The 144,179-nt window shown below is 37.6% G+C and overlaps 1 protein-coding gene across 27 annotated transcripts; it reads right to left on the bottom strand.

Annotated features, from left to right (window-relative positions):
• Positions 1 to 42,290: 42,290 nt before the first annotated feature.
• On the bottom strand, positions 42,291 to 107,520 carry NRCAM (neuronal cell adhesion molecule). Of its 27 annotated transcripts, none has more exons than XM_030469602.1 (28): positions 103,371 to 103,476; positions 100,349 to 100,545; positions 99,319 to 99,441; positions 98,772 to 98,942; positions 95,879 to 95,990; positions 93,465 to 93,649; positions 92,046 to 92,177; positions 83,150 to 83,293; positions 82,042 to 82,153; positions 81,556 to 81,722; positions 81,325 to 81,472; positions 80,682 to 80,806; positions 79,903 to 79,932; positions 78,452 to 78,553; positions 75,135 to 75,332; positions 74,951 to 75,021; positions 73,859 to 74,084; positions 73,597 to 73,712; positions 72,776 to 72,980; positions 72,455 to 72,577; positions 70,770 to 70,946; positions 69,581 to 69,616; positions 60,926 to 61,051; positions 59,715 to 59,867; positions 55,543 to 55,674; positions 52,914 to 52,992; positions 43,268 to 43,279; positions 42,291 to 42,678 (listed from the first exon to the last, which is right to left on the bottom strand). In XM_030469602.1, exons 2-28 carry the CDS (start codon positions 100,485 to 100,487, stop codon positions 42,441 to 42,443), a joined length of 3,582 nt encoding a protein of 1,193 aa, XP_030325462.1. In that variant the 5' UTR covers positions 100,488 to 100,545; positions 103,371 to 103,476; the 3' UTR covers positions 42,291 to 42,440. The 27 variants fall into 27 exon arrangements, with proteins under 27 accessions (XP_030325462.1, XP_008491029.1, XP_030325464.1 ...); XM_008492807.2 differs by lacking the exons at positions 43,268 to 43,279; positions 69,581 to 69,616 and adding exons at positions 105,158 to 105,175; positions 107,406 to 107,520 and having other exon boundaries at positions 42,352 to 42,678; XM_030469604.1 differs by lacking the exon at positions 43,268 to 43,279 and adding an exon at positions 98,258 to 98,314 and having other exon boundaries at positions 42,441 to 42,678; positions 70,761 to 70,946; positions 103,371 to 103,446.
• Positions 107,521 to 144,179: the final 36,659 nt, after the last annotated feature.

The raw sequence follows: 144,179 nt of genomic DNA, 5'->3' as shown, positions 1-144,179 counted from the left end.
TGTATTTCAAGCTGTTCTTTCTCATTTATCTTAATCTGTACTATTTTTTTTATTTGCTCAAAAATTTTCATAGTGAAAAAATGCAATACTCCAGCTAAAGTACTACTACCAACAGCAGCATATCTTCCAACTTTTAGAAACAGCAAGCCTAGTAACAGGTAAGCTATCCTTCTTTAAGGCACTTTAAAAAGTTCACCAATAATGGCTGATAAAGGAAAAAACAAGTTTGATCTTTAACACAGTGAGACATTTAGTTTCTTTTCAATTTTATTTTAGATCTTATCAGTGAGTACATGGCAAGAAAACTGACCAGCTTTATCAAAATATTAGGTTTATTTCAAGTTTCAAAGAAAGTATACTAATTGGAAATCCAGTTATCTAGAAGGAGATCTTCATTAGAAACCATTAGACTTTAGGTCTGCTTCTCTTTTCTCCTACCAGAAGCAAAATAAAATATTTTATTCCTCCTAATCTATGATTGGTCTAGAACATGAAAAGCCTGAAGAACAGACATCATGAATAACAAAACTATACTTGAAAAGTGAATTTATGATAATCATAAAATCAAGATAGATTTTTTTAAAATTATATATTCAGTGCTGCATCACATAATACTTGAATTATAAGCAGGGACATGAGGAAAAAAACAAAAAACCACTGGGTTTACACAGAAATTTCAAATTACACGGACTTCTTTCCTATTTGTGGTAAATCCATCTCACTGCAGCTGTCGTGTTAGAACCAGTCACTTTTCTGTTGTCCTGTCCCTCTGCTTCAGCAAGGCACCCAAGCACTCATTCAGCAAGCACTGTCATTCCCAGAAGGACAAGTACCTTAACTGGGTACAACATAGACAGCATTAACAGCCTGTTCCACTTACACCAGCATCCAGTTTAAGTATTTACATTTGGATTAAGTGTGAGATTTTTTTTTTTAATATAAGTTTCATAATATAAAACCCGTATTAATAAAAGGGATCCTTTCTTCTAATGAAGCTGAAGAGATATAATTACTAAGGTACAACAACTCATTAAAACACACCAATGTTAACTGACCAAGCTACTGAATGCTGTTATTAGCTCCCATAAAACAGCCCTATAATCAAACATCAGTCCTGCCTAACCCACACAGCAAATCTTGCAGTGCATTAAATACAACTACCAATGAAAACTGAAAGGGGAATTCAGTCTGTAGCATTAAATATTTCATTCATACATCACATATTTTGCTGTTTGGCACATCCATCCTTCCCCTTTCACAAAGCACTGTGCAGATTGTCCCTAATGTTTCTCCTTTATAGAGAAGGACAGGATAACATCATAGGATAAGTCATGTTGTAAGGGATTTCAGGAGGTTTTGAGCCCAACCTCCTGCTCAGACCAGGAGCAGGTAAGACATCAGTTCACATTGCTGGGGGCTTTCCCTATTGAAATCTTACAAGGAGGGAAACTGCACAACTTCTCTGAGTAATTTGTTCCAACATATGCTGAACATATCAACACCTTTCCTTGATTTTTACAAACAAATTAAATTTAGCAGTTGTTAAGCTCCAGTGCGTTTCTCAAATTTTATGGATAAAAAAGCAATTTCATGCACAAAAATACAGAACATGTCTAACAATTCTGAGTTCTGGCTTGACCAGGATTTGACAGCAATTTGCAGTTAAACTTGTGCTCAACTATTTGGCTAATCTGGAAAAAAATTATGGACTGGAGTTAAACAGGATGTTTCCAATCAGGCTATAAAAAAACCACCCATCATATGACTAAATCATGATCTCTTTGCTACAAGCTAAATCTTCTCCATGGGAACAACACTTAATCTGGCCACAATGTGTCAATTATGAAAGCATTACATAAATATAAGCAAAGAACTTGTCAGATATGTATATTTATTTATATATATATTTATATTTCTTCAACACTGCACTGTTGGTATGAGCTCTTAAGAAGATTCCACAGATGCATAAATGGTTTTACATATTGTACCACATTATTTATAATGTTCAGTCTGTGGTGTAAATAGTAACTCATTCCTGGCCCCCATTTCAGACACAAGGGCTACTGAGCTTTGCAAATAGTATTTTTATCACATCAAAAGGAGTTAAGAGCAGAAGTAAGCAAAAATACAGTATGTGTTCCAACCAGAACTGCTGATGTCCCTTCATCATTTGGGCTATTTAAAAAGACTCACATTTCAACACTTTTCCATCATTAACTGTGCCAACGCACTACACCTGATGTCATCCTGCTTCATCACTGATGTGTATAAAAGGGACTGCACTCATTTAATTCTATCACTTAAAATGCTTCCAGAGCGTTTGCAAAGGATTCAGCTTTTCCAGGCCTGTTGATAACCATTGTGGACCCAATACAGCAACAGAAGAAGAAATTTACTTTGAAAGTTTAAAATTTTCTGTGCTTTTTGTTTTGTTTCTGGTTGCTTGATTTTTTTTTATTTTTTATTATTATTATTATGCCCTTAAGTTAAATTTTCTAGGTCTTAAGGAAATATATAGGACATGTATGCACATTTTACCCCACAAACATAGAAGAACATTAAGTTTTCTAAATCAATTACTCAAATGTTATAAAATAACAAGTACTGTTGCCTGAGCAACATCACTCACTTCCTTTGAGTATGTAAATTTTTATACAATATTTAAATAAACATGTGCTCCTTCTTCCAAGTCACTTTGCCTCATGCAGTGCACCAGATAAACATGTACAGAAGATTATATGGAACCTAAAGCAGGGAGGACCCTTGTCTTACTGAAGAATAGGGATACCTGTAAAGAACAAGGCAAGGCTTGCAGAAAGAAAAAGGGACAGGGGTTATATGCTCTTTTGATTAAAGTCCTACCTTTTGTAGTTTTCCTCCTACTGACATGCACACCAGAAAGTTTCACATATTTACAAGAATTGTACAAATTTCAAGCTAATCTTAGATAGGAGCTTGATGAACTAAACAATATTTGTTGAGACATTCTGATCACATAATGATAAGCACTTTGGCAAAGCCCACAGAAATGTTTTATGTTCTGTTTTCAAAGCAGAGTAATGTGGAATAAATAAATCATGGGCTCACATAGTGATCAATGAAAAATACTGAATTGTGGTGAGTGAGCTCCATCCATCCCACATGTCAGAAAGATGTGCTCAAAAAGGCACTTAGAAGCTCTTTGTTCCACAACCTTAATAATGTGAATTTTTTCTACAGAAGATGTTTGAGATAGATAACTTAAGATTCTGTGAAATCAAGTTAGTTCTTGCATCATCATGCAAGGTTAAGGTGTTGATGTTGCATTACTTTTTTGTGTCAGCCAGAAGTAAAACTAGAATTCTCTTGCTGGTTTAGAAGACCATTGTAGACTATATAAACAAGGACAAGGACAAAATTGTTCTGCTTGGCTTATTTTTACTTGTTGCAAAATTTAGTCAAGGTGTATTCTGATGTAATGTCAACCATCACTAAAGAGAAACACAAAACCTAAGCAACTGATGCTGATAATACCCATTTAAATGTAAATAAACAAAAGAGCTACATACTAACACCAGGCTCCTGAAAAACTAAGGGAAGTTAAGAAATTGTGATCAGTTATTAGTATTAATACAACATGGTTCCAAAATCATCCTTTGATGGGGATTTGTACAACATTTGAGCTATGAGAAAGACATTTAGAAGTTACTAATGGTAGCAAAGAAAATTTGAGAGTTTTTATAACTTTCAGAAAGCTTTCCCTTCTCTTATGCAATTTCAAGTACTGCGTTTCTCATTTTTACTGTTTTACAGCTAATTTTATAAAAGAGATTGGTACTAAGCATATACCTTAACACTTCCTTTGGTACTTACAAATCTGCATAGGTGACTGCATTCTTAGGCAATTCTTTTTTTCCTAGAGTTGTACACACCAGTAATTACATAATGGTTTATTTTTAAAACCTTAAAGAGCCCTTTAAATATTTTTTATTGTGCTTTAATCTAACAACCACTTGAACACATTCTTAGCTCACTGGTCACAGTTTACTTGCATTACTAAATGGAGCATAGTTGATTAACTGCATACATAATCTCCCTTAGGTTTTATAAACAGAATTAAACAGCGCTTCATAGAACAGATGGAATTCCTAAAGAGCCCCTCACAATCTGCAGCTCAGGCAGAGCATCACAACAGCGCTCAGCCCCTTCAGGTGACTTTTAGCAGAGCTCAGCAATGGCAATGTCCGCAAGCGGTATTGCTGTTCTCACCAGCAGGTGTTACTACAGTCAGCCCGAATTTACAGCCATTTACAGAAAAGTGACACAAAAAATAAGAATAATTAACACCTTGCAAGGCGAAAACAAAGAGAAACGCTATTTGTACCGCAAAGAGATGCAGTGGGAAGAGAAAAACAAAACCAAACAGCAACAACAAAAAAAACCTAATAATCCTTTTTTTAGCTCATCACCCTTAAACACACCCAAAACGCAAACGAGGAAATAAGACGGAGCAAGGCTGCCTCCGGGCGTGCGGGCTGCTCCCAGAGACCGCACTGCTGGCATGATGCTGATGCTCTGCAAGAGCACGGCACGGATACATTTTTCCACACGCTTCCAAATTCCATACGTGCGCCAGTACGAACCAGAAACGAAGCCGAGGATGATCAGGCTTTCCCTGCGGGCCCCGGCCCCTCCAGCCAGCCGGACTGCGGGCGCACACGGCCGCGGGGCAGCTCCGCTCCGCTCCCCCCGCACAGCCCGTGATCGCCAGGGGCCGGCACTGGCCAGAGGATTACCCAGGGAGAGCGTCCCACTTTCGGCAGCCCGGGGCTCCGGGTAATCCCATCCCCAGGATCCAGGCGCCCCGGGAGGCGGCGGCTGCCCCACCCGCCCCTCGCTTTCGCACCCTGTAACGGCGAAGGAGCCGGCTCCGCCGCCCAGGCCCGGGCTCCGGTACCGCCCGGGGGCCAGCGCCGTGCCCGAGGGCCGTGAGGGATCTCGGGGCTTTCCCGCAGCTCAGCCGTGGGGCGAAGAGCCGCGGCTGCCCGCACCCCGCACCTGCCTCAGCCCTCCCCGCCGTACCGGGAAAGTTGCCTCCCCGCCGCGGCAGCGCCCGCTCCCCGGGAACACCCGCTGTCGGGGGCTGCCCTCACCCCTCACCGGAGGCGGTGGCTCTCGCTCGCCCCTCTAAAGCGGGACGGCGCTGCGCAAGGCGAGCGGGGAGTGAGGGGGGGGACGGACACCGCCGCACCCGCCACAGAGCGAGCCATGCCCTACCTGTGCAGTGCTGCCACACAGCCGGGATGTCACCCCGCGGCGTCCCGCCTCCTCTGCGCACACCTGGGACGGCACGGCACGGCACGGCACGGCACGGCACGGCTCGGCTCGGCTCGGCTCGGCTCGGCACAGCCCGCTGCCTGCGCGCCGCCACCTTCCCCCTCGCCGCCCCCACTCTCTCCCCCGCCAGCCGCACGCGGGGCCGCCGGGGCCGATGCGGGGCGCGGGGAGCGGCGGCGGCTGATTGGCCAGGGGTGATGTCACTCGTGCGCGCGCGAGAGCGAGGGCGGGTGCGAGGGGAGAGAGCGGGGGGCGGCGGGAGAGGAGCGGGAACCGGTGGGGAAATAGGTGAGGGAATGGGTGAGGGAACCGGTGAGGGAATAGGTGGGGGAACCGGTGAGGGAATGGGTGAGGGGTGAGCCGGGCGGGGAGAGCAGGGAAAGGAATGGGGATAGGTGAGGGCAGAGTCCTGAGGAGAAAGCGGGGAGAAACGCGGGGAGCGGGAGGTGAGAGGCGAAGGGGCGTTCCGGGGAGGCAACTGCGGTGGGAATCTCGGGGGAGCGAATGAGAGGCAGCGGGAGGGTCGCCCCCTCAAGCCGGAGAGGGATGTCAGCATCCCCTCATCCTGTCCCGCTGGCTGTCACACACGGCTGCAGGTGGAACAGCCTCTCCCGGTGAGGGTCTGCAGCACCGGCTGGGCACACGCACGGCTCTCCCGTACACGCACATTCATACATCCACTCACGCACAATCGCGGGCACAGGCGTGTGCTCGGCACCTGCCCAAAGGGAGGGTGGAGGGAGTCCCAGTGAATCTGCTGCCCACCCCTGGGCCGTGGCCCTCAGCTGCAGCAGAAAAAGAGGTGGAAGACAGGAGGGACCTCAAGTGTGCATCTGGGCAAGAGGTGTGGTGCTTGGCATCTTTGAGAGATGTGCCCAGAAATGCCAGGTTCAAACTTTCAATTAATACCCCCCTCCCAAGTGAGGCCAATAATATTTTAATGACAGAATTTTTCTTAAGCCTCAATTTTATTTTTTTTCGTTGCTTTTTCAATGCAGGGTCATATTTCTTATTTATTCTTCATTTAAATTTAAATACTTCCTTCAGCCCAAGCCCTGTGGTGTTTTCCACTTTGGAAATTGCTGCAGAAATCAAAACTCCCAGGGAGAATGACAAAAAAGACTGTCTGAATGCACAGAGGAAGGTGCCCTGTCCCAGAATAAGTGTGGAGCTTAGTGCATGCCTACTTGAAGGGCAAACAGGGCCAAAGTGGAGAAATGATCCACTGAGGAGTCACAAGCTGTCAAATTTGGGATTCTTGCTGCCTGAAGGACTCATGAGGGATGGAACATGGATCCTGCATGACTACAAGACATACATTCCCACTATATATGAGACAAAACTTTTAGGGGAGCTGGGGCTGCAACTGTGACACTTTTTATTTACAGGGAGTGACAAATGCAGTCACTGGCTGGTGGAGCACAAATAACGCTTGACTAGGTTATGCCACCTGCAGGTCAGTAAGGACTGGAGAGTGGAAAACTTAAGCCTAGTCCAAGCCTGAGTCCCCTTGTTACTCCATGATCAATCCTTTAGGTTGGGAGTAACACCAAAGCACATACGTTTTTCCTTACAATGTCTCTGCAGTAGAGAGCCATCTGGAGTACTTTTGTCAGTAACTTGAGGTAAGAAGGGGCAGGACTGCTTCGCTTACAGCTGTAATCTTGGGTGGTTCTTGCATGTCTGAAAGGATTTGAACTCACTCCTGTAAAACACAAGATACCAGCTTTACTGTCTGCAGATTGCAACAGACACCCTTATGTCAATTACAGTAAGATCATACCCTCACAGCCATATGGGTCAGAAGCTAGTTGTTCAAGGATAAAAAAGACAGTTCATAAAAAAAAAAAAAAAAAAAACCACCACAAAAACCAAACAGATTCTCATTTAATCATTCCAGAGTTGGAGATTTAGGCTTGAGTCTTTAATTCCTCTGTCTTAATCCAATACTGAGCACTGTAGGCATACACAAACATGCAGAAGAGCTGTCATTGTGGCTGTGCCCTCAAAGCAACAGAGGTGGAGTCTGCATGCCAGGGAGAAAACTGAGTGGTATCAAAGGTGCCAAAAAAAAAAAAAAAAGGGGATATAAAGACTGACGAGCAGGATATATTAGGGTAAATAAGTTAGATAATATTCTATATTGGTAAGCAGTAGACAGTAACAGAAAAGAAGACATTTAAAATACCATTGAGCTTTGCAACCCTGGCACAGACTTTATCTGAACTGCAGTTTTTAGACACCTTAGCTGCTTTATTACAATGAGGACTATAAAATAGTTTCAGCCCCTGGCAGGTTTTAGAGCAGTCTTAGGATTGCTTTGAATGGCATTTGGTTCCAAAACTGCTGCAGGCTGCATTTTGCAGCTCCAAGGACTAAAACATGACAGTAAACTTTAGGAAGATTTGCTGAAGGACGTGCTGGGCTGCTCAGCATGTCACTTCAGATGTAAAGCACAGGCAGCTATACACTGCCACCGTGTATTTAATGTTTAGAATACTCTCTGAAGGATGTTATTCTCTAAGGTTCAGTAATTTCAGTTTCTGATTGCATTGCCAGAAGTTAAGATGGCTGTCATACACATTTTGAGGCAGAGTAATTTTTTGCTTAAATATACCAGTGGGTGTCTCTGCACTGCACAGAACAGCCCTGTCTCTTCCTTTGCTTAATTCAGACATCCTCTGCTGGAGCCGGGGAGACAGCAAAGCAAACCAGGAACAGAAAAGGTGCAAAAAGCAGAAACATAGTGCACACAGCACCCTGAGCATTTGTAATCGTCAGCTGCCCATTATTCCTAAAACACTTCCTAAAATCAGTTTATATCTGTAGCTCACATGGGTATCTACATCTCTGGGTGCTTGATTCCTGTGAGGAATTTGCTCTTTGGAAAGAGGCACAATTCAGGATCCATTTAGGATCCAACCATAAGCACGGAAGAGACAGCGTGCAGCACTCGTGGAAAAGCAGCCACTGACCTCACTTCATATTTCCTACAACAAACACTCACAGAATCCATGAGAGGAAGGGGGGTGGGAATATGAAGCAGGCACAAGAGCTTTTTGTTGTTATAATAAAATGGAGACACAGGCCATCATGAGCTTTATGTCCCCCTACCCAGTCTCAGCAATCTTTTAGAGGATTAATAAGATTACAAGCCCTTATTGTTTTGCTAATGGCTGTTTATTTGGAAAATGGCTTTTCTTGTAAACATACAGAAATGACCATATGTTACTTCATACTCCAGTGCTGCTTTGGAATACTACTAAGAGCAAAGAATGAAAATTGTGTTCCAACTGCAAGTAATACAAAAATAAACAATTGATTTGCCCTTCTGCTCTGCTGCTGTGGAGTCTTACCTGACTGAGAGTCTTGCATTAAAATAAGAATACTCTTTCTTGCTGCAGCTTATACTGCTGTAAGAAGGCTCACAAGGCTAAAAACCCATTTAAAAATCCATGGTTATTTGAATTCCAGAAGTATATTTGCAGAGATAATTTGAACTCTGACTATATCCAAGCCTATCATACATAAAGTTAACGATGCAAGTTCCTTTTCATTGCTCCCAAATGATGCAAAATACTTCCCACAATATTAAAAAATTTCAAATTAAAATAAGAGTTTTAGACTCAGACACCACCAAGCTGAACACTACTCTTACTGAATTCCAGAATCTCCACTTAAAAAAAAAAAAGTCAGGCAATTTTAATTATAGAGCTTAAAATAGAACATGCAGCAATACCTCAAGTTAAAATTAACTTTTGTTTCTTACAAGCCCATTTTTCAGTAGCTTGTAGTTTAATCATTTGGGCTCTTATTTCCTATGCTTGATCTCTTCGTGACTCAATTATTGCTGAAAAATGTTTTAGGCACTTTTGAAGGTTCAAAAGGACAAAATTAGGCAATTTTAACATTAAACAACTTATCTGTGTCTTTTAATGGAATTACTGTTCCTGTATCCTTCCACAAGTGACAGCAGGATCCAGAGATCTGACAAAAAATCTTGGAGCTCAGACTGATTTTTGTGTACAAACAAAAATACTCATATCTGACAAAGAACAGGAGCAGGGAAGAAAATAAGATATCCCATGGGAGTATGTTTATACTAAGTGGTACTCTGAGTTCTAGATACCAGTCCAGAGCCTTTAAATTTGAATTTCAGAACCATAGAATGGGTTGGGTTGGAAGGCACCTTAAAGGCCATCTAGCTCCAATCCTCCTGCCATGGGCAGGGACACCTCCCACCAGACCAGGCTGCTCAAAGCCCCATCCAGCCTGGCCTTGAACACACCAAGGGAGGGGACATCCACAGCTCCTCTGGGCAACCTGTTCTGGTGTCTCATCACATTTGAACTAAAGAATTTCTTCCCTATATCTAAACTAAATCTACCCTCTTTCATCTTAAATTCTTTCATTAATCCTTTGCCCTGTCACTCCATATCCTTGTAAAAAGTCCCTCCCCAGCTTTCCTGTAGGCCCCCTCAGGTAGTGGAAGGCAGCTCTAAGGCCTGCTCTGAAGCCTCCTCTTCTCCAGTCTGAATAATCCCAATTCTCTCAGCCTGTCTTCGTAGAAGAGGTGCTTCAGCCCTCTGATTTATCATCTCTTTTTCCCTCCTCTGGACTTGCTCCAAGAGGTCCATCTCTTCCTTAGGTTTGAGTCTCCAGGACTGGACACAGGACTCCAGGTGGGGTCTCAGGAGAGCAGAGTAGAGGGGGTACTCTACTAGGTTTAGGTTACTCCAAGCTACACTGCAGTTTGGTGAGAAGCAGCCACATCAGACCAGGGGTTGTGTGAAAATAAAATTAGCTGTTCCTCTCAGTAAGCAGATCTCAACTTTCCTGTAAATCTAGTCCCACAAACTGTTTAATTTCCCCATGGAATTGTTTTCTCTATAAGCTGTTATGAGGATATAAGGTTTGTAGCAAAAAGCTAGTGTCTAGTGTCACTTCAGAGAAACAGAAGTTGCCCAGATTTTCTCCTAAGTTAAGAACAGAGTCTCTCAGCAGCCCAGTCCATATTCCACGGTTGCATATAGCTAGATGCATGATGATGTTTAAACTCACAAACGTGCAGCCTTCTATAGCAATATAAAGGCAAAAACCAAAATAATTAACAGAATTAGAAAGAAAATTGTGTGGTCCTGTACTGGCTCTTTCTCACACATGGTAATACCTGTTGATGCCCACAGTTACTCATTTGGTTCAAGTGAGAGACCATCATGTCATAGACACAAAATTATTTAGTTTAGCAACACTTATACATCTTGGGAAGCTGTCACTTAAGTATATATGAAAATCTGCAGAAAAATCATGCATAAGAAAAAAAGTACTTACTGCAGTTGCAAGTCTTTAAATTTAAGAGTTACTGTGTTACCTTAGTTTTGTTACCCTACTCTCATGCATTATGTGAACTTTTACAAGATTCCAGTGGTTTTTTTCTATTAATTCTTCTCTCATTCAGTATAGAAGGTGAATATATATGATATGGCATCTTTGCAATATTTCTTTATATTCTCACCAATCAATCAGTCTATGCAGGTGTAACATACAGCTAAATGGTGCTAAATAAAAATTCATGTTCATTCTTCAGTGTGCCAATAAGTGCAGTTCCCAAAGGTTCTGCAAGGCTTCTGACTCTGAAGCTTTTGTTCCAAAAATACAGGTAGGAAAATATTATAATCTCTTTGTTTCATTTTATGCAACTGGGAAACAACATGTGGAAATTCCTAAATTAGATGCAAGCATCTCAGCAACTAGATGTTCAACTCAAAATCTTAATAGCATGTCTTTACAGGAAACTGCAGATAGAACAGATAGAAAAGATTCTCAAAAATCAGGTGTTAGTCTTGCCCTTCAAGATGGTTGAATGGAAAATAAAGAACTTATGTCCACTGTCTTTGAAAAAAAACCCAACTTGAAGTGGCTTGCACAGTAACACAGTATGTGAAGCATATGGACCTTAGTTCTCCTTTATTGCTAAGTTGTTTTAAAACTTTCTGCCATTTGAAACCATAAAGTTTAAGGCTTCCACAAAAAAAAAAAGCCAACCCCAAAACAGAGAGATTTCAAAGAAAATCTCTTCATTCAAATTTCAGTAATAACATGTACATAATCTTTACTTTGACCTTTGGATTTTGCTGTTCTTTTAGCATCCTTTCTGGAGGGAATTATATAATGCATATTTGTATGCTACTTTTTATTTGCTTTTTCAAAGAAAATATTAATTGGATACAAGAAGAAAGTATTAATTTACTTCAAAGGAAAGGAGTTCCTGTGCGATGGGTTTCAGTCTATGTTTAGAGGGTATGATTTGCTCTAGGTTTCTGAAGACTATTGATCTAATCTTTGATGACATTTTCAAAAGCCCTTTTAGAAGGAGCTTTTCTGAAGGAAGCCTCTCAGTCACAGCAGGTATTCGGATATTAGGTACTTAGTATTATCTATTAGATGCTTTTCACTAAGGTGAGACAGACACCTTGGATTTTTAGCACATTCATTTTTGTGTTCACTAGCCAGCTAATCATCACATATTAGCAACTTGGGGTATAACCTCTCCTGTTCCTAAATCTTATCTGAAATCAGCCTGATGGGACAAGGTGCAGATGCCAATATAGCCACTGTCTGATTGTGGGAGAAAATGGGGAGAAGAGATTAGTGATAAAAATTGTCTGACTAGTTTCATCTGTGCTGTTAGTTGTCAGGGTGAAGAGTATCCTTGTTACTGCTGTTCATCTGGGGAATATGAACCCATCTGTATCGAGGCTGGAGTGCTGCAGTCACAGCAAAGCTGCTGTGAGAAAATCTCACCATTCAAACGTCTCTAACGAAGCAACCATAATACCAGCTTGCTGGTAAAGGCAGGGCCATGTGTGCTTGCCAATGGTCATCAGTACAGGAGATAAGGTTTATCAAAATGATGTATTGGTGGTAAGGAATTTGGGACAGTATCAAAATACTTCCCCAAAGGCTACCATTGTCATCACTTAGTTTTAAATAACCTGCTTAAGCATCACATTCTCTCTGTACCTTTGTTTTCTTAATATCCTGTCTTAGGTGGCCTAACCTCAGCTTTCATCAGCTTTCATCAGCTGTGCTGCATCTAGTCCAGTTTTTCTTTCCTTCTGTCCTGATAAGACTGTACATTGTGTGAATGCTGTGGCGAGCTTGAATGTGAGCAGTATATATTTTCCAAAGCATGCTCAAGTCCTACAGCTACAATATAAGTGACATGGGAATTTATCACATGCCTTATAGTGCTAATGACAATGCTAAAAGCATGAAACCTCAGTTCCTGAAATCTGTTTGTTCATCTTGCTTTGCATGTTCACAGAAACAGAGATAGGTAGATATAGTTACAGACATACACGTGTGCGTGCCCTTATGTACAAATTAATTTAGAGCAGTATTCATCAAGGAAGAAGATAATGAAAAGGACTACATGTTAATTTTCATCCAACACGTTTTTTTCCTTTAGAGTTCAAAAAGAGTTCAAAGAGCTCTAATCTTCCCAGCAATGTATGACTAAACTTAGTTTAAGGAATCCTCATGAGTCTGACACAAATTGGTTGCTCAGCAGTTAAGATCATCTAATAAAAGGCTAATCTTTGTAACTGAAAGACCAAGAACATCCACTTCAAAAGACTATGTTTTGCACTCATGCTTTTTCAAGCAAGGTGTTTTTCTTCTAAAAGGAAAAAACCAAACCAAACCAAACCAAAAAAACCCCCAAAAGTGAGGAAATAAAGAAAGGGAGGGGTAACAAAAGGCATACTTCAAAAGGTTTATACACTTTATGATAATATTTTTAGTACACTTTACAATTAATTTTGCTGAATTACTTTCAATGGGTGTTAGCTGTGGATTAGAAGAGATATTTGAAAAAAAACATTCTTAAACCTTTGATTATGTGAAAGTTTTACTGGCATTTTGAAAGTTATTTCCAAAACTACAGTCATAATTGTTGTGGGGTATTTTACTTAATGTGTTCCAATTTTAAAATTGGAACATTTAAAATTTTAAAACATTTTTTAAATGTTTTAATTTTAGGAACTGTGTTAAAATATTTCCCCATTTCCAACAGTAGAAGATGGAGCAGTCAGGATTTCTACCAGGAAACCTGACACAGCTGTCAGCAGCCAGCAGTGTACCCTTGCATCAAAGAGGACCAACAGCATCAGGGCCACACTAGGAGGAGATCCTCACTGACTGACAGGACATGTGCCTGAGCATCCTTCCCTGAAAGATGATGGTGGCTGGATCAGATGATTTCCATAAATGCTTTCCAGCCTCAGTGGTTCTGTGATTCTGTGATCAGGATATTGTCCTGTATGTGTTTTTATGCAGAAAATTCCAACTTTTAAAATCTAATGAATACAATTTTGCAATCTATACATATTCAAGACATGGGACTCTTCTGTATAATTTAAAGACCTGGCTCATAAAATACATTTAATATCGATACAGAGTTTTTTCTTACACAGTGACATTTTAAAATAAATGCATGCTTGTGTACACATGTGTGCATGTATAGTATAATGTAACATATATAATTCTTTATATAGATTAAATGCCTCCAGTATTATTTGCAGAATTGAGTATTTTAATTTATTTTTATGTATTAGAATGCATTCATTACAGATATTCTAATAGTTCTTCAGATTCCATTACTTAATCCTTCTCTGAAATGCATCATTTTTGTGATTGAAGTACGCCAAGCAACTCTAGACTATAAAAACTGCACAATTAATTTCAGAAGCAAGCAGAAAAACAGTATATTTATACAGACACCCACAATTTCAAGTGCCTAAGTAATAGTCATGTGCTGATTTTGCCCTTCTTTTTGCAGAGTACGTGATGCTTGAATATTTTTATCATTCACTGAATTTTTATATTACTGTTTTGTGGTTTACTGCAAACGGTGGCATGATTGAATGCTATATTTGACCACTTCAAGGTAGACATAAATTGTCTGTTCTCTGCCATTCAAAAGGAATGGAGTTGATCCATGTGATCTCTTACAGTCTCTTATTGCTCCTAGAAGTCTAATTTTTGGTAACATTGTATTTACTAAATGTAAAAACTACCTGAGTCTCATCTTCTGAATAGAAGATTACTTACATGTTTATCTCATAAAGTTAGACAACAAGGATTATAGGCACATCAAGTTTTCAGTGTGGCAGTTTCTTATCTCTTTAGGATTCAAAGTTAAAGTCAATATTTATCATTTTAGACTGTCAGAATTTTTTCCTTAAGGCAAATCTTTTCAGGGGCTGTAGGAATACAATGTGGGCCTTATGTATCTGCCTCTCAACTTTTTATTCCTCTCATAGTAGTAATGCTTTCATACTTACACTGTACATGTTTCCACCACACTGTCCTTGTGACATTTGAAGAGCTATGAGCCTTCAGGCCAGATTTGAAGTACACATTTAGTAAAGGCAGGGCAGAGTAGAAATTCTTTATAAATGACTCAGGAAAAAACAGCATTCTAATAAAGATCATAAAATCATCACGAGCAGCCCTATAGCTGTCCCAAATTCAACACAAACCCATTTAATTTATCCACAGAAAAAAAAAGAAATCTGCCTCCAGTGCTGTAGGATTAGTTCACTACTAATTCAAAACTCAGTTTTTCATAGAGTAAACACAGGGAAATGGTCTATGTTTAAATGGTCCAGTCTGCTTGGCACATAAACCATGCTAAATTACTGTCTGAGATTTCCTCCATCACTACCTGATTTTGTGTTGTGCATTGGTGCTTTTCCTCTTGATTAACAGTTAACTGTGACAGAACAAAGCAAATAAACACCACAGAAATAAAATTTCTAAGAAAAATACAGTATTATCCGCATAACATTTCATTTAATGTCAACAAGGCTATAAAAATAAGTGAAGTCAGAAATTACAGCTCCATTGAGGTTTGTATTTTTTTTCCTGGTGGTTTCGTGCTTTTTGTATTTAGCAGATGCTATACCTCAGGGGGAAAAATAAACAAAACTCAACAATTATGGTTTACAATTAATGCCTCCATAGTTCCTAACATTTTCATGACTAATAACAGGCTGCATCATTACACTGCAGTAGACACAACTTCCCTCTGAAAAGGGTAGTTTATGAAGAGAAATTTAAGTTCAGCCTTATAACTATGTGGTTTTTTTCTTCCTCCTGTGACATTCTAGTGGCAAACACAGAAAACATTCTGAACAGTAACCAGAACTTGAAGGTCTCTGCCCTGGACAAATGACATAATTTTTTCTCTCCCATTAAATCTTCATTTTTTTCCACATATATTCAGGATTCTTAATCCTGCAGGGGTTTAAGAACTAAATGTTACTGGGGTGCAGATTGCATCTGGGAAAACAAACATAAAAGAAACATAAAATCCAGGGAATTTTTATTACTAGAAGCCATGAGTTTTGAGGATATGGGTCTTAGATACCTGAAATGAGAGTTGGCACTTGAGTCCTGTTGTTAACCTGTCTGCTTCCCCACAGAGATGTCAAGACCAAATTGATTCAGACCAATTTAATCTCCTCATACAAGAGCCTAACCAATTTTGTGGACAGATAAAAGGCAGTACATGTCAAACACCAGGAATTTTTAAAGATTTCTTAAATGAGCCTGAGTAAATTGGGGAAGGTGGTTTAGATAAAGATGCTATTGCCTGGCTACAGAACCAGCTGGAAATGCATGGTCAGGTCAATTAACACTAATTCAGAGTTAAATGGTGAGGTGTGAGCAGAGATGTTTGTCAAAGTGTCTGTCCTGGTGTGGTATTTTTTAATATTTACATTGTTGAGAGGAGTGATAGAAGAGACTACATGGCTTTCTAAATTCAAAGATGGTCTCGATGGAAGGGAACGAGCTTGCTAGAGGACAGATTTCAGTTCCAAATGGACTCTTGACAAGGTGAGATTCAATCTGAAATAGTCCCCTTTAGGAAAGGCCAGGCAAACAGCATCCTATTACTTCAAGAAAATCAAACTGGGAATTATAAACAGCAACATGAAGCTGCAGAATAGATGAGCTGGCCTTCTACCTTGCTTGGGTCTGGCAAGGCTTTATTATAGCACAGTGTTACGGATGTGACAGCAAGTGGATGTGGAGCGATTGAACAGAGCTCAGACATCCTGAGAAGAGTCACTGTGCCATGTGGAAAAATCAGACAAAACAAGATTGGTTTTCTTAGAAAACAGGGACCAGATAGTGACATGACAGCTGTCGATTAAGTTAAAGGTGAAAGGGAAGAAGGTTCACCTGTTATTCAGGCCCATAGTAGAAAAGACAAGAAGTAATGACTATAAATTTCAGCAAGAAAGCATCAACTTAGATACTAGTAGTTTGAAGTTGCCAGCTTGAGAGCTTTGTAAAAGCAAGAATGATCTCAGTAAAGATGATTTTAGCTCAGGAGTTTGGCTGCACAAGGTGATCTCATTAAAGCTCCTTCAGACCTGCGATTGATTGTGCTCTTTATGTCTAAATCTCAACAAGAATTGATGTCTAAATCTCAGCTAGATGTTTTCCTTTAGCAAAAGCTACAACCAATAGCAAAACTGAGCCCTGAGTATCTTTAGCTCCCTTCTTAGGCTATCTAGACCACAGCCACATTGTGCTCTGAAGCTTATTTTTGCTTATTCTGAAGATTATTTTGCCCGTATTATGCTGCATTGACTGACTGACAATGGGGACACCTTCTGCTTTCTGGAAGAGCAATATGGTCAGTGACTACTTCATTTATTGCCCTGCCTGGGACCTGCTTAGCCATAGCATCATCTGTCAATTGGAAAAACATAGGGAACTGCTGAAAATGTTCAAGCAAGGGTGACATTCATCTTTCATCATCCTGTGCCTACAGTATACATGTCTAGAGTTGCTTCACTCATGCTAAGCTCCATTAATGGTGAACAGAGCAATCTAGGAAGTTTTAGGATGCAATTCATTTGACTTATTTTAGATGTCTGTATTAGGGTGAGATGAGCAGAAGTTCTTATTTTTCCCCCTTGGCTAGATGCACACTAGATGAACAGCTCAGGTGGGGAAATCTTCAAGGCAAACATCCTCATTTTCTAAGATAAAGCCTAGCTAGTGTGTTGAATTCAGAGTCCACATAACATTACTAGAATACACAACAGTGCTGTTTGAAAGGGAAGGTAATACAGAGAAGACCTTCTTCTAATTCAGTTAATTCCTACAACTGATAAATCTAGGAGGTAGAGATTATAAAAAAGCTGAAATTACTGACATCCTAAGAAAGGTGTATGATCACACAAATTATATTAAAACCAGAGAATTAATATGCAAAATCAGAGCCAATATCTTTCAGTTGAAGGTTCTAAAGGTTAAAACTGCTGAGTACATGGCTGCAGGGTACTGGTATTTATTTTGATCTTGAACTATCATTTATATAAAAAAAGCACAGTATTTCTTCCCTTGGGCTCTCCAGACAAAGCATTTAGCTCAGGTTCATGCTAAGTCTGGAGTTATAAATTCATTATGAGATTATGATATTTTCCAACATTAAAAAAATATTTAAAGGAGAGGAGAAATTCATCTCATTTCTAGCCCTGAGATTCTTGCTGGAAAATTGAAGGTTTTTTAATTTCAGTATATTTAGTAAAACACTATTTTATAATTGGCCAAATAACAGAATATACTCTTTAGCCTCAGTCTTTGGGTCTTCAGTCTTGCCTTTCTCTACAAAATCAAGTAGTTTTCCTGTGGACTCAATATCTTTGTGAAATAAAATAAAATTGGAAACTTTCCAGATATATGTTTTATTACCAGTACATCCCTTGAAGGGTCAAGTATCCTGAACTGGTTGCATAATCACTGTCTCTTCTACCTTGTCCTTTTTCCCTCTTCTTACCCGCTCCCTTTTCAGCATTTGCCCCAAATATATTTCTCTCTCCTTCTATTTATTCTGGTGTTCTGTTCTGAGGTTGCCTATGAAGTTAGACCCCATGCTGAAGGCCACAGTGTATGCACCCAATTAGCAGAAGCATTTAATTGCCAAGTTCCATTCTGAATATTGCTGTGCACTGCTGAAGTCACTCAGTCCCCTGCAGGAGAGAAATTGAAGGAAACTCTTCTTTCTGAGGCTCCTAGAAACAAAATTTTCTCATGTGCACACAGCACTGATTTTTGTTTGGTTGCTTGGGGATTCAGAATACAAAAATATATTCAGAACATATCAAGACAGGCAAAGAACACTCTCTAGACATGATCCCCAGGGACCCCTCAAAAAATATACGCTACATCAGACTGTTTTTCTTTAAGCCTTCTAAAATACATCCATCAAGTTTTGCAGAAAACAGCGTACCCATGAATCAAAGTAAGTGCCCTGATGAAGTAACAAGAGATTGCAAGAAGTTTTCTGGGAATCCAATGTATTTTAGCCAGACACATTATAGCCCTGAAAAAATTGGGCTGGAGAACCTTTCTCTGAACAACAGGAGGTTAAGCAGCAGTCCCCAGAGCTTCATTATAAATGTGTTTTTAGATAGGTCCTTGGGACTGGTGTTGAAATAGAAAAAAGCTGTATATGGAGAAAGAGTTATTAATTAATTCCACTCTGCTTGTAACAGCTACAAGACTTTCCTGTTCTAGAACATTAAATTTTCAATCCGCAACAAAAGTTTTCACGGATTTCCAAAAAAAATTCTATAATCTTGCTCAAGGGAGAAAAAATCAAACTTTTATGCCTTGTAACAATCTTAAACATTTTTTTGCATTGCGGAGTGTTTCTAAATATTCCATGAAACACCATTGCATTTTGACTTGAACTTTACAGGCCCTTATTCACTAAACCTCAACAATTTATTTTAAATAGTAATAGGCTGTATGGGGCTTTGCTGAAATGCACCACAAATAAAACTGTTCCATTTCCCTAAAGTAAACTGCTAAGCACTGGAAATCAGACATTCCTAGAGTAATTTCTGAATAACTTTCATGTCACTATCACACAAAGAGATTGAAAAAACCCTCACACACAAAGGCTGCCATCACTGAGGTCAATGAAACCACCTACGTAGTAAAGCTTGCTGGATTAAGTTCTCAATTTCCTGCTCAGACTTTTAAATACCATAGGAAAAATGGCTAATTAATATTTTATGTGCATACTTACTTATTTTCCAGTGATCTCCAAATAACTGGTATGTAACAGGCTGCAGTCACTGAAATTGCCTTATAAATAAACAATATAGACACAAAAAGGCAAATGCACATGTGGCTAAATAAGCAGATTCCAGAATGCCCCGTGGTTATTGTTCTCTGGATTTAACACTGAAAATGAAGCTGCATTCCTTTACTATGGTTTAAATTGTCTTCTATAAAGAAGCAGGTGCTCCAATCTAGGGAAACCAAATACCTCTGAGATATTCCATAACTCAGCAGAAACACAAAGTGACAAATAAGAGAGGATAGACGGAGTGCAAATCAGAAAGGAATGCTAAAGGCACCGCTTATCTGCCCAAAGTCTGGTTTGGGTTCAACCACCCTGCAAATGGCTCATGTTGTGGGGAGCAAGGACTCCCTCAGAAGCAGATGCTGAAGATCATTTCTAGCTGTGCCTGGGTGCTGGCAGCACTACGAGTGGTGCATGGATAACTCCACCACACCACACAACTGGCTCTGAAGCAGCCATAGATGAGGACCATTGTTGATAACTAAGAACAAATATTATTTTTTCCATCTAGTTTCTCTTCTTAAGCAGAATCTGAAAGCCCAACTGCATTAAGGGCTTTAAAATGCATGAGGATATATTTCAGACGTCAGTGGTGACACCATCATGCTAAGTGATGCTTTCTGATAGACCCAGTAATCTGCAAAATGCTGCAGCTGTGCACCAGAAAGGCTCCTTCCATGTACAAACCTGACATCAGTAAAGCACAAAGTATAAAATTACCAGTAAAGACTGCATTGCAAATGAGAGTTTTAATGCCATATATAAAACTACCAGAAAGCTAAGATCAAAAAGCCCTTAAGTAGGAATAATATTTCTAAAAAATTAAAAATTCTACAAGCTAGCAGTCTGGCAGTAGTCTTTTTTTGAGCTCAATATGGAGTTTCAGCTCACAGCTGCTAAGCACCAGCTGCACACACCCTGTGTTGCAGCCCACATGCTGTTCCTGCAGCTTTCCAAAGACCATGCTCAGTGAGCTGACCTGTAAGAGAGGCACTGAGGAAGGAATATGATGTTTCTTGCCTGACCAAAAGGAAAGTTAAACTGCTGCAAACCGTTTAAGGCAGTGTCCCAGATAGAAATGACTAGCTAGCAGCCTGCCAGAGAGAATAGATGGTCTAATTACACCAGAAGTTAAATACTGCTTGAGATGAGGAGCCCCTGCTGGTGGAACTTCGAAGAACCAATCTGATCTCTGCAGCATTACTGCACCTTATGCACAAAGGCTTTTTATGGGTGTCACTAATGGAGTGAATTTATCATCAGTGTTGCCTAACACTTTGCACTGCAAAATTTTTATTCAACTTGCATATTCTTTTTCCAAACTGTTTTGTTTTGTTTGTTTTTTTTTTTTTTAGGCATATGACTTGACATTTTCCATTTGCATATGCCCCGAGTATAGTCTTCAGTGAATTCCTAAGATTTTTCTCTTTAGGAAACCCTAGGACTGCATGTAATTTGACAGTTTGTGCAGTAATTCCTGTAATCATAGAATCATAGAATATTAGGGGTTAGAGGGAACCTCTGGAGATTATTGAGTCCAACCCCCCTGGCAAAGCAGGATCACACAGGGCAGGACACACAGGAACACATCCAGATGGGTTTTAAAAGTCTCCAGGGAAGAAGACTCCACAGCCCCTCTGGGCTCCCTCACCCTCACAGTAAAGAAGTTTTTCCTCATGTTGCTGTGGAGCTTCCTAGGTCCCAGTTTAAACCCATTATTCCTTATCCTGTTACCACACACCTTTGAGAAGGTGTTGGCCTTATCCTCTTGATATCAACCCCACAGATATACAGAGACATAAATAAGATCCTCTCTTAGCAGGCTAAGCAGCCACAGTTCTCACACTCTTTCTTCATAGGAGAGATGTTCAAGTCCCTTAATCATCCTCATAGCTCTCCACTGGACTCCGTCCAGTAGATCCCTGTCTCTCTTGAACTGGGTAGCCCAAATTGATACAGTATTACAGGTATGGTCTCACCATGGCAGAATAGAGAGACAGGAGAAGCTTCCTAAATCCCTAGATAGATAACGTTGGCTCAAACCCGGGCAAACTAACTGTCCAAGTGATTACAGACTGCTTCTGTGCTTCTTTAACCTTTACAGGTTAAAGGTAAAATGAGTCTGGATGTACTAAGCATGACTGAGACTCTCAGAACAAATTGAGGCAAAAAAGTGTAAATGTGCCTGATCCCTGGTACAGAGAGCAGCTGGCCTGGCATTGCCCATGGCATCATTATATTCTCTTTTCCCCTTACAGAAGGGGTGCCACTGCTTACCAGGAAAGACCCCTGGCTGTGCTGTTTCCCAAAGGGAGCCAGTGAATTTTTTATCCAAGTGCTTGTTGTCCTGGATCAAAATCATCACCTCAGAGTACAGACAAGTGTCAGTGCCCAGAGACTGTTTAATTTATTATTGCAATTTTGACCTTGGAGCACCCGTTCCTATGTGTCATCCTCACATGCAAACACACTTCATACTTCTTTGCTTCCTAAACAGGGTTGAGTTGCATGAGCAACATACAGAGCAAATAAGTTGGGCCAGAATTACCAGTGGGAACCCAAACTTGCCTTGAAATGGCTTCTTCTGACCAACTCTTCTCACCTTGAGTTCCTGCTGTTCCTGCTAGAGGCAGCCTGAGTCAATAGCCACCAGGTTTTGTGGGCTGAGAAAGGGGATTCTAGACCAGACAGGACATAGGAAGGCATAGGAGAGCTACAATTTGGAGCTGCTGAGGGATATGGGGAGTGCTTGGATAGGGGAAACAGCCCGAGGAGGACACAACTAGTTATGATCATTTGAGCAGCATTTCCTGCTAAACAGTTCCAACCCATCCCCAGAATACTCCATGGTGCTGCTTCTTGGCAGACAAAACAATCTGTGGTCATATTGTCATTGATTATTGAAATCCATATATAAAAAGTACAAAATACTTTTGAACAAAAAAGTTTGATTTTTACCATCTAGTAGCTTTTAATTTGTTGTCTTTCCAACATTAATTTTAAACATTACATTTTAACTTAACTTTTAAAACAGATTTCTTGTCTTATTTGTCATTTAAGATAAAATGCCTGACATACATTTATCCTTTCTCTGTACAGGGATGCCACGAGCATCCTGGGTGCTATGGCTAAACCAAAAAAACTCTATGACGTGATTTAGAAATCAAAAATTCAACTAGCAATATTTACATTTAAATAACTTAAGCATTTTTGCTTGTTTGTTTCAGATAAACTGCCGTAGAATGTCCCACAAGCAGAACTCTGGGAGGATGGCACATGTACTGTTGCTTTGCATGGTTTGTACCTGCACCTGTGGCCAACTTATAGCTGTAGTGATGAGCTGCTGAGCAGCATAATGCATTAATGTTGAATAAATGAGTTTAGAACAAACTCAGGCTATAGTCAATTACAAACATACCCAGTGCTCACTTCTGAGAGCTCACCACTAGGAATCACAGAAGATATCTGCATTTGGTACCAGACATAGTGAGGTAATTTGGCAGTCTTTCTGGAGGTAAAATCAAGGACTCGTTGGTCATATGGAGTTCTTAGAGTTGTAATGCATTGCCTTCAAATAGGCTGCTTGAACTTCTGTTGGCTGGCATGTCAGCATCTGTGCAAATTAAAACTTGAGAAAGTCAGTGCTGGAGTTATTTGTGAAGGAAGAGGATGCTCCAGCAGCCTTTCATGCTTTTTTGATAGGAAGTTGTGTCAAATTAGTTCAAAACTTCACAAAATGAAGATGTGGAAATATAAGTGATCACCTCTGAAGTACACAGAAAGTCAAATGAAATTTGAACATATTAATATAGGGTGTAATAAGGACACAACCTTTTAACACAGAGTTTACATTAAAGTTTAGTTACTCATTAGATCTTCAATTTCAGTTACAAGAATTGGTGGCATGACATGCAATCATTCTGTCATCATGGTATTAAAAAAAACCAGCCCCTTCTTGTTTGGCATCAGATGTAAGTGTATACTTAATAAAAAGACAGCACAAGATTAAAAACAGGGTCAAAACCAGGATTATTAATTTTTTCATCACATCTGGCATTTGGTCATTAATTCAGTGTCTTAAAATGCGAGTGACCAATTTCTCAAGAAATGGATTATCCATGCACATATCATGAGGCAAATCCTGATGCTTCTCTTGTAATAAAAACCATTCCCTTATCTCCCAAGAACACACTGTGGATTCACTACTACTACACATATTTATTGGCATATTTTAGAGCCAGATGCAGTGATGAAATCACAGTGCCACTGTGAGATGCAGGTTTACATCACTAACAGACATGACCACCCTCTTCTAACCTTTATTTTCCTTGAATCTTTTGGACATGTTGGTCAGCATGGAATTGAAACAGTCAGCAAACTGATGGGGTTTTGGCTGGCAGTCAATCAGCTTTGGGTGATTGGGTTCAGACAGTGCAAATACAGGGCTTGGGGAAGTGTGCTGGATTCAAGGATAAAAAAAATGATAACCATTAAGATTAAAATTCAAAATGAAATGTGGCCACATGCTAATTAAGGGAGCGACTAGAACTGTGTAGTTTTGCATGACTATTTGTGAGAAATCCTCCAAATAAAGAGCACAAATAATATTAGCATTAAAAATATTAGTAATACAACCAATAACTGTTCAGATAAATTATAGCTACATTTAAAAGATTTTTTTTCAAAAGTTCTGACATTAAAACCAGGTATTATTTTTTTTCCTCTGACGTGTCTGTGGTTTTTTTCAGGAGAAGATTGATTTTTCAACTCCACCTTATCTAGGTGTTGTTCACCACCTTCCTGTCCCACCCCTCTGTGTCCTCCTAGGTCTGGCCTAGGCCATATCTAGTTGTTTATGTGTATTGCTAAGCACTTCAGTGCCTGATAAAACCTGGCCCCTAAACTCTTAGGTGTCTATTCCTTTTTCCAAAATTAATGTGGATAGTTTCTGCAGGTGCAGAGCAATGGGAGGTCAGAGAGTTAATATGCTCTGTGTGGTCTGGGTTGTAGAAGGATGGGGAGAAAGTGTATCTCTGATTTCAGTTTGCCTACAAGGACAAGCTGAGTGTGCACAGGGGCATTTTGGAAACAGTCCAGACTCCAGGCTCTCTTGGATCCAGATAACTCAGCTAAAAATAGACAGGATGATGGGGTGAATTCACAACTTTTATAAAAAGGGAACAGATATTCTCAGCAACAGGCTATCTCTCACCATCTGCACCATTGTATAGTATTGAAAGATTTTTAGGTCCAAGGAAGAGAATAATTTTAGTCTCTAGCTTTCTTTGTTTCCACACAAAGAGACAACAATGAGGAAGATTCTGGAAATAGAGCTGGTTCTAGACATTCTTCTTAGTTGCTTCTGAAGTGGTGTAGGAAGGCAAGTGGCCATCAAAGAAGGTAAATTGCCATCAAATATTCATGAGCAGATCTGCAGGTCAGTAAAGGCCAGGCAAAACTGATTCAAAGACAGACAGGCCAAGAAAGGTGTCTGCACATAGAACTGAATCCCATGTAAGTCAGAGATCTAATGAGTGTTTTTCCAGCTTTTTTTTTTTTTTTTTTTTTTTTTTAATAATGAAAAAGCCTTCTATTAGAGTAATATTTAGTCCAGCACAACACATTCCCTTTATTGAGGGAGTCGAAGGAGGAGAGGACAGAAGCTCTTCAAGACTGTGGAAGTTGAATTTAATAGGATTCACAGAAGAGATTTAAGGAGCTAATCTTCCTTATAGCTGCTCAAGTCCAATTTTTATCCCCCAAAGCTACTAAATTTTTTAAGCATTGTATTTTTGGCAGTGCTCTTCAGCAAATATCTCCCCTTAGGGCACATTGAATTGTGTAGGCTGTATTGCATAAATGAGCTTTTTTGCCAGCTCTGTAACCCCTCAATGCAAGTGAGACATATTACTAGGTATTCCATTGTATCATTGGGCTGACCCAGTCTCAGCCTTCTACTTAAGAAAGCCAAAAGAGAATAAGCATGCAACATAGGGCTTGGGACATAGTGCTAAACAGCCCTACAGTCCTTAGATGCCAGGATCCGGAGTCTTTAGGTGCCTAATAAGCCCTCTCCAAATACAAGGAAGGCTTAGTTATCTCCACCAGGGTTCAAAGAAATTGGCACTCTCATCCTCTGCCAGATGAAGGAAATACTGTAGATAGCATTATGCTTGGTATTCCATGCATGTATCTATATACATATACATATATTTCCATACACAGCAAAAAGGATGAGGAAATGCAAACAAAGCCAAGGGTTCATTTGCACATGTTTATCCCTCCCTGAGTTGCCCCTGTTAATACATGAAGTATGAGGAATATTTTCCACAATTTAGGAGTATATATTTAAGTCCTACTTGAGCACCCTTTGTATCCCATAGTCCCCTCATTCCCACTGGCACAGTGTTTGTCAGGACGGCTGGCAAGTTCTCTTAGCAGTCAGTAAACAAGTAGGGAAGTGAAATAACTGGGTGCCCTGTTTTTTTAATCAGCTCACTACAGATGGGAGAAACACAGTTTTATTTGCAGCAACACTTTTTTTTCAAGCCTGAGATTCCTCTCTTCTTTAAAGAAACACCCATCTCATACAAGTCTACTACTATTCTATAGCACATCCTCCTTAAAATGAGGCCTTTATCTTCGCTTACTAAATGCAGGGACACCTGATTTGATTACTGCCCTTTCTGAGAAACTGTGGTTGCCTTACTTCACAGCAGTTCCCTTTAAAAGAAACACGTGTCCTGCTCCTATATGGCAGAAGCAACTCATTCACTGGTGGATGGGCTCCCAGCCCTGGGCTGGGTGATGGCCAAGGCTGCCTCTCACCACACAGCCTTGCTGCTCAGGGAAGGCAGTCTGGTTGGAATTTTCTCATTATTTGACATTTTCTGCAGCACACTGCAAAAAGAGCAGGGCTGAAGCCCAGCAGATCAAGGGCTGAGCTTCCAGCTCCCCAGGGCTGAGCTGCCATCACTCTTCTTACCAAGTCCAACAAAGCTGAGAGCAATCCATGTTCCTTCCACCCATGCTGTTCCATCCATCTCCAGGGCTCCCAGAGGACAGGTTCCCTGGTAGCTCCTAGGCACAGGAGGTGTGCACAACATGCTCTGAATATACTCAAAAATAAAAGTCCTTCTGCTAACCTCAAGCTCCAGTATCAGTTGCATAGAAAAACCCCTAAATATCAGAGGTCTGACACCTCATTTTGCAGAATTAGTGGACAATCTGTGTTACAAGTGTCCCAAAAGAAGTGTCACATTCCTCAAGCTGTCCAATGGGTCCTTATGGTTTTCCAGCCACCAAGTGGTGGCAACAATTTGTCAAACATTATCTGTTTTCCCTGGTTGAAGAAGTTTGGGTATTTTAGTGTAAGTGTTGTGTAAAAGCTGTCCAGGTTGATAGGGACTGAGCAGACACAGTGAAAAAGACCTGGGAAGAACTGAACTATAATACAAGATTTTGAGTGTCTATGGAAAAGCCAACATTCAAGAGATATCTGGAAGAAGAGGAGACTTACTGAAGATGAGGAATCACAGCTATGTGGGTCTTCCACAGATGCATTTCCCAGTGTACAGCAACTGTGGCTGTGCTAAGTCAGGCATGAAAATCTCTAGAAATCTCATCAGATGAATCTTTTCAGATGTACTTTAGTAATCTAATTAGTCCCAAGACTGAAAAGTGCACAACTGTACTTCAATTATTATCTCTTTCTTCCTAGCTGGAGTTCTCAGCCCTTAACCTCAAGAAAATCAGGTCATTGCCAGTGTGTATTGCTCACACTATCTGAAAATAAGTTACATATTGTTTCTGGGGAATCTCTCATCCTGAAGCTTTGACCTTACACTAGAAGAGAAAGACATGTAACTTGGGATTCCCAAGGTTATTTATGGTGAAAAACTTGTACTAATTCTTGCAGAATTCAGGAAGTGGAATATTTAATAGCAATTTTGAATGACATTATTTTAAATGTTTTAACTTAATTATCTTTACAGTGCCATATTGATCATATTAAAGATACTAAATAAAACCAGAAAAATAATTACACTGGTGGAGCACTAAAAGGTTATTTGAAGTAAATTGTTATAAAACCAGCATGCTAGACTAAAATATCTTATCAGGTTTATCAGATGAATACTAAAAAAACCCTAGTAATCACACACTCCCTGGGAACTGCTTCTGCATCCCCACAAAAGCTGCACTCATTTACTTTCAAACATGTGGCTATGAGCCAGTGTAAATGGGCAGCCCAAATTTATTAAACAAAGAACTGCTTCTTCTGTTGTGAGAATCTCTCTGGCTCTAGCCCTTTAGTAGCTCCTGGTGCTATTAAATAAAAAAGGCCTGATCCAATTCCTAGTTTTTGAGGAAGCTTGCTCAGACTCAATTTCTCTCTCGATGAGTGTTGGGCTTTCAAACCTGTGCAACCTTGTGAAGTGCTGATGGTGCAGAACTGTATCCCTTAAACATTGCTTTCAGTTCCAGTAAGAAAACAAATCAGCATGAGTGTCTTTCTGTAAGTGCAATAAAAAGCATTGCTTTCTTATGATGTTAAAACGAGTTTTTAATTGGATTTACCAAATGAATTAGTTTTATCTAATCACCTCAGATTCTGTCATTCAGCTTTTAAAAATCATTACCCCTGCTGACCCCTAGAAGTCTTTCCCCACTCTGACCAACCAGTCCTGAATACAGACATGCATGAAAAGCTGCCTCCTGCTCCAGGGGATGCTGGAAATATGGAGAGCTATCAAGAGGCAGCTCAGGCTGAGAGCACAGCTCTGCAGGGGCTCAGCAAGCTGATCATTGCTTGCTAATTATATGGGGCAAGTTCAAATGCATTTCCCTGGAATAGGTTATGTCTGTTTGACCATGATATCTACTTGGTTTATATAACTGTTTAATTACTTGCAAAACGCAGAAAGTCTTAAAAAGAGAGTAATTCAGATACATCAATTATCTCCTTCGTAAATGCTTTTTGCCAGTATTACCACACAAACTCATGAAGAATTTTCATTGTTTATGCAAGAGAAACACCAAGGTCTAAATACCACTTTGGCATCTAATTTCTGTGTTCCAAAGGAGCAGTTGTCAGCCTGCTCCACACATCTCCCCTTTACATCTTTACTGTTATATTTCTACCAAATGAGCCATCTATGGCTGCTGTGTAGATCTCTGCCTGGCTCTTTCCTTGCTTCCACTGGAATTAATTCAGCCTCCCTTTTGAATCTTCTCTGAACAGAGCTTTGACACCATTTTGGGGAGAAGAAAAATTGTGTCACCAAGTCAATATCTCATCTGCTTTCAGCACTGCAGGCAACATATTTTTTCTTGAAATCCCATCCTATGTGGGTTTTTGTCTGTCCTTTCTTTAAGAAGTCCTTCTCCTCTGGGACTCATCTGCCTTTAATTCTTTTATTCCTGTACCTGCTAAGTATCTAAGTTCATTTGGAGTCAACCTGAGCTTCCAAGCTGACATCTTCCATATGTAACTTGCTTGTTGCTTCTTTCTGTTCAGACTTGTTTCTCAGCCTGTTTCTCCCTTGCCTGGGACAGATTCTCAGCTACAGCCCTTTGAGAACCTCTTGTGTCTTTCCAAACTCTCCCCATTATCTCCTTTCCTTGGCACAATTCAAACCTTTATAGAACTCCCCCTATGTTTTCCACTACTTGGCTGTCATAGTAAATTTCATATCCCTTCATGTTTTTTTCTCTGTCCAAATATTAGTAGTTCTTCTGTCAAATCTGTCTGTGAGTGTCTCTGTTCCTTGGGAACGTTATCTTTGTTACAGTAACTGGAGTTCTTTTGAGGTATTTTACCCCTATATTTTCCACACTTGATAATGTTGAGCACACACTGAAAATTGAAATTGAAAAGGGACTGTTTTGGACCAGTAAGGCCACTTGGCCACTACAGAGTCCAGATTTGTTCAGTTTCCAAGGCAGAGGAAAAGAGCTCGTCAGAGAGCAAAGGGTGTCTGAACCAACATGTACTTTTTGTAGTTAAAGCCATGAGAAGCACCTTTGCCCATAAGACATGGTCTGGACCCAGCCAGTCTCCAGACAGTGATAAAGAGTTCAGCTGCAGCTCCATCTTCCTAGAAACCATTTTATATATTGCTGTAAAAACATTCCAGAGAGGCACTCAGCCATGTTATCATAGCACTGAGCTCTGACCCTTGGGGTTATGTAGGATCTGCTCAGAACTAAACTCTCAATAACAGTTTTTTTCTACTCTTCTCAGACCTTTATACAGCTTCCAAATTGGAATCACAGTAGCTGTATTCAGTGCTGGAAAAACAGTTTCCATTCATTATCATCAGTCTCTCCAGTACTCCTTAGGTTGCCAAATTGCCATCAGTGCTTTTACTCCTAGTTTGTATTTATCTTCATATCCCACTGACTCCGTTTCTTTTTATATTCTATGTTCTTTTAGGAAAGATAATTTTAAAAATGTATAATCTATTGGTTTGAACCAATATTTTTTTTTTTAAGAGACATGTCCACCTGCAGGCTTGAGTGCTTACTTGCTCATATTCTGCGTCCATTCATCAAAATACAAATCTATAAAATCATATCACTTATAGCTAGGGACCCAGTGTTGGAGAGGGCTGTGGGATTTCATCTCATTGGGGCATCAACACCCAACAAAACTGGGCTCTGAGGGAGCGAAAGGGACAGGATTCAGCTTTCTGTTCCACAGTTGCATGGGCAAAACTAGAATTCTGTGAAATATTATTTTCTGTCCATTAATTAATTGATTTTTGTTGGAACCTAGAGCTTTACTTTTGATAACTAAAATACTAGGTGATGGAATATCACTATCAATATAATCTTTAAAATGTTTGTATTATACCCACATGGTTGTAACCATTTTATCTTCTTGGACGTACTGTCAGACTATTTTTCAGGTGAATATAATGATTTATACCCTTTCCTTCAGAGTAAAACTTATTTCACTGGAGTGATCATGGTTTCCAGTCTATCTTTTATCAATGACATCAACTCACTCACATGCCTAATGCTCCATTATCCCAGGAACATCACGTTGTTGTGGTATTATCTTTCTCTGGAGAAGGCTGAATTGCTTTTATTACTTCCTGCTTGAGCAACCACTAATCTCCTTTTTTTGGAGTTCTTCCAACAAGGTAACTATACTTCTGACAATACTCATTCAAATTGCCCTTGCCATGATTTAACTAACCAAAAATATCTGTCTCACTTTCTTCAAGGACAGAGATCTGATTTCCTATAGAATCTTTAATTTTAAAAACAAGTGTTTTTTTGCAGTTTCTCATTTATCCTCCTCTTTTGATGAACTTCCCTGCATTCTGAATTCCCTGATGCCAAATTGCTAATTATTAGTACCCACAGCTGGAGTCTATGAAAGTTTACAACCTGTACATCCAATAATTTCTGTTTTTATTCAAAACCTAAACTATGCAGAATTTATTGTTAAATTCCTATTTTCCTGTATTAATTTTCTGCATTGTGACTTTTTAGTTTGCTAACCTGAGCTGCTATATCATCTGCTTACTTTTAAATCTAATGTTCAGTGTAGAATCAGTTTTGGCAAACCAGTTCCTGAACATTACTGATGTACAAAGAAGTTTGAAATTCTAGGGCCAGGAGCTTAACAGCAGTCACAGGACAAATACACACTGTCCCCAGCCTTCCCTGAGTTAAAACTGGCTTTATGCTCAAAATAAACTGAAAGGACACTCTCATTTGTAAACTAACAAAATAAATGCCCTGAAATTAGGCAGTGAAATTGCAGTGATGGACTAATATTCATAAAGCTTTTGGCTTTATCATTGAATACAATGCCTAAGAGAGGGCTCAGGACTTCCTGGGGTTTTGGAAGGAGAAGAGTTCTGAGGATGGTGGCAGAAGAAGAAAAGGAGAGCCCTCCCCATGGCCACTGAGAGCCTCTCAGCATCCTCCTTCTCCACTCCCTTGCCCCAGCCCCACAGAGAGGTCCTGCAGTGGCAGCTATTGCTGTGTCAGTGTGCTCAGGGGTCTTTAAACAGTATTACTGAAGCAAGCTGTCTCCCTCATCTTCTGCTTTTAGGTATAAGTGAGTATTTTTTTTTTTGGTAAAAATATGTCCCTTGAGCAACAACTTTTCAGTTCGTGAGAAAGTATAGAAAAAAGTTAAGCTGGTTCCCCCTGCTCACAGGGGCTGATCATGTAGTGAAATGAGGCAACCAGGTGCCACTAATCGCCAGGGAGTGTGCATGAGCTTGTGTCCAGCCCACCTGTGCCTAATTAGGGTGGGCCCCCACTGTGCATGAGCAGAATCAGGGGGCCCACCCTAATTAGGCACAGGTGGGCTTGACACAAGCTCATGCTCACTCCCTGGCAATTAGTGGCACCTGGTTGCCTTATTTCACTACATGATCAGAACAAACATTTTAGATCTCAAGTAAGTGGATAGTTGCAAGTCATGCAGGTCCTTTTTCTCTCTCTCCTTTTCCTCTCCCAGTCTGTAATGTGCCTTTTGCCTCTTGGCAGAAGGATTTAAGAGAGGGGCCTGAGCCTAGTGGTTGGCTGCCATTCAAGAGAATCGGCAAAATAAGGGAAACAGCTTATCAGTGCCTCTTGTGAGAGGATGTAAAGATTAGTTTAAAGACAATACCTAAGTTCTTTAAGCAACTTATGTAAATTAGATAGAATGGACCCTAGCTCATTTTTAGAATCACTTCACACATTGGGACCTCCAAGCCTCCCTGTGCTGTTGTAACAATATGGAACAGATGTACTCTTAGAGAAGAAGGTCTCTGAAAACCACACTTCAATTATCCATGTGTAATAGTGGCAATTTCTTGTGTCTCAAACAAGTAAAGAAATTTAATTGAATATTTTCTTAAGAAGCAGCTCATGCCATACAAGAGAGACAGGAGAAGAAAGCAGTCTCTGACAAGTTAATCTGAGGTAAAGCTCATTTGTGATCATGAACAGAGACAAAGCTGACTGCAATAGGACACACCAGCCAAAAGAGACCAATTAACACCATTAGGACCTCCCTGTTTAGCTGGGGAGAGTCTCCACCATCTCAGAGAAAAGCAGAATATTCTCCCTGGTCACCACTTGTGATTTTGTCTCACACTGGGGTGAACTCTGTGGGATCTTCCATCTCGCTTTCTGGTGATACTTTGGATACTTTTTTGAAGGGGTCCCCACTCTCTGTTCACCCCTCCCTTTTCAGGGTGGCACAGTTGTCACAGGCAGTGGATGAATGGGCCCATGGCAGTGCAGCTCTGCAGTCTCAAATTAAAGAAGGCGTAGGATGAGTTGGTGGCCCAAGCCCAAGCAGCCCAGACCTGTTTGTGACCTCCCTGTGCAGATCCCACTCTGCAGGAGATGAGCTGCACCCACTGAAGCTCAGCCTGACCCTTCTGCCTCCTCAGGTCTAAAGCTGCAACACTGGGATGGGAGCTGACTCATCCTATGGGATGGATGTGGTATATCCTGACCATTTGGTGTATGAAACATGCCGGGATAGCACTGAAGGGAGCAAAACCTAAGGACAGTCTGATCCTTGTTTCTTTCTGGGAGTGGGTACCTTTGAGGCCCTACAAAGCCCTCACAGAACTCTTCAAAACAGCCTGGTAATGAGCTAGCTGTAGGGCTGGCTCCAACACATTTGAAAGTAATATTGAACATTAGACAGGAACCATGAAGAGGCTTCAGCATTTGTTTGAGCTTTCTGAGAAATTATGACTGAAGATATCTGGGTATATGTATATTTTAGTGGAAATATATATACATTCTGGATGCTGTTTGAGCACACCTGTTGACAAGGTAGGGGTGCAATTACTGATTACAATATCACATTACTATGACTTGGTCACAGGCAGCTAGCCTATGTGCCATTTATTTTAATCAGTTTGTATTTCAATTTTATCTGTAGTTTTATTCCAGAATGCAGCTCCCCAAATGTGATTTGGGCCATCACTTCAAGGTTAGGCATGTGTGCAGCTTCTTACAATCTTAGAAGGTAAAAAAATCAGTCTTGCATAGATTAATGAAGCTGACAACCCTTCCTGCAAGGATGATGCATGGACTTGTACTAAAACTGAAGCAGAATGCCTGGGGCTCTTAAATCTGGACAATAACCTTTAAATTAGCATATTTATCCAGCCAAATTATATGAAAAACATCTTGGCTTTATAAGAGTAGCATCAGTGCATTTTCAATTTGTTATGAGGTGCAATGAAACATGGAGACACCCAGGGATCACACCTGATCTGCACCATGCCATGCGCAGCACACAGCTGTGGGCAGCCTCCTGCCTCTCAGGGGAACAGACTCTTGCTTTGTATGACACAAGTTTTTCTAGGATTCATCTCTATGAGTGTTATCCAGTGAAGACAAAATGATCCCATGTGCTCTTCTTTTTTTTTTGTTTCGTTTGATTCTCACAACCTAATGCTGCAGTCATTTCTGAGGGATGTTTTGCAGGTGAGGATGTCCTGTAATCTTAACTTGCTTAAGAAATCCATGCTGATGTCTAAATTATTTCTCCTTCATATATGTGTCTCTATCAGAATTTAAAAAGCGGGATGTCAATAGGAGAGTTAAGCATGCTCTTGACCAGCACATGAGGTAACAGCACAATATAACACAACACACTGTATAGTTGTCACTGTCATCATCATCATCATCATCATCTGTTTACCGTGTCAATGATGAGTACTACTGGATGGTGGCACAATATATTCAGGGCATCAGCTTCAGTACCTTGTTTGACTGACTGTCCTACCAACAGCTTCTGTGTTAAGCATTTATTACACAGAACAAGAATTATCAGAAAAGCCCAGTATCTAGGAACTTGACTTCTACAAAAGTCAGAGCTTATTTGAGAGGCCAACCACTGTGGCAGTGAAAAAGAGATCCTGAGAATGGCACAGGCTGTCCCTGTCACCCTCTTTTGTCATGAACACAGTTCACTGGGATCAGTCATTCCAGGCAAAGAGTAGTTAATAGGGCTTCAGCCACATAGCTCGATTTAAGCCCTGCTTTGGCCATCTCCTTTTTTGCCCTGCACCAGAGTGATGGGACACTTGCTGTATGAAAAACTTGATTGCCACAGCTGGCATCTCATCAGCCTAGAGGGACCTGGGCACCAGGTGTCACTTGTTCCCTCTTTTTTCCTGATTGGGCAGGCTCTTTTCATGCTGGTGAAGAAAATATAGCAGCTAATGCATTGAAAATATTTGCAGTACTTCCTTTGCGTGTGCAAAAGTGGTGGTGTGGGCATTGTCCCATAACGAGGAGCCTCCTGACACTGGCCAAACTGGTCTCTCCTGACCTTGGTAAGTATTCAAGTCTGTGCTGATGCAAATCTCTGCCTTGTGAGAGGGGATGACTGGTGGGCATCTTCAAGTGCTTTTACTCATTGGTCTGAGTAAAAGGTTTGTGGAGCTTTGTCCACAAAAGCCCCATTTTTAGGAACCATTTCCAGTGGGTGCCTGGTGGGGAGCAAAGGACTCACCTAGCATTCTGAAGAGGGGAAAACCCAATGTCCTTTGAGCACTAATGTTCTGTTAGTGAATTCCCTTCCCTGTACCTCTTCCTCTTCGGAGCAGTAGTGGGATTTGGTGCTGGGTAAGGCCATGCAGTTGCAGAGAGCCCTGCAGCCCCTGGGAGCCTCAGAGTGAAGCCGGGTCCTCAAGGCTGCACAAAGGCAAGAGGAAACATAACTCTTGATGTGAGGTTCAGGCATACATTAATGACAAAGTTTTTAGCAAGGCTATAACTTCTTCTCCCTTTCACAAAGTTTAAATTTACATTGTCTTCAATAAATACCACTCCCCACACCCGTGAATTTATCAGGTCTTCATTTGTGCTGGGTTTGAGCAATCCATATGTTTAATCCTTGAGCTTTAATTTTGTCAGCTGAAGTAGACGAACATTTCATATGCAGTATCTGTGTATTTTTGTAATAATTCCAGTCTCACATTGAAAGATTATTTGAAATTAAAATCTAAGTTTCAGTGAAAGACTACCATGAAATGCAGGACTGGGTTGCACTGATTATAGTATCTGATTTTTGACAGATGTAATCTTAGGTTTACAGCGATTTTTCTCTGAACGTCTTAGAGAAAATCTCATCATACAGTGATGAATGGATGCAAATCACTTTTGAAACCTATCCTACTAGATGTATTAAAAAAATATAAATGCCTGACAGGCAACCAAACAGAGAAGCAAACCTTCAGAGAAGCTTGATATGAGTGACAGGCACATTCATCTTGTTTCTTCTGTTATATTTTTACATGTAGCTTCAAATTCCAGCCATTAAGAAGAGAAAATTTTATCTACTAGTAAGGATGTTGCAATGATTCTCCCTGAGCTTTTGGGTGTGAATTAAAATGTATACTTTGAGAACAAGCCTCATAAAAACACAGACTATGCCACAGCACTGGCCCTTTCACATGGTTATTATTATTACAAGTCTTCACTGAACAGCTGATAAAGAATAATCTCACCAAAATTTGTTACATAATAAATGTTTTGCTTTTTTTAAAATGTTTGTCCTGGAATGCTTTTCAGCTGCAGTTTGAAATACATGATTTAGAAAAGAAAGGTTGCAGTTCTGCCATGTGGCTGCCTCCAGCACACAAACTGGCTGCAGCCCTGATGTCCCTGCTGGAGGCTGCTGTCAAGAGTGGAGAAGTCCTGACACTCTATTAGACTGTTATTCACTAAAGAAATATTCATTATGCAAACCTGTGACTGAAGACCTGCCTAAAATGCCACAAGCAGAAGCCTTAGCTGGTGTAAATGAATGTGGATTCAATGGCTTTGGTAGGCAGTGACTGCCTGCTCAATTGGAAAGATTTATCCTGGGTTCCAGTTTTCAGCATCTCTGCTCTCACTACTAGCAAAAAGAAACAATTTGCCAAATTTTCTTTGTTAATAATCATTCACCTGTGGCTGTGTTTCCCTCTATAACCTTAAACATCTTTTACTTATGTATTTGATATGATGCCAATAGCTTATTTTTCTATCCTAATGTTTTGAAAACTTTTGTTGCTTTCTTCACTCCTCAGGCTCTCTTATTTTATTTTACTGCTTTGATCCATGCAACAAGTCCCCTCCTAGAAAGCCATGCACACCCTTCAAATGTCTGCCCCCTCCACCCTTTGCCACCACCACAGGGATGATGTGATGCCTGTCTGGAAATGCAGAGCCTCTGTCCTCCTCACTGAAACAGCCCCTGATGTGCTGAGATGGTCCCTGCAGGCAGAGTCCCTCTGAAGATGATGCTGGGTGTCACCATGAATCAATTCAGTGTTTCTTCTGTCTCATTCAGAGCACTGGGGCTTCTGGTGGTGCGACACTGGAAATGTGCCACACATTGCCTCTCCTGATCAAAAGGGTTAAATAGTGGTCACTGTCCTGGACACTCTTTAAAAGGAGTGACCCCAAGAGTGCCAGAGGTGGATCAGGCAGAGCTGGAACCTTGCCCAACTTTGGTTCCACCACTGCAACACCCGCGCTGCCAGAGCACAATCTGCTGTGTGATGAGATGCTCCCATCTCCATGCAGCCAAGGCCTTAAGCCCTTCTGTTTTGACACACAGATTAAGGGCAATCCTGACAAATTCAAACCCAGATCAAGCAGGGTACCTCAGCCAGATGAACGGCTGCCATGGGCTGGGCATGACCCCATCCCCTCTGGTACTGCAGGTCCAGACATGGGCAACACATCACCCGTCTCTGAGTCTATTTGGAGAGCAGGCAAATTGCAAAAACCTGAGCAAATGGCTGCAAACCAACTAAATCAACACCAGGGTGGTTTTTTTGTTTGTTTTTTTGTTGCTGTTGGTTTTGGTTTGGTTTGGTTTTTTGCTTATTTTGTTATTTTTTGTTTTGCTTTGTTTGTTTGTTTATTTGTTTTTTAAAGCTGCCAAGCCCTCTGCCTACAAACACTGACTTGGGAACTGACAACCTAGCAAGGCATTTGTCTGGTTTCTGATTTTGCCTCCAAGAAGTGCAATTTCCATGTGGGAAAGTGACAGGGCTGGCTGCTGAATTTCAGAACCAGCATCCCTGTTCTGTATTTTGCACCAATTTGCTTTAAAAACAATTCTGCTCAGAATGCCCCTGAAATTTATGCTATGATGATAAATGGGCAAATTAGGTGGTTAATATTATTGCTTACACAAATAGCATTATTGCTTTTTGCAAAACAAGCAAACCATTATTACCTTGTGCCTTATCAGCTACTATTTTATATGAACTTTTTAATCTATGTATGAAAGTACATATTTTATACATATTTCACATGGGATGTGAACTTAGATACAGTGCTTAGGGTAGCAGTTTTTCCTAAGCTTCTGCCAACCAACAACTGTGACTTCCCCCTAGTGGTCAATTATTTTTAAACGCTAATGATTAAAAACCTGGTCTGCCTCTTACATTTAAAGAAAAAATTAAAAAGTCAGTTTATTTAGAAAAATATTTACTAAGTTCCCACTTGATAGAGTTTAACGTCATTGCCTAATTTTAGCAGAACAGCAGTTTTTTATTAAAGGAAAAACTGAGAACCAAGCATCAGTTGGGGAAAAAAAAAAACAGGAAGAAAAATAGTTTTGGCTAATTAGCTCACTAGTTGTTCAAGTTATACAATTACACTTAAAAACTGTGGCTTATGGACCACTAAAAAAAAAAGCTACAGTGTTCAATTGCAGGCAGTGTAACTAATTTTCTACTGCTTCATCCTGTGGTGTCTGTGCCTAGAGACCACGAGATGGGGTGTTTTTTTTCAGCTTACAGGGAAACCACACTGTCTTCTAAATTTATTATTTTACCTGAGCGCCCTAAGGTCAGGCAGAATAGGTCGAAAGGCTGTCTGGGTCCTACTGTCTCCTGCCCTGCCTCCCTCCAACATGTAACACATGCAATCCCATTATTTGCAACCTGGCTTTAATTTTACCCCACAGGGCATCCCTGGGGAACAGAGCCAGTGTTGCTGAATTCACAACTGGGCAAACATGTCCAACTCCAAATGAAAGATCCATCTTTCAGATATTAAACAAGACCTGATTTTTTTTTATCAGCTCATTTACATGTACAGTAAACACAGTAAGGAACTTCGTGCATATTTTTGGTGCCAAAAGTCATGACATCACAAGGGTCACAATTTTCCTCATTGCTTTCTGTCACGATGGATCACATCTGCTGTCTGTCAAAGTCCTGTTGACATACATTTAGCTTGACACTTTGGGCTAAAGTTCCCACTTCATGTGCACAAATAGCAGCAGTAGATAAAGAAAAAAAAAAAAGATGGCCCATTGGTTTTGTATTTGCACCCCAGGGGCATCGTTTGGGAATAGATTCCTACAAGTAGTACATTCAATTGCTTCCACCATCCCACCATAGCAGTTGTTGCCTCTGCCAGCTCTCTGAAAAATTCTGTCCTAAGGTAGGAGGAGGGAGAAGACTGAGAGGGAATGAAACACCAAACAAAATACAATTACTTCTAAGAAATTATTGAAATCCTATCCTCTTCTTGCTTTTCTAATTCTACTTTCAGAGAAGAAAGCACTTCCATATTGCATGCAGTATTTTTCTGTATATTATTTCTATAGGTTTTGTTTTAAAATGGGCCAGACAGCATTTGAAGAGAATTTGGTTCCCAAATCTTTTTGCTTCCACTACATGGAGCCAAAAGGAAACTGTATTTTCCTAGGAACAATGCAAGCATAGAAGATTATAAGAAGAATACCATTGGGGTATCCTCTTTAATTCCCTCTGGATTTATACAAATCACTTCAGTGAGAACAAAATAAAAAGCAATGGTAAATCACTAGAAGGAAAATATAGGAATATTAGTACTCTTGGGGAACATGCACAAAGAATGTATGTGTGTCTCCAAAAATGGTTATGATATAAAATCTTTTGTCCCAACAAAGCCTAGGGAACCCAGACCTCTCTTTTCAGGAATTTTTCTTTAATGAAAACAGAAACAGCTGTATTCCATATCTCCCAGTCAATGCACATTGCTGGAACAATCCACAGATACCTCTACAGAAAACCAGGCAGCCCGATACCTGAGGGTGCCAGAACTGAGACTGTGCAGGCGTCAGAAGCTGGAACAGCCAAGGGTTTCCAGTTACACATGGGAGGGCTGACAGAATGGAGTCTGATTCAGTGATAAAATCCCTGTTAAAAACCAAACATCTCCTTCTGATGTACCTCCTGCTGCATCTCTATCTCTTGGAATCCATGGTTCTCCTGCAGTTTTCTCTGCAGAGCAGCTGCCCTCCTGTCCAGTCTTTTTTCATTCGTACATAGAAGAGGCAAGATATGAAAAGAGCATTGCAATGGATTTTATGTACTGTAAAAAGATGTTACTTAGAATTCCCTCAATACATTTACTCCTTAAAACAGATGCCCAGAATTTTGTATGTCATACCATTTCTTTAGGACACAAAGTTCTGAGTTGGGATCCTATCTGAGAGCAGCTAATAAGAACATTAGAACATTCTTATTTTCTGTTTTGTTTTTTTTTTTTTTTTTTTTTGTTTTGTTTTTTTGTTTTTTTTTTTTTTGTTTTCCCTCTCTGTGGAAATATGACTGAATAAATCAGCCATTGAAATAAAATGTAAACAGCAAGAGGTTTCAATAGAAAATGGTCAAACAAATTCACATTTTTTCAAATGGTAGCATGTAAAGATGTGCAACTTTCCATAAGTAATTTGGCCACAGTACATAAAGTCCCATAACATCATAGGAACAAGCTCTGCCAGACTTGTTTATGCTTCTTCCACTTTGAGTTCTTAATTACATGGTGAATCAGATATTATTTTTACTGCTAGTGTAAACAGAACAACCAGTGAAATTTTAAAACCACATTTATTTTTAATACAAAATCTGTTGCACTATTACAGAAGTGAGCCTGTCAGTTTACCCCACATGCACAGATAATTCAGCATCTACAATTAAATAAAATTATATTTCTCATTTACCAAAACCATTGGCAGACCTTACAAGGAAATGTTCTCTTTGTGCTTTGTAATCAGTGTTTGTAGAATTCGTTTCTTATTTCGGTTCCCATTAAGAAAACTGATTACTGGAAATCTCCAAGGTGCAAAAGAAGCTTATTACAGCTGACTTAAATTTGTGATTATTTCAATTGTGCTTTACCTACAATATACAGATGAAAGTTGCAAGGTGTACTGTGGTCTACTGTAATGCACTGGCAAAAGCTCTGAATGGTTCAATTAGGAATCTAAAGTCAATAAAGCAGAAGAGTTTGCTTTTTTGTTTTCACTGAAAAAAAATAATTAAGTAGATGCTTTAAAATACCATGCACACCACTGGCTATAGTACTTCTTAAACAGTACAACATAAGCTTTCTTGTTTTATTTGTCTGTAATACCTAGAAGCATATAGCATCTACGCTTTAAGTGTATTTACAAATTCAACAAAATATCTACATATAAAAAGCTTACTTAAAATTAAACTTGATGCAAGTTATGAAAAACCAATTTATTGGCAAATGAAACTGAGCATTCCTTCAACCATAGGTTGTTATAAAAATTTATATTTGGAGGTAAACTTTTGATTGAAGATAATTTTGTAGCTGATACTGGTAAAACTTTACCACTAAACCATGTTAGCACTTGTCAGGTGGAATTCAGTGGTTCTGAGCAGTAACCCCCACGCTGCTTCAGGCTGCAGAGAATGACAAAGCTGCCATGCTGATCAGGCTGGGACAGGGAGGGGAATGTACTCTTGCTGGTGTAGTTGGCTGGTTTGGTTTTTTAATAATTTGTTTTACAAGAGCTTATACTTTGCTGTGATAGTAAATAATTTAATTCTGGTTTTGTTTTGTTTCTGTAATCTTCCTAAGGCCATGAAAACATGTTGTGCCGCAGCTGTCTAGAAAGCATTTATTCTATTTTTAAAGGAAAAAAAAATCGTACTGTTCCTTTTTTTTTTTTTTTTTAATTTTAAAATATTTTAAACCTTCCATTTTTAGCACAACAGTTTCATAACACTTTTTTTCCTTCTCATTTTTACTTTATTTGGCAATGATAGTAGTCTGCTAATCACAGTTTACTGCACCAACTGATTTAGTAGTACAGCGCATTATGGAATGCATATGCTATAAAGGCACTGAATGTATTTTGCCCTGTGTTTTCTGAATATTTTCTCTCACTCTTTAAGTGTTTTTTTTCAGTGACTGTACAAATTCCAAAATGCATTGCAATGCGTATCTTTTATGCCCTAAAATCAATTCAATGTGTTTTGATGTAAAAATAGAACACTGGACTGCTGCAATACTTGATAGATTAAAAAGGCTATAAAGTAATAGGAGCAAAGAGCAGATAATAGGGTCTCGTTAAGCATCAGCAAATGCAAGTGTCATACTTAAATCATTTAGCAATTATATACTGTACATACTGTTCCTAACTGTCTTGCAAAAAGACATATGATAGCTAGACATTAAGTCACCAATTTCACAACAATGTCCACAAAGACATTGAAGTTCTATATAATACTACTATAACACTCTGACAATGAAAACGGAATTCATATCCAGGGATTCAGCTGAGGACTGCATAACAAAGTGTCAAACCATGTTTTTATAGTGTACACGAGATTATCTGTGAATTGTGTAGCTTTTTTTCTCTCCATGCATTATACTGTATTTTCAACGGAAAACAAAATTACAAGTCGATGTTATTGGTTGTGTCAGTTCCTTTGTAAAAAAAGTAAAAACACCCAAGTTCTGAACAAAATCTGAATTTTGTATTTCGAGTCATACTAACATACCACTTAATGGGTCGTTATGCTGTACAACTGGATTGACCTGCAGATTCTCATAGCATTAACATCTTGTGGTGAGGAGCTCCGTTACCTGCATGTTCATAGCATGAGAAGAAGGATGCACAAGTGCTTTAAACAAAGGGGATCGAGTTCTGTGGTTACACAAATGAATTCATGGCATTTACAGGAGAAGGAGCCTCAGAGCTTTCATTTCCTTCTGCAGGTTCTTTCTCTTTTTTACCACTATATTGTCCAATAAAGGAGCCATCCTCATTGAACTGACCATTTACACCTTCTCCATAGTCAACTAAACTATCATCACTGTCTTCTTTTTTCACAGTTCTGTCTGAAGGTGTCCGACTTCCTTTTTTTAGAGGTTTGTGGTCCTCTGCATCACTGGAGACACAAACAAAGAAATGGAATTAACTGATGTATTATATATGAAGACAAAATAATCCATGCATGCAGAGTTTATAAAAAGCCCGTGTGCAACCCTGTAATCCTTTAGTAAACCCACATCACATTGTAGAGACAACTCAATATGATGCAGTTGACATGAATACATGGTGTAGGAATGGTTTAAACTGAGAATGTCTTCAAGTGGAGGGAGAGGGAGCTGTGGTTTCTTTTTCTTTTTCTTTTTTTTTTTTTTTTTTTTTTTTCTCCATCGTGCATGGCTTTTCAATGATAAGGCCTGTGCCCCTGGCTTGGAAGCAATTTAAATGCAACTGCAAGCATTAACAAGTGGGTTGTAAATCTATGAAAAAAGTAATTTATGTTTTCTCCAAGGTAACAAGCTTATGATGTGCTGTGAAGTTAGTCTGTTAAACTTCTTGATTTCTTTGACTCCTTGAAAATGAATGAAGAATGAATTTGGTTAAATGAAATATACTGATTTTCTTTACTAGTATAAAGAAAATAAAAGTGCTGCATTTCAAATAATTTGTTACATAATGCAGGCCAGACTTGCAATTTTCAACCTTACCTTTCAAGAGACCTACATATTCCATTAAAAGGGTGCAGAAGAAACAAATGAAAATAGCCTAAGAAGAAAAGCAAAGTCCATATCCTGATAGTGATCAGTAGTTTATCAATAATAAGCTGCTTCTAAAATTGCTAAAACATTTACTTTATGCAGGTAAAGGAACAATTTAGCTTACAGTAGCTAGAATTGAGCAGTTAAGGGTATGCTTAGCTTTATTCATTACTTGCCAGATCAACCTTTGTATCTTAATCCATAACGTGTTCTGACAATGATGCTGGGCAGCTGGAGGACAACAGAAAAACCAGAGAAAAGCAGGGAGGAGAGGGAGGAGAAATCCCCATAGCAAAGTAATGTGGCTTTGCCTTCTCAGTGGAGAAGCTGGAACAGCAGCAGCAACCTCAAATAACTCTTGCCTGTCGTTCATGACATAGATTCAGTTGGGCTCTTTTCAGAATCCTTTGCACTGCATTTCAGTTTCAAGATGAAGATTTCAGCAGCAGCTCCAAAGCATTTAGAATTAAAAAGCACTATCACCAGCTGCACTTCTGGGTACAATTATTTACCTTGTCCTAAACAAAATATGTGGCTTTAATTGCTTATAAGTTACTAAAGAGTACGTGACTTTGGGTTTTTATTTAAAGACTCACAGCTTATGAAAAACATGAACTTGTATAGAATACCAAAGAATATATATATATATAGAGAGAGAATATATATAGAATATATATATAGAATATATATAGATTATATATAGAATATATATAGAATATATATAGAATACCAAAGAAATTAAAATATATTTTTAAATATCCACAATATGAGACTGAATATATATTCAGAAAATTATTTTAACCTTTTCATTCCTGAAGACAAGTATCCTACTTCTTCCAACAGTGTACTTCCTATTTTTTTTCCTAATGAAAATCTTTGAAGCAGAGAAGCCAGAAATACATAGCATTTACAAGGTCACACAGACTACATTGTAAAAAAAAGCACACCAGAGATTTTATCCTTCCATACATATATAACAAGTGGTAGGAATATTTATCTCCATAGAATCAGAGAGTGGTTTGGACTGGAAAGGACCTTAAAGATCATCTAGTTTCAATCCCCCTGCACAGGCAGGGACACCTCCCAGAAGACCACCAATCGAAGCCCCATCCAACCTGGCCTTGAACACTTCCACAGAGAGGGCATCCACAACCTCCCTGGGCAACCTGTGCCAGCACCTCACCACCCTCAAATTAAAGAATTTCTTCCTAATGGGTCACCTAAATCTCCCCTCATCGAGCTTTACACCACTGCCCCTTGTCCTCTCACTACACAGCAGTGTAAAAACCTTATTAACGTGTAAGAAATATTTAATGTTTAAAATACACAAAGGCAAAAAATCTAAACCTGACTGTATCAGTTTTGACTTTGTTTTTAGGTTTGGCATGAGGATAAGTATCAAACCATCGATCTCCTGTGCTCACTGCTGCTGCAGCCATCCAAGCTGGTAACATTTAGCAGAATGTCCCTCTGAAATGTAAAGCATCCAGCAGCAAAGTGCAAATGTTTATAAATGCAAACACCAGCAGATTACAAAGGGTTCACAAAGAGAGTTCATTTTGGAAGGACCTGTACTTGAAAGGTTGAGGATAGAAGTGAGTATTTAAAATTTACACACAATGTAGTTTCTCCATTGCCCTCATCTGAGGACGTCAGAGTCATCAAAACAGGCTACTCAAGCCAAACGAAGGCTCCCACTCTGATATGGTACCCAGTCCTACTCCTAAAGAATCATAGAATTGGCTGGGTTGGAAGGGACCTCAGAGATCATCAAGTCCAACCCTTGATCCACTACTGCTGCAGTTACCAGACCATGGCACTGAGTGCCACATCCAGTTTCTTTAAATATCTCCAGGGATGGAGAATCCACTACTTCCCTGGGCAGCCCATTCCAATGCCTGATCACCCTCTCCGTAAAGGAATTCTTTCCAATATCCAACCTAAACCTCCCCTGGCACAACTTGAGACCATGCCCTCAAGAATGCCCAAGAAGAATGACCTGCAGTATTTAATGCTTGCTGGGTAATGCCATTTAATAAAAACATTACAAATACAGCTTGCTGTCCAACTTTAGGTGACTAAGTTCTTAACTGCTTATATTGGAACATGTAGGAATGGAAAAAAATTACAATTGCATTTGTACCATATTCCAGCTGCTCAAGAAGTTGTACAAAGACCCAGTGTAAGTCACTAGACTGGAACACCAAATATATAATGCATCATCACTGTATTATATTATAAATATCCACATTTTGCTGTATAATCAAATGTCAAGCTCAATTTTCATTTATAAGATGGATAAATCTTGGTAAAAGAACTTCTCTTGAAGTTTTCATGTTGGAATTTTGAAAAGAAGTTTTATTTTTAAGTCAAATAATGAAGAAATATTTACACAGTTCATTGCACTGTGTCTGTGATTTTTCTATACTTTAGTAAGGATGCAAATTCTACTGTCTGTATAATTAAAACAAAAAAACAACACCAAAAAGAAACAAAACTGCAGATTCAGTCAGGAGAGTACCTGCAGGAAGGTGGGCCCTGGTCTAAGAACACAGTTGTAAAAATTAAATCTGAATCTGGGGATCCCCTCCCTTTTTGCACTATATATGTCCAAAAAGTTTGCCAAGATTCTGGCAGAGGAAAAAAGGTGTGGGATTAACCAGGGTGCTTTCCACTCCTTACTCAGGAAAAGGAAATCTATGCCATTTATTCTTTATCAAACTGTATTATGGCTCTGGCATTAGATGAATACAATGTTTTGTGTAGAAGAAAAGAAAACTGAGGGATAAAAAGCAATACAACAAGCAGGAAAGAGAGAGAAAAAAGTGAAGACACCGATGTTTTGCACAGTACTTCTGTAACCCTCGAGGGGCAAAACAGAGAAGGGACCTTAGTGCTCTGGGGAAATTAATGTATTTGCTGTTTGCTGCCAAGAAGCAAACTGCAAAACACACTTCATTGCTTTATGAATACTGATGCCCAATAATCTGTACAACACTTATACTGTAGAAAATTTAAAAATAGATTGCACAAACATGTTAAAGCCATAAATTTTGACACAAAATCTGCCAAATTTGCTAATCTTGCTTAGTGTTGTTCATAAAAAAAATCCAAAATGCAATGGGAATAGATTGCACTTTAGTTTAGGTTTTGTTTGTGATTTTGCTTGCTGTCTTTTATCCTAACCTATTATAATAACCTGAAATGGAAAACAAAGTCCAAATTTGTTTGACTAAAATTACAGTGGAAAGCTGAAGAAGTTTTTGAGATGTGTCATGTATTGTATGCAGTGCATGCAATTAATAGTAAGATAATAAGTTCTAAGGGTGAAACAAGAGGTGAGAACAGAAAGAAATATTATGTTTATGTCAGACAGCCATGAAAGTTAAGCCTAGGGATAGTTTTACTATTTGTTGTCTAACAAAATAGTTCCATATTACTAGTTTTTTTTAGGGAGAAAATTGCTTAGTCAATAGTGAGATGTACCAGTCAGTTTGGTTAATTATTAATATGTACAACACACCTTTCTTGCCTTTTTAGTAAGAAAAATATTCTTACTCTAAAAGTATGATTTAACTATTTTTCATGAATGCTAATACATGAAAATGTTTCTTATATTTAGCTTAATGAAAGTTTATTTTCTTCTTAGTTTAATGAAAGACATCAACCTTGCAGCTCGTGATTAAGAGATGTAAGAAAAACGGAGGTGACAACATGTAAGTGCAAAATACAAATTTATTTTTTTAAAAAAAGTACTTTGATTTCACAAGCTCATCAGTTATTGAAAGAAATATGTACCTTGAAATTTCCTTTCTTCTTTCAACTTTTCAAATTTTCTTCCTTAGATATGGGTACATGCAGCAACCAGTCAGAATGGGGAAGACAGTTTTACGATGCCTCTGCAGCCCAGCAGGCAATTAGTTCCCACTAAACTTTGCCAGATTCATGGACATGCAAAAAGACTCAATATATGGTTAGCAATGTACTACTTTTCCATATAACACAACTGTTAGGTAAAAGGCAACATAAACCAAATGAAATGGGTAAAGAATTCTGGGTGATTTGAAACAGAACAAGGATGCAGAAGATGAAAAATGCTGGCAGTAAATTCCTTTTTCTGTAACTTCAGATCAACAGCACAGAAGTTTTTAAGAATAAGCAGTCACATAAAGCCACCTTAGTACCTTACATGTGGCTACCCTGCACAATCCAGTAGAACTCCTACCTCAATACCTAACAGGCTCCTAAACTGATAGGACTGTGCAGATGAAAAATTCCTTGCTTACACTTTGTACACCTGTAGCAATCCAGACCTCAAAACATTTTACTATTTCTTATCTAGCTAAGATATAAGCACACCTGTATTAGTTTTCTGAGGAGTTTTTCTCTAGCCCCTCTACAATCCTCAATCTTTAATCCCAGCAGAAGATGGAAAAACTGGCAGATTAAGTTGTGGCTTTGAATGGCAAAGGGTTGAAAAAATTGTTGTTAGTCAAAGAACTTGAGTCACTGCTTGGGAAAACTTTAAAGAAAAATATGCCTGAGATAAATTAAACTTTCCACCTAAGCTCTTTCTGGTGGAATATTATACATAGGGAAATCAAAGCACTGATTTAAAAAGCAGTGACACTGATCTTCAAGCATTAGAATAAGAAACACTAAAGAAAAATTTGTGCATAAATGAGGACACAGTAAGACCACTGCCAAACTCAATCAGACTATGCAGAGACAGTAATTCTTCAGGCAGTCCATTGGCCAACTCTTGCACTAGAAGGGAACAAGCTTAGAATTTGTGCTGAGGCCCAAATCATTGCTTGGTCCCCCTGGAAAACACACCTAAGATGCCGTAAAACTCAAATAAATACAAAAGAAAAAATATACTACTGTAATTTCAAACCATATCCTCACTGTTAATTGACTCAGAACAAGAAGAAATTTATTATCTAGCAATCTCAGAACCCTCTACCATTTCCAGAAAGCCTCATAGCATATCCAAGACTTTCTAGGAAAAATATTTAATGTGTCAAAATGTTGAAGAGACAAAATATCTCAACAAAATGTGCAAAAATATCCTATATGACCACACTAGCAGTCCTGCCACTGCCGTTTCGTTGTCCTGTTTGATCTTACTAAGACCATTTTGCAGGCTGCATGGAGGCATTAGATTTTCTAACTTCCTATGAGTTAACTAACAAATGCATGCCTGCAGTCACTCCTTAACCAGGAATCCACAGGTCTGTAGAAGCCATAACTTCTGTATTTTTCTTGAGATCTGGAGCCCATGAAATTCTTGGAAAGAGATGGATATTGTCCCATTTATACATCTACACTGACCTGAACGTAAGATCTAGAAAGCCTTTAATTTTATTTTAAATTAAAATAAACATATATTTGTGTTACTTCTTGTGTTTCTTGCAGTCTCTTGGTGTAAGCATCCACTGTTGACAATTTATTATCTCCGTCTTCTACCACTCAGGATAACACTGGGGTTGTAGTGCAATCAGTTTGCCAGAAAGGGACAGTTTCCCCTTACTAGGTAAAGGTGCAGGTAGTCTCCAGGCACAGGAGCAGAGCCTACCCAGTCATTATGTGGTGGCTGAAACACCTGTGTTTCCTAATGCATTCTTTCCTTTGTTAGATCCATATGGCAGGAAAATCTGGTGCTGGCAGGTTCTGTACAAAGGACATTCTTAGAGGAAGCTGAACTTCAGGCAATTCCATGCTATGCAGAATGCTGGGAAGCCTAGAAATTCAAAGTGACAAAAAACTTCCCCTAAAAAAAGAGAGCTATGAATTCCCTAGGAGATTTTAATTAGTAGTTAAGATTTAAGTAATTTAATTCTTATTTTGAAACAACTGATTTTCTAAGCATTTGGCTTACTTGTCCAGAAATATTGAAGTCTAATCAGTATAAATTTCTGAGTCTTTCACTCTTCACAGTTCTTGAGAAAGGAGAAAGTAAGTCTGTGTTTTTAGAAAGTTCCTCTTGATGGTCTGGTGTCTCTCTGAAAGTGAGATGTCCTTTCGTACTTGGCATGAAATGATTGTGAGACCCTATACTTTCCCTTCCCTCCTTTAAACTTGGGAGGAGAACGAAAGGAGCACTTGTGAGGATAAGAAAATGAAGAGCTTCCAACAGAGCTGGGTTTTTTCAGCTGACGTAAGGAGTGTTTTTGTTTTGAGAAATCCTTCATGACCTGGACCAGAGATTCACCAAATAGCCTGCCTCCTGTGTATGGTAAAGACAGCAGTTTACATTTTAGATCAAGGAATGATTTCCAAGGACGCAGGTATATAGCTCTCCAGGCTACAGTGAGGCATGCCATGTTTTTAATGGTGAGCCTAAGAGAATCCTCAGCTGCATCATAGATAAAATTAGCTGCAATTTTACACAGCCTGCGTTTCCTCTGCATGGCGCCAGATGGGACCCATTTCCTTTGGAATCTGGCTTGTTCTTCCTCCAACCAAATTATTAATGCTCTAGAAGCATAAGTGCAATAGATAGATACTCCAAGCTGAGCTGCTGCTAGCTTAAAAGATCTTTTAATTGCTTCCTCAACCTTTCTATCAGTAGGATCTTTAGGGAGAGCACCTGCAGGCTCTGCATCACTAGTAACCAGCAACCTGTCTACTTGAGGCAAGGTCCCCCACAAAGCAGCTTTATCCATTGGAAGTGGATAGAGCTTCCGTAGGATTGCCGGGACTTCATGCTTTGCCTCAGGATTATCCCAAATCCTACAGACAAGATCTTCCACTGTTGAATGGATAGGAAGTGCATTATCTACCTTATCTTCTTCAGAGGGGATAGGCAGTTCTTCTGAAGCACATTGAGACTTGGAAGACTTCAGCATTAACACTCTCTTTATGTGCTTGAACAGGTAATTCTGGTTCTCCATGTCAAATTTCCGCAGAGGATCTGGACCTTCTTGGTCTTCTGTTGGGGATTCAGATGAGACCTCCCCATCTTCAGGGGATGACTCGGCATCCAAGGCCTTGCCAGCCACAGACATCTTCTTCCCAGGACTTGCATGATCTTTTAAATTGTCCACACGGTCAGACTCCAAAGTTTGGGAACTGCTCCCAGTTGCTTCTAGAGGAACCACTGGAACTTCTGTAATTGGTACCCTGGAATGCTTGACTGAACAGGACCTAGGCTGTGCCACAGAAGTTATGCTTTGTCTGGCTGCTCTCAAAGCATCCTTTAAGACAGTGGCTAGCTCTGGCAAAATGACAGATTTCATTAATGAATTCTTTTCAGATTCAGAGAAGTAGGAAGCAGAAGGTCTCATATTCCTGTGGCAGGAGCTCTGAGTGTCTTCTGAATCTGAGCTGTAGTCTGGGGGGTGTCTGAGCCAGTGCTGGAGAGAAGAATCCTCCCTTGCCAGTGAGCCATGAACGGAGCTGCAGCTGAGGGGTTGCTGGAAAAGGGATGGCTGTCCTGCCTGAGAATCTGAGCCCTCCTCCAACCCCGTTATCTGATGTTCAGAAGAATGATGTCTAGAGGCATGCCTGTGCTTCTGTTTGTCTGACCTCTTTTTCTCTTGGCAGAGGGAAGCAGAGACAGAACTAACCCTTGTCATCTCTGAAGACTGCCTAGCCCTCCTCCTGGTGTAAGGGATCTCTGATCTGCTGCTGGAGTACTGATCCCCTGACCTTTTGAAGGAGTTGGCTCTGTCAGATCTCACAGACTTTGCTTTGGTAAAGACAGGGTCTGCTTCAGGAGAATTGGCACAGCTACCTTTTCTTTTCTTTTCCTTGTCCAGTTTCTTTCCTGTCCAAGCAGACATGGACCTGAAGTGACGAAAAAAGTTCAAAATACTCGAATTCCTAGATCTTTCAAATATTACTTTTTTTTTTCTTTTTTCTTTTTTTTTTTTCAAGGGAAACCCTATCCCCTTAATCCTCAAAGAAGCACTGCATCATGACCAGCACCATCTGAGGCAGACAAACTGGGAACTGAGTGACTGCAGTGATACTGGGCTGCAGAGAGGATGCCAAGATATCTTCTGTAATCTGACTGGTTGCTGCTGTAGCCCTGCCACTAAGGAAAAAAGAGGAAAGGCCAGTATAGACTAATTACACAGAAATATATTTCAGAAAGGAGTTTTTGCATTATAAATAGGATGAGCTCTTTCAACTGAACATGTGGGAAAGCTTAGCATGCATCTGTCCATGTTCACTAAACATGAGGTGGATAAATGCCTTATAAAATAATTTAATACAGCACCAGGTGATTCTATAGATTAACTCAAGCCACTTAACTATGGAGACAAAAATTCAAATCTTGCTATAGGTCACACATGAAAGCAGACTTGAATAGTTTTATTCTTGGCCTGAGAAAACATAGAGTGAAGTCACATCATCTGTACAATCCCGGATCAAGGTCAGCTTCTGCTGCTGAAAGTTCCAAGTACCGAAAAAGCAGGGAGTGGTAAAGGAGAATGCAAACTGGATTGCCTAGGAGAATTCAGACAGTGCTTATGTTACCACCCTCCAAACACAACTTCACACTTCCCTTTTGATCAGCTGAATTTGGTTAATTTGTATGCACTTATCGCTGCATTAAAATACCATTCTGAACTCATTAACCTCAGAAAAGAGAATTGTGGATTTGTTTGTTTGTTTGTTTAAACCAAAGAATAAACAGAAACTGCTATTTGGCATTCAGAGCTGTATATTTATTGCAGTCAGAGATGAGCATTTCCCTTCTATGAAGAAGCTATGGCAACAGAGTGGATCCTTCTTGAAAAAACTCCTTTTTCTACGTATGTTTGTAAATGTCACACCTTCAAAATAATAATGGGCTTTTATAATGCTTTTGACACAGGAATGATCTGTAAAATCTATTGTAACACCTATGCAAAATATAATGATATTGGCATATTTATAAAATAATTTTATTTCCTTCACTAGTCAAAACCAACAAATAAAATGCTGCTTATTTAATAAACAATACTCATATGTGTGATATGAGCAGACTAGTCAAGGCATGCTTTTTGTGATGCCAGGAGATTCAGCTAGATTACATTTACAATAAAGGAAGAGAGTATGGAACAGGAGTTCTTGTTGCATGCTTTGAAGCTGCTTGCTGTGTATCTTGCACTGAAATACATGAAAGGGAGATCTGCTTTTCTTTGGAGGACATTCCTTTACCTCTGGGAATAACATCACTTCTTTGTTACTGGATTAGGTGTTAGTACAGGCAGCCATTTTAAATGCATTTGTTTTCCAGTCAGTGTAACACAAGATTGTCTTTATTAGGCTTGAATTAGAAATGTATTTTCAAAAACCATAATACTAAATGTGTCCTTACTGGCTGGACACTGTATCTGGTATATTAACTGCATGAAATAAAGATTCCTTACTTTGAGACAACCATGCTTGAATCTGGATTTCACCTTGCATTAGTGAATGGCTTTGGGTTTTTTTCTAATGGGTGTGGTTGAAATGCTTTCTATAGTTCTAAAACCCTGGATACAGAATCTTTGTTAACATGAAAAAAAAAAAAGTTAGTTTTGAGTTAATACGTGTGATATTATACACAGTACATGTGTGACATGAACAGTGAACATGACAAACCACATCAATTGCTCACCTGTATTCACCAAATGTTCCATCATCTTCTTTCATAGGTTGTATTTCTGGATCAGCATGTGCATCTTCCTTTTCCTTCACTAAAATATTTGAAATAGTAACTTCTATTATTACACTGGAAGATGAGAAACTTTAAGACCTTAATTTATCAAGCTGGCCCCATTTGGCAGGAGCATGGTTTGAATAAAATTCATTTCTTGAACTGGGACCTGAGGCTGTTACATTTTTTTCTTTTGAAGGAAAAGATCTGTTTATTAGTTATAAAATTTTGTTTTCATTCAAGTACAAAATACAGTACATCATTCTGCATTAGTAAAACTTTTTCTTCTTTTCATTTCTAGCATGAAAGAGAAAATTTTGTTAAAAATCCTACTAAAATACTTTGTCTACTTATGTTATCAATAGAGGTATTGTTTATTGAAATCCAAGTAATTTAGTTTTACTTATCCATGCTCTGTATTTCCTCTTGATATTCCTCTCATACTGATTGATAAAACTAAATGAAGACCCCTTGTGTTCACTGGCAGTTTGTACACTTTCTGCTTTCATTTCCTGCACAAAGACTCCAAGGAATTTTTAAAAGTATTTTAAGAATTATTAATATTGGATAAAATAGACGTGCTCTTTTAAGTTCTTCTTTTCTATAACATCTTCAAACACAAAGCCAAACCACCTACACTGGAACCTAAATTTAAAACAATTGTATCTCTCACACATCCTTGTGACAGGTTTAGTCACCATTCACTGCTTGGAATAAATCCACACATGTAACTTGTCTCTATGTAAAAGCATGCAGCACTGTGTCCTTTGACACAGAACCTCATAGCACCTGAGAAGACAGATGCTTGTAGAAGATGCATATTTCTTTGTTACACTTGTTGACCAAGTATACTGACTTCTAGAATCATCTTTATAGCTCTTCCCTTTGCCTTCTTATTTATGTTTTTCTGGCTACTACCCAAAACTCCCTTTTCTAATCAGACACAATAATAGAATCCAGTATACAAGATCTTATCTTTTACTCTGGTAATTTCCACGCATAATTCGTACATTATCAGTTTATATGATGTTAAAGATGATATTAATCATTCCTGACACTATTTTCTAACATAATTACAATAATGCATAAAACCTTGAAATGGATTTGGCTGCTGCAATTTTCTCCCAAAATAATTTATTACTGTTTTGAAACCCTAAGCAATCTCAAGATGACTTGCTAAAATTGTGACAAAAAGAGATTCAGTAATGTTGTGCTTTGCATTTGTCCCTACCTGTGGAACAGTACATTTGCAATGACACAAGAAATAGAATTACCTCCAGAGTCACAGCTATAAACAAGAGTACATAATGAACCTTGAAAACTTATATAGTCAATGTCTACCATATCTATTCAGTTAAGAGCATTTTTATATAGGTGTCTGCATGTGCATATGCATATGTATGTGTGAATAATAATAAAAAAACCCCATCCTTAAACCAAATAATTTTGCAGAAGCAAAGAAAAGGGCAGAGCAGGGATCTCCACAACATAATGTCAACCTCAGCATCCAGCTGTCTTCTACATTTTACTCAAGTTGTGTTTTACTCTGCTAGACAGTGATTCACTCCCTACTCTTTTTAATTTCATCACTTCACTTGTTTCATCATCCTCACTTTCCTTCTCTTTCCTCAGCTCTCTCCACTAAAAGTCACTTTTCCTATGCTCTCTGTAATCTCACGTTGTCTTAAAAAAATTCAAATATTAGGGAAAAAATGTAAGATTATGTCATCAGCCTATAATTTAATTCATATATAACGTTGTGTTGGGACAGAAGTGTCTCTTTCTTAATTTTTGCTGTCAAATCTTTGATCTCAACATAAAACAAATAATCAGTGAGACTGCACAGATTTTTGTACTTAATAATGTGGTCTTATCTTCTTATAAAAATCGTCTGCTACGCTAAATTCAGCTATACAAGATTCACCTATGAAGAGATAAAGTTTTAAGTGTTCACTGACACTAGTTATCAGAAGTACACTGGTAAAAACAAGTAGTAGAAATTAAACAAGCAAAAACTAAAAAGAACTCTTGCAAAGAAAAACATATAGCAGAAAAAACACCCTAACTAAAAGATGGTAACTTCAACTTTGGCTGCAAAAATTCTGGAGTTGACACAGCTTCTGAGAAGGAGACTAATATATTTGAAAGAAAATAATGTATGAAGGGATTTATCCTATGAAATGCATTCCCAGCATATTAAAGTAACTTGGCAGCTATGAATTGGCACATGTTTCCATACTTTCTGACTAACTAAATCTTAGTTGGTTGTTTCAGTGGGACAAACCCACCTGGATTAGACTTCAGAAGTGGGGTGGGAGGAAGGAGTATCTCAAATAAAGCTCAAACCTCTCTAGAGTGGTAATGTAGTAACATGACCCTTGAGGAATGAAGAAGACACTTTTCTTAAGCTTAAATGGATTGATTTTTTTTTTTTTTGCCAATAGGCAGATTTCTCCTAACAGTCCTACCAAATGATAAGACTGATTCAACATAAATGTAAAACAGCAGCAAATTAAATTTCTCCGGTAAACCCAAGATCTGTCTTACTGGATTACCAGTAAATCTTTACTCCCATTGTTACATAGCATACCTGGATATTTGCCACCCTTATTCCTTCTTATGAAGCAAACAATCAATAAAATCAAGATCAGAAGAGCAACAGCACACATGAGACCAATGAACCATCCTTGAGTAGCGATGTCTACCTGCCGACTTGCCATTGCTGGAGAATAAAAGAAGAAAAATAAAATGTTTTGCTGCATTTTAATGCTCTGCCAGTTCCAATAAATGACAGCCAGAACATGTTGTTCTTTAAGGAATAACATTCACTTTGAAAAGTAGAATGAAACAGAAACAGAGAAACTTTATTTTGTGAATATTTCTGTTATTTAAAATATTTCCAAATACATGTCCATAGAACTTACTTTTGAATCTAGAATTCTGCTGGCATTTGAGCTTAGCAACAACTTTGCACAATACTACTTTTCAGACACCTCAAAAGTATCCTCAACCATTTTACATTAATTAAACTACTGAAATGAAATTGCAAATTATAATTCACACAAACATGTCGACTGCATTCTGAAGATGAATAAAAAGCCAATACTCATTAGTTAATGCAACCCCATTAGTCTGAAATGGAGATGGGTCATTCAAGGCCCTAACATTCAATTTCAACTGAAAAATCAACAATGAAGCATCCTTTAAAGCCTTATCAAGCATCATGTTTCTTGTCCTCTCCTTGAATCCGTACCTCATCCTACAATTTATCATGATTGCCATGATTTAGCATTAGTGAGGACTTAACACAATGCCATTGGGAAGCCTTTTCTTTCTTGGCACTGTTTCTCTCCAAATGCTGACTCTAGCTGGAAGGTAATGTAAATTATAAGCCAACTACATAGGAAACATTAGGATTACAGATAAGGTCAGGAAATATCGGTGCAGTCTGAGGGCTGGATCCCTCCTACCGTGTTTCAACACAGTAGGAGGATTTTTCTTGTGAAGCTGATTTTCTGTTCCCCTGTTTGAAAACACATGACAGGCAACTGGCCTTAGAATTTCCTGTTAGGAAAAATGGGAAGGGGCAGAGGAGTTCAGGATACATGCTACAGACAGAAGACATGAAGCAGAGGGAGATGGTCACCCATCCAAACCTATCTCCTTTGTTCCTCACCTGCTTCTCTGATCCCTAAACCCAAGAATTTGAAACTCTTCCCAATAGATTTCTCGCTATTTGGGAGATAAAGATCCCCTTCTCACATGAATAAGGAAAGCAAATCACTGCCTACACAACTCATATGGCATTTGGTTTCAGCACTTGTTTTCTGGCTTCCTGAGATAAGGTATTGGATTGGTCACAGCCAGTAAATTACCTAGGATTTTAGTAAGGATCAATAGTACTTCAGATCTCAGTTTAGAGGACACTTCACACTATGATCACATTATCCTTGAGACCTTCAGTCAGCATCTCTGCCTGTATGCTGTGAGCATATCAGCTCCCTTGGCACACCATGTTCTCCTAAATGTGCTAGGAAAGGTCTCTAGACTTGCTTCCACTGAAGTGGAGGACAAAATACATTCATGGCTTTAAAAGTAGAAATGTGAAAGCCCCAGAGCCCCATAAAGATTTCCACCTCTCCTCAGAGAAGCTATGTCTACACAGAAAGGCTCACAAAAGAACATGAGAGAGAATCTGTTTTCAGTGGAGCATTGAGTTTTCCAGCCACAATTCCAAGTGCCACAGACTAAACTCTTCCCATTACAAAGAATTCTGGGTGACACCTGCTCTGTGCTGGTGCTGGCCTTTGAACAACACCAGAATTCATGCCCATATCTCAGTGTTATTTATCAACTAAGAGAAAGGCTGAGACAGAAGGCTTGAGGGCAACAGCTCTCAATGGTCAGAAGCACCTCTGATATCTGAAAACATTATCTGCATTCCATATGGAATAACAACATATATTCCATTTCAGAAGAACCAAGCTAAGATTGATCCTTTACTCTGCTTCCTCTTTTTGGTCTTGTTGGGCAAAGTTATGACTTTATTTTCATTTAAATAGATGAATGAATCTGTCTGGTTACTGTGGAGTTACAATCAGGAGATTTCCCAGCCATTGCTGGGAAACTGTTTCTTATATGCACAGCAATTTAAACTATTCTTGGATAAAAATGCCTATGCCTTATATGTATATCTATACACTTTATATACCATATATACATACATAATTATAAATATATGTCTGCACAAAATCACAAAGGCAATCTTCCTCTGAATTATAAATAAAATTTAAATAATTTTTGTTTTCACAGAAAGGTTAAACTCATTTTGAGTTTTGCACATATGCATTTACAATAAGGCATTAAAGGTTGTATGATACATATTGTGACAAAATGCAAAAGCACATTTAACATTCAAATGTAGTAAGAAATAACACCAAGCAAAACAAGTCATGCATAAAATATGCAAGAGAGATGGGAGGGAGTAAAGATGAAAACAAACTTACACAGCCTCAAGTATTCTTTAACCTACTGCAGTAGGAAAGGGTTTCCAGATCTCAGTGTAGCTTTAGAAATGGCAAATATTTGCTGCTTACACTAAGCAAATTATCTGCTTCAGGCAGAAAGACATTTACTGGACTCTTAATACAGGAGTCAATGCAATACACTGTACTGGTGTGCTTAAAAAGACAAACTCACACTGTGAAGACTCTCTATAGGAATGCTTGTCAAAGAAAATTGTGGCATAAGCCTCACATGTGAAATATTGCAGTTTCATTCCTAATTAAGCATTCATTCCATTTTCCAATATTTTCTTCTTTATCCAACTGCAGTGTTTAAAAGCTTTGATTTAGGCTGAAGACAGTGGGACACACCAGTTTTCTGCAAGAAATATGCTATGTATATCATTTAATGTTGGACACAGAACCATTCCATTGTCAAGAAGAAGAAAAGAGTGTCTTTAAATTCGCTTCTTCCTTTACTCAAGGACATGAGGCCAGGGCTACTGGGTACATACAGGATTCCCTATCTACTGGCTCACTATTTTTTTGTGCAGAAAGATACTTATAGGAATGTTTCCATTCAAGCTTGTTTTGAATGATACTTTAGTCTTGATCCTTGATCACTGCTGCTTTAGGCTGTGGATTTGTATGTGAATAAAATTTTACAGGTCTGGTTTTATACCACTAATAACCTCTGTGTTTAGGCCATGCACACTGGCAATGCTATTCAGCACCAGGGTTTCCATCAAAGCTTTCCTGCCATATGATAAATTTGGAACAGAAGTGGAACAAAACAAAGTAAAAAAAATATGATTTTAGAAAGTGCTCACTTTGAAACTGGAATATTCATTGTTTACCATGTTGTCTGATATTTAATACATACTGTTCAAATATATTTTCATATTTTATAACTACTTTCTTAAATCATAACATTCTGAACTTGGTGAGGCTACTGCTAAATACCTATGAACTGACAAAGATGCTTGAAATGAGCAGCAAGTGTACAAATAATAATAACAGCTGACCAAGAACATGCTGTGATGGCAATGACATATTCAGCATAACATAAAAAAAACTTCCAACAAAGCCTTTTCTTTGAGAAAAATGAAGCATCAGTGATTTGCCTATAAAGAAATATATATTTGAAATATGACTGAAAATATAAAAACCAAGGAACTTAAACTGCCTTACTGAGTCACAGGATATAGTTATGACACAAAACCTACCCAAAACCAGTGAATGACAGGAAAAGAAACATTTACAAGTAGGTATCTCTTAACTTTGGTATAAATAGATTACATGAAGTATCACATTGATTCTGCAATTCTGATTATGCAAACACTTGAGCTTACGGTTTGGGGTTTTTTTATTAAAACTGATCATATACAGATTGTCAGCTGTAAAAACAGATAGTGGGTCTATTACAGCTTATGCTATTTAAATACAGCCATCTATTTATATTAAGCAGAAATAAATGGGATAGGTCATCTTCACTGCACAGCACACAGATGGATTGTGAGCAATGAGTATCTTGCCCCAATCTAAACACCAGACAAGTCAAGTGAAAGGATGAAAACATTCATCATCTACATTAAATAAGTGTGCTGGCATTAGAAAGGAGTTTATGAAACAATTTAATATTGTTCTAAAAAAAGGAACATGCAAAGATGCTGACTCCAACATCTCTTTAGCTCAGTGTCTCAGCACTTGCTCTACCACAGTTCTGGCTACAACAGAGAATGGGTACAGTGTGCCTCACCTGGACCTGTCTCAAACACATCCTCTGAACTCCTAAAACCAGACAGGCCCTCAGCACCAACCCGGACTTTATATGTTGTTCCTGGTGTTAAACCCTTTAACACAAAGAAGCTTCGAGAACCATTTACAATTTCTTTTTTCCAATCTTCTTTGCCTACAAAAATTTTAGGAAAACAAGATATTGGAATTTTAATTTTCTCTGTAATACTGGAAGTTTCTAGACAGAACACTATCAACAGTTACTCAACTCAACTATGAATTGGCTGAAAAAAACCCAAAAACAACCATTTTCTCAAAAAATAGTAAAATCATATAAAATTATGACTGAAAGTAATATATTGCATGCAATATATTGGAGAATACATTATACATCATTATGAACCTATTTTAAACATTTGTTCCATTGTACTAGAGAAATATTAATTTAATTTATTTTTAATAGGCTTATTGAACTTGCAATTATAAAATACATTAATATGGATTTTAATCATCTAATTAAATTACATTTCTGTAGTTTCAGTCAATTTTAGTTCATCTGAGTTCTACTTCAAAACCTTAACTTATCATGTTTTCTGATAATTTTCTTTTTTCTTGTACAGCTTAGGCTAATTCTTTTACCAGTATCCAGAAAAAAAGCATTAATATTCCAAGTCTCAGACTGTTGATCTTTAGCCATAAAATTAGAAGTATTTGAATAGAAGAATCTTGGGTTTATTACTGCTGGTATTATCAAAGATTAAAAATTGGGTTTATGCTAATACAAGTACATAAGTTGGTTGACACCTTATTTAAGGTAACTTAACAAACAATATTTTTCTTCGCTCTCTTATTTAATTCTTTTCTTTTCCTGAATCATGAGTAATTTATGAAAATGTTATATCCTATTTTAATGCAAGTAATCATATTTTTACATGTGTAATGACTACATGACAACTTCATGCAAACTACATTTTTACAAGTTCACATTCAAAAGAATTTATAGAATAATATAAAGGAACAAAGACTGATATTCTACCTGAGCATCAAATACCTGCTACCTATTATATTTATTAAAATGAAATTTTATCTTCCCAATCCAATGAAAGAAAAAAATCTTTTAGATATTTAAGAGCTACCATTAACACTAGGTCAATTTAGGACCACATTTACTACAAAAAATCTTTGAAAATATATCTGAAAACATCAGTAAAATTCAATGAAATGACTTCTTACTGCCTGCTACACCATATTCAACATAAAAGTTCGCATGATCTGGTCCCTCATACTCCCAACTGATATTGGCATAGGTCTCAGCAGCAGCTGTTGTAACATTTCTGATCCTTGGGTAAAGTGGTTGCACTGAATACACAATAGAAAAACAAAGCAGAATACGAAATTGTGACTTCATACATTAAAAAAAAAAGAATATTTTAAAAGGTTATTATGTTAATTTAGACTGTATACAGTTACATATAGTGCATTTGTCATTGCTTCCATTACTGGAAATTGGTGACTTAAAGTAGTACTGTCTTAGGTAGTTCAATCCTAGGCAGTTACTGCACTATGAAATTATAAAATAAAATCTATGTACTCTACAGAGCATGCCCTGCAGCACAAAAACTGCCAAATACTTAGCAACAGCTAATTGTCAAAATTCTGGAAAACATCATTTCTCTGTATCTAGAAGTAAAACGCAGACAGCTGGAACATGAGAACATTGTCAAGGTAAGGGGAGATGGTAGGTGAGAAGAGTGGTATGAAGGTGGTACAACCTCCCTTTATGCCAGATGTCACTGAATGGACTAGAAATGCCTCAATGGCAAATCCTTATAGGATTTTGTCTCTACTGCATGGATAATGAGAAAAAAAGGAAGACAATACCCTTATAGAATGTTGGACGGACAGTGTGCATAACTGGGGAGGTTGCAAAAAGGGTTTCTGAATATCCTTCACCAACACAGATAGTAGGAAAGAAAAAATAAGAGTGAAAACACTTTGTATTGAAAAGGAATGTTTAAATAATACAGTAAATCCTTACCTGTTAAATTAATAATGCATGCATACTCCAAGTTCATGCAGGAGTCAATTAGTTTTACTTGTTAAAATAAGAAGCAGCTAAGGGATACATATGGATAGTAAAACAAACTGAAGCGTGTGTATAGTGATGCCTTTGGTACCTGACAACATTTCTGGAATCAGCTTAATTAATATCATGGATTCATGGCACCTCTAGAAGTTGGACCATTACACATCAGATATTAGAAAGCTGGTATCAAAATACTCTGTTGTGAAGGATACAAATCACTGGAATGCAAGAAGCTGTTCATTTTAAGGTACTAAGCCTTACTGCTGACATTCTCCTCAGACAACAGCACTTTTCACAGATAGGCCTGACACCCACATCCTGTAATTAGCCACTTCTTTGTTCAAACCTCCATTCTCTCATCTCCAATTCTACTTACTACTATTTTTGTTTGCCTAATATAATGAAAACTAGGTTTTATTAGTTTTAGAGAGTGTAACAGTGCAGACAGAAAGTGGGTGCTCCTCAAAGGCATGAAATTAGTTTTTAATGAAAATGCCCTACTTGGTTTGCCACTGACTTTTCCATCCTGCTAAAATTATGTTTCTGTCAGAAACAACATCAAAGATACTTCCCAAAAGACCATTAAACAGCATAGGTAGAACCTAGTCTCTGTAAAGACAAATGGCAGAATTCCAATGGGTTCACCTATGCCAAAAGATAAAATGACAAAAAGCCTGCTCTCAAGGCAAGAGGTGCTGCACAGATTTTATCTATGTACTTAAATTATTTTCTCTGAAAAACAGGATGGGTTTGTCCATATGGCTGACTGGAAGTAGTTCCAAATTAGATTTAAAGAGAAAAAGGCTTACTTTGGCATAATACAATAAATCTGTACACAAGCCCTTAGTAAAGACCGAATAATATGAGTATCATGTCTTAAAACTACAGTTTCCAAGCCTTAAAAAAAAAAAAAATTAAAACTTAATTTATTCAAATTTAGCCAATTACCCTGAAACTGTATTCTCATTATTACAAATTTTCACAATATCAGACTTTTAATCCCCATGCTTGCATCAATTTTTTGTCTTATGTCTATTTTGTTAGTACTTTTTTAACTCTTCAAATTGTGTTAAACCCCCATATTTGACGCCTTAGTAGGTAAGTCATGCCTATATATTTTATATGTAATTTCTTTCACCAACCAAAAATTGTAAGCTATTTATTATTTAAATAATAAAGAATATATTTTTATTTGGCTAAAAGCACCTGAACAAAATCAAACTGAAACACTAGCTATAAAAAAAAATAGCCATATAGGTTACTAATTCAGTGACAAGACCCCTGAGAAATACCAGAGCCAGAGCTGTCTATGAGAAACACAGTGTGTAACCATATACACTGTGGTAATGCAAGAGGATTAGATTCTTTTTCTCTTTGCCACTTGAAGGTAGCAAGAGGAAAGAATTGCAGGCTCTAAATTTAGAGAGGTGCAGAGTCTGAGATGGAAGACAGGATATATAAACTTTCTTGCTCATTTGCACAGAGGAACAGGTGTTTGTTACAATCAGCATCTAAGCATTTGTTCTGTGTTGAGAAAACAACTGGCTTGTATTCTACATATGACTCTGTTTTGTTTCATTAAGTGATATTTTATCAAAACCATATCTTCCTGGATTTTAGTTTTTCACAGAAGATGTGCCATGAGCAGCACAGATGTATGACTGGTATTTGTCACCCATGTTAAAGACAGCAGAAACTATCAGTAATGATCTGCTTCAAAGAGATGCCAGAGTTCTACCTCCCTTCTCCCTCCTCCTGCCCCAGCACTTGGGGATGAAGGAAACTGTCTCATCTTGTGTGAAAGAGTCCAGACAGATGACTTCTATACCACTAAACAAATTTAATGATCACCTTTCCTGTAAAACTTCCACCTTATCTTGAGGGGTTTTTTGTTTGTTTTTTGTGTCTCCAATGTTTCGTCTCTGATTCAAGAGTTGCCTGCTAGATTTAAGACTTGGTATCTAGTAAATGTCATTGGTCTATACAATTGTATACAACAATTAAGTTGGCCCTAAAAATTACTTCATTCTCTTGGTGTCTTAGCTTCCAAATCCTCTCAAGTGACATATTTATGCTTTGATTTATCAGGTGTACTCTTATCTGATTCTTACCAATACCTGTTTGTATAGGTTTATCCATGTGTAGTATCTGGTCAGATTTCAGTTCCAACTTTTTCCCACTGAATACAGTGCACAAAGGAATTTGTTCAGTGGCACAATTATTTTTGAAATAATTATTTTTTTTTTAATTCTTTCTCTTTTTCACCATTTCTTGATCTAATTCTCCAGCAGGCTGGGAGAGTTTAATTTAAGTCTGTTAAATGTGCCCTATTTGCGACATGAATACACACAAGATATAAGATGCCTGATGGATCCTGAGGGGCTGACAGCCTAGAGTTCAAGTAGTTACATTCAAAGCTTGTCTCCAGTCTACCCAGGCTCTTGTCTTCTCAATCAGCACACCTCTGATTATAATTAACCTCAGTTCTTCAATATGTTTCCCAGCACCCTTCACAAATACAAAATGTGTAATTGTCAGCTGGCTGAAACCCTCAGCATGTGCAAGCACCAGTTGGTAAAAAAAAGGGGGGGGTGGTAAAAAAAAGAAAGCTTTGTCTCAGGCAGCCAGAGTTTTGAGTAGCAGAGCCCAGAGCTCTCTTACCCTGTAACCATGCACAGTGCTGGGCAGCAGTGCTGACAAAAGCATTGTTCTAAAACTGGTGGGAATGGGTTGTTAATAAGTTACAGCTCTTATACAGACCAACTCTTACTCAGCTAACTCAAGTAGATCAAGCTTCTTTATTCATGCTACAATACAAGGCAAAATTTAGCTGGCAATTCTGACTGTGGTTTTATTCCAGTAGTGAGATTTGGTACAAAAGCATTTGCCAATTGTTAGGAAAGATGCTCAAAATAAAACTTCCCTTTCTTTTCAAATTAATTCCAGTGCTCTTTTTTTAAGTGGAGTTTTTTGTAGAGTTTTATTTAGTCTTCCAAACCTCCAGGAACACAGATCCTCCAAATAACACATTTGCAACAGCAGAATTGATAGAATTTGGTAAGAACATGATATGAGGTCTAAATGGGTTTTAACAACAAATCTCTCTCAAGGTTTAGTGAGCAGAACAGTAAATTACATAAACCCCAAAGTGACCAGACTTCTGCAAGTTTCATGAGATTCACCTGATCTCCAGGAAAAAATGTCAGGGAAATGGTAAGATAGGTGTGAAATAGAAAAAAACTGCTGTGTAATATATCATATGCAATTAGTTAAAATGCAGATATAAGGAGAAAAATAAATTTAAAGGGAAAAAACCTCACAGCCACATTCAAGAAAAGGTAATAAGATTTGGGTAGAGCCTGCAAGACACAGAGAAGGATTTTGCTTCTGTTTGCTTTTTAACCTGCAACTTTTACAGTATGAAATTCAAGCCTTAATGGAACAGTAGAAGTGAATTCCATTTCTGGCATTTGTCGCTTCTAAGATTATTTAGGCCATTGTAAGAGCATTCCTGTAGTGCAAGAAATAAAGAAGACAGAAGAAATGCAAGAAATCCCTTCACTGATAAGAATTTAGCATGGGATGGCTTTTGTGTAATGAAAGGTTTCTGGAGAAGTTTTTGCATTGTAATAATAATTTTCTCTGGTCTAGCATGCAAAGCACCATCATTGTTCCCAGAGGACTTAAGAGAGGGCAAAACCATGGATCTACAAAGCAGGCTGTACTGAAAGAATCACGTAGATGTATCATGAAAAAGTCCACAAGCTGAAGGAGCAGTGCAAAAATACTATAATCAACCTGAAAAAAAAAAGCAGCTCAAGCTTGTTAGCAAAAAATATGGAAACATTATGTGAAATGATTCGAAGAGGGAAAGGAGACAGATGGTGGGCAGGGAAAATTATTTAAAGAACAGCATTTTGTACAGAACAAAGAAAACTGATATCACCCTATCTTCGAGGATGGAAGACAGAATCAGAGATAGATCAGAGATAAGCAGTCATCTAAAAATGATTTCTAGCCTTCAGTGAAGAGCTATGCAATGGATCTTCAGCCAGGAAAAAGGAACAGGTTCAAGCTCAGAGGCTACACAACCTGTTTTTCTCCCTTGCAACAAAAGTTATTTCTTTCAATAATGCTTGAGCACTGAAATCCACATAAAGAAGGCAGATCAGCCTGAGTACTGCCCTGAAAGGAAGTCTTAGCTTCAATTAGAGGTCACTGCAATCTCACAATCTTATTTTAATTGGATTTCAATACTGCAGGTGACTGCATGCATGCAGACCTTGCTTTGAAATAAAAGTGTGAACGAAATAAAAAAGCAACAGAAAAGTGAAACAAGAAGGCTTGTGAAATGTAGAGGCTGACAAGTGATGGGATGGCTGTGTAGACTTCAGCTTACCACAAAGACAAGGGTGAGCCCGTGAGGCTGCTTACTTTAATTGGCAACTTTCATTTCTACCACTGTTTTCATTTCTGTTCTTCCCACTCCTCTATAGTCCAGTTTTTTAAAGCTTCTAGTGGAAAAGGCTAGGGAAGACCTCACTCCAGTGATCACCTGATTCACCTTCCAGCTGCTATTATAATCATTTCATGTATTCAGGCTCTTATTCCCTAGTTTCTCTAACAACTCTGTCACTTCGTGCCTGTTGTTAGATGTCAATACATAAATGGCAATATCAATGCATATTGCTCATCTAAAACTGGGTATAACACATATTTTACATACACAATTTTCAGACATTTAGAATAGAAGTGTCTAAGAAGACAAACAATATTTTTTCTCTGTAGTCCCATGATTTGATCAGATTTAAGTCATTCATAACATCACAGTATTAAGAAGGAAAAAAAAAAAAGATTGTGCAAGTCAAAGAGAAGTATCAACTGTAACAGGATAGCTTGCACATCTACTAAAACAATGTCTCATGATTTAGCCATGTGGGATTGTGAGAGAATGACAGGGATGTCCTCTGTTAAGTTTTCCTTAGAAGAGAAACAAAACCTCAGTTCTCATAATTTGCCAAGACCCATTTTATTTCTGCTATTTGATGCCATAGAACTGTTTGTCTAAAAAACTTCTTTATTAGAATTGTGCCCATATTACAGGGAGACAATAATTTCCTCCTTATATTGCCTCCTATTAAATAGAGTGTCTAAGTTCTATTCATGCCACAGAAATAAATGATTCTTTTATCCAATTGCCTTGACCTTGTATTTTGGGTTTTCATCAAAAATTATTATGCTACTCTATGGGAAAAATGCACAAAACTCGCTTCTCCACTTAATGGTTTAGAATATACTGGAGATCTTTGCTTAACACCAGTACAGTCATTATGATCACAAAAACTCAGTGGGGACAAATATGAAAAGTTTCAAGTGTAGTATTAAGCAGACTGTGGTCACTTTTGTTGTTTTTCAGGTAATGAAAGAGAAGAAAGAGCCCATGCCTGTCTAAAAAGACAGCAAAAGACATATGATGTCAAGAGACAGGGAATGTATTTCAGAACTGCAATAAAAATCTTGAGACATTCTAAGATCCTTAGATTTACTGTAGGAGTATTTCCCTCTGCCTTTTAGTATATAATTTTACTCTGAGAATTGAAATATGTCCCAAGCTTCACTGCTTGCCCAGGTTTAGATGATTTTAATTCCTCTGGCAGTTTATGACTAATGTTTCTGACTGGCCAAGCTGCAGGTCTTCAGGGCCAGCCAGCCAGGAAAAAACACCAAGTACAGAAATTTCAGGCTGGCTATTATCTGAGACCTGTTCTTTCTTTTCGAATGTGCTCAAATTAAAGGAGAAAGAATAACTCCATTTTTCTCATATGTTCTGCCCTTCTAAATGAAAAACTGAGATATTTTTACAGATCACAAAAAAAGTTGAGAATATCTGAATTTCAGCTTCTTTTTGGTTTAGCTCTGGGTTCACATTAGTAGAGAACTGCATACACATACAGGCTCTCTTGCACTTAATGGAGGAGTGAAAATTCACTGCTGGGTACAGCTTCTTCTTGAGTGGGCTGAGTATTTCTACCTTCCAAATCCACCCCCTTATGAGCCCAAATAATTTTGGCACTTGATCTTGATAATATGATCCTCCTTTTCCTTCCTCATAGTCCCTGATCAGTAGCAAAACAGTTAATCATGTTAATGTAAGTAACCACTGAGAACATTCATCTCAGACCTGCAGCAACTCAGATGTCCTAACAGATGTCATGGCTTTAGTTCCAGCCTGTTCACAGTTCCAAAGTTTTCTTTGCCATTGTAAGAGCTAGATCCTACAGGAATATGTGAAAACTTTGAAACCATAAACAGCATGGAACCAAGACATCTGCTTAGTTTTCAGAGAATCTGAGATGACAGCTCTGAAATGTGAGCTGCTCCAGCTGATCTTACAAAGACAACGCTTTCTGCTAGCCACAGACTGTGATACAGTTATAATTAGATCTCAGGATCACACAGAGAATCCATTTTTCCTTGCATGAGTTTTCAGTCAGCTATAAATAAGGAGAACTTAATTTACATTTCTGCTGTTAATGGCCAAGCTAGTTTGATTGTTCCAATCTGTGATGACTTCTCAGCTAGTAAACTAAAAACCAGTAAGAATGTCTGGTCACTAAAATCCACAATTCCATACACTTACCAGAAATGCATCTGACATTAGAGTACACTTTTATATATATATTACATATGCACAAATACATGCCTATGTATGTTTTTCTCTCTCCCTCTTTTTTTTTTTTTTTTATTTATACCAGATAGAGTGAATGGAGTTCTTTTTCATGGCTATCATAATTCAAAACACCCTATCACCAAATGGGGGCAAAAAAAAAATCTAAAACAATTTATGCTGTCTAGTTTGTAAAAAACATTGGGCACTGCATATACAGATTATTAGTTGGGATGTTTGCAGCCTAAAATCTGAACCACAGTTCTTCATTAGTGTTAATGACAGCTCTGTGACAAAATGACACATACAAAGAGGCACCTTTTGGACTCATAGCTGTGCAACAATCCTCAGTTCTGTCTTTGCCTCTGACAGGAATATGAAAAAATCTGTTTGCCAAAATGTGAAGAATACCTTATTTGACAGAAGAACTGCATCACAAAGAAGTAAACATCACTGAATTCAGGAATAAGGATTACAATGGGTTCCACTCACTGAAATATCCTCAAGTACTGACTCGCAAGATCTGTGAACCTAAGCCATGAGGAAACCATTTGCCTGTATATTCCATCTGATACTTGAACTGAGAAGTATACACAGGGTATTGTCAGTCATCTGTCTCCTACGCACAGTTGGCTTGCAAATGAAATAGATGTGATCAAATGGGTAGCATTAATCAGCAGTGGGAATAAGAATGCATCTATTTTTTTAAAACAAAAAATGCACATGGCACAGGCAGTAAAAAAAAAAAATCTCCTTTGCAAAAGTGCTGGTTTTTTCTACTCCAACTAATCAGTGCTAGTGCACCTGGATCCTGAATATTTATGGCAGTAACATACATCTGTTAAATGTTCAGAAATAATTAGACTTTGCTGAAGCAAAGCTAATGAATTCCCCTGGAACTCTGTGGCAAAATAAACAGATGAAAGGTATTAATAAGCATTCTGGACTCCTTTTTTAAAATAATAATAAAAAAAAAAAACCCAGACATTAAAACCCAGAAATGTTTCCTTCCAGCACTGATCAATACTTTGTATAGCAATGTGTAGTCTGAGATTTTCTGTCCTTACCACTGCAATTTCCCCTTTTGCAACACTGCAAATCCACACATTAAGAAATCATGCAGTTTCATTTTTACCTTTGCCTGCACCTACAGCAGGACGGAGAATACCAGCTTTGATGGAGGAAAACAAGAATAGGAACACTATATAATTAGATACAACACCAAAGGGAACATACATATATAATTTCATTATAAACCATGAAAGCATGCAGACTAGATAAAATGTATTAATTCAAATACATTAGAAACAATTCACTTATGCTGAACATTGACAGACTATTACAAGACAAAAATTAACATACATGCTTTTACAAAATTTTAATGGTCATGCTTGTTAGGATTTATTATTTCAAAAAAATTTAATTCAGATGCATCCTTAAGACACTACTAGAGAAACTGCACTGCATATTGACTAATGTAGGGCAATTCCAATAAACTATAATGTGACTGAGCATAAAAATACATTAAAAGATATTATCAAAGTTAACTTTTAATGTTAACGTGCAAAATCTCAACTCTCCCCTTTGCTTTAAATTACTGTTATTTTTTTAAACTTTCATATTTAAATAAATAACATCTTCAACAAAATAACTGAAAAAATCAGAGGTGTGGAATGTAAATATCTATAGATCTATATACATTTGGAGATCTATAATGGTCTATAAATGAAAATATCACAATGTAAAGAAATCTGAATGCAAAAATTACGGGATTGTGCAATATATTTAAAGAACATTCAAATTTTATACAATGTCACCAGTTACTTGAGGCCATAGATGACCAATTAATTTCTTCAGCTTTTTTAAAGTTAGTTATTGCCATCTCTGTGAAAAAAAGTTTAGACCTCACAGAATCTCTTACATACTTGAAAAGAGAAATTTTACTCTAGCCATATAGGTTCATAATTTCAGTATTCCTCCCACAGAATGTCAGCAAAGCAGAATAGGTGGAGAAAGACCACTTAAAATATAAAGTTACATGAAACTTTGAAGCTCAAAAAAGTGAGGGTCTTGTATTTTGTAAATTTATATCAGAGAGGCTTCAGAAACCTTTTGGAGCTTCCCCTATAGTAGAAAAACTTTGCACATCCTTTCTTAAAAACTATTTTAAATCCTTTTTTGTGTATAATACAGTTAAAAAAGCTCTAGAGAAAAACCTACTAGGCACTATTTCCTTTATGGAAGGAAGGGGTAGTCAATATTTTTAATAAAGTTTGTAGAGTTTTGTAAACTCAACAGGTTTTCTTTATACATACCCATCTTACCTTCATCCATAATCGTTACTGCTTCCTCAGTTATCTGATTTCCTGATCCAACTGAAGTTTGTGCATTAAAGTAAAACTTGTACCGTGTGCTGTAATTTAAATTTTTTAGTATCAAGCTGCTCTCGTTGGCAGGAATTCTTATCTCTACCAAGGGACCTAATTCATGGGTGTTGTTAACTGTTACAAGGAAGAAGAAGAAGATAGGAAAATAACATACGTTATCTTTGTGTTAAAACAGGCCTCTTTATTTGCATTTGTTTGTCTTTTTTGTCCTCTGCACTGTTCATTTCGTGTTATATGAATTGTAATCTACAGTTTCAAAAGAAAGTCACCTCTGCATAAAAAAGAGATCTAGGTCAGGGGGTAAAATTAAACAGGGAGATAGGAAACATGTAGTGGAACAAAGCAATCAGACGCCTCTGATTACCGAGAAGTGGGTGTGAGCCGGTATCAAATCCACCTGTGCCCAATTAGGGCAGGCCCCCCATTGAGCATGTGCAAGACCAGGGGGCCAATAAAAGGTGAAGCTCACAGCCGCAGACTAGCTCACTCCCAAGCACTGTATTACCTTCATTGGACCACTAGCGCTCATTGCCTCCAAGGTGAGGCTCTCGTGGCGCAGCTGGTTTAGACCCAGTACTGCAATGCCGAAAGCCCTGGGTTCAAGACTCCACAGAGAGCCTCACCGTGGAGGCGATGAGCGCTGGTGGCGCAATAAAGGTAATACAGTGCTCTAAGACTGAGCTAGTTTGTGGCTGTGAGTTTCACCTTTTATTGCCCCCCTGGTCTTGCACATGCTCAATAGGGGGCCTGCCCTGATTGGGCACAGGTGGATTTGATACCGGCTCACACCCACTTCTCGGTAATCAGAGGTGTCTGATTGCTTTGTTCCACTACAGAAACACCTACAAGTTTTTAAGTTCAAGTTTCATTCCTCTAAGTATGTGAATCCAAGGCAACTGAGTCCACATCAAATCATCTGAACTTGCACATATTTTAAACATGGACCATTAAAAATTCTGAAATTCAAAACTGGTTACCTCATAATAAATTCAATATTCTTATGAAAAAAAAAAACCTGAAGTCACTTTTATCTAATGCTGAGGAACAGTGGAAGTTGGTAAGTGGAAAACAACAAATGCATGAAAATCTCTTTATTTCCAGTGACACTGCTGACAAATTTCTGGCAAGTAAGCAGTGGCATGGGGGTCCTAAGCGAGGGACTTAGAGCTCTGAAATGAGCAAACAGCACCCTTACAATTTTTTTTCATTTTAAAAATAAAATACCATGAAAACTGAAGAAGCAGAGAGCAATATCATTGGAAGAATTTTGATCTACTTACTTCCAATGATATTTTATCTGCAGTTAGAATATAGGGTAAGTGGTAATATCTTGCTAATAACTTGGCTGTCAGTTATATGTAGTACTTCAGTCCCCATTTTTTTAGTGAAAGACAGTTTGAAGAAATAGAAGTAATGGAAAAATGCTAATGTTGTACATGAGCTAGTGAAGCTTACAAAATAGAGTAATTTAATTGTCAAAATAAATTAATCTTTTCCAAACTTGACATCTACAATGCAATCATTCTTATGTACTTCATAAATCTGAAATATCTTTTTTTAATAGATTGCTATTTGGTAGACACAATGTCCCAGTTAAAGTTATATATTCATTACTAACTTACTCGGCTGAAACTTCAGTATATATGATGTCAAAACACCATTTGGATGGGTAGGTGAACCCCACTCCAGAGTCAGAGAGTCCAAAGTTGGGTTAGTAATCTTCAAAAAGGATGGTGAGCCGGGAACTTTAAAGAAAAATATACAATAAATACAAAGTAGATTAATTCAAAACAACTCAAGGATTATTAATTCTTAAGACTATTAACTGTATTAAGACAGATAATTTTATGATGTCCAAGATGAAAATTTAACAATTGCACCCTTAGTGTTCTATTTCTGAATATACCACATTTAGTTTATTCTCAAACTTTCTCATTTCATACCTCCTTCAGGGGTTCTAAATAATTTGTCTGGGCTTGCTGGTCCTTCTCCTTTACCATTAACAACTCTGACATTCAGCTTGTAAGAACTATAGGGCTCCAGCCCTGGCAACATTCCCAAAGTCTTGTTTCCCCTGAAAGTCAAGATCTTTTTTTCTACATGCCGCCTACTCCTTCTGGATAGACTCTGCACTTTCCAGTAGTAAACCTGGAGACAAAAGAAAACCTACAGTGAGTGTTTAGGTGTTCTGATTTTACTAACTCTAAGCTTTTCCATGAGTATCCATGAATTAAGGTAGGAATAACTGCAATTTTAATAAACTCAGGTGAAACATATCATAGAGCTTTACTGCTCCAGAAATAGCCCTTGTCTAGGAACAGTCATGTCTACAAAAGTGGGTGAAGATTACCACCTGCCAGTTATGCTCATGCTTAAAGCCAGTTTGACACAATTTCTGGTTTGGAAGAGCTTTGCTCTATGTATGTGATGGTTATGATGTAGCAAGCCTGTCTGAGAAGCAGGATTCACTGATAACATCCATTGGAACACAGTCTGTGAAACTATTATAATTTTTTAAATCTTCACATATTCAAACTGAATGTCAAACACATCCCATTTTTTTTCAAGGACCATGTAAAACTGGAACTTGACTGAACTCCAAATTAACTGTGTCAGTGCTGGTGCTCCTGTCAGAAAAACTTGTGAGCTCACTGAAACGCATAGGTCCTCTTAACATGTCAGCTACTTCAGTCTGGATACAGTCTCATTTAGAAAGTGATCTATATTAATAAACAAGGAACAGAAAGCTTTTGACAGTACTTACTTTGTACCCTTGAAGGTGTCCTCGGACAGTTTTTAGTGGAACTGGGTCCCAATGCACCTTTGCTAAGGTGCTGTTAATAACAAAAACCTGCACATTGCCTGGAGCAACCATTGGCACTGTGTGGAGAGGATGCAACAAGTACCTGGTTACAGTGAGACAAACACTGCATTCAAGGAGTAGGTTAAAATGTTTAAAATACACATTTAGGTTACATATTTCATTGTTTTTAATTAGGACAAATAAGTGACACTTCCAAACTTACAGTCTTCCCCTGAATGTCCAATCACCACTGATGGTTCTGGTGCATACCCCAGGTCATTTAAAGCTTGCACTTTTATTTCATAGGGAACAAAAGTTGGTGTGCCAGACACAATATATTTAGATACATTTGCAACTATAACAGAGGTCCATTCATCATCAACATCTTTCTGACGCCAGCTGACTTTGTACTGTAGCCCTGGTCCATTAGACTGAAAACCTTTTAAGGACTGAAATGAGAACAGTAAATGAATGAAAGTAACAGTAAATGAAATGTTTTTCAAAATATTCTGAAAAAAAAACCCCAAAACAAAAAAAACAAAGGCACAAAGGAACTACACAGATTCCTCTTAAGAATTTAACTCAAATTTTTCCACTGTGTTCTGTGACAAAGAAGGACTGCTGAAATTTCCAGTCTATGTAATTTGCCTTCTACAGGAGAGCAGTTCAACTCCTTTTCATGCAACTGTACATTGTGATTTCCATATATATGTACTGTTTTCAAATATTTCTTAAGAAGTGGAAGAGGGAAACCCAGACTTATAGCAACACCCTATAAGCAGTGTTCCCTAGACAATGTTTCTCACCTGGGATGGGAAACTTTTTAGATATCCCGCCTTGGGTTCCTGTCACAATGATAAGGGCATCATAGAGACAATGTTTGTGGAAAAGGTGTTTAGTGGAAAAGTAAACAGCAATTTAGGTTTTCAGAAAAGTTGAGAGTAGAATTAGCATGCACATTAGAATTAATTCTAAAAATAAGGCTCTATTTGAAATAAAACATAATTTAAGTTCTCCTAAATTGGCAGCAAAATATCCTGTATTACCAAATTAATGGCTTTTCTTGAGGAACTACTCCAGGAATATAGCAACACCTTAAATGTCAGTACTCTTCATAATGCATGAAGTTTTTCCCTGACAAAAGAGATGGGAAAATGTCTGGATTTTTTTGAGAATGTTTTAAGCAAGTAATGCATTTGGTATTCTCATAGAATGTTCACAGTCAGATTATTATTATTATTATTATTATTCCCTAAAAGAATGTTACTCACTGATCTGTTATCAAAAAACAGAAAACTCGAAAAAAGAAACTTACCTCCCATGTTATTACCAAATTGTCAGGTTCTGAGCCTATCCCTTGTACATTAGAAGGATTTTCATCAGGGCCTAAAAATAAACCATTTATATGTGAACACGAATGACTTCAATTTGCATTCCAAGAAAATTCAGTGCTGTTTATAGTACAAATCAATCTCTAGTGAGTGGGAATAGTTATTTACTTGCAGATTTTGTCAGGTACTGCTCAGATGGTTCACTAGGCTGACTCCTGCCAATCTCATTGACAGCTATCACACGGAATGAGTAGTTGACGTATGGAGACAACTTCAACTGTACTGTTGTCTGAGTTCCAGGGACTTCCGTCTGGTAATGCCATACCCCTGGTTCATGCAGCCCATCCTCATATTCAATCACAAAGCCTGTAAACAGAAATTGGATCCAACTTTATGTCAAAACTTGCGACACCTTCCTAGATCACTGTAAGCTTTTCTGAATGAGCCAATTAATGCTTTTAAAAGTAATGGGAATTGAAATGTAAGTAAGGGAGTTTGGAGTGAGGAGGGAAACAGCCTCTGCTCCTTGGTAAACTGTGACAGGACCAGGGGGAATCTATGGAAGCTGCACCAGGGGAGGTTTAGGCTGGATGTTAGGAAACAGTGGTTGAGTCACCATCCCTGAGGTATTTAAAAGGCATTTGGACCTGGTCCTTAGGGACATGATTTAGTAGTTGACTGTGGTGTTGGTCAGAGGTTGGACTGGATGATTTTGGAGGTCTCTTCCAACCTAAAACCTTCTGTGATTCTGTGATAAACTCGAAAAATCTGTGGATCTCAAGAGTAATGCCTAGAAATAGCAGAAAAGCACTGTTACTTTCATTGTTTGGCATTCTGACTAAGGCAGCTACCTGGCAGGTAACACTTAGTTACAAGAGCCTCTCTCAGGCACTGGATTTTAATGTAACAGGAACCCTTGAACAATCACAGCAAGAAAGTGGGACAAGACTGGAATTTTCATGTAAATGTCTTATTTGGCTGATGGTCTTAGTTGTATCAAGCTGACGGTACTTAGCATCTGTACAACATTAAAACCCTCTGAGTTTACCATTTCACCCAATAAAACCAGTGAAGAATTATTTAAAGTCAAGAACCAACACTTGAGGAAGGTTTTTGAGAGTACTTTTCAGTATCTTCAAATTAAGTCAAGGAATGCATGTTCAGAAGCTAAATTTTTGAGAGTTCTCTGTGAACAGTAGGATGATTGTTAAGACCTCAAAGGTAAATATAACCTCAGGGATAAATACATTTTGTACAACTCCAGAAAGAAAATCATATTCATTAACAAAGCCAAAAAGACATTTTTTAAATCTGTGAAACAGCCAAAAAATGATTCCTGCTCTTAGGTATGAGATACTAATTTTGAAACACTTCAGAAGAATTGTTAGGATACAGTAAATAAATGGGAGAAGAGTGTGCAGCCTGAATATATTCCATGGAACTTTAAGTTTAGATATACAATGCCTACATGAACATCAGAAGTTTGTGTGTTGTGCAGCTATTTTATTTCCCTTTCATGTAGGGGTGGGGACAAGAAACCAGAATATTTAGTTTCACTACTAAAAAAAAAATCTGAGGGTCATCTAGGAATTGCTTTTAAAAGAATACTTACAGTACTACATAGAAATAATGCACAATTTGAGGATCCAAGATGTTTAAGAAGTAAAATAGATAAGTAGTACTAATCACAGCCTTCTGAACTTAAGGTCTGCAGATTTCATCCTGACCTGAGCATTAAGAGGGAGAACTGTCCCCAGATTAGGGCCTGAGATATAGCTGGTATTGTGTGCTCAGACACAGAGGTCTTGGGATGGGTCTTTGCTGGACCAGTGTCTTTGTTGAAAAAGTCAAAATATTCCATGCTGGAAAAAAACCCCAAAGAGCACCAAACAAATTTTCAGAACTGTTTTCAGTTCCCTCATATCTAGTGTTCTGCTTGCAACTCTAGTAGAAAAAATTGTAGGAGTCTTCAGTGAAAAAACAAACAAACCTATCAGTGGTTTCAAAGAGATTCTTGCATGTCAGTTGTGCTACTTGTATAAATGGAACACTCATGATGGAGTGCTATCTTTTGAATCTTGAGCTGTACTTCCAAGTGACAGCAGCAGCAATAATTAGCTTGCTTATGAAGCAAATGTCTTATTTTGCAGGCTGTCAGAAGACCATGCAGTAACAGAAACTGCCTCATAATTAAAACCAGCATTATTTAGTCAGAATACTTCAATTTCTAACAGCAGAGAGCATGCAATAGCTCACTTCTAGAGAAACTCTGACATGTACCAACACCACCTGGTATCATCTCTTTTGAAACAGTGTGATCTCATTCCTACAGAAACACAAGATATGTGTCTTCTGGTCTGGAAAAAAATGAAAATACTGATACAAGAGCATAGCAATAGATGATAACTTAAATATTATTCAACTGTTTATATTAAACTGCTTTATATTCTACTTTGAAAAGTATATTACTAGCTGAAATACATTACACAAATCTGAGAATGTGAAATTTCAGCAAACTCCCTTGGTGTTTAATTGAAATGCAATCCAAATCTTTGATGTTTTCTAAAAATCTTTTTCTACAGAACTTCCTTTCCAGATGCATGATCCCTATGGCTTATGATCAGGGTTCATACTGACCAGCATCTTGCCCTGGAGAGCAACACTCAGTGAGTCAGCCTAACTTGTTCATTCTAATGATAACATGGACACAGGTCTTGGTAACTTGGGGCAGTTATTAACTAAAAATACACTGCATAAATCACTATATAATTATATTAAATTGCACATAACAAAAAAGTTGTCCTAACAAATTCTCCTTTCTGATTTCACTGATTTTTAAAAAATACACAGCAATATCCTTCTTCCTCCTAATTTCCCCCTCCATCCTCTCTTTAAGCAGGAGAATCTTTCATGGTTTTCTGGGAAGAATAACAGCACTTAAGATAAATTTCCTGTCTGAAAAGTTTATAGATGTTTATTTTCTCTGTCTTATGGATATGCTTTATTCTGCTAGACTAGAAAAAAGCATCTTCCTTATGTTTTCATGAAGAATAATCTTCTGTATCAGTTGAGATGGATAATCCCTAAAGAAACTGGTGATGATGTCATCTCAACTTCATGGGAATTGCAAAAGATTTAATGCAACATGTTAGCAGTGCTCTCCTTCAGAACTATGTGTAACTTTTTACTCAACTAATGAACAAATCCACTCTCTACATATTCATAAGATGGTCTTGTCATCCAACACTCACATCCTTATCAACTTCTGTGCTAACTAGCACAAGTTTTTGAATCAAAAGCCCAGCTTTTAGGGCAGTAAACAAGTCTTTCTGCTTGGTTGTCAGTAGAGGATATTGAGTGAATTTTTGTTCTGTAAATAAATGGAAAACGTAGTGTATTCATTTACCATCCTCCCCCACAACACACAGCATTTATCTCAGAGGTCTTTGGGACCTGAGAAGTGTTAACACAATTCTGTGACATACTTGTAATGGGGCTGTTATTCTCATCTCCTGGTATCCATGAGAGTTCAATGCTTCTTTCCAGCTGACCTGTTAGTTCCAAGTCAAAGGGGGGATTTGGCCGAGCTGTAAATCAAGTGAACACAAAGCAAATAACCCACCAGAATATGTAGTTTTAGCTTTGAAAAAATCCTTACATTCCAGTCATAAGAATTCCACAAATACAGGAGGGCCCAAATACTCACTTACATAAGAATGATTTAATGACCATTAGCATGCAATTGACACAAAGGAGATAAAATGGAGAAGTGATGTACCTGGAAGCTTCTGAACATTAACAAGAGTCTATTAAACTTTATCTACATCTGATTGCAATGTAGTATAAAATTGCTAAAGAATTATGAAACTCATGTTTAGTTTATCTTTGAATAATTATGTAGGGTTATCTATTGTAACTAGAAATTTTAATAAAACAGAAAAATAAAGCAGCATTCAGATCAAAGAAGCTTTTCTAGAATCACTATAAATGTTTTGCATGTGAATTCAAAACAACTGTAGTTCAAATAAAAACTAATTGCAAGTTACTAAGTCATTTATTTTGTGCTACATTAAAAAAAAATCCTGAAATACCAAGCAAGCTGCTACATACATCCTCATAATGCATAAAGATGTAATTACCCATTCCAAATTGAGGAAAATAATTCATTATGTGATTTGTTACACAAAAATCAAGAATAATGAGTAGGTTGATTTCAGAATACATAAGCATTTTCATTGAATGTGATAGATTTTACACAAAAGTACTTAAGTCACTCAGACTTAAGGGTATTTTTAAGCAAATTATACTGCATTTTTAAATACAAATTCAGAAAAAAAAGTTACCAAATTAAAGGCTGCATGCTGTCAAGACTGCACCTGACAGAAGGAGGTTTTTGTGAATTTCTTATTTAATTTTAAAATCCCTTGCAGCTTTACCAATCATAAACCAAGATGTTCAATACAGACCTATCCATTTTATGAGTGACAGAAACTGAACTCAAACTATGAAATAAAGCACATGGGGCCTAAAAGCTATCATCTAAAGCAATAACTTGCTTGGTGCAAGTGCTTCCATAGTGAATTAGCTTTCAATGAACAGTGGTTTTACCTCTTAGATCTTTCATTTATTATAAAGTTAATTTGCATTACAGTGTCCTCTATAAGAAAACCATTATCACACTGTAAACAACTGTAAATAAAAATACTTTATCTCTGAAAATTATTTATATCCTAAAATAAAAATCAGCCCCCATTGTAAAACTCCTAAGTTCAGTATTCCATTAATGAAGCAGTTGGTAAAATAGGATGAAAACACACACATACACACACAAAATCACAAGAAAAAGGGAAAAAAGAAAAGATGTTGCACTTTGTAATAGGGAAATGAGAAATATATCTGGCAGATGATGTAGAAAGAGAAGTTCATATTAGTTTACCGTAAATGATAGCTGGAGTTGGGGGAGCAGCTGAAAAGAACATTAATATAAAGGATTTAATCAGTTAGTAGCCATAGAGAAAGAACACTCTAAGTAGCTAAAGACTGTAATTATTAGAGATAAAGCAAGGGCATTTTGCCCATTTTTGGTAAGATTGAGAAAATAAATTAAGTAAGCAATCTTATTAAAACTTTTAAAGAAGTACAAGAGGTTTGGAGCATGCTATTCCCAGACAGATATAAGACCACAACACAATATTAAAACAGAAGCATACTTGACTTTGAATCTCAGCTTGAACTCCAGTGAGAATAATTTGGAATATATAATTAAAACTTTTTTAAAAACTGGGGCAAAGTGACATATTTTGCAACAATCTGCAACCACAGAAACTCAACAGAGAGAACTAATTAAAAAAGAAAAGCCTTGTAAAGTCATACGATCAAGCATGCTTGGTCTTTTTGAGGAGTAATTTGCCAAACAGATTCTGATGTTCAAATACTCTGCAATATGTGATCCAACTATAAAACTACACAGCATGAAGCTGAATATGTCCTGTATCTACTGAACCTTTTAATAAGTAGCTGATTGAAAGGCAAACTTTAGGCTAAGATTCTATTATTTTAATAAACTGAAACATTTACAAACAAGTGACATTTCCTTTGTCCTGCCCTACAAACCAAGCCTATGTTTGTGCTTTTCATTTGAAATCTAATGCTGTTTTTATACTTCACAGTAATTAAACACAGATCTGATATCATAGAGTTTGAGAGTATTCTTACCAACAACAGTCAGCACAGCACTTGCTGAAACACTGTCCAGAGTGGTATTAACTATGCAAGTGTACGTTCCATCATCTTTATCAGTTACATTCATAATTGTCAAGTTGTCTTTACCAACTAGAAACCTGTAAATACAATAGATTCAGTGATTGAATACTGACCAGTCACAGCCAGTAACTGGTCCTATTACAAGAAACTTGAGTAAAACAGGATCAATTCCCATATACTTGTGTATTTCAGCAAATACTGAGACAGCAATGTAGGCTATGGGACTCTGTCAGCCTTTTCTACAGTGTTCTTGACCATCTAACAGTAACTCTTTGTCCTAAAGTCCTTTTCATTCCAAATATGCTAAAATTACTTTTAATTATCTGTGATCTAGAGCAAAATAGCCTTCCTTATCCCTTTGGCTTCTATGCCAATTATCTTTTCCTTACAACTGATGCACATAATGTGCAAAATTCAGATTTTTAATATATTCTTTGATTTTGAATTCTATATTTTCACTATAAATAGTCATTATATTTATCAGTCTTCTCTGGCAGCTGTAAGTAGGCTAATATGTTCCTGTTCAAAGATCAGAAAAGGAGCAGTCAAAAGAAACCAGAAAATTAAAAATAAAGGAAAATTATCTGGTCTATACCTTTCATCATCTGGCAATTCATCATTGTCCTTCAACCATATAACTGTTGGTGATAAGGTAGAATCATGTTTTATTATACACTCAAATGAAACTTGGCCATATCTCTGAATCACTTTGTATTCTGGCTGTTTGATTATCATTGTTGGATCTGAAATGTAAAACAACTATTAGGTATTTAGAAAGTCTGAATTGTCATGCTAACCTCTGATCAAAGAGTGATTAATTTCTTACCTTTAACTTCCAATTGCACCTCATTTTGTGTCTTTCCTAATTCATTCCTTGCTACACATGTGTATGTACCAGTACTATCCTTCTGAGCCACTGGAATTTCCAAGGTTCCATTCTCATGGAAAACATATTCATTGCCACGCAAGATGCTGCCTTTCACTCCCTTAAACCTTTATATAAAAAAGGAATATCATTATCAAAATCATACTTAAATTCTGTTGTATTTTATCATCAGAAAATGTAAAGTTTGGACTGTCCCACTAGAATATACAGACAGAATGAAATAATGAAATTTAAGCTAACTTTAAGGAGATAGCTGCTGTCACATTAAGTATATGTAATACTGAATTAGTGTATTGTAATCAGCATACACTTAAGAATACACTATTTTAAATTGTAAAGATAGTAAAAAGGGATCTAAAACTTGCAATACTTGTTTCCATAGGTACAGCTGTCTCTTTTTACTTAAGCACAACAATTATAGCTTACCATTCAATTTCAGGCTTAGGTGACCCAAAATAAGCACAGTCTAGCAATGCAGGACTATCTGCGATGACTTGATACAGTTTATTAGCAGGAGTTAGAATTCTGGGGGGCTCAGCTGAAAAGACAAAAGGTATCTGCTTATAGATACAAAGATGCAAATACAAAATACTAAGACATTAAGAATAGCCTGAAGAATTATATGTTAACATCCTTCTCTGAAGGGATTTCTGGTCTTAGTCTAGGTCCAAATACACTCTACTGCCAGTAGCCTCAGAAAACATTAATGTAGAAAAATTATTTAGTGTAAAACAAAAGCTTCTTTCCCGTTGACAAGCCATAAGGATGGGTGCCAAAGACAATGGTTACATTTGAAACATGTAACATCCTTCAAGCAGAGCAACTCCTGGGAACAGCCTGAACTACATAATTCAGAACAAATCTGCAGGCAGAAAGAAGCTAAGATGTATTTTTTGTTAAACATCTACATTTTTTAAAGGAACAATGGAACCAAAGGGAGTTATTCCATTTAAAGGACAGTGCTTCTTAATCAAAACATCTGCCACTTCCTACAGAGGAGTCTCTAAAGGTCATTCTGCCTAGGATTTTGTTCATAGCTTTGTTAAATTCAGCAAGAAGAACTACAGAGTCTTGGAATTAGAAGGAGATTCTTGCAAGGCCTTCAAGAAAAAATGCATAATCATGTCCCCTTGCAATAGTAATGAAGAGATCATCTATTGAACTGACCCAAAATACCCACAGTCAATGAAAGTGTACTGAAATCTACTAAGGAATACTAATTCCTGCCTTATTTGTTATTTTTTTGTTTGCTTGATTATTAAAAAAAAAACAAAACAACAAAAACAAAAACAAACAAAACCAACCAAACAAAAAGTGATAAAGTTTCTTCCAAACTTTCCCCAGATTTCACAATTATCCATCTTAGGAATAGTAAAAGGGAAATTCAGGAATATCCTACCAAAACAGCAAGGGCTTAGGGAACACATCCATTCCCCCTGAAGAGCTCAAGCAAGGCTTCAGTATGCAGCCTGTGAAGTAGCCAGAGACAATGGAATATGCAAGAAAACCAAAAAATACAAAGTCTGTTTCTTACCCAGGACATTCACAAATGCATTTGCTAGCAAGTATCCATATTCATTAGAAGCATTGCACTGATAGACAGCACTTGACCTTTCTTGCACATGTGAGAAAATAATGGTATCACCATCTACCTTTCTGCTGGGATCCTCTGGAGCAACTGTTGAGGTAAAAAAAAGAAATAAATAGTCTTTCCTGAATTGCTTCTGAACTGTATGTTTCATACTTCTCAAAAGAAGATACAATTTGAAAGAATAATATGCCCTTTCTACTATTACCCTGCCTGTTCACTGTTTAAGATGTGAATTTCAATATAATTAAGGACTTTCTTCCAATTCTACACATATTTAACCCAGGATGGTACAGTTTCCATTTTTTTGAAGGATTTTCTTGTTGCTTTTTTTTCAAAGAAGTGAAGATGAGATGATATTTTGCATGCACTATAGAGGAAACAAATTGATGTTACAAGATTTAGCAAATACAGACGATATATGAAAAAAATCAGGAGATATTTGAGTGTTGAAAGATGTTAGAACGACACTGGAACTTGACAATTCTCTGTGACTTAAAGGTTTCAGCTTCTCAAGCTAGTTGTTATATCATAAATAATTATCCAAACATAAATATAGCCTTACATAGTTGAAAACTATTTCACAGGAAAACAAGTAATTTTTTCAGGCCAAATCAAGTCCTCAGTAGAGCATAATAGTTCAGTAGGTGGCACTCTTTCCCTTTTCTAAGAATTACACGATGCCATTTCATCAACTGTTCTGTAACAGCCTGAGCTGTCAAACAGCTCCTGCATCTCAGAAAAATCAAGAATATAACAAAAAATAAAATTTTGAAATATTACTGAAGAATAATAGCTGCCAGTTATGATACAAGTGGATGGAGATGAAGAGGCACAACAGAGAAAAAACAGCTGTAACACTGCATTGCATAAAAATGCATCAACTATAATATTTTAAGTAAATATTATAACACATCAAAGTATTATTAATATTGAAAGTTAATGGTGAAAATATTGATATGAATATAAATACATAAATGCATAAATAAATTGGCTGCATCATCAAAATTGACACTCATATATTATTAGAACTTGGGAGTGTATTTGTGGAAGACACTTCCACATAAAATAATTTCTCATTTCTTTGGATTCATAGAAAAGATCAATTAACTAAATTACATAGATTTTTCAAGAGGCAAAGCCTTTTGATTCAGTCAATATCTCAGTACCCTTTTGTAAGGAAAATGGAGGAATTTCTCCTGTATTTTCTCCAATTTGCTACTGAATTCTCTTAGAGTGAAAAATGAAAGGGGACAGATGAAGGGGACTCCAGTTCTGTGCTCCTGCTTAAGGGTATTATCATCTTGGCTGAACACTAAGACCATTTTGCATGTAAAGTAATTATGTAAATTTCCACACAGATGCTTGAAGAACAGTTTTCAACTCCATTTTTAACTCTTCCATCACTCTGAGTTTAATAAAGCAATACCACAAATTTCCAATATCACAAATTCAAAAACTTCAGAAAGGAAGAAAAAGGTACTATTGGAATTCAAAGTGCTTATTCTCTGGGAGGCTGGATTGCTGGCATGTATTTTTCTCCTCTTTTGCTTTGCTTCCTATTGTGTTCCATGTTCCACTTTGCTTCCTATTCTATGCAAATGACATTTTCATTAAAAAAAACCCATGATCTGAAAATAGATGGAGCAGGTGAGTAGCCCAGCAGGCAGGCCAGTCAGCTGTGAGAAGTGCTCTGTTTCTGCATACAAATCACTGTTAAATGGAAAATAGGCACAACCACCCTCCCAGGAGACAGGAGATCAGCCTGGAGCAGTTCTTATCATGGCTCCTTCTAGCCCTGGACTCTGGGTTTTTCTCCACTCCTGTCCTCTGAATCTTGCAGCATTTTCTGCACACAGAGCTTTAAGAGGGGCATGGACTCCTCCTCCTCTCCTGTACATAATACCTGCCAGGCTGATGGTTGGGCCCCTTCAGAGAGATGGAAGCTGTTAGTTCAGTCCTCTATGACTGGAACTGGATCTTAAAAGAATGATTTAACCATGAAATTATCCTGTGGAAAGAAGGGTATCTTCCCTTCCCATTGCTGTATTGAAGGAGGGAGGAAGAAGAAAGAAAAAAAGAAAAAAAAAAGAAAGAAAGAAAAAGAAGAAAAGAAGAAAAAGAAGAAAACAAAGAAGAAAAAAAGAAGAGAAAAAAAAAGAAAAAGAAAAATAAGAAAGAACAAAAGAAAAAAGGAAAAGAAAAGAAAAAAAGAAAAAAAGAAAAGGGAAAAAAGAAAAAAGAAGAGGAAAAAGAAGAAGGAAAAAAAGAAGAAAAAAAAGAAAAGGAAAAAAAAGATAAAAGGTGAAAAGATGTCTGTCTTATTTGAGGGAAAGGAAGTAGGTGTCTGTTCTCAGGAAAGAGCTTCAGGTTGTGAGTCCCAGTCCCAAGAGGAGAAAAACCAAACCGAGGAAAGTGTCAGGTTAGTCACTGCTTCCTTGTGACTGCTCCAGCCACTTGCATGCTGAAGGGCACAGACTGGAGGAAGCTCCATGTTGAGCCTGGCATCTATTCAACAGTCTGTCCTCTGGCATACCTCACCCTCCCACGCAACACCAACAGAACACACACATCTTGGCCCAGTACTACACCAAGTTTTGCAGGGCCAGACCCTAAAATCAAGATGCTGCTTTAATGTTATTAAGCCCATGATGCTGTGCTCACACACAGAGAAACATTGATGCTGAAAGGGAGCTCTGGAGGTCATCTGGTCCAACCCCCTGCTCCAGCAGATAGTGGAAGGATATTATATAATGTTATCAGTTCAAATAAATGATACAAACTTCAGCCTGATCTGTAAGATAGGTGTTTTGGGCAGAAAATGATTAAGACCTGAAGTTAGTCTCCCAGCTTCAAATTCTCTAGCTCAGATTTTTAAAGCTCTATTTAAAACTGAATGGGGGTGGGAGGCTGGGGGGAGTGAAGGGGAAATCCATTGCTAGGAGTTGTGGGGGGTTTTAACTTAAACACAAATGAAAAGTTTTATCGTGAGAGTGGTCAAACCCTGAAACATAATGCCCAAGGAGGTGATGTCTCTTAAGTCTCTCTGTCCTTGGAGATAATCCAAAGATAATCCAAATCTTTTTGGACACAGTTCTGTACAACTAGATGCAGCTATCACCCTGCTGCAGGCAGACAGGTTGGACTAGATGGTCCTTTCACCCCCAGCTACGCTGGGATATTGTGGCTTTAAAAACAACCTAACAAACAATGTAGATTGAAAATAATTCACTGGGAAGGAGGTATGTACTTCTGATTGTGATTCTGCAACTTGATATTGTTTAAAAAAGCTAATAGTGTGAAAATCACCATTTTGAAATTGATAGTTCCTTATATTATTACCACATTCTGAAATACAACAGAGTATGAGATTCAGCTGACTTCAAAAGTTCTCAGCTCTGTTAACTTAGACTCCACATTCCAGAGGGCACTGAACTAGGGTGGCTTTTGTTGCCTAAGTATGATGTAATCTAGAGTACTGCAGACTTTTTCCCTCAAGCATGTTGTGGATCACAATTTTAGTTGTAGTTATGAGTTGTTAGTTATGAGTGCTAACTGGTTCTATTCTGCAGAGCAAATGCTGATGTCGTCCTCAGATGTGCTAGAGATTATTCCCTCTGGCTGAAAACAAGCTGGAAAAGATAAAGACAAAATGACATGACTGCTTTTTCCCTGTATCAGTGAGAACACACACATCTTTGGCATGTGTAAGAACTAATCTTACCTAGACCAGTAAAATGTTCCAGAAAAAACACAGTGAAGGAACAGAATAATTTCTCTTTTTAAAAAAAGGCAGAAATATTCATTACTGTCTTTAGATGCCTCAATCTTTTTTAGTAAGTCAAAGTTATGAATGAAAAGTAATCAGTCCTGCTATGTGTTCACAGTGGCTGTACAGGATTGTTGGAAAACAAATGTAACAACACAAAGTCTATTGTTTTAAGACTTACAGTGTTTATTCACACATTTCTTCAGTAAAGCTGAGCTATCATTTTGCACCGATACTAGAACATTAGCTTCTCAGAGAAGCTGAGACAATTACTTGATTTAGATTTTTATACTGAACACTCATTGTAGCTCTACTACTACTCTAATTCTGTCCTTAAATTTATGCACACATAATAGTGACTGTAAATGGGCACATGATATCACTACTGGCTCTTCAGCTGTGATTTTCAGGAACCTTCACTTCAGAGATAGCTTTGAAGACCCTACTATTATGGAAATGTATGAAGAAAGCAAGGATATGAGTGTAGAAACATATGGTCCTTGTAGAGTGATGCTCATATATGCTTTTCAAGTTCTGATAGGATCACAGGGTCGTTTATATTACAGTAACTTGCTACAAGTATTCTTCTTGACCTGCTTATTCTTCCAGAAACTCATATTCATGGGTAATTTATGAATATAGCAACAATTTGCAAAACTAGAAAATTCTTTCTGTGGTTAAAACTAACTACAATTGATTGACTGTAATGGGATTTTTAAAGAACAAATATTTCTGGACATCTCTTTTCAGATAGGTTAGCTATGACAACAGAAGAATGTGATAAAAGGAAGTTTAAAGGTATCAGTCAACCAGCCAAGAAAACTGTGAGGAACATCCAGCGTGTGTTCATCCTTGTGGCTTGATAAGAAGCCCCCTTATGGGGAGGGAATGAACATCCAATTATGATGGATGAGCATCCATCATAATGATGATGGATGAGCACTCAGTTCACGTATCTCTGGTTGTAGCAGACTTTCCTCATAACATTTGAAAGCCCAAATTAAGGGCTATTAATCAAGATAGACCTGTTCTCTCACATCTATGATCATTTTGCCTAAATAGAGTATTATATATTTGTAGAATGCTATCTATGTGACTTAGATCCTTTTTTCTTCCTTTTTTGGGAGGTGAAGGCAAGGTGGAATTAGAAGCTATGCTTTTGGAGTTGAAAAACTGGTAGTGAAATAGCAAGGGTGGGCAGTATAGGGTATCAGACATTTGAGGACCTACAGGGTGAAACCAAGATCAAACCAAGAAACTGAAGTAATTCAGTTTTGCCTTATTCTATCCCTTGCAGTGAACTGACAAAGATTTATTTCTGGAAGAGGTAGGACATCAAAGAAGATGTCATATACTTTTGTTACCAATCTCACCTGCTCCCCAGAAAAATATTTTCCTGTGATCACTGAAATTCTTTTTTCCAACTTTATGATTCTGATAGTCCTATAAACTCCAAAGGGCCATCAAGCCATTACCTGCACTAGCCACAACTGTGCATAAGCAAGCCTGATTATCAAAGGTCTTTATATCTGCTGTAGGTCCTAGGCTAGATGCATGGTTTCAATTCCATGAAAGCAGAAGCAGTGGATAAATGCCTGCCCTGGCAGACATCTCTGAGACTGCAGTCCTTTGGGCATCAGAGTCCAGCAGATTTCCTCCCACCCTCCCATGGCAACGCTGAACAGCTTGTGTGTGTATTCACAGAGAACATGACGGGTGACAAATCTCTCAGCCAGGGATTATCAAGGCCTTTCATGAAGGAAATCTAAGGGCTAATGTTTCTCCCTTAAATTCAATGTGATTACTAATGGAGACTAACTAAAACCTAAGATTCAATGTGAAATGTGATACACACAAGTGAGGAACATGTTGAATGAAGATAAACAGAGTCTTTCAGTGCACTACTTTGTGTAAATGTGTGTGTATTTAATATTTAATAGCTCATCATGAACTATAAACCACTGAACCAATAAATTAGTCTTTTGTGTAGTATTTGCAATGCCCTTCTGAAGCCCAATTATGAAAGTGGTTCCCCTTCCCAATTAATCTGGGTTGTTACTTTCTTAAAACTTGAGATGCTTTATGCATGGTTTCCCTTTTGTAAAACCATGCTGAATACCTAAGCAGTAAAACACAACAGATTATGCTGGGGTATAAATAATGCAGATCTTAAGTGTTAATTGAAGCACAAGGCAAGGCAGACTCATGGCCTGAACTTTCAATTGCAACTTGCCAAGGTATTTCTAATTGACCTCAACAGGACTGTTTGAGGCATGCAAGTTCAAATTACTCCTGTGTGTAAACATAAAGAGGTTAGGTCCTTATCACTCCAGCATGTCTGAAGCAACTTGCTTCACAGACAGGCTGGAGTTTTTCTCTCAAGCATTATTACTGAAGAAAATTGGTTAAAATAATTCAAAAAACCTAAAAGCTTCCCTTCAAAACATCTTTTTATGCTTATTAATAAAATCTGCAACAAAATTTATACCATCGCAATTATTTTTTTCCTAGATGCTTAAGACACATTATATTTTTCTTCATTCTTTCCTCTTCCCCTTTGGTATTTAAGCCTCACCCTTTGCCTGAGATATGGACGAATGGTTCCTTCTTCAACATTCCCCCTTCCTTGTCTGACTCTATTATGGAAAAACAAAACCGGAAGAATTAAGCATCTCCCGGTTGTGCTTTCCAAAAGAAAATTAAAGTATTGCAAACAGATTACAGGGCCACAGGAGGCACATTGTGGGATGTCTGATGACAGCATGGCTTTGAAATTCAAATGTAGCTCTCTTTCTTTGAAATCCTGCCATGGGTGTAGCCCTCACAGCACTGCCCTGAAGCTGAAACAGCTGCTTTAGTTTCCCTTTACAGTGATTCACTAATCATTCAATTGGGAGAAGGGGGGGCTCAATTCCATAATTTAGTAACAAGTGAACAAAAAAGCACACTGTACTTGGTAATTACAAGACAGCTTTTGGTAACTCAGAATAATACAAAAACACAAGTATTGTGACAAGGGCACTTTCTGTGATCATGAGGCTTCTCTGTCTTAGATACCCGGACAGACTCAGTGTACTGGAGTATCCATAAACTTGCACTTAACTATTTAAGGTGGATAAAACTTCAGCTTTTCTCAGCAGTGAAAATGACCTTTAACATAAGGCTGAGCTACCCAGTTGTTTATTTCCTGTGTTCTTTATTATTTATTTCCTACCAATGCTGGGTAGGTAATTTAATTAAAGTCTTGAGTGGGTAATTTAATTAAAGTCTCTTCAATTTTACTGAGTTCCCTTCAATAAGACTCTGTGTACTGATTTCTCAAGGCCAGACATACGCTGCCCTTGTATTTGGGAAATTTTGTAAAATCCTGCAGCTGCTTCTGAAAACTCTTAATGTATGACTGATATCCTGCAATTCTGGAAAATGTAATTTTCTATCATTTGAACAGCATCTACTACAGCTTTGACAAGGAAGCAGTGCAGGGCAAAGGTAGATCTCATAGCCAGGTGAAAAAGACTCCACTAGTCAGGAGGGCTGAAAAGAAGAGTTAAACTAGCAGACAAAACAAACAAAAAAGAATTCATGGTATCTATATAGTAAATGGTAAGGAAGATGAGATGAAAACCAGAAAGAAAAGAGTAGGACAGGTACCAGACCTGGATTATAAGGCATGCACTATGATATATTTACATACAGTATATACAATACAAAATCACATTGATATTTTCCTACTTTCCTACAATATCATTGTTTGATGAGGTTAATGTCAGCTTAAAGAACTTGTGTAACCAAGATAAATATGTCATTTTACATCTCAGGCTTGTGATCTTAACTTACCTTTAATTAGAATTCCTGAAACGGGTTCTTTTCTAAATACTTCTATGTGCTTCGCTATACACTCTTGATTTTCCCCTGAAAGTTTATTACTTTTCCCTTCCATTCAGTTTAACGTCTCTTGTATCATAAATATTTTGAACAGCTCTAATGAGGATTCTTATTTACCTGTTGCTTTTTCCTATATTTTAAACATAGAGAATTCTCCTCCATCTCCCATGCTCTGTGACATTTACTTCATCAACAGATTTAGCCAACTCCTGAAACTCCTGCAAGTTCCACTATCACACTTCCAATAGCTCAGCAGAGAGCACTGCTTTAAAGCACACCATTTCTCATTAGTCAGCAGTGTGGATTATTTTTATAAGGGTCTTTCTGCTAAAGAGGAAGGATAAGGGTAGAAAAATCAAATGTGCTTTTACAGCACAGGCTATGCTGAGTGCAAGCCAAGAACAGACTGCAGTGTCCTCCAGCAAGTTCTTCCCAAGTTGAGCTATACATAGCAGCTACCCTGTCCCTGTCATGCAGTGTTGCCAGTCATAACACTGCAACAATTAAGTGACTCAATCATCAATTCAGAGTTCCTTTTCTTCCCATGAACACAGAAACAGCTGTTGCACTGCCTTAGGGGTTCCTTTTCTCTGCCACTTGCTTGGCACAAGCTGTTTGCCAGGCACTTGCTGACACATTCGGGCAGTTTTGCTGCTGCTGCTTTTTAGTTCAGAAGCCTGGAAGGCTCAAACAACCTCTAAGTTGCAAATCCTGCAAAGGTGCTCTACACACTCACAGGTGAGGACTTGACTTTTCATGTCAGCTTTATGATTCCTGGACAAAAATCAGCATTGCAGTGGGGTGGCAAAAAGGAGAGAACTAGCAAACGTGGCTGCCATGGAAACACAGTGGTTAAAAATTACACCCCAGCAATATTCCTACAAAAGGGATATCTCACTCTGTTCCTACTGCCCCATCTCCACAAGGACAGTACCAGTAGAACACCAGACAGAATAACCAGGAGCATAGTCACAATTTTATGTGCTCTTAAGCACATTAGAAGCACATTTTATTGTTTCACTGTTATGAACCACAGTATTTTTATCACCTCACTTATAATTTAGCATTACCTGTCAAGCAAAAATTACTCAAATATATACTTCTAATTTATATTTTTGAAAAAAAAAATGCCCTGATATTCATCATATTCTCTTACACATGCTCCCATAAGATAATTAAGAACCTTACTTGCTATGGGAACGCCATTTGCCAACCAACTTATATCAGGCTTTGGGTTGCCATTAGCTCTGCAGATCAAATTCCCATGTTCTCCAGGAGACAAGACTAAGTTTCTGGGTGCTGTTATCCAGTATGGGGCAGCTAGGGTTAGGAAGAGAAACAGAGCAATTGATTTCCAAAATTATTTACAGAAAATCATAAGGTGCTGTCATGGTAATACAAAACATAATTCAAACAAGGTATGTATAGATACAGAGGTACAGTGTAAGTTTATATATGTGTGTGTTAAAGTGTATCTGATACTTAATGTTCAACTGGTAGATTATACTTTGGTTAAACTGAGCTACTGACTACCAATTGCATTCAAATTCTAAAATAATCAACAAGAAGTTTTTTGTTTCATTTAGGGTTGCCTGCTTTAATTGGCCTTTCCTAAAGAAGCAAAATTTATCCGAGTATGGCATTTGCAGAGACTGCAGTGGTCTTTTGATTTATTCTGGAGATACTCATGCTCACAGCAGTTAGGCTCTTAGAAATGAATTCAGGTTTGATTACACAAAAAGATTTCATGTCAAGGGTGGAATAACCACAAATTGCATTTGCTATCACATCTTGCAATTAAATTTCAGATTTTTGATTGATGAACAGATGACAACAGAAAATTAAACTTCTGCTCTTTAAAAAGAGGTTAAATATGACCATAGAATAATGCAAGTCTACAACAAAATAAATGTCTGCTTAGCATGCAGAGTAAGCACTACAGTGGATTATATCAATGACTAATTAGCTGTCATTCCAGGTTTTGGGGTTTTTTTGTTTCATGTTATTCAAAATATACTTACAATTCCTATTTGGACAACCGTACTGCAAGTGCTTTTAGAACCAGTAAGACATTGTCTTAGGTGTAAAATATGAAGAAGATGGAAAACTAGAAATTTCAATTAAATGTTAATTCATGTTCATTAGAAAAAGGCAGTAGAATATAAGACCCTAAGACAACAGTAAAATAGAGAAGAGAAAGATTCTGGGCTACATGACTGGAAAGCAGAAATGATGTAGAAAATAAGGAGATGAAGAAGAGACATGGGAAGGAAGAATACAAACAAGGGAAAGCAGCAGTCTAATGATAGAGAATCAAAGGATGTAAAATGAATGTAGCATTGGTACAAGATAAGAAATTATTTTACTACTGTTACAGAACAATCTCTAATTTAGCTAGATGTTTTACAAAGAATCATATTAAGAAAGAAAAAGCTATTAGAGATAGTAAAGTCCTTCCAGTGATAGAATTCAGTTGGTTTAATGATAAAAAACCTCAGGGTTTTCTTTTTACCATTATCATTCACCCTTTCAGCTATAGTTTACCCCAGAAAGCTTGCTTCAGTCTTGCATTCTGGACACTGACATTAAGGATTATTATAGTATTACCTTTCACAGTCACTGAAATGACATGATGAGCAGAACCTAACGTATTTCTTGCTATACATTTGTAGTTCCCAGAGTCAGCTTCAGAAACATCTGTAATCTTAAGAGTTTTCTTAAAGTTTTCAAAAAATGTTCTGTTGGCTGGCAGTTCTCCACCCTCTTTAATCCATCGGATTACTGGTGTGGGTCTGCAGAAGGAAAAGCAGAGGTCATATTTAGGGGGTGGGGAAAAGGAAGAGTTCAATACATTAATTTTTTGAACATGTATTGTACAAATAATTATTTTAAGTGCCTTTACCCAGATATTGGGGCACCTCCAGTAAATGTGCAAAGTATGCCAGCATTTGTTTCTAGGAAATGACAAGCCTCACAAACACTGTCAATGACCATCTGTTCATAGGCTTAATAATTAGAGAATACATTTGTCTGCTGATTAATCTAAAAAATCATGTTAATAAATGAATACCAGTGTATTTCAAATCTAATTGTATTGATACTATTAAGCTCACACTCAAGGTGTTTCAAAAGGAAGCTTCTAGATAATTACAAGTTTATAATGATCCTTCAATGAGAAATATCCTTATGCTTCATGAATGTCATTAATTTTACAGCAGAGCTGTAAGAAGTCAGGAATGTTTCCTATGAGAAATCAAGAAAAAAAACATCAGTGCTGAGTCAAGTATAGCTACTTGTTACAGCACCGTGTCTAAATCTTGGCTATGCCTCATGTTCACCAAAGCTGAAAGTTGTCCAAAAACATGGAGATGAACTTTTAAAATTACAAGAAATGATAAGGTGTTGCATATTGAGTACAATGTCTTCTCTCAGATGGCAATGATTCAAGGCAAATGTTCACTTAGGAGTCTATATATCACATATTTTATAGGAGATCACCTAGCAAAGTTGACTTTTAATTATCCTATCAGTAATCGGACATAGTTGTTTCAAAAAACCCTAAATCTGGCCCTTCGTGGACAACTCTGGAAGCTTCCCTCATTGATTTTTTTTTTTTTTAGATCACAACAGAAAGCCATATAAAGTTTACATTTTATTTTTTCTCAGTTTCTCTCCAGCCATTTCACTGAAGTTTGGATCACTGTATACTTTCATTCATTTCAAAATGCATGTAACTATATTGGAGATGAAGATTCTTGAGCTGATGTGGTTCTCACAGATGTGGTTCTGCTCGGGGTGCTGATGCAGACACCTGAGCTGACACTGCTGAGACAGAAAAGCTGCACTTGTGACAAGTAGTGTCAAGCTTGTGCATGACTGTACACTTTGGAGCTTATGCAAGTGAACACGTGCATGATGCTGTGCTGCATCCTTTGCAATTATGTCCAAGCACTCTGCATTAAGTGCTTATGTGCACTGTTTACAGCTCCTGAAACAAGTACTAAGGATTTTCCACTTCTGCCCTAACCCATCTATTCTCAGATTGCCTCCTGAGAATGAGAGTGATTTAAGATCAAACTGTTTCATTAAATTAAATTGTTCTTTAGCAATTTTCTACTTGCACAATAACCAGCAGAAGCAAACTTGCATTAGATGGAAGAAACACGTACCAATTAAACTCAATTACAATGAGAAATTGGATGTAAGAAGCTGAAGGTATGTTTTAACAGCTCCTACTTAGCTGATGTAGTAAGTAATTATCAGCCTATGCAAGCAGCTTTTGCAGGTTAGATCAGCAGATTCTTACCATTTTTTATATAATTTGAGAGCCTGATGATTGCAAATTTAGGGGGACAAAAAGAGGCTTGTGTAGAGAGACATTGTCAACCAGGTGCCTCGAATTGCCAGTGAGTGGGTGTGAGTCCACCTGTGCCTGATTAGGACAGGCCCCTATTGGGCATGAGCAAGGCCAGGGGGCCAATAAAGGTGGAACACACACCCACAGAGGAGAGCTCAGCTCACTCTGGTGCGAGGCATGGAGAGGCCAGCAGCTCATTGAGCCTCTGGAGCAAGAAAGGCTCTTCCCATTACACTTCTACCCTGGAAGCGCTGTGTGGTGGCTGGAGTCCTGGAAGAGACCAGCAGCTCGTCGAGCATCAGGAGCAAGAATGGCTCCTCCCGTTACAGGCTTGACTCCTGAGCATAGTTCTGTGGAGATGTGTCTAAACTTACCCCATGGCATTTCTTGCTTGTGTCCTTTTAAAAAATAATGGTACAACCAGAATTCTGTGCATAGGGTCTGGGGATATGAGAAGGCAGAATTTGTATTTATATTCACAGTTCTATAATCTGCTGATGCCCAAGTAAATGGTGAACTTCCTTAAAAGAACTCTATCCATTTTACATTTCTATTCTTTGAAATACCTAAGCTTACATGGTAGTAACATATTAAGCACCTTTGAAAGGTTTCCGTCTGTCTCTGCATTTTTATTTAGAAAAATACTGTCTAAAAAGCAACTCACAATCCTGCTGCGATGCACTCCAACAAAAGCACATTTCCTCTCAGTTCCACTTTCGTACTTGTGCTACCTGTTGGTGTTAGAAGAACTGGCTGCCTCTCTGTAACAGGCTTTGCTGGAACAAAAACAACAAAAAAAATTAATTTCTAGAATTTCATACTGAGTCCAATTTCACCATTTGGACAGATACTTTGCTCCACATTTGCCATTTAATTAAAAATCATTGTGTTACACAACTGCACAGCTCGACAAACTAGGATTTTGACAGACAGAACATATCTCAACATGTTAATTATTGGAATTTTGAACACATATATATGAAAAATGTCATTATTAAAGATGGTAGAAACTGATAGATAGTTTTTACATAGACCACTATGCAGCCTGATGGATGGTTGCTGACTCTTAATCCCAAGTAGCCCCTAATCACTTCAGCAGAACTATTACTGGGAGCAAGTGGTCGCTGATGTGAGTTACAAATCAAGACTGAAAGTCACCAAAAATTTCTGGGCTTTCATCAAAAGACAAATAAAGCAAAATTATTGGATGCAGAAATAAAAACCCTGAGGAAAAAAGGTACACTCTGTTTTGCAATATGTATTGTAAAATATTTTCTAGACAGCTTTAATTCAAGGTGCTCCCCAGTCTGGTAATAAAAAAACATTGATTCATCTGCAAGAAAAAAACACAGTCAAGAGAAAGATATCAGACCCATTTCCTACATTATGCTCTGGTGGCTTTTGAAGCATTATGGTATTTCAAATACCTTCATGGAAGTCAGAATAAGAGTGATTGCTGTAATAAAAATGTGATTTCTGTAAAGACTTTAATGTTCTCTTGCAGCTATATAAAAATACTAAATTGCTCTGGAATACAGTAGCAATCTGAATCATAAAATCACAGGATTGTGGGACAGCATGGGTTGGAAGGGGTCTTTAGAGGCCATCTAGTCCAGCCCCCCCTGCAGTGAGCAGGGACATATTCAATTGGATCAGGTTGTTCAGAGGCCCATACAGCCTGGCCTGGAATGTTGCCAGGGATGGGGCATCTACCACCTCTCTGGGCAACCTGTCCTCATGTTTGACCACCCTCTACATAAAAAAGATTATTCATATAACTAGTCTAAATTATTGTATTTTTTTTTAAATGTGAGCAGAAACATAATAAACTCTTGTTTAAAAGGGTACAGGGTTTACTGATAGACTAATATAAATAGGGAACTTAATTTTAATACAGTATGTGCAGTGAATTCCTCACAAATTAGTACACAAACAACATAAAGTTAGTAGAAAATGGCCAACTAGAGTCAAGGATGCAGTTGATGATCACAGGCAATAACTGATCTCCTGAGGTTCAGCACTGCTCAGGTCTGCTGACTCATTTTGCAAGATTACAAAAAATCATAAGAATTACCTTTGGTATTTCTGAGTTGGGAGTCAACAGAATGGTGTTTTCCTCATTAACTGTAGCTAAAATATCATTCTGTATACAAGTGCCTATTTAATGGTTGTTCCTGAATGGCAGCTTATTTTTATAGAGATAATGAAAATATTCTGTGCCCTGTTTTATTTTAGATTCCTATGTCATGCTTTACTATATACAAAGCCTTGTTTGACAAGAAAAATGACAAAAATAGAATAAAAAACACATACTTTCTATTTCACAAAATATCAAGTGAGGAGTCTAGAACTTCATGTATTACAAAATCAGTGTTGGTCCAAAGTAAGCCTCACTAAAAACACATATACTCATTCAGAAGGATTTTAATTCACAGTATACAAGACTACTTGACACATATTAATGCAAAGATCAGCTTAAAGACCAGACAGACAAAACTCATCTTTTGCCTACAAAGCTGTTTATACAGATAGTATTAAAGTGTTTGTATTTTGATCAATTCATTCCAGCTATACAATTATGAAACATGTTAAAAATGAGTGGCACATTGAAGAAACTATTAGATGTGAGGTGCATCTGTTAAATGCTTAATTGAGGTTACTTATTATGCAGCATGTGATATTCAATAGTCCTAGTGATAATGAACATACCAAACTAATAGTTTAATTAGAGGAAAAATATAAACAAGCAACACAGTACAGAAGAAATGGAATACAAAATCTGTAAAATCTGCCCCAGTGTGAAAGGACTCATAGGAGTTTGTACTTTTTATGAGCCTTGTAGTGCAATAACATTGAAACATCAAATATTTGAAAGGATCACACTGTGCAGTCCCTTTTTAAAGCATGTATTATCACCAGCACTAATAGCACCTTTATTAGAAACTGAAGAGGGAGCAAAAGGTTAAGTAGCCGTGGAGGTGAAGTTAGTTAACTAAATGCTACTGTGAAACAGGGAGCATCAGTGGGGACCAGGATAACTCACCACCATAAATATCAGTGTCACTCAAATTAGCAGCTATAGTGTCATTCAATGAATCCACTGAAATAAACAGAATATCATGAAGAATGCATACAAGAGGGATAAATCAAAATAGTGGGGAATCAAAAGGTGATGATGTGGCCATGGTGAGTTAAGCAAGTGATTGATTAATTTGTTTCAATAGTTACAATAATCATAATAGCTTTATTCTCTTGGATATGAAAACCATTTGAAAACTGTTCTTTTTTTACACTTCCGCTCTTCAGTACTTTAAATCTTACAAACCATTTTTTCAAAAGAAAAAAGCTGGCAAAGAGAAAAAAAGAGACAACTTTAAAAATGAACTATATGTCAGGAAAACTGGGGATTACATTCCAAGCTTATACAGTAATGTAATTTCTTATTCAGAATTACAACAGCAAAACTCCCTAGTGTAGCACTACTTAACACTGTCAAATAACTTGAGAATTCTGGATAAATACTATGTAAATATGTAATTAGACAATGCAATACCTACTTGAAAAGACTTTTACAGAAATGGGTTGTTTCTGCTGTATAGTTTGTGTATGATTAAATCTTGCATAGCAGATATAATCCTCCCGGGTGTCTTCTGGTTGTACATTTGAAAAATAAAGGTCTCCATTTAGACCTTGGGAAACTCTTTCACTTTGAGGCAGCCTCTGGAAAGCTAAGGGAGAAGAAGAACATGCTCATCTCAGTTATAATACACACTCCATTGTTATGATCTGCAGACTCCACATTTGTTCCATTTATGCTGTTGGAAGGTTTGTAAATATGCAGACCTCCTGAAGTTTCCTCTAGAGCTCCCTTGTCTTTCCACTCTTCCCCAGCACGTTAATTCACAACTTACAGTAAGATCTCCAGATGCTTTTGGCTTCATGCTTTTAGGCTGCATGTCTGCTTCTTTCTTCATTTCTACAGGAATGGAAATTCTTTGCAGCTTAACTTAGAGGGAAACCACCATCTGTAGGCTTGGTATGCAATGATCAACTATGTTGAAAAACTGAAAAAATGGACTAATTATACATAAAAAACAAACTCACCATTATCCATCCAAAATATTATAGGTGGTGGTAAGCCAACAGGAGGTCTGCAGTGTAGTACTAGTGAATCACCTTCTCGAACATGATTTGGTTCTAGTTTTTCTTTTGTCCACAAAGGGGATCCTAGAGAAAATAATTTTAACACACGTACAAACCATGGATTTACAAAAATTCCAGTAGGTATGCACATAATATTCCAGGAAACCAAAAAACAGGTACATGCATCAGGATGTTATGACCTATCATGTTAACTAAATTTTTAATTTTGGTGTTTTTTAATGTTTTCTTGGGAGAAAAGTGTGGATTTTTAAAAAGTATTTTGTACAGCGATGATTTGCTGAAAGTTTAATCAACTTATTCAAATTATTTTGGCTACTCACAAAAGGTTATATAACAGTATCCTGGAAAGTTTTAACTATAATAATGAAAAAAGAAAAAAAAGAAAAAAAAAAAGAGAAGAAATAAAATAAAAACAATTATGTATTACATTAGGAAAAAAGTAGAGCTTTATGAAAGAGTATTTTACACAAACAGTTTTATTTGAACACGAGAGAATTATCTTAATCTGATGAGCTTGGAAAACTGGTCTGACATAAAAGATAAAAATCACATTAAAAGCTGTAGAAACAGTCTCTCATTAACCAAAATCTTTTAGCTTTATCCTCTTTTTGGTCCAAATCTGTTCTGTATAAAAGCTATTATACAAACTATGGAATATATGCATGAGAAAGAGAATAAAAATGGCCACATGAATCATGTGCATTAAGGATTTAAATACTTTAATTGTGGCATCATATATACAACCAGATTTTAAGCATGATAGGTCATCCAGATGTATTTTGGTTGTTAAATTTTCTAAGGAATATTGGACAATATCTGATACATTATTAAATCTGAATATCAGAAACTATACAATACCGTTTAACACCATCACCTTGGTCATTAAATTTTGAAGTTAGGAGGAGAAAAAAGCAAAACATAAGCATTTCAAAGTGTTTCCCATTTTATAATCATTAAGAGCTTCACTTACTAGAAGGCCTGATAACGATGTTGTTGGAAATGGCTGCTCCTCTTTCATTCCTTGCTGTACACTGATAGACACCTTCATAGGCTTCTGCCTTCCCACCATTCATAATATTTATGACAAGAGTCCCTGAATTTGGTTTCATTGTCACCTGTGCATCTTTATCAATATCAAAATGCGTTCCATTGCGTGTCCAGGAGAAGCTAAAATAATAAAAATAAAAAAGAAAAGTTTCTTCTTCAGTTGCCTTTTGTGGATTGTACGGAGAGAAAGAAGGAAAAAGGAACTTTCAATAATATATGGTTGGGATTTTTTTAGCTTATAAGACTTGTTATCAAACTAAATTAACTAATGAAGTAATAGAAGACTTTTAAAATAAGAAATCTAGCAATAATTTAAGATAAAAGGCTTCGCTGAACTTGCTAACAGGAACCATTTCAAAGTCAATTTAAAAAAAAAATTGCATTAAAAGATTCTGAAGTTAATTGCACATGGAAAAGAACTGATTTGCTTTCTACTAAAGACGACACAGTAACATCTGTGAGAACTGATATTGCTAAAGCTGCATTAGCATTTCCATTATAAAACCTATTGCTGAAAGGGTTTATAAACCTGGCTTTAAAAACTTGCTCTGGGCTGAAATGTGTCATCTCAGGTCCCAGCAGGAGTCCATTTCTTTTAATTGGTTTGGTCATTTTTAAAGTTATGTAAGTGAATTAAAATATGTGTTGTTAGATTTCTTTTAACTACTCTCACACAAACAACCATGATCATTTAAATGCAATTTTGCAGGCTGACAGACCTTAATTGATCCAATGAATTTGTACTGGTGTTACTCAAAGCATGAGATGATTTGAAAAGTAGTCATAAAAAATAAAGACTATTAGAACTCAAAACATAATGTAAAAAGATCAGAGATTCACTCATGCGACTTTAAGCACCACTTTCTTATTTATGCATTGCTAATGGCCAAAAGTGTATTTACAGAGAGCTGGACCAAGGCCTGTGAGGTGCTGAGCAATTGCAATTTTAAATGCTGCTAACAGAGTTTTTCCTACTTGCTGCATTTGAGCTTCTTAAACACTCTATATGCTTACTGGTTAGAATTCTTCCTAGAAGTATAAACATATGTGGTACTAGAAAAGCACAAATTTAAGTGATTGCAGTCTGACCTTTTGACATAGGAGACCAAGACTGCATATACTGTTCACACTTTGTGGTGGGGGAGAGCAGAAGAACTGGACCTGCCCAGCACACTGCACCACACTACAGTGGTTTTAGGAGGTCTAGTGTGATAATGAACAGTGAACCTGTTTCTTATGACCTTGTGGGTGAAACTACAGAACGTGGGGTTTCTGTAATACTCTGCTATCAGTAATGCTACACGATACAGGGAATTGCAATGTAGCTTCAAATGAGAGGTGCCAAATGTGGTACAAATCCCTGAATTCGAGATATCAAATTCAATTTGAGATGTCAGAATCTTTGTTGCTCAACCTGTGGGTAGCTGCACATCCATAAACCTTAATGCCAGCTTTTCTCACCAATGGGAAGTTGAGTTGTTTTCAGAAACAATTCACACTCTCAGCTTTCTGAAGCAGCTCAAGTTCCAGGATGCATTTGCAGGTCTGATGGATTGGAATAAGTATTGAAATAAATTATTTGGATGTCCTATCTTTAAAACCAAGCAAAACTAAGCACAGGCTTATCTATCTCATTGGAAAACTATGTACCTAAATCTTGTCAGTTCCTCTGTAGCAGGGGAGCAAAGTAAGACAGAAGTTTGATGGGAAAGATGAGACCGTAGAGCAAAGAACCCTTGCACATAACTCATGTGTCAGTCTCACAGACAAAGCTCGTAGTCTCCTAGGTAAATCCAACCCAAAAAAGGCCTTCAATAGAAATACTACAGGTGTCCCAAAGCACACGATAATCATCTGATCCTCCAGGTCAACACACAGACTGTTGAGAATGTCACTGTGCCTGATAAATTAAAATGCTGGTAAACACATCAGCTTCAGGGCACTCCTACCACTAACACTAGAAAAAGTCACAGTATCCAGATAATCTCCACCTTCTTCATTCTGCAGAACAGCATGATCATGACCATGATCCCAAGGCAAAAAGAAGGAATAATGTAGAAAAAACACTAGTTACTCACAAGAAGTACATTTAATGAGCTCTGTGTGTCTGAATGAGCTATTATAGAGTGACCTTGCCAGTTAGCTGTAGCATAATACTAATGAGAAGAGAGAAATGCACATTTCTCTTTATAGTCTCTGAAATCAGAAGCAGTTATTAGCAATGTCAGGATGCATTGTGGCTACAGCTATTTCCAGTGCAGGTACCCAGCATCTTGAAATGAATAATTTTCAAGCATTTCAACACACTGAAACAAGGACTTAAATGGAAGAAAATGATCAGGAACCTGATCTATATGCAGGGTTACACTTTCTGCCGAGACCAAAGCTTAAGGCTACCACATACACTTGGCAAATCAAGGCTACTGCTCATTAAAACAGATAAAGGTCACACAACTCCCAGTGATGTGCTTGGGTATTTCAGTATGAGCCTCATAAAACTGAATGATTTACAGGAAAAATAAATTATTAGAGCTACTCTGATTTTAGGCAGTGTCCCATCTTCTTAGACACTATGCCTAAATTAGGAATGTGATCCTGGTCACACTATGGCATGCCTCTTAGTGCTTTCCATGGGCATGTACCTATCTCCTCCTGTAAAAATGGAGTTCTGTTTTATAAATAAAGGAGAAACTTTATAAATGAGGGGAAGAATAACACTACAGTTACTTGATTACTAGAGAAAAGTTTAAATGTCACGGATGAGAAGAGTAAAATTTTTGCAGTTATCAGGTAGTTTAAATTATAGAGGTAGGAGGAATACACACGTTCTTGCATGTGCCAGCAAACACATATGCACATACTTGTTAGTTTACAAAAGTTACATTATTTTCTCTTAGTTTTCCTATGCTATTAGGCCAACAAAAGCAAAACAAAATGCTACTAACCTAGGAGGTGGCTTTCCTTTTGCTTCACACTGTATTACAATATTCTCTCGAGGGTCAACAATGTAATCTTTTGGAGATTGCTGAGTTATCGTAGGAGGTTGTGACACTTCATTATGGAATATAAGAAAGAGGAATTTAACAATATTTTCAAAGTATAAGCAAGACAGTTTTGTAAGTGGAAAAAAACAGAATTGCAATTAGTAATGAAATAACTGACAGAAGAGTGGGATTAAAGTATCCTTTTTATTAGGAGGCTGAAGCCCTCTACTTTTGTAAATCTGCATAGCTATATGAACTTACAACTGAGCTATGCTGATTTACAGTGGATGAAGATCTTGGCCAAAAAAAGTTTAAAGGATATACTTCCCATACATCATATTTCAACAAATTTTCACGAAACCAAAGGACACTTGAATTATAAATGCAGCATAACCTGAATGAAGAGTTGTGAGACATTTACCAGCACAATATGTTTCTTAACACAGAGACAAAAGAAAACAACACATTGCTTTTTATCTCTAAGCATTTTATATATTTCCAAATTCTCTATGAGTTTGAGCTATTCACACATTTATTGTGCTCAACATATTGAATTAATCTATAAAGCATGCTTTCAGGAGCTACTTTTCAGGAGTAAAAAATGTGCTAGAAGTAAGACTGTAGAATAATGATAAAAGCAGTTAACTACTTTCCAGAAAGAATAAACATGTAGGAAGAGCCTAGTTTCTCCTGAAAAAAAAACCAACAAATAGATAGTCAATTTTGTGAATTGTTCTAGCAGAAACAAACATCTCAATTCTAGAATGAGTAGTACAAACCAGAATTTATTCAGCTCACAAAGTAGTTGGTGCCTACATATTGAAAGTACTTTATAATTTGTTACCATTATCTAGGCCCATTTTTACATTCAAAAAAATCTTGTTTATATTAAGATAGTGAAAAAGGTGTCTTTCTCAACATATTCATCTGTTTGTATTTTAGTGCCATCTAAAGGGATCAGTTTCATAACATGACCATAAACATCTCTGTCTAAATGTTGTAAATGTCTGTCCATCAATGCACTTTGGGACTATGGGGTAATTTCTATCCACTTAGGAAAATTGTGTTCTCATGACTCACTATTAATTAGTTAAAGTTTAAACCTGGATTATTATTTTAGGTTTTCCCTACCATTATACATTAAATATTCTGTTGCATTGAGAGAGGTAGCCAACTGTAAAGCCCTACCCACAAGAAATACTCAGGAAAAAAAAAAAAAAACATGGAATCATAATGAGATATGGCAGCTAACCAGAAAAGAAGAGGCCATGCAAGCTGGGTTTTGCTTCTGCTCCTCACTGTAGAGAGGAGAGTGAGGTCAGCAAACAATACTAGGTTACTTAAATAACTGTATCCACTGTTTTGTAGGGATATAAAAGTATCTCAGATTCAGACATGTAAAATAGTATACAGGTAAATATATTCCAATGAATTTACTTTTAATCATATAGATTTACTCCTGAAAGTAGTAGTTAAACAATGCTCATGCTGATATTGAGTAAGGGTTTTAATGTTCAGATAGCACACAATCAAAAATCACACAATTAATTTGTTCAAAGTATCACAACACTGATTTACATACAGTAGCATTTTCTGAACACTGCATGCACAATATATCTAGCTACAGCAAACCAAATTAATAACAAAATGTCAGAATCCCAGATTTTTGGACTCCAAATTCAGTGAGCAACACAACCAGTATTAATTTTCAGCAGCACACAGCCTAGTTTTTGTGGACAGGAACTTACATTCTTCTAGAAGTTTTGCTTTTATTCCCCATCAGATTCAGCAGTTGAATGGATAAATGGAGATTAAAGAGAAACATTTGTTAGTTAAAAGAAAATTAGCATTTTTGAGAGGGAAGATAAGTATCTCTGACAAGTAGTTCGGTCACCATTAAAAAGAAAACATCTAAAACATTTAGTACTGTAACCCAGCCATGATTTCCATTGTTTCAGGTATTACTACATTTACCTCAAAGTTCATGGTATGAGGAACTTTTCTGAAGTGTTGACTTTTTAAGGGCAACCATGGTATGTGATTTTGGCCTTGATACTTGATACAGAAAACACTGATACTGAGGAGACAATAAATCAGAATTAATGGAGTGCATTGCCCTCATGCTGCAGTCATATGGAAAAACAAAGAAAATGCTTCAGGCTAAAATTACACTTACAAAGTCAAAAGCACCTAATTCTCCTTAACAGACAAGCAACCTCACTCGGTTTGAAAAATAACTCAATACAAAAATCATCTGAGCTGTCACATCTTTAATGTTTATTTCTTTTTTTTCTTTTTTTTTTTTTTTTTTTTGGCCAGCTATATTGTCAGTCATCCTTTACCTACCCTCAGACACTGACTAGCATAGGAACTGCTAACCTGGATGAAACCCAAAGGTTCAACTGTTTGTGTTCTCACCACCAGGTCTCTGTGATGGGTATACAAAGAAGAAAAAATATAAGAAAACATAAGCCCTTCCCTTTTGGTGCTCTCCCAGAGCCAATTCCAAGCATTTCTTACATCAAAAACATCATTATAAATGCAACTTTGCTTAATACTATTCTTGGTAAGGATTTTAGTATGTAACTTTATCAGACCTGAAAAAGTTATAGCCATTCTATAGTAGGGAACAAGTTTATAGAGAGTTAACATGACACATCTAAAAGGGATACTCCTTTTTGCCTATTGATGCACTTCTGGTTAATTTAACTTGAAGCCCTGCTCTATACAAAGGATACTAGAGTGGTGCACAATTTACATTAGTTTCCAAACTACAAGATGGATTTAAAATACTATTTCTAGCCTGTGAAAACACTTAGGGAGAAAAAGGAAGTTTAGAAAAGGAGAAATTAATTCATCAAACTTTTAAATCCCTCTTTAAGCCACAGTTTATTGTTCTAAAGGCATTCACAGCACAAGTCTGATGTGATTCAGAGATATTGATCTTGTTACAGGAATAGAGGTCAGTGGTTTGAGAGGCTTGTAAACATGCATGGGGAAAAAAACCATCAAAGCAGTTGCAATTAATGTCAATGTTATTAAAGAAAAACAAGCATTTATGGGAGGTAGGATGGTATCAAAAACATGGGGTAAAGAAAGCCATGCAGATTAGAACAGCATAGGCAAATTTACTGATGATTTAAACCATCAATTTAATATCAGCCCTAATGTTCTCTTCTCAGGTAATTAGCTAACAAATGAACAGTCACTGTGAGGTGCAACATGGTTCACTGATTTTTGAAAATGTGATCATGCTTATCTTAAGAAGAAAATAACAACCTGAAGCAAATGACCTGAATAAATTAATAAAATTAGCTATTAGGGCTACAAAATGCAGCAGCTACCATTGTTTCCCTGTCAGCATGGGCATTACCTTCAAGGTCCTCGACTAACACATCAGACAATAATTTCAGATCTTGGGATTCTCCCTTTTATAGATATTTCCTCAAAGGTTAATGCTAGAGGACCCTGCTCAGCATACAGGCTTTTAACTTAAAGGTTAGGTACTTCAGTGTTTACAGACACTCCTAAAGTTATCTGAGAGCCTAACTTACTCTTTTGGATCAAAAAGAAGAGGCTTTGCATGTCTGAATTTTAGGAATTTGAATCTTTTACTAGATCTCATATCAGCTCCTGGAAAACCCTAATGAAGAGTAATTGTTTACATCAACTAGGAGCTGCCTCAGATTTTCAGCACATTGTCCATATGATCTTAATTTCACAAATAATTAGCATTTCAATGGGCTTCTCTGTCCTTACTCATGAGAATCCTATGTTAATCCCTCTCAAGTAAACAATGGTTAGTCCTTTACATCTGCACAGGTTTTTTTAAAAAAGCCAGTAAATTTCTGAACCTACTCATAATCGTGTCCTGACTGAAGTGAGCAAACACACTTTATCCTTAGCTCCATGTTGGCAGTATCTTCATCCTCCTACGCAGAAATTATTTAACTAAGCTTCCATTATTCTGAACTTATTTAGCAGTTTAATACTTACAGTCAAGAGGTACATCCAATGAAGAAATCATTTGGCACAGAAAGAGGACCAAGGAAACTCTGCTTGCACATATGCTCTTCTTTTTCATCATGATTTTAGGCTGTATTGAGTAAATCACACTGAAGAATGAAGTTCAACTTCATCAGACTAGGTAGCTTGCAACAGTTATGGAAATATGAAACCTGGTAAATAAAAGAGAATAACAACATACAGATACTGTGGAGAGTTGAGTGACCACAGTTTAATAATATTATGAAATGCCAGATGTCTACATATTACAATCAAGGATAATAGTTACATCATGTGCACTAATGAAATACAAGAAGGAATCCAGAAGTTCTATAGGACAAATAGACTGTAATACTACCCTAAGCAAGCTGGAAAACAAGTCCTATAAACTTGTTAAAAGGAAACACAAATATCTCTCCTAAGAAGGACAAAGCATAAGCCTAGATAGTTAAAAACCAGTACATACTAAAGATAGTAGTACTCTGAAGTAGATTTATGAGATTAAAGCTCTGACTGACTACCTTAGTTTCTCTTTCAAACACCCTGCACAATTCTTGCAGTTACTTTAGGCATCTACCCCAATGAAAACGTATCTGGCCACAAAAAAATGAAGTAAATTGTGGGAAGTTCCTGCAGATTTGAGTTAGGTATCTAAGTTTCTCCCCACTTCAGAATTCCTTGTAATAGACACTTGCAGGCAGAATACAGAAGAGTTCATGGATTGCCCTGCTGAGATGCTACCTTATGTGCTGTGTAAGAACCCAGGCTCCTATTCCTGAATTTCTGATTCCACCACATGTAACATCAAAATACTTTCTCATTTATATCCAGAACACCCAAAATTTAATTAGCTTGTAGCATACTCATAAACACTCTACTCCATTCTATGTGAAGAGGTGGCAGAAATGAAACCTAAGGGAGATCTATTTGAAATGTACTAGGTTTTCCCCCTCAACCAAGCATGAGAGACCATATTAACCACAACAGAATGATTCTGTCTCCCTACTTAGTTTTAGTGCATTCAGGACCAAGCTCTAACTTACAAGAACACTGAAGGAGTAAAAACTGCCTGCCTGAAAGCCCCATCAGTGTTCTAGAAAAAGCTATAGAAATACATCTCTAGAAATCCAAGTGGTGCATTCTTGGTAAATGGATACCCAGCTGAGAAAGTTCTTCCCAGTTGCCACTCTGACCCAAAAGTTCACAGTCATCAGCATTACCTTGAAACATATCTTCAGCTCTGACCAAATGTTAAACCCAAAGCTATCAAGTTCACAATGAGTTAAAGTTGCAGAGAAGCAGCTGCCTTACAAATGTTTAATAAAGTGGTATTTGTGGTTCCTGTCTGTGCTAAGAATTTCAATCAGTCTTCAGGTTACAGAAGAAATGATGTCTCTTAATTACTGTTCTAAATGGTCTTTCTCTTTGTTTTGTCTTCTGAGCAGAGCCTGGAATTGGAAACCAGAACTGAAGTGCAGAGCTCAACCTCTCATGCTAACCTAGCACAATGAACCCCTTGGTACTTGCTGTCACTATCTATAACACAAATGGTTGTTTCAAAATTAAAACATCCCATCTGGTTAAACTCCTAGAGATGTATTACTCCTTGGGAGAACTTGGAAGAGTTGACTTGGGCACCATGAAGGAGTGTATATTCCTTAGGCACATATAAAACTATCTGCAGTGCTGCACACCATAACAAAACAACTAAGTATTTTTCACAGAGGATTAAAAAGATTATGAAACTCATCAGAAGAGAGAAGACATGAGTTCCAGCCTTTGCAAAATTATTTATACAAACAGGAACTGCAAAAACAGACAAGGTGGTGAGCCTGACTCCAAAACCATACCAGAAAGGGGTTAAGGCAGACAGCAAGGAAGCACAACAAGTAGTCAGAATTTCCTAGAAAAATAAACTGAACTTTCCTACATGTCAAAGGAGGATTTCAACTTAAAGCCCTGGAAGATTTAGCTGGGGAAGGGGAGAAGTGCTTCTTCCATCCCACTTTTGGCACATATAGTTCCCTATGCTCCCTTTGGAGTAAGGGGAAAGAGATGCTTCTCTTGAGGGTGCCTGAGAGCACTCCACCATGTTTCTGGCAACGAAATGCTCTTCAGAAGAGCTGATTTTGTTCGACTGACTACAGCTGTCTGCTCTTCTCCACTTAAACTAGGTTCTCACACACTGTTCTGATCTTTGTCACCTCCTTATCACAGCATCACTGTAATTAACAAAGGGCCCTCACAGTACAATGTGTTTGACCCAGGATTTACCACACACTTTGAAGTATTCTATAAGTGTACCTGGACTTTCATTGTTTCCTCTCTAAGCAAAATCTGAGTTCTTATGAAACTCTGAGAACTTGATTATCCACTTTGTCTTGTTCTTTCACCATGTAAAATTAGTATTGCAATGATTTGAGAGTATTTTTAAAGTAAATTGCATTCCTTTTGAACAAGTACAAATGAACACACAAGCAGTGGTGAATCAGGCATGTGCAATTAAAAAGATTGTGAAAGTAATACCCTTGAGAAATTGCCTCCAGTTGCCTACCTCAGGTACTGCACCATTTCAGTAGGATACCTATTGAGTCTACTGCTGGGATGTTTGGATCTAATATGGGAATTCAAACAGGCAGAGAACGTTGTGAAGCTGAGCTTGCACATGGACTTCGTCACTTTTCAGAGGCAATGTGCCCAAAAAAATTGTGAGAGACCATATCTAACTGAAAATTATTTTACATTTGCCAGCACAACTGAGTGCTTTTGTTGAATATATGCAAGATTAAATATGACACCATTTAGTTTGAAAACAGTAGCTGCTGAGTAGAACCAAACATTGATTTGACATAATATGAGCTGCTACAAAACAAGGCCAGGCCTCTAACTGCAGATCAGTGTAAAGTCATCAATTTCAAAACCTAAAATATTTACACAACAGATTGCCTTTTCCTTCAGATAATTTATTTAAGAACCCCTGTAATTCAGTAATTTTGTCCTACCCTTCTCTTAGGAAAACACATGTATTTTGACAGCTCATTCAAGAGTCTGTTCTCTGATCTGTACGAAGACTCTATACCTATGTACCTCGTATGTACAGAACAAAATATCACTTGTTAAATCCTCTGTGCTTCTTGATGAGATGCTGAGATTGTGAATAAAACCATGGACTAAAGGTTGAAGCTATGGTGTGGCAAACAGTAGTCAGATTAAATATGAATGCATAAGCAAAGTATAACATCTTATTACAAAGTAGTATACCAGATTTCAAGAGGAGAGCAAAAGGACAAGGATTAAGTGAGAGATATCCTTTTTTTCTTTTCAATTAAAAAATATATATATAATTACTTTTTGCAGGTGAGCTACAGAAGTACACAACTGGAAGAATGAATATACCAGTGAGCCTGAGGTAAAATATCTGGTAGCAGCAAAAACAGTTTGGTGCCAGTATTCTTTTCACATGTGACTCACATGTCTAGACACTTTTGGCCATAAACAAAAATAACAAGTACTTTGAAAACACTGAAGGAGCTGGGAAAACAGCATGCATATGGAAGAGATTAGTTGGGAGGCAGAATCCAAGACTCCTTTTCATACAATAAATCAAAAGGGACAGGGAGATTCTCCTTGATTTCAAGAGTTTAAGAGCTAATGAATCATAGAGTCATCTAGGTTGGAAAAGAACACATAGATCATCCAGTCCAACCGTTAACCCAGCACTGTCCAGTCCACCACTAAAATATGTCCCTAAGTATCATGTCTTTTAAACACCTCCAGAGGTCGTGACTCAACCACTTTCCTTGACAGCCTGTTCCAATACTTGACAACTCTTTCAGTGAAGAAATTTTTCTTAATAGAAAATCTATACCTCCCCTGTAACAACTTCAGGCCATTTCCTCTTGTCCTATCAATTGCTAATTAGGGGAAAAACCCAACATATCATGGCTTGAATCCTTCCCCTCTGAAGGAAGGCTCTACACTGCACATGTACTGTGCTCTTCCCTGAATCATATACATGCAAAGTTTGGGAGAAATATGGTTGGCTCAACTCAAAAATCTGCCAGGGAAAGTGTTAACAATTTAATAGTATACTAAATGATGGCAGAACACACAGAGCACAGTATATTTTACTATAGGTATATTTTACTATACTATACTAGTACTGAGTATTAACAATTCCTAATTGGGATATTAATACAGACAGACACACTCTTAATGGTCATTCCTAAGTTTAATCAGTTAGGGCTTCAGCTGACAGAGGGAACATGCTTTTCCTCTAGTTAACTTCAACATTTTTATTTCTTTAATAGGATGAAAGAAGTGCAAGGGAATGAATTCACTGAAATTCAGCTTAGCACATAATATATTTTCCATGCAATATCATTCTAGAGCATTTTGTTGTATCAACTCAGTATGCATTTCTACTCAGTTACATTACTTTAAGACAAAAAGGTCTCTATGAATGTGAATTGAAATCCAGCTCAATGTTAGAAATGTGAAAGGGTTATAAAACTGCAAAGAGAATGACTGCAATATTTCATGCACATTAGGGGGAAAGAAGCATTCTCCTTACGTTGTCATGATTAAATTAAAGGGAACAAATTAGACACTGCAAATGAGAGCAAAAACTTCCATGCTTCATTTTACTAACATCTTTATTTTTTCCCAAAGCAAAAGACAGATATAATTAGAATATAAGAAAAATATACAGTTTTCCAAAAATCTATTTCAAATAAACCTTATATAATGCTCCATAGAAACATGAAAAGCAAATTCAAATGAGGTTTATGGATTTAATGACTTGTATATAAAATAAGTGTTGATAATACACACATTTTATTTTATATTTTTAACAGATGAAAAGCACAAAATGCCTATTTTGAGGACAAATTCAGAAACCTTATCACGTAATGAGAGATCTTCATAGGGCTTATTTTGTGTTGTATTTTATGCAATCTTATCAATAAGATTAAATATTTTTAATAACCTAGTTCAAAATTTTACACTTGTTTTCTTTTTTAGCTTATCTATCATTTATAGTAATAGGTGACATTAAACACTCTGTCTGGAAACTCCTCTCTAATTCAAAGTCTTTCAAATAGAACAGATAACAATGCACTTAGTGTTGTACTATTTGTGTGGTATGGACAGAGTATGAATAGAAACAATAATTCTGCTTAGATATTGCCTTTATTCTAGCTATTTTTATGGAGGTAGCTTGACTTAGTAGACTAAGTAATCATGTGTAGTTTGACAGATCTGAGTCCTATTCAAAATTTTGCCCTCAAATAACCAAGCAGTCAATTTATCCCTCCCCTGGTTTGCTTTCTCCACTCATCTCTTATCTGTTAGTTGCAAGTTGTCTAAGGTATCATCTATTCACATGTAGGTGGCCTTATCTACTTACTACAGGACATATAGCTCTGGGGTGGCTGAATACATGTGTGCATAAAAAGAAACTACTTTCTAAGCTTTCCAGACTACACCAAATTAGAAATATTTCTAATCATCTGAACTTTGGAAAACATCATACTGTTTTCCTCCAGATTATCCACAGTCTCCTATAGATATATCATTTAAAGTCTTCAGAGAATATCAAATCCTCTTCTCTGACCTCCTGTTGTTTATGAAGCTCAAGTCCATTACTCTGGCTTTGGCTACACTGTATGTGCTATGGAGAGACCCAGAGAAAGAAGAATAAATATGCAGACAGTACTGAATTCAACAAGTAACTCCTCAGCACTGATTCAGATGCTGGAGATACTTATTAGTGTTTGATAGTTCTATATAAATTTTGCCACTTTTAAGGATTTTTTTGATGAAGACAGACAGCAAAGCTGTGTGCTGCACTCTAAACCTTCTTAGCAGTTCTATATACAGCAAAAAATCACCAGTCTGGTCACGCTTCCAGACTCCCCCTACACACAGCACCACCCCTTTGGCTCCAAACCCCTATTTCAGCACTCACACTGATCTCCTTCCTTCTCACCACCCAGACACAATTTCCAGGCTCTCTACTCTCATTCTCTATTTTCAAAGAATGGCTTGTTAGCTTCCTTCTTCCTAGCTGAATTATTTGCATCTTTCCATAGTAAAAAAAGAAAAATTTGGCTCGCTCAGTCATCTCAATCTTTCTTAATAATCACCTTGTCCTCAGGGTTATTGATGTCCTGCCAATCCTCAGAGCGCCTGTTAATTTTAAAGGGTAAAATTACAGCTAATAAAGTCAACAAAGAAAATATCATTGGCCTTTATAGTTCTCCTCATGAGAAAACTATGGAGAAACCACTTAGTACTTGAAGTTCCTTGACTGACAATCCTATATTAAGACCTACTAGCTTGTTATTCATTCAAGTCTGGTTTCATTATATTGTTCAGTTTACTTATGTTTTTACTTATCAGTTTCACATGGCAATAAGTCAAGTTCTTTTCAAAGTCTATTACATGGACAGCATCATCTTATCAAACTTTTAATTTTACCAAATATGAAAAGATTAAAATCAAGTTTTTGTCAATCATTTGTTTTACAAGCCCTACTTTCCATAAAACGATTCTGAGTAGAATTAATTTTACTCATGGCCTTTAATTCCCAATCAGCTGAATCCTCAATCAGCTTTTTCCATATGTTCACTGTGATTTATATCAGGCTATATTTACCCTGTGCAATCTGCTTGTCTACTTTGAATCTGGGCAGAACACCAGCTTTCTTACAGTCTTAAGGAACGTATTAAAAATGAAAACCTGTGAACCAGAAATCTCCCCTATCAGCTTCTCTGAAACTCAGAGGCAGACCCACTGTACCTAGACCTGCTGATTAAAAATATGTAACTTCAACACATAATATTTAATACTTATTAATAGTTACTAGGACTAAAAAAGCTCTCCATCATAACATGATTCATCCTATTTTTTCTTCCAATTCACCATGTTACTTGCAATGATAAATCAACAGCAAAAGAAGGAAATGATTGTGAAGCAGCCCACAAAATAGTGTTTCTTTTCTCAAGGCTTGGTCCTATAAAAATGAACCAAGTATTTTCCTGCTTATCTGCTCTATAGCAGTGACCAACACATCTGCCATGAGGACAGAAGCTCTTTCACACAAGTATCAGTACCAACTGCACAGCCACACAGCCCCAGCACAGGGAGATCCTAACTTCTAGCCTAACTTCAGTATCAGCTGGTGACCTAGCAATGTAAACCAGCTTCATTATCATTATCCACTCATTTGGCACAAATTCTGCACTTGCACCAGGTCATCTGACATCCACCCAGCTGATGCAGCCTTGCATGATGCTGACTCCTCAAGTCCAGCCAGGACTGAGCAGGGTCCTACAAAGGCATGAATGCTAAGGGTCTACCTAAACACAGTCAATCAGATCAGTCTTTCAGCAGTGTTTTATTAGGGCAGGTGAAGGTTTAATGAAGATCTGTTTGGGTAATTCTGTAAGACAACCTCCATCCAGCAGCCACTTGCACATTGCACAGGAAACTGGAGGAAACCCCAGGATTCCATGTTAGTTTCCATCTTATCCATATTGGTAAAGCATAGGCATCCTGGCCCTTGTCTTCTTTACTTGTTTCTGGGGGGGGTTGTATTTTTTTAAAAACATTTTCTTCTCTCCACTCTCCTTTTGGGAGTCTCTTTTTCCCTGAACACTGTAAAATTTTATAGCTGCTAACTGCAGCTCATTGGTGAATCACTGCCACTACTGAGATACAGCTAAAAAAAGCAAGGATTAGAAGTCCTTAAAAATTCCACACAGTAAAGTCTTATTTCTACTGTCTGCTCTAGAAATACAAGTGCCACATCCCAGGAGTGACCAAAACCGACTAAGTATCAAGTTCAAATGTCTAATGAAGTGCTGCTTGTAAGCCCGTAGTCAGTCACCATCCACAAACTTGGATATTCTTGAGAGCAGCCACTTAGGGTTGATTTTCAAAAGACCAAACCAGGGCTGGCCTGTCCTTTTACAGTTGCCTTACATATTCCCTGAGGACCTACACTGGATTTGGCTCTTCTGAGGATTTAAACAGTGGAGCATTTACTTTTTAGATCCTGCTCAGATTAAATTATAAACTGCTTTGGCTGGGGAGATTACACACATGGCAGAGCAAAGCTGTGGATAGCCCTCTAACAGGGATGTAAAACCTAGCAAGCCTGGGAAGTTTAGATTCCTCCAGGGTCAAATCAGCAGCTGAACAGCATTTCTGGATTGAAAATTTTCACTGAGATGTCTAGTCGTGCTTCACCTTTTTTACCTCCTCACTTACAACAACAGAAGATGGAACAGAGCATAAAGTGCCATTTAGTGCCATTTATTTCAGTAATTCTTTACTGTCATTTCAGCCAGAACAAACATGCTTCATCTCTTATGCATGTGTGCATACTTGGCTGTCTTTCGAAGATTTGGTTACAACTTTGTAAACCTGTTGAAGACTACGAGTTTAGGCAGGAGGGAGTGAAAACAGAACTTGCATACGTTTAGAGAAAGATGGTTTGGCTTGAAGTGCATCACTAAATATGGTGACGAAGGAGAGTAAAGCATTAATCTTGATTATTAAATTTTTCAGTGAGTTAGAAATCATTCAGAGTGAGAGAAAGGAAATGAAGAAAATACAGTTTTATACTACCTGGATGTTAAAACTGGTACCTACATGATAACAGAATCATTACGATAGCTCTTCAGGACACGCTTTGGGATTTTTTAGGAGTGTGTAAATGATCCAGTCACTCATTAAATCCACTTGCAGAAGATCTAATTGAGACTGAACAAGATAAATGTTTTCAAGTAGCCCATCTCTCCCTCTGAAAGGTTTTGCAATAAAGCAAAAAAGTGCTTATGACAAAATTTCCTATGAATCATCAGACTGCTGTCACAGCCATACCATCCTGTGCAAACAGAACTAGAATTAAAACTGCAAAGTGGGCAGAAGGAAAATGCACCATCATCCTGAGTGAAATTCAATGACTACAGTTTTACCTTGTAAATATGCAAAAGAGATGCTCAGCTGATATGGTCCCTGAAATGCTAATTTCTTTACCCAATGGATAGGAGGAAAGGGATCTTTTTAGTTTGGTTTTTTTTTGGGTTTTTTTGTTTTTTTTTTTTTAACCTGCCAGTATTGAAAAAAGAGGCTTCAGAGAGCTTGCTTATGAGAAGGTAATAAATGTATTACTGTAGTTAGTTACCTTCTTTACATCCCTACATCCCTAAATCATTATCTATCCAGAAGTATTCCTGCAACCCTGGAGAGACTTGAGAAAAACATACTGAGCAAAAGAGCAGAATCTGAATCAAAGGCAGGGAAACTCCTCCCTTTGGGAAGTAGAGCAGAAACCACTAATATTAGCATGAAATGCCAGAATAGTTATGCTAGGAGGAGGTCACTCAGAACAGGGACAGTGCCAGAATCTGAGGACTAAGGCATTCTGTCAGATAGAAAACCCTAACAAGTACAGGAACAAAAGAGGGTAAACAGTGCTGAGGGAACAAACTGTACAAACTCCAGCTAGCTGCTTCGGGTAGATTTTTTGGAGCTGGGGGTTGGGGGCTGGCCACCTATGGGTAACATCTATTTAAAAGGCAAAAGTTAGCATGTTTGCTGGTTTATTTTTAATTAATTCTTTTGAAGGAGTTACAATTACATCCGTTAGCTTGGAATCTCTGCCTATTATTAAAAACTCAAATGAACCAAGAGCTCAGATACAAACATTTCCACAGCACTGATTCATGCTGTCACTGTCCCCAGCCATGGAACTTCAACAAATGAACCAAATCCTTGAAATGTGTTTGCAGACATCACCAGCATTGTGTCACATTTTGTAACAAGGTCAGCATGCTCAGCTCTGCTACTGAGAATCGTACACAAAGGGATGACGAGCACAATGGTCAGAAAAAAATTGCCAATTTTAAGATTTTCTGAGTGTATCACTTCTCTGTATGTGCACCTCTAGCTCTCCCTCAGTCTCAAATGATTAATAAACACACAAAAAGTGCTAACTAGCTTTGTGCTAACTAGCTTTCCATAAACCTGCCTGCTTAACTCCATAGATAAGTAAAGCAAGAAAGGGTAGTACTCAAGTTTCCTTTCTTTTCTTGCTACCTTTGTGGGGGTTTTTTGGGTTTTGTTTGTTTGTTTGTTTGTTTTTGTTTTGTTTTTTTAAATATTAACTTGGAGAGCTTCCAGCTCACTGAATATATAGGCTCTTGAGGACACTGTGGAGTATTTACTGTAGGTAGGTACTAGGTAAGGTAGTAGGTAAGTATTTACTATAAGCAAAATCATTAAACAGGGCAAGGTTGTGTACTGTGTTGGTGCAAGGACACAACCTCCACTGCCTGTTGCCATCATTAAGAGCTGACTTACTCAGCACTTCAGAAAGCAAAAGGAGGCTTGGTGTACTCCCTCACACAGGGACCTTGCCATCACAACACGGGTAAATCCTGCCAGGGGCTCCTCCTAGCAGGGTACAGAGCAATTGGGATGCTCTGTCTTCTGCTTTGAAATATTAACAATGTCAGTCCTCTGTTAGGTGGCAGGTGGACACAGAGAGGATGGGGCAAACATTTCTTTGGGCTTGGAGCTGAGGGTGACAGAGTCGGGGCAGGCAACTGTTGAAGCAAAACACTGAGCCAGCATTGAGAAGGTACCACATGAACACTACATTTTAGGGTTTGCTAGGTGGAGGTGAAAGGCAAGAAGGGAAGAAACCATGCCCATATTTAAAGGCATTGAGGTTGGAATTACATGTTCAAATTTTATACACATGAAGACAGATAATAGAGAAATTGAAAGCAATATAGTAAAGCAATTTTCTATCAGAGTCAAAAACTACAGTCTGGAAGACAATAGGGGGAAAAAAAGACCCTGTAAGGGCTCAGGAGTTTGCATATGTGTATTTGCTACAGCTCTGCCTCCTTCTGTAGTGAATTCACAGTGATGGATTGTTTCAGCATAGATTTCACCTTTAAACAAGGGCTCCAAGCTCATTACAGATATTGCACAGGAAGAAACAAGGAAAAGCTGAAAAAGCAATGATTAGGGAATATTTAAAAGCACCAAGGCTCAACGGCTTCAGAAGCCCTGCAGACCCACTACAGATCCATTGTAAGGCAAAACCCAACAGAATCTAAGGCATTCAAGACAGATTACAGCACAGATCACTGTGACTGTCATGACCCTGACCTCTGACTCTGAAGTACAAATCATGCGTATCCTCCTGGGTACCCTCTTCATACAGCTTTGACATTAGTCAAATCTATTGCCAGATGGACTAGAAGTGAATTAGTTTAGTTCAGAGCATCAAGAGTGCCTTGGGTGAAACTGCCAGAGGCAAATACAACATCTTGGATGAACCAGTCTTCCACCCACCATTACTTCCCTGTGGAGTTGTGTTACCCACAACTGCCACATGCATTCCATTTACCACAACTTTCCTTCTTTTTATAAATTATGTGATTTCTGCCAGCTTTACTGCCATTGACTACTAAATTTCATCTGGCTAAATACACAAGTGGATAGAAACAATGTTGTTCATTATTGTAACAGGACAACTTCCAATAACTGACACAATGTGCTAAAATACATATTTTGGAGATTAATCCCTCACTCTGCTGGTGTTCCTCATCCAAATCTGTCACTGGCTTCATCTGAACGTGGCTTGAATAAAATTTTTAAGATTCGTCTTTAATCTGTATTGCACTTGATTCTGTTAAATCTCTGTTCCCCAACCATTTCCTTGTATCTGCATTATCAAAGACCTAAAAAAAAGCAATTCCTAAACATAAATGAAGGGCTTATTTTAGCGCATTTCATGTTAATGTAAATGTCCAAAATTTCTCTGCTATTATGATTGTAAAGGATTAATATGGCTTTTTAATTGACTATTTTTTATTTAATGTATCAAAAATAAAACTCTGCAGCTTAATTCTCTCAATAAATCCGCTACACTTGACTGCTACTAATACAGTTTTAAAGCCACCGTTATCAAACTGAGACCTTCTACATGAGATATGCTAACCACCATTTCCATCCTTGTTACCCTTTCATTTGAAAATATGTTATATATTAAAAATATTTTCAATTTTCCATTTAGAAGACTCAGAGAAGACAGTTAACACCCCTAAAATAATAATTTTAGGTGCAATTTAAGTGAGCAGCAATAGGACAAAGCCAATGACTAGAGCCTGAGTGAGCATTTTTAAATAAATCATTAATTCAAACCTTCAGGGTAAAAAAACCCTCATTTATTCATCAAGAAGTTAATCCAGTTTGTTCCCTAACTGGGAAATAGCTTTCCCAGCATTTTTTTGTATGTGTACACTATTCATTAATGAAACAAAAAATCTTACCCAGGAGTTCATATCTATTATGTAAGTAAACATTACTCTTTGATGTTAAAATCTACATTGTTCACAGATTCATTTGAATCTCACATTCACATTACCACCGAGGAGATAAAAGAAATTTCTTTCACACTGCCATGTTTACTCCTGTTTTCTTTGACTTGTTACAACTAATTTAACCTTTAAATCAAGATCTCAAATGCAAACAGCCCACATTGCAAGAATACTAATTTTTTTTCTGATTAAACTCAGTGCAGTGCTGCACAGTTGCAACTTGGATGAGGAAAAACTTTTTCATTCAATGTATTCTTCCAGATACTCTGTTTTCTCATATGAATACCACATACGATATCCTCCCACAAAATTAATATTAATTATTGAATTAAAAATTCTTCAAGATAAAGAAAAAAAAGCGTTGCAAGAGGAAAGCATACTGCAAAATCCCAAAATAACTACCAAAAAAAATTTTCTGAAATTCTGCTGATAGTACTGCAAAAGCATTTTACTGCATAACTTGCAATCCAGACTGCATATTGGTACTATCAAGCTAGTAAATGTATTATTTTATTCACACTAGAGAATGATCAAATTTAATCATTCAAAAATAAAAATAGCTTATTAACATATATACATATATAGTATTTGGATCACACAATGGGGCATCCAAATAAGCTTTTGAGGTATAGAATATTGAGGCAAAGAAACAAAGCAGCATAATTTTATGCAACAATTGAATTCTTATTCTTATGAAAAGACTTTTCTAATTATGCATCTGTTTTACTTCCAAAATACCATGTTCTTTTTCTTAAGCCAGGTTCTTTGCTATAGAATTGCAAAAAAATAAAAACCAAATAATATGGGTACACTCAACAGTATTTCTCATAGCACAATTATTAGAAATTATTTCATTAAATTCTGCCAGTTCTAGTTATTGCATAGTTATAATGCTGAATGCATATTTTCATCCAAATGTAGCACAAAATATGAGCATTTCAAAAGGAAAAACTTCAAGAAACTGAAAAAAGCAAAGATATTTAAAAAGGAAAAATAAATAATATTCCAAATTAGCTTTGGTTACTTCAAACACTTGACTAAGCTTTATAGTTTTTATAAATTATCTTACTCTTTGAGGCAATTTCAGTCAGTACTGTGGTACTTAGAATAACGTTGTATCGAGGCAGCTTGTCAGTCAGATCCCTCTCCTTTGCACATCTTGAAATATTGATCCTTCAAAGAAAATACAAAGTACTGCTCACTTGACTCTCAAACAACACCTGCAGGTGATGCAGCCATATTACCATAAAACTGTTCTGGATTTCAACATGCTAAGAATGCAAAATGACTATAAATCAACATTAAAGGCTAAAATTATTTTCTCAGCCATGCTAATTTGAATGAAGAGAGATGCTGTTGTCCAAGGGTTTTTAATTTTATATTAAATTGCCTTACTGCTTATACACCAGAGAAACCATAACATAACCAAGACCAGAAAGTACTCTTTAATCTTTAATATAAAATTAAATTTTGCTGGATTTTCAATTTATCCAGAGACTTAGTACTACTTAAAACTGGGCTTTTTTGTATTCATTTTAATCAAATATTATTTTAATTGGGTCTGTAAGGACATGTAGAAACTACTGCACCATTGGGAAGAAACCGATTTTTGATCTCCTATTCTTACATCTCTGAAATCAGCCTGGTTTTCAGTCTCACCTTTAACTTCCCTTCAGGCATTATTCCCTAGGGTTCCAGAGCTACAATTCCCAATTCAGATTTGCTCAGAAGAATTATGTATCTCAAAGCAGCACTTCTGGAAAGCAAGACTTACAGAAATGGGGACATCTTACCAACTTCTCCATTTGGTCTAAGGGGAGGAACTTGAAGTGAGAGGTAGGGCTCCTGGGAAATGCTTCACTGAGCACATGGCAAGAGAAAAAGGAAAAGACAACACTACCCAGCATATAGTTTCATGATGCTTATGAAGGCTGCCACTGTGTATATACACTACAAAATTAAGAGTGCCTCTAAAAAAAGAGCAAGAGATCAAGACAGTGTCTCAGACAACAAGCTGTGAATGTTCTGTATCTCTCCCTCCCCTCACCCTGACCTCTCTTAAGTATCCTTCCTCCCTGAAAGGCAGATGCTGCCTTTTCTTTTTCCTAAAAGCTGTAAGCCAGATGGGCACGACCAGACCAGTGGAAGAGCTTGGAAGAACTCTTCTCCATACTGCTGAGGGTAGCCAACTATGAAGAAGGCAAATAAAGATCATGGTTAATAAAGTCTATCAAGAGAAAAAAAGACTTTGAATAATGACAGTGTACCTCATACTAAGGTAGAGGCTTTGAGATAGGGGTTTTCTTACCATCAGAACAATACAACACTAAATTAATGATAAAATACTTTCATTTGAGGGTAGTTAAAATAGCTGAGATTGACTGGCAATACCAAGAAGCAAAATTAGGGCAGCCCTTTCCCAGCTCTGATTCTCTCCTTCCTTAGCACGAAGTTGACTCTAGCAGTTTCACTGCAACACTTTGGTAGGTAATTCATCATTTTGTAGCCTAAGCTGCAAGCTAAATTCATAAATATATTCTGCAATTAAGTCAGGTTCAATTTGTCTAGACAACATTTAAATTGAAACTAATAGCTTCACTCCCTGTCAAAGCTTAAATAGCAAATCAACTTTTGTCTCTACGTGCATGGAAATGATGTTTTTTACACCAAGACAGACATTAAAAATATCAAGAGTGGGCTTCTTCTGGTGGTTTGCTTTGTTCTTTTTTAGTTTTTGTGGGCTTTGTTTTGTCATTTGAGATGTATTTTAGATGGAATTGGATCCAATTCATTAAAGGGATTATGTCACACTGATTGTCTGTGCAGCAGTCACCAGACAACAATGACCAAGGAAACCCTTGCATGCTTCCTGTTCCAGAAGGAAAAGCATAGAACAGGCATCATATTCAGGGTTTGTCAGCAGGGCACACAAATACTGTCCTTACAATGATGAAATAGAAGAAAAGAGAAAGAGTTTGTATCTCCTTTAAGTTTCACATCGTAAAGTGGTTTTGTTTTGTTTTGTTTTTTTTTACATTTGAACCAAGAGTTGAACACAAAGACAACTGACTTGTTTGCACCCCTTATTTTAAAAGGTTATAGATTTTCACAGTGCATGATAGGGATCTCTGAATTCACATTCATGTCTAATATTAAACTTTGTAATTCCTTCTTTAATAGGCCCTGGTTGTTCTAAAAAGGAGTCAGCTGGAAGCAGCCTACATGACACCATGGAGGAGGTGGAGATGAAGTAAGACTTTTTCTCACTGTTTTTTCATCTTGATAGTGGACTCCCAACATTAAGCTGGGAAACAAATTACGTGCATTTCAACATATAATGCTTGCTGCTGGGCAGTTGCCAGATAAGATAATAAAAATCCTGCTTAATTGAACCACATTCCTTTTTGCCACAAGGGCTAACACACTTGTCTATTTTTAACATTGCAAGATACATTTACATCACTATATGCTGGGAAAAGTGAGATACACCTTTTGTTTAATATCAAAAACCAGAATTTCCAGATGTATAGCCAACAGTTGGCATGACTGTGATGCTCTGAACTTCACACATGCTTTCTCACATGTTTAATCAGAGAAAGTTTGCCTAGGTCACTGCACTGGTTTAGCAGATACTGAATGTCATGAGGAAAACAGAAAGAGGAAGGAGAGACTCAAAGATTTAAAAAGGATAGAAGGATAGTTAAAATACTGCTTTAAACAAAATGAACCACTTATCATGTATTTGGGTCAAGGCACCAAAAGCACTCAGTGAATTGAGAAAACAAATACAATTAAACTTGAACCAACTTGACTGCTGAGTAAAAACTAAGTTAGTCATACAGTATTTTATAGTTGCCTTTGCTACTATAAAAGCACTAATGGCCAGGTTATAAAAGTAACTCCTCTTTTTGGGCCAACAATCACTGTAGCTGCTTGATCAAAGTACTTTACTGAAAGGGGCACTTCAGAACTTATTGTCCATTCATCCTAAACAAATAGGTATTGACAAGAAGGTTCATCGAGACTAAACCAACCATTTTTCTTCTTTGGTTTGCTTGGTAGAGTCACAGAATTAAATATCTAACTAAATTCTACAAAATAAAATAGAACCTGGATAGGTGTGGTGGAGAGGTGCAACTAGAGCAAAGGATTTGCTGGGCATAATTTCTTTTTTGCAAGAGTGGCCTTACAGTTCTTTCCAACACTGCCTTCCACTTGAGTGAAAAAATTGGTATCCTATTTATTACCTGGATTTTAACACTAGGCTTCTTCTGATTTAATGACAAGAAGATACAGAAAGGTCCTAAGCACTTATTCTGCTTCTCACTGCAAGTTCCTGACCTCTCTCCTTTCATTTAAGAATTGTAGTATCCCCAGTGAGCCATCCCAGTTCATTTATCCAAGAGGGAAAAAAAACCATCTGTGCAAGAAAAGATTAGGTTTTGATGTGACAGAGATCTCTGAAAAGAAAGTACCTCTTGCAGATGACAGCCTGAAATTAAACAAAATGAAGCACCAGGTGAAACTGTAACCCCAGCCTAAGTTTTCATGGATCTGAGCTGTCTCAATGCCAGACAGAAGTATTGCCATCCCTCTGTTCCTCCCTACTGAAGCAGTAGTGAGGAATATGCTGAAAAGCCAAGAAAAATTACTTCATGGCCAAACATCTGAAATCATGGCTTTATGCACAGTTGTTTTTCTTCTGAAAATAATAATAAATTAAAAAAAAAAAAAACACCAAAAACCAATCAATAAAGGATCCTAATATCTCTACTCCATTTGACTCAATGAGTAGACAGTCAACAATACTCATCATGACTTTTTCAATCTCTGTGAAGTCCATACAGACAGCCTCCCAGATACGCTTCCTCTTCACCTGCTTTGCTGGGGCAAAGAATTAACTTCTCAGAGTTGCAGATTTACTGCATTTGGCATGGAATTGTGTATTGCTGCTGACAGTCTTCAAATTTCATTTATATTTAGTTCTTTCATGCAGATTAATCACTTACTCAATATGGTCATTCTTCCACATGGCCTTCAGCAGGGACCTTCACCTCCTGGCAATTTCATGTCCAGCCTTGCTTTTTAAGCTACTTTTCCTTTTAGCATCCCATTTGACTACTTTAACAGAATTCCATTCAATCATTTAATGCTTATGGTAATGGAAAAACAAGATATGCATTTTATTTTGAGGTAATTTGTTGGAGTCCTTGTCTCATTTTTAGAAACTTTGAAATATACACAGAGCACATTGTTCAGGACCATGTTCAGAATAAGATGGTAGATAAAATATGACAGGGATAGACTATAAAATAGATTAACTTAACAATGGGAAGGGATGCTTAACTCCCTATCTACTGGACATTTAATTAGGTCCAGATTAGGCTTTGATAGCTCCAGATCATGTAAGTAATAATTCAGGACTGATCTCCCTCATCTTAAATGTCAGCTCATCTTTGAATTCTTCTTGCCTTCTTTCATGAACAGCAATGGAGATGTGGCCTTAACAGTCAAAGGCTTTGGGACTGTTCCACCCTTTCCTTCAGAAAGAGAAGCTCTCAGGTAATACCCCACTTCCTTCAGTCAGGTAACACATTCAGGTTGAAATACATTCACTTGAAGGTTGCAATAAGCAATACTGTGGTCCTCTGACCAATAAAAATCCTGCACTCAAATTTCTGCCTCATAGAAAAACTATTCCAGATGTAATGGTCTGGCTAACAAAAAGTAACAAGAATACCAACTTGAGCCAAGTTGTCCTTTATTTTTATCATTCACATACACAAAACTGCACAAACCTCAGTGGAATTACTCCTGACACGTGGGGAGAACACAGGCAGGTCTTTTACCCTCATATGCTCCCCTGTGACATCTCTATATGGCAATAGCCCAGTAAAGCCCTAATTGGCAGCTCTTTCACCACGCCTCAGCCACAAGCTGACAGATGCATTCATAATTTTCACTGCACATTTCCACTAAAAAAATGCCATTGATATTTCATTTTTACTACCTTTATGATTCAAAACATATCCTTGGATTTATTCCCAACAAGTGGCAGCATTGTTCCTAGTTTAGTCTGCATGTGAATTTTTAATTTTGAAAAGTGCTGTATTCTTCAAACTCTGTATTTCATGTAATAGGGATGCCAAGCCTCTAGTGGATTTCCCTAAGTTTTATATCCACCAACCCTTTACACTAATTTATTCGAATAACATTTATTTGGTTTATTGGGAACAAAATAGTACAAAAAAAGTGTAGGCAATTGCCATACATCCCTGTATGCAGTCTCCTGCAAAACATTTCTAGCACAGTATCATCCTCCACATATATTTACCAGGCTGCTTTTTATAAATAGTATAAATTGTGCATATGAAGGTTTTTATATCTAAAGATAGAAAAATCAGTTGTATATGTAAGTTATTAAATTTATAGTATGTAATTGACAATATACGTGTGTATATAAGTATATACAGATGCAGATTACAACAATGTTTAGTCTTCCATATGACCAATTAGAACTGTATTTCTCAATTTAACCAGAACGGTTGTTTCCCTTAATACTCTCCTTTAACCCTCCTTCCCCAAGCTGTGCAGTTCCTGTGCTCTCTCACATCTCATACATCTCTGACACGACAGATGTTTTTCTGTTTGTACATGAGTTTGAAAATTATATCACAGAATCACAGAGTTGGTTTGGGTTGGAAGGGACCTTAAAGATCATCCAGTTCCAACCCCCCTGAATGAGCAGGGACACCTCCCACCAGACCAGGTTGCTCAAGGCCCCATCCAACCTGGCCTTGAACTCATCTTTCCTGGACAACCTGTTCCAGTGTCTCACCACCCTCACAGGAAAGATTTTCTTCCTAATGCTGAACTTAAATCTCCCCCCTTGAAGTTTTAAAACCTTTCCATTTGTTCTCTCACTACACACCTGTGTAAAAAGCCCCACCCTAGCTTTCTTGTAGCCCACTTCAGTTATTGGAAAATCACTATAAGATCACCTCAGAGCCTCCTCCTAGCTAGGCTGAAATCCTTAAGTTATCTAAAATTCAAAACAGTCATTACAAAGGAAACTGAAATAATTAAGGTATTTATGGGAAAATGGTGGAAAGATAGGTACTTAACAGAGCATTGGTTAGGTTAATATAATACTTTGAATTGTGACAGAGAAGAGAATTAATCCAAGATTCTCCATTAATATTCATCAAATAATTAGTTAAACTGTGTGCCGTGTTACATACAAGCTCATAGGGGAGTTAAGATTTGCACAAAGTTCTGGCTACCATTTTCATTTCAACTGTTGGTATAATTTTAGGAAGGTAAAAAAAGAAATTCTCAAAGCCCTGTCTATCTAGTAAAAGAAGAGAAACGTCACTTTTAATATGAAAGCTGGCCAAGAGGCATCTCAGTGTGTAGGTGATTCCAAAAAGCAGATTTCAAAGAGCAAGTTTCATTCATCTGTAAGAGTTTAATGTGGCATTCTTTCAAAAACAAATGGGATGCTGGTTTTGTGCTCAAAACTTTCTAGCCTTTTACAGGCAGCACCCTGACCAAACAAGTTCCTGCCTCCACTTCTGCCAGGGTCATGCAGTGACAGTTTTTAGGCTGTGTTGAAGCTTTTCTCTCTCTTTCAGATGGTTGTTGTCTTCAATGGATTTAATTCTTAGCTGTGCGAGCAAGCACACACATCCAAAATATCCTTTTTTTTTTTCCCTCTCCAAATTTTTAGGAATCCTTTATTTGCTTGGATTTTTTTTCATTGGAAGGATGGTTTTGATTTTGGGGTTTTTTCATTAGAAAGATGGAAAAAGGCTCAGCTCTTTTTAGCTTTGTCACAGCAAACAGCAGTAACTAAGTCTATCAGCATAAAAAAAATTATGATGGCAATAGATAAACATTTCATTTTGTACTCTAAAGGTAGTCAGCTACTCTGAAAACAAAAGCACTACTGACTGCAATTGACATCATAGAAGGAGTCAATAGGCACAAGACCTTTCACAGGAAGCTTTCGACTGAACAAGCTGTAGTTTTAAAGATGCTCTACTCATGATTAAATTCTTTACACGTGGTCTTATTGAATACAGAACACAATGAAAAAACACACTAAACTTCTCTGATGAAAGAAAGTGTGCTTTTTGAATAGAGGTGAGAGCACTCCTATAGTAATGAGAGTAGGAAGAGTCTTTCCTTTTGCCACTTGACTGAGACTGAGTGTGGCTGCAGGCAAAAGAAAAAGGCATCTTCTACTGTTCCCAGAGAGCCTGTCCATCCTTTTTTCAAGACTGCCATGACTTGATTTAAAGGAATTGCAAACAAGGTGGGGATAGGAGCGTTTTGTGAATTATCCACAGGTTTAACTTTTTATTGTAATTTGCCAGGCAGAATTTTTAATTTCCTCTGTAATTTCGCCATTAGATTAGGTCAGTAATTTGTTTTTAAAACTCTAGTATAAATGTTAACATAAGAAGGATATATCCTCTTTGAAAACATCTTATTCCTTTTTATTCATGGCTGGTTTGGTGGCATTTCAAAAATTAATGAATATACTGACAAGAGACTGGATGACAATTTTCAAAGAAATGTTTTTGCTTTCTATGGATAAACATTTGACAGTTTTCCTGCAGAAATGCATTTCCTGAATAACACTTTGTAGAAATTCAACAAAAGGGAATTGTACTCCGAAGCTGTAACAGCCAAAACCACATGAACTGTAATTATTTTCAAAACTAAGTGGCCATCAACATTTGTATATCCAGTCTTTGCTGTTTTGTTCTAGCACTGTACACTGTCATTATCTGCTCTTTCAGCAGTATTAAAAAGCTTTACAAAGTGCTGATACTCAGTCATTTACTCTTTAGTGAAGCCACAGAGCTTTACAACATTACCAGACCACATCAGATATCAAAAGACACTTAGCTACTGCAAAACAGGCCTTCTGATGCCAGACAGATGACATTACTGGGCCATCACAGCATGCACATCTGCTCATTTTTAGAAGACCCGTGAGTGTTCAGGAATCCCAAAACAAAACCAAAAGCTTCTGTGGAATAAATATGAGATTACATCTTCTTCAGTATGCACTATTTAGCAATGTTTCTGCTTTGGATTCTGCAAAACCTATCAAGGTCATTTTAAAAGAGCCTGAAAATGTTGGTGCTCTACAGATGCTTTTCCAAATCTAATAATTTTTTATTTCACAAAGGATTTACATAGGTTGCAAACAAAAAGGCAGAATTGAAGAAGTTACCTATCACAAATTTTAGATTTCACCTTTTGCAACACAGGGTACAAAACCCCTGGTGTATAATTATAAGTATGTAACAATGTACTACATTTTACTATTCTAATAATGATCCTAACTGGATGCAAAATGATACTGTGTTTTTTCCCTCTGATGATAGTAGCCACACAGCCCAACCCAGTACTTTACTGAGCGCGTTATAGTCAGTGAGATTTTAGACCAGCTCTGTTCAAAACAGTGTTATTCTTTCTGCCCCTGCCTAGAAAGTTTAAGGCCAAAACTTTTAATACTTAATGTTTGATGTTACTTAAATGTTTAGACTTAAACATACTAGACTAGGTTCCATAAATCCACTTGACAAAATCAGATCCACCATCCCTAACTCTTCAACTTACCTGGTCTACCATTGCAGGTCTGTGCCCAATTTAATTTAGTTACTAGCAGGCTACAGGTTCTGTAAGGTTATGGACAAATGTCACCTTCCAGCTGGCTCAATTAACAAAGGAAAAAACAAGATATAAACAGATGAAACATCAAATGAGTGAAATAGCTGGCTCTCACAGGAAGGCACTACCAATTGACAAGGAGAAAGGCAGCTGAGAGGCAGTAAAGATATTTTGCTGATTCAGCTATTTAAAGAACACCCAGTCTACATGCTAAATTGAGAAATCACCATTTTAGAAAGCAGTAGCTACATTAGCATAGGATGTTGTGCTTCTTCAGCCTTTTCCAATGTGAATGAATGCTGAAGTAGTATGAATTCTTATAAAGCAATGGCTTCATAACAGGTGCTTAGTTAAAATGTGCAAACAAGGCCCAGATGTATAAACTGTATGAAACATCACATAGAAAGCTTTTCATGTCCTGTCATGGCCACTCTCTTCTCAAATTAATTTGACTGAAAAAAGTGTAGACATCTTTGTGCAAATCTTTCTACCTGTGTAAACTAGTACAGACGAAAAGAGCTTGACAAATCAGGTAGGAAAGTAAATTAAGTAAGCTGAACTTCCCTACATCAGTTATCCTACACTAAGAATGCAATCTCAACACAGACAGCCAACGATAACATAAAATATCTCCACTTAATACAGTCAATAGGAATTCTTCTCAGTTCAGTTAGACAGGACTGCATCCAAACATGCTCCTCAAATCAAAGGTTATCATCTGATTGAGTACAAGTACCAAAGGAGCTACACACCCTGCTACCAAGTGAGTGCCTCATGGAAACAAAACAAAGGTTATGCTGAACTAATGTCCTTTTAATTCAGGAGAAGAGCACTAGTCAAGTAATCTGCTTTCCTGAGATCTGTGAGAAGACAGCAGGGTGCAACAGAGTGCAGACCACATCTCAGAGGATCCACTACTGTCAGACAGACGTGTCACAGGCACCTATTGTACTAAACAGACAAGATAGGTAACTGCATGAATAACAGAGATAAATGCCGACACCTGTCAAGGTAAAAATGCACATACCACATACTGTGCTTATAGTGTGGTTGTATCCTAAGCCAGTGTTCTCTATAACCTTTTTCTCATATGCTCATATGTTCTCTGCAGCCCTGAAGGCAAGATCTGTAGCCTACAGCAGAGACCTCCACTGAACAACAGGTGTAGAAGTAAAGCTGAATTTTTGTAAAAAGAGATGTTGTGGTGCAGCTGCAAGAAGAATCACAGTTGCAGGAACACCTGTTTTTACAATCTGTAACTCAGAGTTTGCACTATAGTATTTTTTTATATATAGTTTGTTGTTGTTGTTGTTGTAGTTGTGTTTTTTTCCAGGCTGCTGGATACTCCAAAACCTGAGGACATTCAGTAGCTCAGTGACAAACAACCTTATACCAAATACTGTACACGCAAGATCCTACTTGAACACTTTGCAACAAAACCAGGAACAACAGACACAGGCTTCTCAGCACTGAACACTGTAAGGGCAGATGCACGTAGCTCCAGAGAAGATCTCACATTAGCAGCTTGGGCATCTACATTCTCTATGTGGCTGAATGCTAAAGGAAAAGATATTTGTGACTACTGACAGCTACTACCAACCTCAGCAAGGAAATGCCTATCACAGCCCACAGAAACTATATCAGCAAACAAAAATTAGAGATGAAAACCTCTTGTGCAGTCATAAGACCACGCCATGACTTAGTACAGAAGGAGGATGGAACAGCACCTTGCACATCAGTGTGGAAACAAAGGTAAGGTGTAGGAGGAAACCTTTCTCATGGGCCTCTTCTAGTTCAGGTCTAAGCTAGCACAAGGTCATAATCACAACTCCCTCAGGAGTTTATACTTCACCTGAAGCCAGACCACTGTGCAGTCAAAAAAACATCTTCCACAGAGTATATACACAGCAAAGAGGTAATAGCAGCAATGCTGTTTTCCAAAATCCAGGTATATTCTTAGGGCTTCCCTCCAGCAGGAATCCAATATTCTGGACCACTAGTTGCTGTTCTGTGGAAGCTTTTTCTGATCCTTAAGAATGCTCAGTCCCACTTGGTAAAGTGTGTGCCCTGCTACAGCAAGTTTGTGAGAAGAATAAAACTGAGTACCCTCCTTGGAGTTTTAAATAAAGTAAATAGTTCCACCAATGAAAAATACCTTTATTCAGTTTTAAATGGCACAATAAACTGGCAGAGGTTTAAGGAAGCTTTTTTGTTGGTCTTCCCTGATTAAGTACTACTGCTTAGCTCTTCATACCAAAATCAATTACCTAAATCCTCTCCAACTTCACCATTCCTCCCAGCTCCTCCAGATGTACAACTTTAAATTACTAAATGGATCTCATTTCTGTTTCAAAATGCATTATCTAAATGTTGCAGCAATGCTGGAAAACGTGAGGATGGTGATGGTGACTTTTTACACAGTATAATATATTCATTTGTGGTAAGACTTCAATATTATTGTTTCCATAGAATATATGGGTCAAGACCAGCCTTCTCAGCTTTTCTTCCTACTTACCAGTACTCCTGCAACTTCATACAGGTTACTTGCAGGATTATTGCAACAGCAGTGTGATGAAACAAGCTCTCAAAATGCTTTTCCTAACTTACTTTTGGGACAACAGTGAAGAGTCAAACACCCTGAAAGAACTACTTGGATTTTAAAAAGAACAGGTGTGGATCCAGCTTCCTTATAATTTAGTCATAAATTACTAACAACTTTTCTTCACCAGTGCCAAAAAATAAGTCAAACAAAATGCCCCATCAGCTTTTCTAGTGTTAATTTTCAACTGACTAAGCAAAACATACTTCTCTACTGAGTGAATTGATTTTTACAAAAACCTTCAGCCTAAAAAGCTTATTTATAAAGTAAGTTAGAAACTGATAGCAGCATACATATTAAAACGATGAGAATCAGAACTGTACTTCACAGGAAATACTGCCTTGGGGGCACTGTGTAAGGAATGAAACAAGATTCAGTGGTTAACATAGAAAAATTACTTTTCTGTGGTCACCATTAAATCCAACAACCACTTGCAAGATGCTGGAATATTTTGTGTCTTTCCAGTGGTTTTTTATCAACTTACTGAATTCATCAACATTTGATTAACCTAAGATCCAACGTGCTGCATCTGAAACACTATTACTTCTCCACATTTCTCAAGCATCTGATTTTTCTGATAAATATCCCAAAGTCCCCAGATGAACAAAATGCTGTCTTTACTCTTTCACCAACAAACACCATGCTAGCTGATTCAGTAAGACATGGAGAAGCATATTGAAAAAATAAAAAAATAAAAGGTTCAAAATATTCTGTAAGAAACTTAATCCATTTACTTTGCATGAATTGAAGTTGTCTGACTCCCCAGGGGTCTGCAAATGGTCCAAGACAACTAATATCATCCTTTTAGTGTATGAATAGTTTGGAAGAATGCTTGCTGTATCTTGCTCTGTATCATTGTTGGAGATATGGATTTATCTCATGAGTTTTACAACTGCTTGAAAGACATTAGTGAGTGGAAGCACAGCGTCCTGCAGTCTGCTGTTCTAGATATGAGGGAGCTTCTCTACAGAATCACAGAAGTACCTTGGCTGGAAAAGACCACCTGGATCATCAACACCAACTGTTAACCTAACACTGCCAAGTCTGCCACTAAATCATGTCCCTAAGCAGCATATCTACACATCTTTTAAATACCTCCAGGGATGGTGACTCCACTGCAGCCCTAGGCAGCCTGCTCCAATTCCTGATAACTGTTTCTGTGAAGAAATTCTTCCTAACATCCAACCTAAACCTCCCCTTGTGCAACCTGAGCTCATGACCTATCACTTGTAGCTTTATTGAACAGACTGATCCCCAACTCTTTACAACCTCCTTTCAGGTAGTTGTACAGAATGATAAGGTCTCCCCTCATACTCCTTTTCTCTAAGCTAAACAATCCCAGTTCCCTCAGCTGCTCCTTGTAAGCCACATGCTCCAAACCCTTCCTCAGCTTTGTTCCACTTCTTTGGACACACTCTATTAATCTCAATGTCCTTCAAAGGCAAAATTCCTTCAAAGCCTGTGTGGTCTGAGAGCCACTATTTCATGCAGGTAACTGGAGAAACTTGTCTGAACAAACTTAAACTAGTAGGAAGATTTGACAGTACCAATGGTAGCTTATTTTAAAAATACCTACAGGGTTTAAATCTTCTTTGCAACATTTTTCTCTTTTTTCTGGCTGGAAAACATCCATTCCTGCCAGCCAAACACCCATTTTCCTTTGAAGTACTTCCTGAGAACTTAATTGCACAGTAAATTGGCAACAAAACTTTCAAGTTGTAGACCAGCCCCAAGAGATTCCAGAGGGAACAGCTTGTAATACTTAATTTATCTTTCCCTAGTCTGTGAGTAGGGTGGAGATGCTCTACAGCCCTCATTCCATAAAATCAGTTTTAGGCTGGACCAAGTTTGCCAAGTTAAATAAAAACATATAGAGGATGTGGCAGTTCTAACCACACACAATTTGAAGTTACATTGGAGTCACTTTTGAGAACTTGAATATTTGTTCAGATAATTAGTGAATTAAGCTACATAGGCATGATAACTCAAATTTGGAAATATTTCCTATTTGAAAATGTGTTTCTGAGATAATTTAAGCACCTACACTTATTTAAACTCTCTTAACCAGATCTTTTATTCTTGGCAGATCCTCCAAAATTACTACTTGCCATTTATTTCAAACTAGCAAGGTTCAAATGATGACAACATAAAAAAATACAGTGTAGAGCAACAAACTTATTAAAACAGGTTTTCTTAGTATCTGAACCAATTCTAGATTCTCAGTTTCAAACCCTTTAAAATAAACAATTGTCTATAACAAAAAATTAATCAAACTTCTTGCAAGATAGGAAATACAAAGATTAAATTGGAATGATTTCATTCTAATGAAAATATCAAATAACTGTAGTTAAAATCCTGAAAGTGTTGGCATCATTTCATGATACTGTAAACCATAAGCCTCAGTTCTGGAAAATGTATTATGTGCCAGGAAAATCTACCTTCAGGTACCACTGAATGGCAGTTATGCCAAGCACTGGGTGAGTAATCTATTTATATTTTGTTCAGAAAATAACTGTTTTAAAAAAAAAAACCCAAAACTGTTTATGCTACAGTACAGGCTGTTAACCATTAATGAATACTTTTTAAATTGTCAAGTCAAAAAAAACAAGATTTGTAAACACTTGATACTCAGGCCTGATAAGGGTGCTGGAATATGTTATCACAAAGGTCTAACCTTAGCATCATTATTTAATTTTTAATTAAAGATAAGCTTTTTGCATGAAAAGTCACACTAAAGATATTACTTAAATAGCTGAACTATTATTTTTTATATTTTACTTCAGGGCCTTCATAGAATTTATTTTCTACTGCTTTTCCCACTTCACTGAGAGGTTTCTCCCATTCAGTGCTTTGCAACATTTCCATCTACATGAGTACGTCATAGCAACACAGCAGCCAGGAAAGCACAGAAAAAGAATACACCTACCTTAGAAATTATGACACTATTGAAAGCTGTATTTCCAAACAAAACCCTAACTGGATTTAATTATAATTTAATTTTTATTTTGAAGTTCAAATTGTTGCCAAATTCTCACTTAGTCTTGTACCTAGTAGTGAACTACTTAGGCATTTAGATGGCCTATCAATCAGGGCACAGCTGCCTTAAAAGCTGAGATTCTGTACAGCGTCTGCTTGCGTTTGAGTGTAAAACTAAGCAATGCAACTTCAGTTTGGAAGCCTTTGGTTTTTTTTACCAACCTCCATGGAGTGTTAAAGAATTAGGTTTTTTTACCTGGTTTCTATATTTTAACTTCACCTAAAATCTCTGAAAAAAAGAAAGAGGTCCTTTGTCCAGAAAAATCTAGAGCCCTCCTCCATTAACATCTTTGCCTTGGTCTTTCTTGTCTTCTTGGAATTTCTCTCTGTACCTCTCTCACCACAGTATCCGAACACAGCACGTAACTTTCTTTTTTTTTTAAGGAACTACCTGGGTATTTTTCTGGTCACCATGAATGCCCCAATGCCAGAGTCACAGTTTGGCCTACACAGTTGGAGAGATCTCTTGTGTCCTAATGGATCAGCCTGCAAGTATCTCTCAGGTAAAAAAAAGATACAGATTATTGGGGGTGAGAGGGTGGAAGCTTTAGTAAGCTCTTGATCATGTCCAATGATGTGAAGTCAATGAGACTTGGGAGTATATATCCAAGGTCAAAAAGCATTAATAAAATGGCTCAGAAATTGTCTTATTTCAGGAACAGGACAGGCTAATATCCATGAGAATTATCAAACATGTACAGCATCCAATGACCCAAAGGACACTTTGTAGGCCTACAAAAGCAAGAAACACCATTTATGTCTGATAAAGATAGGAAAGAAATGAGAGATAGTAAAAGAGACACAAAAAGAACATCAAAGTCAGGAAGGCTGCCTGATCCATTAGTGACTGGGTTTCAATCTTCTGTAAGTACAAAGAAGAGAGAAACTACCTTATAGTCACAGTAATCTTGTGATTCAGAGATTACATCTCAATTTTTCACACACACACATATACAGTGAAATGTGCTGTTCACAGCAAAAAGGTTTAATAAACTGCAATTTTTCAGGCATAAAGTTCATTAAGAATATGTTTAGAATGTAAGACTCATTGTGAATGGAAAGCAGAACCATATAAATTGCACATATCAATGCACTTTTTATTTATCTGAAATCTACAATTAAATACTATACCAGAATTAATATGCAATTCAGCATGGGTCAAATACACTTGTAAAAATATTCAAAGAACTAAGAATGAGTGTTTCATGTAAAAACAAACAAGAACCAAACAGATTAATCAAAAAACCCTGGCACCCACATATTAGAAAAAAAATTTTAATCCTAGTCTTCAACTGATAAACACCTCTGACTTGCTTTCTTTACTACAATTCCTCAGTCAGATTCTTGCATTATTATATGCAGCACCATGGGGCAGCATGAGCAAAAAGCCCCAAAGAATGCCTTGGGCCTGGCTTCAAATGAAGGAAAGAAAATGGTCTACTGCAAATAACACAGACATTAGAGACTGTGCAAGGAAAAAGAGAAAGGAGCCCTTGCTAGTTTAAAAAAAAAAAAAAATTAATGAAAATTTGGAAATAGAAAAATCAGCTTTCTACCAGAAGAACAGACCAAGGAAAGGGTCAGGATTCCTAGTCACAGGACACAGATACAAAATAATGTGAGTGTCCCATAAGCCTGCCAATGAGACAGGCAAAATGTCCAACCTTCCATCCATAGACATTATCTGTGTTGCTGAGACTAAATATCTTTTCCTTTTTTGCAAATTGTGTTAAGTGTACAGCAATAGTGCTCCTTCTGAGCACGAAAAGGAGGAAGAGATACTCAAGCTGCTTCTTCTCTCCCAGACTGCAGACCCCTGGTCTGAGATCAGGCACCAGCCTCATCCTCTTCTCAAGACAGAAGGGATATGCAAGGAATTAATTTTGGTGATGCACATAGAGCATCATGCTGGGAGCAGTGCAGAGAATGAGGCACAAATACATCTTCCACCTTGCTACTCCTAACACTTCTGTAAGCTTCAGATTCTCTTCAGTTTACCCAGAAGCAACTGAGGCTCAGAAGACATAAGCAATTCAGACCCTAGTGAATGGACTGGTATTTTTCCCTAGAGACAGCACAACCAAATACTGTTCAGGATTTGAAGACTGTAGCCAAGTAACAATTAAACCTACTTCATGGAGCAATTATATTTTTTTCAGCAAGAGGTGACCACCAATCCATCCTGTGCCTCTTCCTGATGTTACTTTATGTTTCTGATATAGGGAAACTATTGACAGAACAATTTTTGGGAAGCAAAGGCAAAGAGGAAAGTTACTTACAGCCCCACTACTTGCCTGTATTCTTTCTATCTTAAGTAAAGATCTACATTTGTTAGCCCATTACATTACCAGCTTCTTGGAAGTAAATCCATACATTCTAGCAATCTGGAAGTTCTTCATGCACTACTGATAGTTAACACTGTTAACAAAACCATCTTATTTCAGAGATGACATTTAGCTCAATCAATAATGCAGAAATGGCTGATGTCTTAAAGCTTTTAGAATATGAATGTCTTGAAACAAATAGTGTAAAATTAAAATAAAGTGCTACATTGTATGAGTCACTTAAATATTCGTATGATTTAGACACACAAGACTCCTGTTACACAACATTAGAAAAACATTCAGGCAATAAGGGGTTATCTATACTACTCTGCAATAGGAAACCTGCCTCCAAAAAAGGCTGAAGCCTTTCAGATATTAAAATGCATCATGCCTGCTGCCTTTATTACATCCATTACATTTTATTGATGCATATATCCATCTAGAAAAATCAGTAATGTTATGCCTCTTCATAAAATTTACTAACTGTTCTTTAAATCTGCATCTTCTTTTTTCTTTTAATATAGAGTAATAAAAAGCAGTGAATTAAAATACAGCTTCCCACCCTCCATGCTGAACTGTTATCCTTTGTCTTTTACATCCACCTGCAATACATTCCAGTGGAATGGAATCACTATGTGATTTTGTAAGCACATCTTTTGTGTCATACAGTATCACAAGTTTTACTGAGATCTCCATTATGTCTTGTTTCAGCTTCTTGGTTTATTACTACTCACTCCTAAAAATGTGAGCATAAGGTTACACATTGGCAAACCATTTTCTATAAAAGCCCTCCTCTGGGCTTCTTTCCTCTCATTTCTAAGCCCTCCACATGACAGACTCAAGGAAAAAAAGATGCATTCTGGGATTTTGTTTCAAAAAGACTTAGTTCTCTGCTGTAATCTTCTCAGTACTGCTTCTTTTCCCATTCCTCATGTTAACAAGCACCATAAAATATTTAGGAAAATTACACTTTAGACAAGTAAATATAACACTTCCCAATGGTATCTTAAGATATAATAAAGTATTGAGTCAGGGTGGTGGAAAGACTTTTATATGTTCTCAGTACCAATCTCTAAAGTCACAGAGGAAGGGGGGCTGAAGAAAACACAGAGCCAGACTTCTTAAGGTGCACCACAAAAAGCCAAGAGGCAGTCACAGGTTATAGCACAGAAAAGTGTAATTAGACAAATAAAAAATGATCCAGGAAGAGTACTTCAGGACATATTATGTTGCCCAAGGAGGCTGCAAACTTTTCACCCTTGGAGATTTTTAAAACTGAATGGTACAAAGCCCTGAACAATCTTATCTGACTAAAATTTGCCTTGCTTTGAAGAGGTTGGACTTCCAGGATCACCAGAAGACCCCAAAACCTAAATTATTTCATTATTCCACTAAATGCTTAGACTGAAGAGTCTTAAAAGGTTGAATGATATATATTTGCCATGTCATGTAGCTGCAATAGGTAGAAGTATGTCTGTAAAATTTCCCCTAAGCTTCTACTGAGGCATCTTTATTTTATTGTGGGAAATTTATGAGCAAAACTATATAAACCTCACTGTCTTTCAAGCTTCAGAAGAAGCTAAGTCACAACTTAAAATTATATGCACTGACATAAAAAAATTATCTTCAGCTGAGGTTTATAAACTTTGTTGAATATTTCTTAACTTAAGCACTTCGTGGAACTGGATCATAGAAACATAGACTGGTTTGAGTTGGAAGGGATCTTAAAGATCATCCACTTTCAATCCTCCTGCCATGTGCAAGGACACCTCCCATTAGACCAGGCTGCTCAAAGCCCCATCCATCCTGGCCTTGAATGGGGCATCCACAATTTCCTTGGGCAACCTGTGCCACTTTCTCTCTATCCTCACAATGAAAAATTTCTTCCTAATACCAAAACTAAATTTACCCGCTTCCATTCTGAAACCATCACCCCTTGTCCTATATGGCCTTGTGAAAAGTCCCTCCCCAGCTTTCTTGTGGGCTTCCTTCAGGCACTGGAAGGCTGCTACAGGGTTTCCCCAGAGCCTTCTCTTCTTCAGGCTGAACACCACCAACTCTCTCAGGCTTCATAAGAGAGGTTCTCCAGCCCTCTGATCATCTTCGTGATCCTCCTCTGGATGTGCTCCAAGAGCTTCATGTCCTTCCTGTGTTATTTTTCCACCCAATTTGTTTTATTCTGCCAGATTTGTAAAAACAGTTTATAGTAACTTTTATAATAACCTTCCTCCATACTTCTCTATAAAGCAAATACATGCACAAGCTGGTGTTAATGTACTAAGTCAGAGAACACCAGATGAAATGCAGCAGTTGTTCTGTAATTAAAGCAGGATCACCTACAGGGAGTACTAACAACCACTGAGAAACTTTCAGCTAATAAACCAGAACAAAGCATTTGTGCTAAAGAATGCCTTATCTTGGCATTTCATTCTAATTTTATCAAGTACTCAGATATTTGATTGTACCAATTAAAAAGTATGCATTTGACTTCACCAGTGGTTCAGATCACTCTTACTGATCCAGAGAAAGAGTACTTCCCAAGTTTCCAAGATATAAACTGAGTGATGAGGTGTTTTCAAACTCAGGAAGGCTTTCTTACTACTGGACCTAACCCAAATATTCAAGAAGAACATATGGTATGTATTTTTCTTTCCCAGTTTGTACACTCAAAGTACAATATTTTTAAATAAGACTCTTGAAATAGAAGCACTCCTACAAGCTAGTTTTGAAAGACAGAAAAGGTGCAGTCATGGATCTCTGGAAAGAATGCCCAAGAACTGGAACAGATTGCCCAGAGAGGCTACAGAGTCTCTATTTGTGGAGATACTAAAAAATAAAAAAAAAGCCACCAGGATGATATGTTCTTGACCAACCAGCTCTGTGTGGCCCTGCTTGAGCTGGGGGTTGGCCCAGATGATCTCCAGAAGTCAAGAAGCAACAGTAATAAAGTATTTCACCTAAAGCTACCCACTTTCTACTAGCAACAGTGTATTTAAAAATGGATGCAACAATAGTGAGAATGGGTGCAAAAGCCTTTTTAGGGGAATAATAATTCTTACTTGATTAAGAGAACTGGAAAAAAACAGCCAAAAGAAATACTGAAATGCACAAGTTGAAGTTTCTGTATCAGGTCACTGACCTCCTGTGCCCCCTTATTTCTACACACTCCTTTGCTCTTTGACAGCACTTACACATCAACTCTTTCTTGTGTTTGCACATTTGAGTGGACATATGGGTAGGCAGATGAAGTAAATTAAAAAATAATTAAAGCTGCCTATCAAAAAAAAATGTTCCTCTTTGACTAGATCAATAAAGCAACTATGCTGTTAATTTAACTGAGGTATTAACCTAAAATGAGGTGGAATTAACATGTCTTAACATTTGAGGTTGCTGCCTTCTGTGTTTCACAGTGAATCATAGTGAATGCATAAGCAGCAAGGAACAAAAATATGGCACTGGAATATATGCCCAAGACCTTCTACCGTGGCTTCTCTCATAGGAAGTTGAAAGCTCAGAAAGCTTTTAAAGACACAGAAAGAAACAGAACAAAAACTGGCTTAATGTTTCTTTTCCTTTCATTACATCCCCTCCCCTTTTAACATTACACTAAAAAACCCAAAAGTAGTAGAATGTTTGTTTGTGGCATCTGTATTCATGATTCCCACAGGAACTGACTCAAATTTTCAATAATGCATGAAGCATGGAGGTGATACAAGTTTTCAGCAGAAGTTCATGGGATAATACTTTCCATCAATAATGACCAAGAGATTATTCCTTAAAAGATACCTTTTTTTAGCATACTGAAAATATATGTTTCAAGGGAGATCAAAAAACTAATACCTGAAGAAAGAGGTATTTACTAATTTAGGTTTAACTAATGTATATATGAGGAGATCACAAATTTTAAAGTGAGAAAAAAAGCTGGGCAAAACCTAGTATTTTTTATGAACACTACAATTATGCTAGAAATCAAACACTGCATTTGGACAAGCTTTAGTACAACTAGAGTGGTGGTGAATCCTAAATAAGTTACAACTCCTTCTAGTTAAAACTCTGCTGGGCTGTAAATGAATTTATGAAAAATATCAGTTTACTATCACTAATTAAAAGCTTTGGGAGGTATTTTTAACATAAAGAAATTCATGCTTTTCCACAAAAGACACTAGATCTGTTCTCTTTCTACAGCCTTTCATTTTCCAACCCATTAAAAATGTCTCTGATTTCTAGAGGAAATTCCTGTCACTTAAGAATACTAACATTTATATTCTTGAATAATAAACCCTCTTCATCCTCTTTGCTGATGCTAAGAAACTAAGTATTACTGAAATATGCTTCTCTTTTCCAGTTGATTTCTCCTCTCTAGTTTCCTAAATTTAACTAGATGATACAACATTCCTGTTAGAATGAGAACATTTTTCATAAAGTTTTTGAAATAATGTAAATCTGAAGATTTTCAGTTCTGTTACTCTGATTATTACAAATAATTCCTTCAGTTCCTACCAATTAAAAGTTTCCTTTCTTCAGATTATCGTACAGTAAACAGCTGTTAAGACACTGTGTCAAACCTTTTTTTATTTTTCACCTCTGACAGCAGCTCCTTTTATTAAGGTAGGAACACAAGCAGTTGCTGCATAAACAATATTGACAATAACTATGTTATTCACACAGCTTAGAACACTTTCAAACTTGACAACATTTAAATTAATACTCTTCACACTTTTTAACATACACCATTGAAAAAGCATGGTTTCAGAAACACACATGCAAGTAAGTTAAGGCAAAACTGGCAATATTGTTTTACAGACCTTGAACTGGGAAGACACTGATTTCATGGAGCAACCCTGCCAGAAGCACCTGCTGGGACTGAGACACTGAGCAGAACAGAGCAGCTAATGGCTGGCTCAGTGAATGACAGGAGAGCAGCAGATGTTGTTTACCTTGATTTTTGCAAGGCTTTTGACACTATCTCCCATAAAATCCCTGTTGAGAAACTGATGAAGTACAGCCTGGACAAACTGACAGTGAAATGGGCTGAAACCTGGCTGAACTCCCCAGTTTAAAGGGTTGTGATCAGCCTGATTCCAGCTGGAGGAAAGTCACTGGTGCCCTCAGGGATCAATCCTGGGGCCAGTACCATTTAGTCACTTCATTAATGACCTGGATGATGGGACTGAACACACCCTCAGCAAGTTTGCTGATAATACAAACTGGGAGGAGTGGCTGATACACCAGCTGGTAGCACTGGCATTCAGAGGAACCTTGAAAAGCTAGTAATAAGCCAACAGGAATCTCATGAAGTTCAACAAAAAGGAATACAAAGTTCTGTATCTGGGGAGGAATAACCCCAGGCATCAACACAGGAGGAGGTATGACCAGCTGGAAAACAGATCTGCAGGCAAGCACCTGGTGGATGCCAAGTAAACCATAAGCCAGCAGTGTACCTTTGCAGCACAAAAGGCCCATCACATCTTTGGCTTGGTGAGGAAAAACAGTTGCCAGCAGGGTAAGAGAACTGGTACTTCCCTTCCACTCAGCACTAGTGAGATGTGCCTAAAGTGCTGCATCCACCCCTGGGCTTCCTTGTATATGCAAAACATGAGCATCCTTGAGTGAGTCCAGTGAAGGTCTGCAAAGATGACTTGGGATTGGAGCATCTGACGTATGTGGTGAGATTGAAAGAGGTGGGAATAGCCAGGAGAAGGGAAGGCTCAGCAAGATTTTATCAATGTGTATAAGTACCTGATGGGAGCACAGGTAAACAACATTTCTTGGTGGTGGTCCCTGACAGGGCAAGAGGCAATGGGCATAAATTAAAACTGATTAAGTTCTATCTGAATAAAAGAAGGTGCTTTTTTACTGTAAGCACTTGAATCATTTGTCCAAACAGCAAGCTGTTCTACTTGACCCTCCTTTAAGCAGGGTGGGTGGATGTTGGACATGATGATCTTCACACTCTTGCCAAACCCAGGTATTCTGTGGTTCTTTGAGGAAAGCAACTACATCTGAATAATAGGGACTATTGTTTTCTTGCACAGGTAAAGCCTTCCATAAGAAAAAAGTTTCCTTGCACATCATTTGCCTGTATCTGACTACATTCTATGAATGTAATTCTATGAAGAAAAACTGTTTTTAGGAAAACTGACTTAGGAAAAGCCTCATTGTGCAGACACAACAAAACAAGTTCTTTTTCTCTCCCATATGTTATCTGATGGCCAAGCCCCTAGGTCTAACCAGTATGAGAACTACCTAACAAAGATTAAGCCACTCTGTTTTTTTTCACCAGTCAAATAAATCACTTCATTGTCTATTACAATGTCAGTTTGCATCAGCAAACATCCATCACTTCAATAGACTTCTTTGCCTCCTCTCTAGTCAGAACTCAAGCTGCAAAGATAGTTTAACCAAAACAGACTAATGACAAAGCATCCTTCTCCTTTCCTAAGGCCTGTTCTCTTGCATCAATGTATTGACAGTTTTGCTTTACAACTGCAGGAAAAAAACAGAAGAACCAATGGAACATCAAATAGAAAAGCTAGAACATCTCACTCAGAGGGAGCAGGAACCTGTGCACTGACCCAATTAGACATTTAAATACTTGTCACTTTGGAGCTGGCTGGCTGTCACTCACCCAAGTAGCCCCAGGGGACATATTGTATTGGTGGCATTCCCTGACAGGAGGACTGGAGCTAAGCAGGCAATGAGGGCACAGTGCTTG

This window comes from Calypte anna, chromosome 1, assembly GCF_003957555.1.
Source record: "Calypte anna isolate BGI_N300 chromosome 1, bCalAnn1_v1.p, whole genome shotgun sequence".
NCBI classification, from domain to species: Eukaryota; Metazoa; Chordata; class Aves; order Apodiformes; family Trochilidae; genus Calypte; species Calypte anna.
The sequence above is the reverse complement of the archived record's forward strand: the minus strand, read 5'-3'. Positions and strand labels throughout refer to the sequence as shown.

What these genes read in the sequence shown, in the direction of transcription:
- NRCAM (XM_008492807.2), bottom strand. Translation starts at nt 107,496, where the DNA reads ATGATGAAAAAGAAGAGCATATGTGCAAGCAGAGTTTCCTTGGTCCTC. An exon ending in CATCGTTATCAGGCCTTCTA is followed by an intron (nt 99,442 to 100,348) that starts GTAAGTGAAGCT and finishes TATTTTCTCTAG; the next exon opens with GATCCCCTTTGTGGACAAAA. An exon ending in TGGACATTCAGGGGAAGACT is followed by an intron (nt 73,713 to 73,858) that starts GTAAGTTTGGAA and finishes CTCTCCACACAG; the next exon opens with TGCCAATGGTTGCTCCAGGC.